Source organism: Pimephales promelas, chromosome 9 (genome assembly GCF_988280905.1).
Source record: "Pimephales promelas chromosome 9, fPimPro1.hap1.1, whole genome shotgun sequence".
Taxonomy (NCBI): Eukaryota; Metazoa; Chordata; class Actinopteri; order Cypriniformes; family Leuciscidae; genus Pimephales; species Pimephales promelas.
This window is the reverse complement of record NC_142777.1, coordinates 35948730-36082128: the sequence shown is the minus strand read 5'-3', so window position 1 is coordinate 36082128 and position 133399 is coordinate 35948730. Positions and strand designations below refer to the sequence as shown.

Below are 133399 nucleotides of genomic sequence, written 5' to 3'. Positions count from 1 at the left end.
ATCCAAAAATTGGACACGACGTCACAAGATGCAACCCTAAAAAGGAAAGAACGCTCACCTGTTTTTCCCGTCATAGTCGTGATGTTGCACCTCATGTTGCCATCACAGAGGCACAAAATCCCAAACCATGGGAATGATCTTCCCAACCCAAACCGGACAGCCAAATCCCTGACAAAATTCAAATAAACAGCTAAAAAGTCATCTCCTGCGCAAGCAACTTCTTCCATTTCTTATATACCTCCCTGTTGAAGCTTGTACTATTCTGAACGATTATTCTAGCACTTCTCATGTTTAGTGCCTCCTCAAGATGAATCGCTTGTTATACTTCTCATTTGTAAGTTTCTGTGGATAAAAGCATCTCCTAAATGAATAAATGTAAATATTTGAACAAAATGTATATTTTAGCGCTCATTTCTCTGTTGCACTTCATCTCGCATGCATGTGCCAGAGTTGGCAAGTGTGTTCATACATCCACTAAAAATCCCCAAAACACCAGCTGATTCAAAGTCAGTCATCGAGGCTTCAAACATAACGAAGAAAAGTGAACGTTAGTGAAGAGAAAAGATCCTGCAGCATACATACACTTGATTTGATACATCTAATAGCATGCAAACAATTATTTAAGTGTTACTCAAGTGTCCAAATGCTTTTTAGGGCCACTGTTTAGTAGTGCGAATGTGGTTAAATAAAGTTTGTCAGGCAGAAATACAAATCACACACACAAATAGATCCCAGATTTGTTTACAAGCACTTGACCGGATTTACAAAACTACTGTGTGACTGAAGAGACTGTGCTGATTTACCATCAGATAAGCGTTTTACGAAGAGCGCGCGAGAGAGAGGGTTGTTTAGTAACTGCGATTCATTAATGAGTTCAGAAACCTTTAACACATAGTGAGCCAGCAGTCAAACATACACACACTCACTCACTTGCGCAACAGACCGACAGAGTCCAGGAAAACATCATTTTTACCAAAACATGCAGGTAACCAACCTCACACATACACAGCTGACTCAGCTTCGAAAAACTCAGCCTATCCAAGAAACTGCAGAACATGATCTGAACGGCTCAGAACATTCAGAACCAAAATTAATTAAAAAGGAATGTTGAGCAAAATCATTCTGATCGTGCCCTCTGATTGGTTGATCCGTGTTCCATTGGTGATCTAGTAACAGCTGCTTGTGACATCACTAGAACTTGTGGAACACCAATCAATCAAATGTTTTAAAGGGATACTACACTTTTTTTTTGGAAATAGGCTCATCTCTAGCCTGGTTCAACCAGACTCTAGTTCATTTCATTTCCACATAGAGTCTGGAACCGCTCCATTGAGAAACTTTTTCTTCCTTGTAGGCGGGTTCACTATTAAAGTTCAAATCTATTGGATCTGCCCAAAGTCACTCACGATCTGCCATAGCCAATCGCTAACGGGGTGTCGTGAGTGACGTATGTCAAGCGCCGAAATGGCTGGAAACAACAAGTCCGAATGATCAGAGGATTATGTTTACAATAGGATTTCAGTCAACGAGCGCCGCAGGTTTTGTTAATCTAGGAACAATTATTAATTCGAAATGTATATTTGACACGAAGGACAGTGATATATTCATTCAACGGTGGAAGCTGTGTCTAATCATTACAAATACGCCGCTGTGGTCGTTTTCTGATCTGCCGAAAATGCTGTAGCAGCTACAGTGAATGATCAGTCTTGTCTCTATCTGCAGATGTGATAATAAACAACAATTTTTCATATTACGTCTTATTGTTTCTTAATTACCTTCAAAGTATGTGTTTGTACATTTTTATGTGGCAAGTAGTTTTTTTAGTAAAACAAATCAACCATTGCCATCTAAAACTGAAAATCAAATATCTTCAAAGTATGGTTTTTCACATTTTTATTTATGACAATTATTTAAAAAAAAAAATCACAACCAATTTGTAGATTTACAACATGTAAAACTGACACACCAACCTCCTGCACGAGTGCACAAAGGGGCTCAAAATGTTCTATTCATCAGAAGAATCAGTACATTTACAGTTGGGAATATGAGCGACAGACATGACTCCTGAGCGGATCTTCAACCATAGTTTAGCAGCCAGGACTCGGGGCTTCCGAACACCGCGAACACCAGGCTAAACCGTCCGTCCAAAATGTCACGGTCATCGTGCACGAGCTGCCCAGCACAAACTTCCAAACTTTCTGCCTCCTTCACTTGGTCCTCAGTTGTGCAACAAGAGGTTAAACGATAACAATCCGGCTTTAAATTCTGTATATTCGGCAGTTTCTTTTCCAACAACGGACCGAATAGCTTTTCTCACGTCTTTCTCCGCTGCCATTACTGAACTCAAACTGACGCACTTACATCAACGTCATCGTTCTCAGCCACTCCCTCTATTCGCTGATTGGTCCTACAAAAAATTGATTTCTGGAAACCTAAGGATATGGAGCGATCCCAGACGCAGTACTGAAGTAAAATGAAATTGAGCGGAAGTGCGTAGGAGGGCGCAGCCAGGCTAGCTCATCTCCCCCAGAGTTAAACAGTTGAGTTTTACCGTTTTCGAATCCATTCAGCCGATTTTCTGATATTTAGAAGACTATCAGTTACTAGACCGTTTCTAGTCCCATTGACTTCCATAGTAGGAAAAAAATATACTATGGAAGTCAATGAGACCAGAAACTGTCTGTTTACTGATATTGTTCTAAATATCAAAAAATCGACTGAATATGTTCGAAAACGGTAAAACTCAACTGTTTAACTTTGGGGGAGTGGTAAAATGAGCCTACATCCAAAAAAAGTGGAGTTTCCCTTTAATGAAATAAAAATGTTTTAGGTCTTACCATTTGTATTTTTACGCGGTTATCCTGATCCTGAATCCGTCAGCTACTGCGTTATTCAGAGAAAGAGAGAGAGAGATCCTGTGTTACTTGGAACAGGTTGGATGAAGTGTGGAGAAACTGATGTGATGAAGAAAGAGATAAACATGACAGAAAGAGAGGAAGGTGATGAAAATGAAAGGGGAAATCTAAGGGAGGCAAATAAATATTAATGGCCAAAAGAAAGAATAATGAGAAACTTCAGAACGTAACAATGAGGGAATGTGATGGAGAAAAGGTGAAAGTTGAAGACGAAGAGCGAGAGAGAAAGAGTACTAAAGGGAGGAGATGTGAAGCTTCTAAGATGTTTCTCCTCAGAAGATTCCTCAACAATGATTCAGACTTTACCATATTAATGTCTGCAATCATCAGTCAGATATCTTGACTATCGCCACTTTTCTGTACTCTTGAAGTTAAAAGTCATTCCATCAGCTGGTGTTTTGGTGGAGTCAGCTCTGATGAAGTAAACACAAGTGTAGAGATTCACATTAACATCATACTAACCACACATAAACACTTTTTGTCTTCATTTTGAATGTGTGTGTGCAATTCAATTTCCATGATTGCATCAGACAAGACGGCAGAAGAAAAGAGCAGGTGCGCAAGGAAAAAGAGAGAAATTGAGACTTCTCTCAAATTCACAAAGCTTGTAGTTTCTACTTTTCCATAAGCCTCAGCTGAAGGCAGAAAAATGCGTTAATGCTTTTTAAGATTTACAGTTATAATGTTGCATAGTTATGGCATTAAGAATCACTTCAGGCAGCTAGATTTCTCTCTCTCTCTCTCTCAGAGATTGTGGTGGCAAACCATCAGCCAGAGAGAGACAAGTGCAGCTCTGTGGTGTGTGTGTGTGTGTGTGTGTGTCTGCCTCCTGTTTGGCAGAAATTGGCCGGGACAGTCACAATTACCCTGTGGCCGACCGAAGCATTTCCTGGGTAAGTGTGTGTGTGCTGTGAAGCTTTGCTGTGGTGGCCTACATCACCATTAACTGCTTGCTTTACTGAAACACCAAAAACACAGCGCTGTCAGACCACATCCACATCAGCAGAGAACCCAAACGTTGAGTTAAAAAAATTGGGTTTGTCCATATTTGACCCAGTGTAGTTTCCCAATAAATGTGATTTTGTAATCATATTCTCTCCATCATTTATCTTCGTTAGAACACAAAGGGTGTGAACAGCATGTCCAGGCTGCTTATTTGCACTAAAAACAGAAAAAGTTTTTCATCCGCATATAAAATGATCCACGTTCACAGGGATCCGTGAAAATGACTAAAAACGCTGCATTCTGCTGTTAGGCCAGTAGTTGGCGATGCCACTTTGTAAAGAATCACTAAGCACCTATAGATTGAACACGTAATACGCATGCGCATGGCGTCACCGGTTTCACAAATTAGTGTTTGTAGTTTACACATTTTCAAAAACTTGCACTTTGAAACCCGTCTTCAAACGTTTGCGTTTTCAGGGTCCACAAATGCTGTTGTCGTGCAAATTAACGGCCAAAATGTATAAAAAGTTTCCAATTTTTTTGTTGAAAACAGTGTTGTGTAAATGGTCCCCTCTAACTAAAAATAAAAATAATCAAGAAAAAAAAATCATATTAATATTTAATACTAATTGTTAATCTAAATAAAGCTGAAATAAAATAAAAAATATTACATGAAAAACAAATTAAATGGAAATTATAAATGTTGCCTTGGCAATAAATGAAATAAGTTTAAGTACTAAAATTACATACTAAAATAAAACTAAAACTAAAATGTTTAAATATATATTTTAAACTACTACAAAAGCATTTAAAATGACTGAAAACTATTAAAAACTATTTAAATATGTTTTAGTTGTTAATAGAAATAAAACTGAAATAAAATAAAATATAAATGTTGGATGGAAAACCTAAACTAAATGAAAATTAAAAATGTTGCATTGGCAACTAAAATAAGTAGCCCAAGTGAGTACTAAAATGACTAACTTACATAAAACTAAAATTGATATAAAACTATTTATAAATATACTTTTATTGTATATTTTCAGTTTGATTTTGAGTAAATTTTAAGTGCTTTTTTATATCATCATAAATTGTAATAGTATATACATAAAAGTAAAATAATCTATTATATCATAATAATTTAGTAAAACAATTTAGATTCCAATGAATAATCAAAGAAGAAAAAAAACCAAATAAACTATCATGACTTCAGAACGTGCACTGTAAAAAAATATTGTTGGTTTAACGTAAAAAATGAAGTAACCTGGTTGCCTTAAAATTGAAGTTAATTGAAATGGAAAAATTGAGTTAATACAATGAAGGAGATTGATTTAATCACCAGAAACTCAAAATATAATGTTATCTGAACCACATAAATTAAGTTGATTTGACTAAAGAAAAAATTTTGTGATTACAAATAATGAACATGAAAAAAAAAAGAGAGGCTCTGGAGTGATACTGGCCTTCAGAGGGAATAGCAAAACCTGACAAGTGGATCATTGTAATGTGTGATTACAACCCCTTCACACACAGGCAATAAAAAAAGCATTCATTTTCGAAGAAAAGTCACATATCACCTTTAAGCAACACGACATCATGACTTTTGCGTAAACATACACGCCAATTTCGAGTCAAGTGGCGTGTTATCTCGACGCATTTTGAGCTATCCGCGTGTATGTCTACGCCATTAACGTCCGCGTCATTCCGCGTGTCTGTACACGCCGTCAAATGTCCGAGCAAAACAAAGCAAAATGTACATCTACATCTGGGAAGCTATGTTTTTCTTTCCTAGGATGGTAAGGGAACAGTCATAAATGCCATTATGGTTAGGTTTAGGGACAAGGTTTTATTTTATTTTATTTGTAGAAAAATACAAAAGGGACACTACATATTAATGAACATTTTTCACAAATGTAAATATGCCAGATTATAGCCATAGGCTAATTTCCATCTGCAGACCCCCAAGCAGGTAGATGTTACACAAATACTTACAGACACACTATGCACATATACAGAGAAGCAAGGACAATAACAGTGATCACAACATATTAGGACAAGCCATATTGCACAGACCCCTTTTACACCACCCATGCTATCCTAACTCCTAAGGTTGAGGTAAGTCATATATTTATATATACAGTAATAACGTTAAGTCAACGGCGTTCATAAACACGCTGAAAAGCGATTATGCGTGTTGATAGCACACCAAAAATCGAAATACGAATTGGCGTGTCATACACACGCTACTTCATGAGATCAGTCTGCTTTAAGACATTACCCCTTTAAAGTAGGTCCAACGAGACTTCAATACACTTGTTTGTGTTTGCAACTGAATCTGAGCACCTGGTACAGCCAAACCGCATTCGGCCTCGTTTTGCATTGGGAAGATCAGAGACGTCTGCAGGTGAGATGGACACGGCGGTCGCGGAGAACAGATGCAAACAGGAACACCTGTCGCCATGACACACACACCAGAGAGAAGAGGGAATTGGAAGGGGGGGAAAATGCACGTCTCTGTGTGTGTTGGTTTTGCTCCACTCCTAAGCAGCCTAATAGCTTCAATAAGACTGTGGTTTACACACACACACACACTTCTCTCTGTTATTCTTCTCCAAGGAAAAAGAACCCCAAAAACAGCCATTTATTTACTTTCAGCTGCATGTCTGTGGTCTCAACCCTGCCAGCACGGCAGAGAGAGAGAGAGAGAAGCACAGAGGAGCAGACAGGTTCGCCTAATTCATCCTAAGATGATTGGTTATGTTGTTGATCTTTTATCTAAGTTTGTTTTGGAGATTTGATTGTTAAAGGACTCGCATGACGAGGAATGTTCCTTCTTCATTGACATGTATATGCATTTGGCAGACGCTTTCATCTAAATCTACTTCAAGGTAAACACATGAATCGTTGTAGGTCAGGGAGTAGCTGTGATGTTCGTATTCTGTCGTAGCTCTAATTGCAAATGAATTATAAGCGGTCGCAGCGAATCAGTTCTTAAAGGCACAGCAGAACAAAACAGACTGTTTAAAGGGGCCTTTTTAAATTTTATTATATTGTCATCTGAGGTCAATTTATGACGTTCGCTTGGCTTTTACATAAAAAAACATCAAAATAAATAAGTAATAGGACAGGTAATAGTAGACAGGAGCCATCTTAGAAAATAGTCTCGATAAGTCGATCCCCGAACGCCGTTCATACAGTTCAGAAGTTCGCTGAACTCACTCGTGGTCGTTCGTGGTTTGACTAGTCGAGACTGTTTTCCAAAGATGGCGCCGCCTGTACACACAAAGTGAACTTTCTTTATTAAGTATCTTCTTATTAAACTTATCTGTACACTTAAAAAGTTCTCAATGCTTTGTTTTGCATGCTCATTATGTCACTGTGTTAGTGTGGGGCTATTTTGAGGCTTGTTAGTGGTATAAACTAGCAATTTCTTTTTACTTAGTAAATGCCCCCATTACTAGCATTATACGCTGAACAGTTTTTAGAGATAAAATGAAAATCGATTATCATGAAAATAAGTCTCAGAGAACGGTTGACTAGGTACCGATGTTTAATTAGACCAAAGGTTAATTTCTCCTTTAAGTTCGAAATGTGCATTTTCATGTCTATTCAAAAAAAGGGGTGACACTTAACAGGATAAACTTTTTAGAAATAACATTTCTATAGGACTTTAACTTTCATGATATTTATCATCTAAAATTCACATTTAATTTTATTTCAGTTTTATTTAAATTTTAATAGTTTTAGTGAACAATAACACCACTGAGATCTGCTTGGTCCCCACCATTAATGCACTTGCATGCAGTTTTGTTTGTGTGCGTGACTCCGCCTCCTACATCACCTGATCCCCTGGAGACTGACGTTACCTCGGTTACCTGCTCCCTCATTACTGTTTCTCTCTCATTTATCCTCTCGCTCCCTCCCTTCTTCTCCTCCACTAATCTATTCCAGAGCATTCTGTGATCACATGGAAAAAACATAGCAAGTGCACATATTTCTTCTGAAGCCAAGAGAGAGAGAGAGAAAAAAAAACGTAAGGGAGGAGAGAGAAAAAGAGGGGGAGAAAAAAATAGAGAAAGAGAAGGAGGGGTAAATAGTTTATTCAGTCTGGGCACAGAGCCCTTTGTTGTGGTGGAGACCTGTCTTTTATTAGCAGCCTGTGCTGTCTTCAAAGACTGGAAAGACAAATGACAAGCCAAGAGTGAAGGAATACACAAGCCCACGAAAGAGAAGGAGGACTAGTCATATATGCTGGCGTTTAACTGGGGAACGCACTTCAAACTGGTCAGCGGGGACAGGGAAAGCTGCAGGTGGTTTTTGAGAAAGAAAGAAAGAAAGACCTTAACTAGTCAAATCAGAACGAAGAGTGTCAGTAGTGCATGTGTGTGCTACTGGTGCGGTAGTGGCTTAATGGTTATAGTCAGACTGGTCACCCGAAGGTTGTGGGTTCAATTCTCAATAATCTCTTGCACCCTCAATACTGCTCTGGGTGTGTGTCCACGGTTTGCAGTGTGTGTGTGTGTGTTCACTACTCACTGCTCTTAAAGGATAGATAATGATACTTCAGTGCTTCAGTGGGAACCAAACGGTTCAAGGTCCAAAAGACAGTTTCAGTACAAACTGCAAACTCTTCAAAGGGCTTTAAACGATTTCAAATGATGAATAAGGGTCTTATCAAGCGAAACGATCACTCATTTAAAAAAAAAAATTGATTTATAAGCTCAAATGCTCGCATTGCTCTGTTCTGCGTGACTCTCCTGTTCGAATTCGTTCATCAAAATGAACGAATCTTTTTCTGAGTCAATTCGTTCATTCCGTTCGTTTAAAGCCCTTTGAACAGTTTGCACTGAAACTGTCTTTTGGACCTTGAACCGTTTGGTTCCCATTGAAGTCCATTATATGGAGAAAATCCTGGAATGTTTTCATCAAAAACCTTCATTTCTTTTTCGACCGAAGAAAGAAAGACATGGACATCTTGGATGACATGGGGGTGAGTAAATTATCAGCAAAAGTTTTAACTACTCCTTTAATATGTCTGCACTAACTTGGACTGGTTAAATACAGAGAACCAATTCCGATGGGTTACCACACTTGGTCTTCACATCACTTTGTCCATTAAATATCTTTGTGAGGACTGGTTTGAGTTTTAGACAATGAGAGTAAAGTGAGGACATTTTGGACAAACTCGTTTAAAAGCCTGTTTTTAGGGTCAAGACTTGGTTTTAGGGATAATGTTTGGTATAGGTTCAGAGTCAGGCTTCGGGTTTGCCACTTACAGTAGTTATTATGGCTAGGCTTATGGTAAGGAGGTTTAGGTTTAGGTTTAGGGGATAGAATGTAGTTTGTACAGTATCAAAATCATTATATATATATGGAAAGTCCCCATAAAACGTGTGTGTGTGTGTGTGTATGTGTGTGTGTTTGCATTCAAATCAAAGTGTCCTGCTTCTAACATGGACTAATCAGCAAAGTGGCAGTAAAGGATGACATCACCAACACAGCTGCACCCCAAAAACTGTGTGTGTGTGTGTGTGTGTGTGTGAGAGAGAGAGAGAGAGAGAGACATAAAGACAAAGAGACTACAAATGAAAGGAACATGTAATTTTTACATGTAATTTGGGCTCAATATGAAATCCTGTTCACAATCCATTTTTCTTCTGTAATCTGATGTTTTTGTAAACTGGATGAAGGACTGGACTCAATTTTAACATCAGGAATTATTTGTATGGTGTCAATTATGTGTTTAGTACAAAAATGAAGAGCTGAATACAGATCTGTTTGTGAAACATCACCGGCACACGCATTTCAGGAGGCTTTAGTGACATTTTAGTGAAAGTTATTTTGATTAAAAATTACTAAGACAAACATTTTTTTTTCTTTTGGAATAATGCGCACTGATGAATTGTTCACAATAAGATTAGGAATATGTATGATGAAAGTAAATACACTGCACTAAATTCTGTTTTTGTCTTGTTTTCCAATACAAATTCTTACATCAAGATATATTAGAAGCAAAGATATTAAGAAAGATTGAAAAATTAGAAAAACCAATCGATTTTTGATCATTTTGATACATTGAGACTTAATATCGTATGTCATTTTTAAGTAAATGTGTCTTTTTGTTTAATAAAAACCAAGACAAAAACACTTTTTTGTTTTTGCAGTGTAAACTTGGATGCCATGTTGACTTTTAATATGCATCAAAACCTCAATGCAGCGACAAAAAACCCTGCATTTTTTTCCGATGTTCTGCAAAACTTCTTGTGACTGGCACAGACTCACAGAAACGTTTTCATCAGTTATTCTAATAAACAGTATCATCTGCTCAGAACAGAACAGCCAAACCAGCAGCATGGAGTCCTCTCAAAAGCAACTGTGTGTGTGTGTGTGTGTGTTGGGTGTGAAAAGATTTTCCCACTGTTTTTGGTCATCCAAGCAGGAAAATGTTGGTCATAAACAACATACAGCTTTGAAAACTTGACATGTGTAGTCAAAGACTGTTAAAGAGCTAAACCAACTGACAACACACACATCTGCAGCACGCAGTTAAACACAAACGAGATCTCTTTAATGCCTCAATCGTCACTCCTAAACGGCTTCTGCTTCTCAAATGCTTCTCCTGAGAAAAAGAGCCCAGTAATCTCTCATGAGTCTCCTGTAGAGTTTCAGAAGAGATTCAATAGTGTCTCAGACTGTGCTCAGATTTGCCACAACACTGTAATCTCTTGCAGGAACTTAAAGTTGATATTTCAATGAAACCCATTCAGACTTCTGAGCTATGAAAGGGCAATGTCCAAGGAAGAACGTGTTCATCTGGAACAGTGTTTTTCAGCTCAAACATGCATCAGATCAGTTGAGCGCAAACTACGACAGTCAAAGAGATAACGCACACACACACACACTCCTGCTTCCAAAAACCCCATCATAGATCAAACCCTGATCACAAACAGACTCTCAGATAGAGATGCAGCCATTCTCACGCATGCAACGATGACGCAACTGTGATCTACTACTCAAATAAAACCACAGCACACGCCAAACATACAGCACGTCTGAAGCCAGCACACGCCGGCCCTGAGGCCAAGAACTCTGTGTGTGTGCGTGCATTAGTGTGTGTGTACCTGGAAGTCCCTACATTATGAGGACCAAATGTTCCCACAAGGATAATACCATTTATGTTTGACCTTGTGGGAACATTTTCTTGGTTCTTTATGGGGAAATAGCTTATAAATCATATGAAATGAAGTGAATCATATGAAAAGAAATGAAGTTTTTTGAAAATGTAAAATTTCTGAAAGTTTTCTATGAAGGTTAGGTTTAGGAGTAGGGATAGGGCAGGGGTGTCCAAAACCCGTTTCTAGAAGTTTCTAGTATGCCAAGTAACAGAAGTGGGAGGTATCTCCAAATTACCAGGAGATTCAAGGTTCCTAATGGCTAACGTGGATCACATGTGCCTTGATAACCAATCACGTTACAGCTGTGACGGCATTGCATTTTATTCAGAGTTGACAGACAGTCAATCACTGCTTGTGGAGACCAACACTGTTTGTTGGAGATAAACTCTGCACTGTAAAAATATAACCGTAATTTTCACGGTAAAAAAAAAAACGGCAGCTGTGCTTGCCAGAACTTTCCCGTTAAAAACATGGTAGGAACGTTAATGGTTTTATAGACTTACCTTAAAATTTACAGTAATACTGCATACTGATAAAATGTTGATTTACCAACCTTTTATAAAACTGATATCTGTTTTGAACCCTTGCAATACACTGATAACCATAGTTATTTCAACAAAAATACTTAAAATGGGAAGCGTCACACAGATTGTGGCGGGAAACACACGTGAGAAATCAAAACAAACTGAAAGTCAAAAGAGCCTAATGGTGACAACCACAGCGTTTTCTGTATCATTTACATATAGTACTGATATCAGAACACTACATGTTACATTAACTTAACACACACTACACAGTTTAATTTTAACAAAATTACTGGTATTTTTTCTAATGAATCGAGATGAAACACTATTTTATGGAGAGTTCAATAAACATCAACATAAAATCAAAATTGACCCTGTTTTTTGTTGTTGTTGCTGTTGTTTTGTTTTTGTGAATGATGCATATTCAAAACTTTGTTATTACTATCAAGATACCATTGTAGTTTTTATTTATGTTTTTTTCTGCTTATTTTAATTTGTTAATTTTAGTAATTTTGTGCATTTTGTCAAAATTAGCAGTTGTTTGTGTTTATGTTGTTATGTTTATTTTTATTTTAGTTTTAGTTAAGTACATCAAGTTAAACTACATGGAAATGAAAAATTTTGCTGATTTATAAAAAAAATATTTATTTATAAAAAACGTTTCTTGTATTTTATTTGACATATATTTTATGTAATGATTTAATGAGATGAATACTTTCTGTTGGAAATCAAGACTATTGGTTAACATTAAAATAACTATTTAAACATTGTTTTAGACTCCTATTGTTGGTAATGCAGTCATTATTGTTAACTTTACGACAATAATAGCAAACAAGGACAGATTGGGATAGGATTGACCTTCAGTCTCCACAGCTCAGTCAAAAAGCCTCCTCATTACATAATTTTTTCTTAAAATAGGCAGTTATCTATTCTACACATCTAAGATTATTGTATCTTGTACACCTTTCTCACATGAATCAAGTCTCTAAGATCTGCTAGTTACAGAGACTTCATCTTACCAGAGGTTTTCCATTGTCTGCATAACAGGAGAAAGTGTTGCTCAACCAAACCTCTGCAGATCCACCATCCTGCGTTCATCTCTGGTCAAACCAGTGGCGGCTAGAGCTTTTCAAGAGTGAGGAAGCATAGATATCACAGATCAATAGCACAATATGTACTGAGATTTATGTATGTATTGTACACTTACCTAAAGGATTATTAGGAACACCTGTTCAATTTCTCTCTAATGCAATTACCCAATCAACCAATCACATGGCAGTTGCTTCAATGCATTTAGGGGTGTGGTCGTGGTCAAGACAATCTCCTGAACTCCAAACTGAATGTCAGAATGGGAAAGAAAGGTGATTTAAGCGATTTTGAGCGTGGCATGGTTGTTGGTGTCTGAGTATTTCACAATCTGCTGTTACTGGGATTTTTACACACAACCATTTCTAGGGTTTACAAAGAATGGTGTGAAAAGGGAAAAACATCCAGTATGCGGCAGTCCTGTGGGCCAAAATGCCTTGTTGGTGCTAGAGGTCAGAGGAGAATGGGTTGACTGATTCAAGCTGATAGAAGAGCAACTTTGACTGAAATAACCACTCGTTACAACCGAGGTATTCAGCAAAGCATTTGTGAAGCCACAACACACACAACCTTGAGGCGGATGGGCTACAACAGCAGAAGACCCCACCGGCTACCACTCATCTCCACTACAAATAGGAAAAAGAGGCTACAATTTGCAAAAGCTCATCAAAATTGGACAGTTGAAGACTGGAAAAATGTTTCCCAGTCTGATGAGTCTCGATTTCTGTTGACACATTCAGATGGTAGAGTCAGAGTGAGAACATGGATCCATCAAGCACACACACACATATCCTTGTAAGCCATGACCATGACCCCATTTCCCATTCCCATTGCAACCACAAAAACTCATAAGTTTTCAACACCTCATTTCTCAACAATCAGATTATTCCCTATTCTCCTATTCATTCCCTGAATAAAAAAAAAAAGATTCATTTTCTCTTTGTGTGTCTCATTCCAGAATATTCTTCCAGAATTCTGTCATACTCCGAACAGTTCTGTAGGGTTTCTGATGGCCTGCAGTATTCCAGAACTCTCTCACCATTCCGTTTTTGTCACTTTCTAAAATTCTGCCACATTCCAGACGACTGCCGGCCTCCATATCCCTGTCACATCTTATATTCCCGACTCACTCTGAACAGAATCTGACAAACTTTGTGGGCATGTGTGAATATGGAAAAATCCTATCGGTGACACTGAAGAAGAGAGAGTGATGGAGGAGGTGTCATCTGATTCACACTTGTTCTTTCCCATCATTCTGAAAAAAAAAAAAAAAGGGAATGGGGAGAGAGAAACAGATGGTTAAATCTTTAATATATATTTTTTGATGTATGTATGTACAAAGTCCTTTTTTTTCCCCCAGATACTAAAGACATTTTCATTAAATAGAAGTATTTGTTATGGTCTCAGAGATATTGGCTTTTGTACTTTGTCTGGAGTTCAGATTAAATTAGAGTTGACAAAGGGCCGCGTGCTGCCGGGGGGTCTGAGGGCATCTTCTTGACCCAGGCCGGGCCACACCGCACGGGGCGAGAGGGAGCTCGAGCAGCCCCTCCAGATGGAACACGTTACAGAGACGCACTAATGAAACGCAGACAGACATCAGGCTTCACGCCCGACTATTCTAACACTGCTTAATTTGTTGGACAAACGAGAGCACTCTCTCGCTCGCTCACGAATCTCCGGGGGCAGGGGTAAACATTCAAAGGTCGCGAGGTGGAGAGTGGCAACACTTTAAAGCCAAGGGTTACGAAGGGATCAGGAACACGTCTAAAACAATATGCAGAAAATTGTGCTTGATCCAGTTTTAGAGCCTCGACAGTAGTTTAGATCGCAGCTGTGTTGACAGTGGAGACCTGCGCCCGCCGTCAGCAAGCTGAGACAGACTGAAAGAGATCCACGTAAAGCCCCTAATCTGTGGAGTGGGAAGTGATTGTGGTGGAGGAGCTAGTGAAAGGGGCACGTGTCAACACACACACAAGCGCACACATTGGGGTTCCCTCACAGAAAATCCTCTGCATTTTTACAATTTCAAAATAAAACATAATTTCGTGTGATTTATAAGCTGTTTTCCTCATGGGAACCAAAAAGGTTTCAGGTATTGCCATCTTTCTGGGGACATTTTATCCCCATAATGTAGGGTTTACCAGGACACACTAGGGGTGGGGGAAAAAAATCGATTCTCGATGCATTGCGATGCGGACGTGGACGATCCTGAATCGATTCACAAATGTCAAAAAATCGTTTTAAAAAAAAAATGTATATGTATTTATAATAACGTAATATTGACGGAACGCGAAAGACGGAACTCTGAAGCGCGGAAGTGCAGTGGCGGGACCGTCTGTGGTGTGCACATAACAGAGATGAGATGGCACGCTTGATCCAAACACCTTCCTTGTTAGGTTAAAAGCTGACGTGTGGAAATATTGTGGCTTCTGAAGTTGAAGGGGGAAAGGAGCTGGACAAGAGCCGCACTAGTTGTACGCTTTGTGGAATAAAACCAACGATGGAAACACGACAAATATGATAAGCCATGACACCTTTCCAGCCAGAGGAGGAAAAACACTTGGCTGCACCAGTCGTTATATTATTTATTTACTACAAGTATGCTCTTAGTTCAGGCACACATTTATTTTCCTGGTCGTTCTTTGTAATGTTAATAAAATATATTGTGCATTAATTCTTTATGGGTCATTACTTTGTACTTTTAAAGCAAAGTATTTATAGTCACACACAAAAGATTCAGATAATCGATTTGTAACATTATAAATGTCTTGTACTTTAACTTTTGATCAACTTAATTTATCTTTGATGAATAAAAGTATAGATTTCTTTTTTCTTTTGCCAAAAAAATTAAATAAAAATTCTTACCGACTCATTAAACTTTTGTTTAATGTTACAAAAGCTTTCTATTTCAGATAAATGTTTTTTTTTTTTTTTGAATTTTTTCTCTGAATCGGGTGCCCTTCAAGTCCCCCAAACTTGCTTCAAATATTTTCAATTGAAGGAAATCACAAAATACATTTTAATGCTGTCAATTAATAGAACCAGGTGCATTTGCATTATAATGCAACAAAATTGCTTTTGAAAAAAAATGTAAAGTTAATAAATTTAAAGATAATGAGTTGCCTAAGTAGTAGACAACAAGCATGTTTGCATGTCCTCACTAACCATCATTATATTTTCAATGAATATCAAACAAATAAAAAGTGCAATTAATACCAAAATGTTGCTGCTACTAATATAATCATATGTTGGTCTAGTGTATTTTCGTTTACTGTTGTGAAATGGAAAATCAATAATCGGTAATCGAGAATCGTTAATAATCGAAAATCGACTGTAATCGAATCGGGACTTCAATAATCGTAATCGAATCGAAACGGGAAATCAGACAGATTAACCACCCCTAGGACACACCCACATAAATACATTGTGCATTACATTGATCAAGAGACAGTGAAGACTTTTACAATTTTACAAAAGACTTCCACCGCAAAAAAAATACATAAATGCGATTCATCAACGCAAACAAGACGTCAAAAAATTGTTTTCAACGTAGTTTTTTGAGCAGCAAATCATCATAATGAATAACAGGCAACCTGTCACTCACATGAGATCAACCAATAGCAAACAACAACCATCCAATCAATTCCAGATGGATATAATCAAGTTCGCGATGCCGTTTCACTCAGAAATACATTACGATGGGAAAAGAAAAATTGCAACTTGTGTTTCATGCTGACTTTAAGTTCCTCATGCCTGGTCAAGCGTCATGTCTGCACTTGCGTACCTGAGTTTGTTTTAACCTCATTCTCCCTGGTGATTATAAGGTGCTTTATTGATGTGACTAATGAATGAAGCCGTAGCCAAGAGTAATTACACAGCACATTAAAGGCTTTCATAAACACTAGAGTTCCTCTTCTGCAAAGCAGCGACATGATGGAGAGGTGAGGAAACAAAAATGTGCTGAAAAAAGAAAAGGAATAAGGCCATAACCTGAAAGACGAAGGGGAAAGTGAAAAAAAGGTGAGGAAGAGAGAGAAAAAAAAACGACATCCAGAAAAGTCAGAATCCAACACAAACCACATCTGCTCTCGCCATCAGCATGCCTGAAAACCTGACCTCATATTCCAAATATACACAATCATACCATACACCTTACACTCCTAAACACACACACACACACCTGCAACACATGCCATCGCAATCCACACACACATGCATCCGTCTCATAATAAACACACAGAGCATATGTCAAGACAATCTGGAACACGTTGACAATTCACACACACACACAAACACACATTTCAAACATACACTCGGGGTCACACAGAGGAGACGTCGCCCGCTTCTGGTCCAAGGGCATTGGACTGATCTGTAAAGTGTTATAAATCGTTTTTAAGCTCGGCTCTAAATGAGGTGGTGTAATTGATTTGCTGAAAGAAACGTGAGTGGCTGCTCATCGTGGCAGGATTTGTTCACTCCACTGCCGATGCATTCGATTAGCAGAGGATTGTGCTTGGTCTGAAAGGTGCTGTCAGCTGTTTCACAAGCTTTCGATGGATTTAGCACATAAGAGAAGTCAGAGACGCACCGAGCTTATTGGCTAAGATAACATTTTCCACTTGTACGCATGGAGTAAACATGCATTTCGCATCTGCATGGCATGTGGATATTTAGATATTTCGTTTTTATTAAAATTGAAATGCATGTTTCCAGTAGCTTGAAAAGTAGAGCTTTGGCGCTTGCAACGCAAAGGTCGTGGGTTCGACTCCCAGGGAAAGCAAGAACTGATAAGAATGAAAAATGTGTACCTTGAATGTACTCATTTAAGTTGCCTTTAAGTTGCACTTTAAGGCCGTGTGTCCACCAAAGCGTTTTTCCACGCGCCTGGTGTATGTTTTTAATTGTTTTCAATGGGAGCGCCGCGTTTTTTTAAACGCCATGAGCGTACCGAGGCGCTGAGCGTTTTTTTCACGCTGAAGCGCCGAGCGCCCAGTGTTTTTTACTGGTCGCTGGGAGCTGAAAAATGTTCAGCTTTAGATAAAACGCAGCGCTCATCACTGTCACTTTTTACCCAGCCGTCCAATCACAGTGGACGAGGGGCGGGACTAATACCACACCGACCAACTGTCACAACATTCAACTGCTGCGGATATTCTGTATCATAGCAACGAAACGTCTCAATGGAAAAAAGCTGCGCTACCAAAACGCTCTCAAGCGCCCAAAGCACGGCGTCTTCAGGAGAGCGTCTAACGTTTTCAGCTGGATAAAAACGCTTTGGTGGACACTGGACACACGGCCTAAGTTTTAAGTGGCAATGTAAGTTGCCTTGAATAGAAGCATCTGCAAAGTGCATAAATGTTAAGTGTGATTGGATAGAGACAGTAGGCATGCAAAATCCCAAATTCTGCTTACAGCCTATCTGTAAATGTGTTTTCGGTGATCTAGGGCCAGTTGCAAGTTATAACCTTTAGCCCCGTTCACACCGCCAGCGACATGATCCCATTGATTTCAATGGAGCGCTGGCAACTTCCGGCGACACGAGCGACAGAGTGTGGGCGTGTCAAGCGACAAAAGTTGAGAAATTTCAACTTCATGCAAATGCGATTTTCGCGAGAGACAACCAATAGGAAAGAAGACTTTCACGCATCACTGTCTCGAGTGCAGGCAAGACAAAGAGTTCGAGGACGATTTCACTGTTTTATAAGATTTGACTGCAACCACATAGATGGATAATAAAATGATGCATGGAAAAGAAACAGTCGACAGTCTCAGTGAGTTTAATTCATACATTTAACGTTATCGTTCGAGTGTTTTAATTTTATGATGCACGTTTAGCACTGCTGCAATTTCCCCTGCCTTACGTTGACTATAAGGGACAAGAAAATTGATTATTTGTCAAATTCGAATGACGTTTTAATAATTTGACAGTATGAGTGAGTTTAATTTGTTGATTGATCGATCGTTAATCGAGTAAATGATTTAATCCACTGAACACTGCTGTGGTAATAGAACAACACTCCCAACAGCATACTTTTTTTTCAGCCTTAAAAGTCATTTCTTCCAAGTCAAATTAAAATTATATAATTGTATACATCACTTGTGACGGTATTTTGTATAGATATGGCCAGACGTGCAGTCTTGGTAGAGCGACAGCACTACGAACGCCCACAAGCAACTTAACTTTGATTGACAGCTGATAACGGGCTGCGCCGAGTGGAATTTGACATGATCTAACACATCATACCACCTCTGTATCCTTTCTGAACATTTTCATTTTGTATTTCTCAAGATTTTTTAATATGGCGCCGCCCATAACCAGCCTCAAAACTGTTCTTCAGAAAGTCTATGGGTGACATCACAGACGCTTTGTCCATATTTTTTACAGTCTATGGGTTAAACAAGCTAGCTATTTGAATACTGAGGTTTGTATCTTACGTTTACGTCACCATGAACTCAAAATTAACAACCCACCCCCACCCCTACCCATATCCACCCCCTGATGCCTAACCCCACCCCCAATACAACCCATCTCCACCCCTTAGATCTGGACTCCGCCCCCTGGATCTTGTGTACTGCATGAGGTGCTACTGGAATAAAGTAGTTAGTTACAAAGCCTCCAGTGTCGACTTTAAATGTCAATTTGGCTAAGAACTAGATGTGTATTTATATCTAGATTTTAATGGGTAAAAGTGTGATCTGATAACTGAAAATGCATGTTAATGCTCGGTGTTTCTTGCCGTTTAGAGTCCAGTCCTATGGGTTTGATTTCTCACAACACCTATTTCACTGATATATTTTAAGTAGTGCACATATTCAAAGCCTTTCAAATATAATGATTCTTTTCCATAACTTGAGTTGTCAACATAAGTTTATAAACGCTTTAAAATAGATGATTTGCGAATTGCTACTGCTTGTGTCCTTGATTTCCTAATTCCCTGATGCCATTATAATGAAATGGCAGAAAGCTTAAAGTCAGCAATGAAGTTGCCATAGGAAGTTTCTTCCTTATAGTGATGTACTGTATATCCGAGTGAAACGGCTTCTTGAAGAAAAACAAATGCAGTGTGGGACTTGATTTTGTCCGTGAGGACTTGATTGGATGGTTGTGGTTTTAATCAGTGGATCTCATGCGAGTGACAGGTTGCCCCACCCTCGCGCCATTAAACGCATCATCAGAGAAGAGATGACGCAGCAAGAGAGGGGAAGTTATTTTGATTAAAGGCAATGAGGCACGTGAATTGTAAAAAATGATGTGTGTGAATGAGTCATGTATAATAAATACTGCAATATTCCATTTATAAATAAAAAAAAAATAAAATAAAAAGAACTGTCAATTTTGATTTCATGATGACTTTAAAAATTAGTTTACAAAAAATTAGGATTCAAATGGTCCATACGATTTCCAGGATATGATAAATCTCCTTCCCGAATGCAACTCGGGGAAAGAAGCAATTGCAAGAAACATGACTTTCTTTTCCAGCTCCGTTCCAGCAAAGGACAACTGCTTCCATTTCAGCCGTGGCAGGGCAAAGCGATGATGTAAGTTTGCTGTTTCTGTCGGCGGACACATGTCAGAGTCACTCAGCTATTCAAAAACAATACCTGCTGCTAATTATACAATTACCTGTTAACCATCTCCGCCTGTGCTGTTCCTGCGAGAGGAGGAGAACGCTGACAGAGTTCCAGGATCGACCCCCTGTGCGCTGACCCCAGAATCCCTCCAACAAACACCAACAACCGCCGAGCTCCTGGGCCGCAGTGCCATACCTGTTAGTAATTGTTGGCAGGGTTTCGCTGTGTTCTCCTCCATTTAGACAAGTTCATTTGGCTTGTCACTCCATTTTCTGAAGCCAACGGCAAACATTAGAACTCTTGTGTTTGCTGGGGAATGTTGGGTCTCCGCGCCAGGAACTTCAGGAATAAATTTACTCCAGTTGCTGGTATTTGCAGCGAAAAGACGTTTGCACTTGCTAACGGAGCTTTGTGAATTAAACTCATAGCTGACATTCATTGGGCCTGGCAGCAGAAGTAAGTCACTACCTGCAAGGACACACCGCTCCTGTGAGATTCACACCAACGTCCAAACGTGCTGCCAATCGGACCGTTGGTCGTGACTCGTGTTGAACCAGATGCCATCCTTAAACCCAAAGTCACTGTATATCCCAGAGGAAGGTGCTCTTTCATAGCTCAGTAGACTCCAACAAGATGTTTCTCTTTGGGATAAATAATAATAGACACAAATGAGTCACTAGTCATCATCCAGTAAGAGTCTAGAACTATAAAATGAATTTGAAGATCACTTGACGAGAAAAATTGGAGTTCATATTGAGAACTTGATTACAGACTTTGTTATCTTGGCCAATCTGAGCACAGATTGCGACATCATTGAGATCTTGTCTGAAACTCTACACAAGCCAAATTGGAGATTGCTAGGCTCTTTTTTGCACTCGAAAGCAGGAGTTTTAATCAAAAAGTCCAAATTTTTACTCACGAAGACAAACGAGACATGAGTTAACCCATCTTACTTCCATAATGTGACAAATAGAGTGATCTAGATATTCTTCTAGATAAATATTCAGGTCAGCGCTTGACAAAAAAGTGTCTCTATACACTCTAAAAAGGCTGTGTTGTTTTAACCCAACTTTGGGTCAAATATGGACAAACCCAGCCATTGGGTTACACTTTTTAATTACATTTTTAACCCAACGTTTGGGTTTGTCCATATTTGACCCAAAGTTGGGTTAAAACAACCCAGCCTTTTTAGAGTGTACGAAAGTGATTGATGATGACATCAATTGAAATTTGGGTACCACTTTACTTTAACCCTTTTCCTTTCCTAAATAATTGCAACCAACTTTAAAATGCATTACAATATTTTCAGATTACCTGTTATATCTGAAGTTGGTTGTTTGTCATGTTTTCATGCATTATACTTTGCATTATAATGATAAGTGTAACAATAATCATTATAATGTATTGAATGTATGAATGACTTATGTGGTGCATTACAATAAATATAAATATTGCATTTAAAATACTTTTTACCGAAAACTCTTTATGGAGAAAGTCATAAAATTTTGATGAAAGACGGACAATCTTCAGGCCGTGTCCACACTAATACGTTTTCGTATGAAAACATATTTTTCTCTCCGTTTTGGCCTTCCGTCCACACCGAGACGCCGTTTTAAAGGAGAACTCCGGCGAACAATGAACCTTCGGTCTAATAAAACATCGGTACCTAGTCAATCGTTCTCTGAGTTTTGTTTTCATGATAATCGAATGTAAAGAGTTTTATCTCTAAAAACTGTTTAGCGTATAATGCTAGTAATGGGGGCATTGACTAAGTAAAAAGAAATCGCTAGTTTATACCACTAACAAGGCTCAAAATAGCCCCACACTCACACAGTAACATAATGAGGGTCCATACATACAAAACGAAGCATTGAGAACTTTGTAAGTGTACAGACCGTTTAATAAGAAGATACTTTATGAAGACAGTTCACTTTGCGTATACAGGCAGAAGCCATCTTAAAAAATAGTCTCGATAAGTCGATCCCCGAACGCCGCTCATACAGTCCAAAAGTTCGTTGAACTTCATAGAGTTCAGATCACTCAGCACGACGTTCGTGGTTTGACTTATCGAGACTATTTTTTAAGATGGCTCCTGTCTGTATACGCGAAGTGAACTGTCTTCATAAAGTAGTTTCTAATTAAACGGTCTGTACACTTACAAAGTTCTCAATGCTTCGTTTTGTATGTATGGACCCTCATTATGTTACTGTGTTAGTGTGGGCTATTTTGAGCCTTGTTAGTGGTATAAACTAGCGATTTCTTTTTACTTACTCAATGCCCCCATTACTAGCATTATACGCTAAACAGTTTTTAGAGATAAAACTCTTTACATTCGATTATCATGAAAACAAAACTCAGAGAACAATTGACTATGTACCGATGTTTTATTAGACCAAAGGTTCATTGTTCGCCGGAGTTCTCCTTTAAGTCAACAAAAACGTATTGTTTGGAAAGCGCTCTCCAAAGTGGATAAATTTGAAAACGCCGTTTTCGCGTTGTAGTGTGGACAGTGAAACCGGAGGTATTTCAAAACGATGACGTAAGTTTAGTCATGTAATCCATCTAGTACCAATAGATATTCATGTTTATCGGTATTGTGCCTGTTATGTTTTATTCATTTTTACACTGTTGCTAAAATATGTTACTTTCTATGATACTTAATATGTGCTATTCTTCATAGCACAGTACTGCAAAGATGACAGATCTTTACTTACATTTGCTGTCCTGCGGCAAAACAGGAGAGCAGTTGCGTTTTAGACCAAACATATGACTGAATGCGACCTGGACGCATCAGTGATGGTGAGATATTTTGCTAAATAAAATTATCCTGTTATTGTGCGATAACATTATTATTTATTTTCCCATCTGTATCATCTCAGTGAGCTTTTGTGAAGTTTCACGCATGCGCAGTAAAGTGAATTTAGAAGTTTCTCATCCACACTGAAACGTCGGAAAACGCCTGAAAACGCTAGTGTGGACGGAGAGCGTTTTTAAACGAAAACCCCGTTTTCAAATGTATCCGGATTAATGTGGACGTAGCCTCAGTCATTTTCACAATTAGTCCATCGGCATGGATTTACAGAAAGTAAATAGAAAGTAAGTTCATTATAACTTTATAGCTGATGCATGAACTAGTGCCACCAAAAGGAACTGCAGAAATAATGATGTTTTTCAAACAGGTTTGCCATTGGTTGACAAATAGATAGTCCCGCCCCCAAACTCGCGTCATTGGTTAGCATCAAGCTGCTCAAACAAAAGCATGCAGTGATACTCAACCGGCAAATGCCTTACAGCTGTCTCTGCGAATTAAGATGGGAAAGGAGAAAGTATTTTAACACCCAAATGATTAAAAACTGTGATTTTGTGGCATGCTATCAGTCTTGTCATATCTCTAAATATACAGGATTGACTATAACAGTCATTGAAAGAGCATCTGCATTGCTCCATGTCACCGGTGTCATGTTAAAGTCATCACATTCAACATTTCGCACTCTTCTTACAAGAACTGCAGCGCAGCAAGAAATGTAAAGTTATCCCTCATCACCAAGACAGCCGTGATGGATTCCAAACACGAAACGAAGCGCGGATTGATCTCCGAGCGCGAGAGTCGGCACCCCGCCACCTACATCGTCGCTAATAAAAACAATATTTCATCTCTTATTCTTGCTCGCTCACCCCTCAGTCTCCTTCATCTCCTCGCTGTGATATCACACACACACGTCTTGCTGTAATTAATTCCTGACCCGTTCCCTTCGCAGCTGTCCTCGCTTGCGGTACAAGTGGCTAACAGGTTCTCATTTCAAAGCGCCGCGTAAATTCCGCAGCTCTGCGGCACTTGACGTTTTCGCCAGGGCCAGTCATCAAAGACACTCAATAATGTGTCTCATACATTTACACATTGTGGAACGGTTTAGATTTAGTGAGTCACTGATAAAAGGAGTTTCAGTGTAGATAACGACTTTATGATGAGATGTGACGCGCTAGTTCAACAGCCTTTCTATCATGTGCGGCCCTAATGAAAAACACGAGAGCGTGAACTACAAGCACAGCCGATTCCAACACTGGGCTGGAACGGTACAATACTACAACACCCCCCCCCAAAAAACCACAAACCGTGTTATCACAGATCTTAATCCAGTTTAGCTGAGGTCAGGAAGGTTAACCGATCATAACCACTTTGCATTAATGGATCGTATCTATCAAGCACAGACCTTTAAAAAGACACGTGTGGTTTCCTTGTGCGGTTTACTGGTAACCTGCGGACTAACCTCACCACAGAGGGACTTTTATTTCCAGAGATCCACAGTGAATATCGTCTCTATATACTGCAGACGTTACAGAGAAAGCGGCCAGTGAAAATCTCACGACCGTGAAGGTGCGATCAAACTGAGATGCGTCTCCTGTTCGGAAGCCCAAGAGAGAACAGTTTTACTACATGTGTTTAACTCCTGTGCTGAGATGAAAATCCCTTACTTAATTTGGTGTTCTAGGATAAAAATGACCCGGAGATTGTTTGTGAATCTCTCATTATGCTATATTCAATTAGGAACTGATTCTTTGCCAACCTCATTGGTCTAAGCTTAAGTGTCTAAGTGAGGAAAGTTCACTCAAGCTTTAGATCAATGAGGCCTACGATCAGACAGTTTATAAAAGGAATAAAAAAACTAGTCCTAACTCAAAGAAAAGAATTTGATGAAGGATTTAATCCAATATTTCGCAATACCATATAGTCCAGTCATTTTATGAAAAAAAAAGGTTGCAACAGAAGCAAACTCAACTGATTTTGTATCCTCAATATGTCATGATTTAGGGGGGGGGGAAGCCCCAAAGAATCCCATTAGGGGAAAGTTTAGAAAAAGACCCAAATATATCCCATTCATTCGCATATTCATTCTTTTTCTCACGTGAAAAGGGTAAAAATGTTCACGTGAAAAGGCTAAAAATCACTGAGTTGATTACTTACATCAAGACAAACAAAAAAATGTTTTTTGAAATTGTTTGTTAACATGGACAAACGGTGCATGAACTAACATGCACACAAAAACAGACAGCAAGATAACTTGTTATTCACAAATATTAGCTCAAGAAATAGGGTAGGGCCAGCTTTATATGTTAATAAATTAGGCCCTGAATAAAAGAAATGGTGAAAAACAGGTTACAGCCTAAATTAACATTTGAGTCACCTTGACTTTGGGGGATGCACTTCTCTGGACTTCTTACGATTGAACCTGTAATAAAAAGATGTTTGTAAAGGTTTAATGAAAACTAGCAGTTAATTTCGTTAACTATTATTTCCATAACCTTAACTTTACAGCTAACTTTAGCCACTGCTAGCTCATTTGGGTGCATGTAGGAATAACATCACATTCAACTTACCAGAGCTTGTACACAAACAGTAACAACACACTCGGACTATCGCTTGCTGAAAAGAGTTATTTATTAACGTTAACATTATTGCCTTGCCGCGACATTACCAGTACACAGGATGTTATCTGTTTTTAGCAGACGGACTGACGGTAACATATTCGCGTTGGCGCTTTCGGGCCATAAAATATGCGCGCGGCACCGGGTCCGCGCTTGCAACTTAAAAATAGCCTTGTCTAACAGTCGAATATCACGTGAAATATGATATTCATACAAGGTTAAAACAAGCAAAGTAGTTTAAAAGTGTTTTGGCTTACCTTAAAGTTGTTTAATGCTTGATACCACACATCGCTTGAGAGGGTAGCCATCTTGGATATTTATGAGTTCTTTATTACAAGATCAACTTGTGGCAGTTAAACTGGACATTCGGTTATGGCTACTCCTTTGTTTGTTTGTTTGTTTGTTTGTTTGTTTGTTTGTTTGTTTTTTAAGCAAAGTTAACAAAAAGAACAAGTCAAGACAAGTAAAACTCATCTTGGATATATTTTTCAGGTAACGTCAGTTAGGGAGGCACGTCATGACGTCATATCATGTGATCGACAGTACACTTAAAAATATTGAGTGAACCAGGGGTGTTCACTCAGAAATGCTGAGGCACAAAAATATAAAAATACATATTTGTTCATACACATTAATAATTTAAAGGTGGATTAACTCAGCTATAGATTTTAGTGACCTCAGTCTTTATAAGCTTGTACTGTTCAGGCTTACGACTAATGGCATAATGAGAGATTTATAAGCAATTTTTTGTAGGCTGGGAATACAAGTGTAACAAAGACTGACAAAAAAACAAGCACAAACGATGATGAGCAGGAAAATGCAATAACATTAACATCCATTTTACGGAAAAGAACATCTTCTCTGTGTCAAAATGTCCAGAACACAACATGAGGGTGTCCCCTATTTCTTCACCACTATATTATAAATTTAAAGGAGTAGTTCACGTTTAAATAAACTTTTGCTGATTATTTACTCACCCCATGTCATCCACAATATCCACGTCTTTCTTTTTTCTTCATTTCGAGTCATTTTCGTTCGATGAATGAACCAAATGACTCCAAAATAAATTCATTAATTTTGATGAACCTTTGGTACCCAATGAAGTCCATTATATGGAGAAAATCATGTTTTCATCAAAAACCTTAATTTCTTTTCGACTGAAGAAAGAAAGACATGGACATCTTGGATGACATGTGGGAGAGTAAATTATCAGCAAAAGGTTTCAAAACCATGCATGTGGTCTTTACAGTTGTTGACATGTCAGATTGACTAAACCAAAGATCTGTTTTTGATTTAAAAAATTGTGACACTCAGAATTTACACACTTTGTTGACCTTTACCTGAGATTTACCTGAGACAAGGAAAGGGCCCTATAGCCTAGTGTTCAATCCCAAACCTATGACCAAACAATATAAATATGCAATACGCTTGACATGTAAATATCAGTGTGTGTTGTGCTGCAGCGACTATGCCTGCATGCACACACAGCTGGTCTCGGGTCTTTGTCTGACTCAGACTGTATTGAGCTGAAGTGATTGATGTTAATTGTAGAACAGAATGGAGGTATTAAACACAGAGAAACTCACAGCCAAACACATTGCCAAGACAGACTCATTAACCCACAGCTCTTCCTCTCATACCATCTCGAAGCAAGCCATCTCAAACAGAGACAATACGAGTGTGTGTGTGTGTGTGTGTGTGTGGAGCCTCAGCCAAAGATCAATAGCCCAAAGCTGCAAAAGCAAAGACATGGGCAATCAATACTGCCGCTACAAGCAGCAAGCAGGGACTGAGAGAAAGAGAGGGGGAAAGACAAGAGAGAATGAATTAAAGGGCCAGGACGAAAAGAAAAACAATCTCTACAAATCACCCTTAAAGTTCAGAGCAACAAAGCCAAAATCCAAGAGTTATGCACATAGCACAGGGTTCTCATCCTTTTTGCCCAGTGTATTTCCGTGACTTTTCCATGACCTTTCCAGTCGTTTGTGATTCACTAATAAATCATTCAGACCAATCTGTGAATCGGTTTGACTAATTCAGAGACTCGAATTCGCTCACAAATCAGACATCACAATGGCTCATGAGCAAGAACACAAGAACAATATCTAGGCGATGAAATATTTTAGAGCATAATTAGCGCAGTGTGCATTCATTATAGAAATTTCCATGACTTTCAAGATTCATTTCACACTGGAAAGCACGATTATAAAATTCCCCAATATTTCCAGCTTTACATGACTGTGGGAACTCAGTCTATTATTCCCACTGATGACTGTTATAGGTAAATAACACAAATACTTTGTGGATTTTTAAGTGTCTTGGGGCTTCACCTGCGTCTGAGTACATCAGGATCTCAGTGTGTGAGGAACTAATGAGTCCAATGTGCTGAAATCACCTGCCGTACACAACACAAGTATACTGTTCAGTTTATAATATTTGAATGGATAAAAATAAGAATGGCATGCCAGAATTGATTGTTGCACTTGGATACCTGATGTCCTCGAATGAGTTCCTAGACGCCCTCTAGTGGAAGCACGGCACAGAACACAATATAAACCGGATGTCGGAGGTGACGGACATTGGGAAGACAGGAGGGAAGTGCTCTCTAAATGTCAGGTGAATTAATAATGGTTCTTATCTGCCTCTTCTTTCCTCCTCTCCGTCCCTCCTTTCCTCTCTCTTCCTCTGAAAAACAACTTTCTTTCCAATGGCACATACTTCATGTGGTGGGAGAGGTTGAACAAGAAGCAAACATGAATGCATTTAGAGGAGAAAGTCATTGTGTGTGTGTGTGAGTGTGTTACTGGGTGGAGGGGACCAAAGGGATGACCTGCAAGTCCAAATCACTGACTAACTACTGACCCTCATGGCCCACTATTAATAATAACTGTCTTCCAGCTCACACACATGCACATGACTATTGTGTTTGAGTGTGTGCGTGGGTTTACAAGTTATACTTTGAGCTAAAAAATGTTAGATAAATAGACAAAGGACATTCTCAATTAAAGGGATAGTTTACTTTGAAATTAATTTTTGGTATGTTTTAGCTTACTTCAAGGGCATCCAAGATGTAGGTGTCTTTGTTTCCACAATAGATTCAATTTTGATATTTTTAGATCAAACCGTTCTTCTCTCATATAATGCAGGTCTATGGTCACCACCTCAAAGAGCATGCACAGCGAAGTCCAAATTAAACATGATTTAATGACTCCTAAATGTAAGTACACATTGATGGCCTAAGACACAAAACGAGCGGTTTGTGTGAGAAAACAAACAGTATTTTAGTTTTTACCTCTTAAAAAATGATATAAATATAAATACCGTAAAAACGATATAAATGCTGTTAGTTTTCTCACACAAATCGCTCGTTTCGTGTCTTAAGCTAAAACATGCTCTATTGGCTGGATTTAATGAGGTATTCAGCTAATCAGACTAGGAAACCAGCAAACTGTCTTAAGCGTCCTTAATGGTTTTCCTTAAATTTATTAAATCATTTGAAAACTGGACGTTTTGAACTTCCAGATAACATAGAAATAACGTTTTCATAGCCTAATGGAAACATTAGAGAAACGTTCCCATAACATATTTTGGTTAGCTGGGCTAGTCTTGCTTTAGGTCTCTATAAAACAACAGATGTCTAAGGTATGTAGGCTACTCATTTAGATAGTTAAGTAAAAGTGTGTGTGTGAGAGAGAGAGACGAGGAGGGGGTTCGGGGAGGGTGGGTGAGTGTTGGCTTGGCTGACCGTCTGCGGTTCTGTCGCGGTGCTGAGAAATGTTCCTTTTGGATCGGACCGTGAGCTTTCATACCTCCCTCTCGCTTTCAAACGAACCGTCTCTCTTCACTCTGCCCTCTTGATTTTTACAGTCATGAAACGCACCAAAAAGCATCAAAAGCACTAAACTTCTTGAAGAACCGTTAAGCGTTCTGGCTGGTGCTGGTTTACACGAGATGGGGGATTTTGGGCTTGAACCAGGGGCCGATTTTTGCCCTCATAAAGTGTGGGGTTATACTTTGGGACCCGGCCTGAGCTTGTTTCCCCAACGCTTGTGCTCTTTTGTTGCGCACGGTGACATTGGCGAGTTTTTTTCGCTGTAGTCGGGCGACATCACACAGAGGCTGAGTAATCTTGTTTGGATCCAATAAGTGTGTGTGAGGGGGAAAGCAGAGAGAGCGAGAGAGAGAGAGGGAGGGAGAGAAGGGGGGCTGGGGGAGGGAGGGTGGATTGATCTGAAATCTTGTTCTGGTTTTTTTTTTTTTTTTTTTTTACTTGGAGTGATTTCTGCGCTCTGCCGTGGAGCTTCAGAAGACAAACGAGCGGAGAAGAAACAAGCCGCGTTTACGCACCGCGCGCGCAAAAACGCGTCGTTAGTTTTTGCATCCGACGTTTAACGGGAATTTGTGAATGAAAGCGGCCGAGGAAGAGGAGGCGGTGCAGGTTAAGTGGACGCTGCATCCAGTGTATGGGTTGCTTTCTTTAATGCGCAAAGAAAGAGACGCGTTTTACCTCATCGACCGAAGCCCTTACGTCGGGCAGACTTTTGTGCTGTTCTGAGGGGGGAGAGCTGCAAACTTTTTTCATTTTAAAAAATAAATAAAAAGCTCAGATTGCATTCTTTCCCCCTTCAAACATTTTGGAGGTGATGTCATCGGCCCGTGTTTTGGCTGCTGTTGCGCTGGAGCTCCAGAATTGAGTCCGGGAAATCAGGTGCAGGGAGCTGCTGTCGCGGGTGGCTGCGAGCGTGTGCCTCAGTCTCACCCCTCCGCCTTCCCCCCCCCCCATCATCTCAGCAGCCATGACCGAGCGCGCTCCACGGTACCCGGGGTCCAGCTCGCCGCCGCTGCGTCTTCATCGCTCCATCCCCGTCCAGGTGCTTTGCCTCCCGCGGCGCGTCATTTCGCCCGTGGCGGATCAGCATTGACACAGACTCTCTCGCGTGCGCATGCACTCCACGGAATTAATCAGTTTTAATCCTTATCTGTGGAAGGACATTTTCAGCAGGAAAAGTTACGGTGGGACTGCTTGGAAACCTTTGGAAAGTTTTTATGAGCGGAAACTGCGTATAGGTTTGGGTCGCGTTTGAACTTCGCTTCACCTGTTCGTCAGACTCCGGAGGATTCAGCTGCGCCCCGCCTCGCCTCGCCCCGCCCCCCTGCCCGTTACCGACCGCGGACCGCAGCCATCCGTAACGGCGGTGGTGCGCTCACACCCCGCTGACCCCGAGCCGCCCGTTGATGGTGAAAAGATGCAGTCCACCGGCGCCAGCGGGAACGTCCGCCGACCCTGCATTCAAACGGATTAAACAAACCGGACAGACGTGAAGCCGTGACCCGGAGAGCCGTTTCTCAAGCGCGCACGGAGCCACGCGGACGCGGAGGAAGCGATGTGGGCCTTTCTCTCCACGGTGGCTGTCTTGTAAGTCATTTCTGAATGACCTCATGCAGAATGAGATGTAATGCGTAAATTATTAATGCTGCTCAATTACCACAAGTCTGTCACTTGACATGGCAAACTCTTGCATACATAATGATCTTATGAGATTACACTTCTGGGTTACCATGGACACAGATGTCAATCACACCCAGCTCAGGTAAGGCCCATCCAATGAAAACAGCTCCAAAGGTGTGTCTGCCACTTTTCTGCCTTGTTTTTCTTTTTTGTTGTGCACACATGGCAGTCATCTTGAGATGGTTATCATTCCTTTCCCAACCTGCGGATGGGACCAAAGGGCCTCCGATAATCCATATCCCGAAAGGCAGACGCTCCGTCTGTCGGTCAGAGCGCCTGTCTGGTCCCGAGCTCTCCGAATTACTAATAATAACGCCCAAGGATGGTTGTAGAAGCAGGCACCTTATCTCCTGTCTGGAAAGAGCAGTGGCCATGTGACCTTCTCCAAAAGGAAACTGCCGTTTAGAGACAGAAAAACATCAAACGGAGCTTTAACATTCTCAGACAGTTGTGCAGAATTAGCCAGGAACCATGTTTGCTTATAGCATGCGCACTTGTTCTCAAGGTTGAACTCACCGTCTAATGATAAAACGAGGTGGTTTCCGTTCAGGGTCTGTAGAAGGAGAAGACAGCAGGCACAGATGTGCGTCAGGTGCGCTAGAGGTTATTTGTTTGAGATGAGGCGCAGATAAGTTAGTCACCATTTATCAGTTTCGTTCTCAGTGAAGCACCTGCGGTTCAGTGGCTCGCTCAAGGCCGTAGCGATAAGCTGTAGACAATGGAAGAAGACTTGATTAGTGCAACTCGTGTCATCAGGACGGAAATGTGCCAATGAAACGCATGGGATTTAACCTTTTTAAAAACCAATCAATTTCCTAATTTCCATTCCGCTTCACCACGTTGTAAAAGTTACTTTTGAGGTTTTATGGAGAGATTTACAAGAAAATACTCTTTCAGGGTTTCTGCTTGCAGTTTCTCTGTAATCATTTGAAAATCGCTATCAATTTCTAAGTCAAAGCCACATTTTTCTATGCTGGTCTGGCAAAACGGGTGACCAATGAAGTTTCACTTTCCAAGACTGATAAGAACATCAGAAGCAAAGCAGATTTCAAAATGGTGAACTTTTTCACCCGGTTTCACAGACGAGGCTTAATGCATGTTTGAGTTGTTTGAACCAAAAGCAACTTGCATTGACAATTCCTAAACTATGTTTATGTTGAAAGATGCACACTAGTGATTTATAAAAGCTCCTAATTGAACTAAGGCCTAATCCTGGTTTAATCTGTGAAACCAGGCCTAAGAGGAGTAAAAATCCAGTAAACATATCACCACATCAGGACTGATCCTGCGAGTGCTGCAGAAACCGAGGCTTTTACAGTGACATATCATACATGCAACGGTGCTCAAACGGGACTTTCTGTTCCTGTGGATCTTTCAGAGAACACCGCTGGAACATTAATCTTCAGACTCGCAGCACCTACACTGCATTTCTCTTTCCTTCCCTGTGCTGCTATATTGTTTAAAGTTGGCCAGCGGTGTAAATTGTGCTTGAAGGGTGTGCAGGGTGATTTGGGATACGACTCCACCTCGCTGCGCTCAACTCTACACACGAACGCCTTCAGGAATCATTCGGTCTCAGGTTTGATGATGTCATCACCTTGCTTGTTTTGGCCGCCGACAATAGCGCTCAGTAGAGTAAAGCTCGAAGCTACTTTCTTTCTTTCTTTCTCCTTCTCTTTCCCCATTCCCCCCACCTTTCTCTCTCTCTCTCTCTCTCTTTCTCTGGCAGGCCGCAGGCTCGTTGCGGTTTGGGAGGGATACGGAGAATCCGAGGTTGCAGCTGAAGTAGTTTTTTTTTTCTCTTTCTCCCCTCACTCTCTCTCTCTCTCTCTCGGTGAAGCACTACTGTTTTAACAGCTGAGAGTTCTTACGGGACCCAGAGCCAGTCTCACCTGCGCAGCCAGGGTTTGGCAGATACACCAACCTTACATGCACAGATCCGAAGCCAATGTGTGCTGATCTGCAGCCAGCATGCACACATCTCTGCAGTGTGCAGTGAGCATGCATGACCTCTGCTGCCTATTAGAGAAACACAACACATGCACACTAATGCATTTCAGTCAAACGTACACACTCTTAGAAGAAATGGTTCTATTTAGAACCAGAAATGGTTCCATCCCCCGCTTCATGTATGGAACTCTATATAGAACCTTTTTTTTTTTGGTAAAAGGTTCTATTGGCCAAGTACGGAACCGCAGGGTTCTAAATAGAACCCAGAGGAACCCTTTTTTTAAGAGTGTATAGAACCTTTTAGGGGTTCCAAATACGCAGCGCTGATAGAACCTTTTAAGGTTCTATATAAAACCTTAAAGAATATAAAAAAATATAAAATATATAATATAAAAAATATAAAGAGTGCAGCATGTGTGTATAGTAGCAGCCGAGCTCAGTAAAGCACTAAATATTCTTAATACACTCAATTACATTAATAAGACCTTGCTTAGTACTGCTTATTAATGACACAAAAAGCACAGAAAATGGAAAACAAAATGGTTACTATAGGCGTATTACTTATGTATAGGGGTGTAACAATACCCTCATGATTCGATACATATCACGATACTGAACTCACGATACGATATTATTGCAATACTCCAAGACATGGTAAAAGGTTAACAAAAAAACGTACTGTTGATTAAAATGCTAAATTTGATATTACATTGGGTTTAAATGAATAGCCTTGGACTCGATGCTTGTAACCCAAGGACAATGGTGACACCAGAATAACAATATTCATAATTCTGAAGCTGAAAATACTGAATTATTTTAGATGAATATGCTTGCACGCTTTCACTGACTAGATATATTTAAAATAATGTTGGCCACTTTTTACTTGTAACACCAGACATTTGGCATTATCAGGACCCACAAATATTCCCCCATTGCATTATTATGCATTATATTGAACATTATATATAGTAGTTTACTTACACTAAAACTCTGAAAACTTGATATTTTTCTCACACAGTAATTTTTTTTTTTATTTCTATCCACGATACATATTGTCACCATCTACAATACGTGTTGTTGCATATTTGTATTGCGATATATTGTGCCACGATATATTGTTACACCCCTACTTATGTATATTAGCCATTGTACAAACACACAAAACTGTTCAAATGTTTGGGGTCAGTAAGATTTAAAAAAAAAAAAATTAATACTTTTATTCAGCAAGGATGCATTCAAATGATCAAAAGTGTCCGGAAAGACATTTATAATGTTACAAAAGATGTAAATGCTGTTCTTTTGAATATTCTATTCATCAAGGAATCCTGAAAATAACATCGATAACAATCAAAAATGTTTCTTGAGCAGCAAAATCATCATATTCGAGTGATTTCTGAAGGATCATGTGACACTGAAGACTGGAGTAATGATGCTGAAAATTCGGCTTTGATCACAGGAATAAATTGCATATTACAATATATTCACATAAATTGTGAATTGTAATAATATTTCATAGTATTACTGTTTTACTGTATTCTTTTGATCAAATAAATGCGGCCTTCATGAGACTTTTTCAAAAACAGAACGCTCACGCCATGAACGCTCAGTTCCTTAGTTTGTGTATACAGCTTCATACATATTAACATCAGAAATGCAGACAGCATAAATCAGTGCACACAGGTGGAGAGGTTTATGTGAGCAGGTGCACACACACATAAACACACATGAGAACCTGGTCAGCACATGCACATCTGGTCAGTGATGATGCCGAGGTGTGTGGCCGGTCGGGGATCTCAGGTATGAAGGGTCAAAGAGCAGGTGTGTGTCGGCCAGACAGGTGAAGCCTGTGCCATTCGGTGACGCGCCGTTTAGCAACATGATACACAGAGTGTCTCTGTTCCATTTACATTGGTGATGTGTTGCTGAGGAAACTTCACAAACACGTGTGAGCTCGTGAGCATATTGGGCCAGTATGAGTGGAGGTGAAGAAAAGGGCCGTCTCGATCCGTTCTGGAGAGCTTTCACACGCTTTTACATTTTCCTACAGCTTCATTTGAACATCTTGTGGAGGATGAGAACATTTTTTTAGGGTGCAGTGACACTGTTTTACTCTCAGAAAAAAAGGTACCAAAGCTGTCACTGGGGTTGTACCTTTTTAAAAGGTACACTTTTGTCCATTTTAGGTACTAATTTGTACGTTTTATGTGCTAATATATACATGTTATGTGCTAATATGTACATTATTGGTGCTAATATGTACATTTCAGGTGCTAATATGTACATTTCAGGTACTATTATGTACATTTTAGGTGTTGATATGTACATTTCAGGTGCTAATATGTACATTTTAAGTGTTGATATGTACATTTCAGGTACTAATGTGTACATTTTAAGTGTTGATATGTACATTTCAGGTGCTAATATGTACATTTCAGGTACTAATGTGTACATTTTAAGTGTTGATATGTACATTTTATGTGCTAATATGTATATTTTTGGTGCTAATATGTACATTTCAGGTACTAATATGTACATTTTAAGTGTTAATATGTACATTTCAGGTGCTAATATGTACATTTCAGGTACTAATGTGTACATTTTAAGTGTTGATATGTACATTTTAGGTGTTAATATGTACATTTTATGTGCTAATATGTATATTTTTGGTGCTAATATGTACATTTCATGTACTAATATGTACATTTTAAGTGTTGATATGTACATTTTAGGTGCTAATATGTACATTTTATGTACTAATATGTGATTTATTGGTGCTAATATGTACATTTCAGGTACTAATATGTACATTTTAAGTGTTGATATGTACATTTTAGGTGTTAATATGTACATTTTATGTGCTAATATGTAAATTTTTGGTGCTAATATGTACATTTCAGGTACTAATATGTACATTTTAAGTGTTGATATGAACATTTTAGGTGTTAATATGTACATTTTATGTGCTAATATACATTTTATGTGCTAATATGTACATATTTGGTGCTAATATGTACATTTCAGGTACTAATATGTACATTTTAAGTGTTGATATGTACATTTTAGGTGCTAATAGGTACTAATATGTACAGTTTAAGTGTTGATATATGTTCATTTTAGGTGTTAATATGTACCATAAGGTACCAATATGCACCCTTATGGTACAAAAGTGTACCTTTTGAAAAGGTACGGCCCCAGTGACAGCTTTTGTACCTTTTTATCTGAGAGTGTATGTGCTGTATAAACGCCAGGAAATGATACGGAATGTCAGTTCAAATCCAAGAATCTGATTGGTTTGAATCGCTTAGAAAACCCTGAAGATAATTCAGCATAAAGGCGTTTTGCTGGTTAGTATGACCCTCATTGTAACTAGAATAAACACATCTAAAGTAGTTAACTTTTTTACCTAATCACTTCAGAGCCGCAGGAAAAGAGCCGCTGTGTTTTCCCAGGAGGTCTCCCCTCCAGGTACTGACCAGGCTCAACCCTGCTTAGCTTCAGTGATAGTGATATGGCTGCTGGCAACATTTTGTACACGTTCATCCGCTTCTCTCCTGATTTCTTCAAGGGGAGGGTCTATGACCAGGTAAATGTATGGGCTTTTTCAGATCTTTACATCTAATGCACGAAATAAGCTCACACAATTTACATATGAACGCGACCTGAGATGCGGAGAGCATACGGAGAGCGTCAAATTTAGTTTCTGCTCTGACAGCCACTTGTGTGTGTTAGAAATCAGGAATGGTAAGAGCATTGTGGTTGGTACGTTGTTCGTATCTTCAGCTGACAAAGTGTAAATCCCGTCTGGCTAGAGATAGAGATCTCCCCATAATGTTCACGCGCTAGGTCTATAGGTGGAGAGTTGATGGTCTTCTGTGGCTGTTCTAACACATTTGATCACATGAGCGTTGACACTTCGAAAGCAATCCGGCGAATGCGCTGGAAGTGGACAAGCTCAAAACGTTTCAGACCCTGTATTTATTTAGCGTCGTCCACTAGTGATCGATCAAAATGCATCTTGATACCACGTGTAAACAGTGCCATTGATTCAGCTCTTGTGAGGTCAAAGGTTAAAGTGGCCATATTGTGGAAAACATGATTTCCCTTGTCCTTTGGAATAAGAGTTTTCTGTACTGGGCAAACGCTCTCCATTCATAATGGAAACAAAACTGTTTAGAAATCATGGTTATGATGACAGCTATGACATTTACACACTAAAGCAAATTTTCAGAGCAACTCACCAACTATTCAGCACCGTTCAGCAACTGAGCCTACCGTAATGAACGACAGCATGGACACAGATAACAGGGAAAGTTCAATGTTATGAACACGTGTTACAGTAACATTAATATGGTAATGAAATGTCACTGTGTGTGTTCATTTTAAAGAAATGCTCCATTTCAAAACAAGTTCTATGATCAGCACTTCTGCTCGTTTTTTACTGTTGCATATATCCTCCATGCCAACATGCCAAGTCAAGTATATTTGTATAGCGCTTTTCAGAAATGTGTATTGTTCCAAAGTATAGTTTACAGAGTTATGATGTCAATCAATGTGTATAATATCTTAATTCCGTAATGCCATGTACATGTAATCAGATTTGGGGCGACAATACACGTAATCAAGCAGTTTAGATTCCCTATATGGTATATATCGCTTTACGTGAGTGTAGCATAGAGAGCTGTGCAAAAACGTAGTTTAATTTTTGTGATGATATAAACTTTCGAGATTTTCTGAACATTCAGAAATAACCTTTTAACTGCAGAGATGTCAATCGAAAATAATTTAATAAAACAAGCATTTAAAAATAAAGAACATTACAAAATGACTGACTTTCTGTACTAGAAGCATGAAGCTTTGTGTGAGGAATAAACTACAATTTCATTCAAATTTAAACGATAAACCAACAGCATTCATTCCCACCACTTTTACAGTAAGGCCGAGTGTCCACCAAAGCGTTTTTAACCATCTGAAAACGCTAGACGCTCTGCTGAAGACGCTGTGCTTTGGGCGCTTGAGAGCGTTTTGGCAGCGCAGTGTTTTTTTCCGTTGAGACGTTTCGTTGCTATGATACAGAATATCCGCAGCAGTTTGAATGTTGACAGTTGGTCGGTGTGGTGTTAGTCCCGCCCCTCCTCCACTGTGATTGGACGGCTGGGTAAAAAGTGACAGTGATAAGCGCTGCGTTTTATCCAAAGTTGAACATTTTTCAACTCCCAGCGTCCAGTAAAAACGCAGGGCGATCGGCGCTTCAGCTTGAAAAAAAGCGCCTCGTTACGCTCATGGCGTTTAAAAAACGCGGCGCTCCCATTGAAAACAATTGAAAACATATGCCAGGCGCGTGGAAAAACGCTTTGGTGGACACACGGCCTAAGGAAAACAGTAATAAAATTAAAGCTGCAAGCAGCATTAAGCGGTGTTCAAGCAGTTAGGGCCTTTAAGCACAAAATCATCAAAAGACATGTAGCACTAGTTTTATGTAACAAGCATTTAACCACTGACATCATAGATGGAAAAGACCATGTTTTAGCATGATTTACCATGATGCACCACATTTCAGTGTGATTTTCATTATTTACCATGCTCCAGTATGATTTACCATGAATCTAGCATGATTTGCCATAGTTTCGTGCTTGCACACCTAATCCGAATGAGACTTTTTTGATGGTTACAGCGCCACCTATAGTCCGATCTCCATTAAACTTTGCATGCTTCCTGACCATGTTACGAGTTACGACACATATGATCATCAGTTGAGTTTTTCTTTGGGATTTATTGGCTTTTGACCGCATTTTGCCACAGACTACTTTCTAAATAACCCTGTTGTAGCCAACCAAATGCAAAATTTCAACTTTTTTTTTTTCCAATAATCATTGATCTAGAGAGTCCAGAGAATTGTCCTAGACTCTGGTTCCGATCAGGCGAAAACCAGGGACTAGTTTGCGACTAGTTCGGTTTTGGACAAAATCCGCGACATTTGGGCTTGGACTTCGACAAAAATAGCGAAAATCTGGTCGATCTTGAGCCAAGGATCCCAGTGGTGTAAAACCGCTGAGTCAAACGGTCTAGGAGTTATGAGAAATTTAGTACTTTTGGTTGCTGTAGCGCCACCTATGGGGCTCATACTCTGATAGGTTCTCCCCAATTTGAGGCCTTACCATCTGGTCAGGTTTCAAGTCTCTAGGCCTTACGGTTTAGGCTGCATGATTAGTTTTAGGGGGTTTTCAGCTTGAACATCTAAAAATAAAAACAGGCGGATGTCAGTACAATATTTTTTGTACTGACAACAATAAGTTGTAAATAGAACAAAAACTATTGAAGTGTCTGCAAACACAATTTCAGTCTTTCTACAGCAAAAATTCACATTTAATTTAACGTGTGACTTGCCGTTTCTTTGTTATTATTTGTGAAATTTACAAGCAATTTTTTTTTTAGCAAAAATCGTTTCTACCACCAATTTTGGGTGAGTAAATCAACTATTTCATCCACTTGTACTGAAGCATTCCTTTAATCGTGTGGTTTTATCATGTTGCATGTGTGTTGACAGGCATGATGGAGAGAGCGTGTACATGTGTGTGTCTGTCTCGTTGCAGCTGTCAGCTGGTGAGACGCTTCCTTCTTCTCTCACATATCTCTTCATAGCTGAGGCAGTGTGGGGGAGTCTTTCATTCTCTACTTCCAGACAGGGAAACAAGAGAGAGGAAGGGAGAGAAAGAGCAAGGGATTAAAAACGACAAGATGAGAAACACTCTCTCAATTCCTTTCATATCTCCTCCATTCCTGTCTTTTTTTTCCCCCCTCCGGCATGTTTTCCTCTGTTTTCGGCGTCTCCACTGACCCTGGTGGTGATTTCATTTCGCGGGATGAATTTTTGGGATGTAAACAAGCGACGGCCCGCAGCTGAATCATCCAGAATAAATCAAAAACTACCGTCTTATCGCGATCAGAGTAATATTAATGTTGGAAAGGGCCTTAACCTGGCCGCAGTTCTCACTAATCATTGCGTCAGACAGAGGAAACCTCATTGACTGGGAATCTGGTGGAGCGGGCTCACTGATGCGCTGTTACATCAGGGGTCAGAGGTCATTTCTGGAATCAATGGAATCGTGTTGCTTTTGAAACCATAATCCTTCTCTTTCGGCGGTCTCTGAATAAGCACACACACGACGACGCCGTCTGTTAAAAGACGAGATGTGTCATTTCAGCATCATGAAATAACCATGGAAAAAAATGTTTTTAAACGCCCGATTGGTCTTCCATTGGTGGACAAACAGATAGCATGAATCAAACTCATGCAACCATGTTATGAAAACAACACAGTGTGGCTTACTTAGAAATTACATGAACTTTCTAACATTCAAAAGGCAACGTTTTAGCATTCACTCTCTTCCACATGAATATATACAGTATATTAGGGCTGGATACTAATCGATTCTCATTTTTACGAACCGATATCGATTCTTAAATCTCAAGAATCGAATAGTCATCCTGTTTCATTTGATGAATGGAACATTGTATCCCAAAAAAAAAAAAAAAAAAAAAAAAAAAAAAAAAAAAATCGCATTGTGAAATTGGTGTCAATACCCAGCCCTACAGTATATATATCTAATAAACATGCAGGGAAAATATTCATTCTCTCTGAGATTGGAAAATACCTTTTATACCAAAGACAATTCATGAGCATACCTGTAGTTTGCTTAAAAGACGACTATGAGAGAGGAGATTTTTGACTAGGGTCCGTCGTCAACAAAGCATTTTGGCCTCACAAGTACAGCAAAACTTGTACACACACCCACACGCTCATGATCTCAGACATTCGGTCATGGGGAGGTCGCGGGGTCACTGGCGAGACGATAAAGAGGAAGTGATGTATTCCGTTTTTTTTTCTCTCTCTGTTCTCAATGAGTGACATCACACTGACCCCACCCACACCACCCAGAGAGAGAACGATATCTGATTCACTGCTTTCTCCAAACATTTGCCAAGAAGGACAGGGAGGGAAAGACAGAGAAATGTGTGCACAAGATGTGTGTGTGAGAGAGAAAATAGAGAGAATATGAAGGTGAAACACAACCAGTGTCATTTTACCCAATATCAGTTGATATCCTATATAGTTTTTGAAATTAATTTTATGTTTTAGTCATTTTTCTTATTTTTGGGAAGACTACTATTTATAGTGCATTATAAAAGTATTATTAATGCATTCATTATGTACCTTATAAAGCGTGGTATAACCACAGTTGATTAAAATGATTAATTGAACATGCTTATAGAATGCATTAAAACACATGACTAGCAAACAACTTCAGATGTGCAGGGAATCTGCAGATTGGATAATGCATTATATGTACGTTATGAATATGCATTATAAATTAAAGGCTTTTAGTAAAGTGTTACTCTTTTTTTTTTAATGCCTATATAGATTTTTTTTATGGTTTCAGTTTTAGTAAACGATAATAACCCTTCATTAAAGAAACACATTCAAAGATACGGTAACATTACACATTACGCTTCTCATACCACTGTGCTACAGACACTTATTTTGTTACTTTAAGTAATCAAACTTAAGGTTTTCACCTGGTGGATGATAAAACAGCTGAGAAAGTCCCAGCCGTATCTAGAGACCAGATTACAGAGCCAATCAAATCAATGTGCTAAAACCATCCACGCTTTAGTAACCTTATAGCAACATCTTAGCATCAAGATGGGAAAATCCCAAACATATGTGGAATCAGAACTTCTAAAATCAGGCAAATGCATAAAACTGAAGCTCTACCTCTTCTGTTGACCGGCATCATGTTGACTTCTGCATCAGTCCACTGGCCTGCAATCACAATGGAGATTCTCATTAACCCCGTAAAGCTGAACATGAAGCTTATTGAACATTTTGACAAAATATGTGTATGTCTGCATGTTTTTTGTTGAGTATAATATTTTATACATCAGTTTTTTTGGTTCATATAGTCTAGATTAGATTGAATATACAGAATATACTGTATGTCTGGCACCCCAGCATACATTGAAGAGGGAAAGTGTTACAATTCAGAGGCCCAAACTGAGCTCAAATATGCAATTTGGTATAAAACACAGATATTTATGTGGCCTGGAGTTCAGATTATGTTTGTAATTCTTCATGTAATGTAAATTAGTGAGATCTTAATAACGATATAGCAAGCAGACTGCATATGAATATCACTCTAGGTCTCAGATACTATGAGTAAAATGATATTTTAATGCTAGTTTTATGATTAAAGCTCCATAATTGTGATATATATATATACACACAATGCAAATACAATGATGATTGCGAGAAGAACAAATAAACCTTCCTTAAAGCCTGATGGATCACATTAGCCACATGGTTCTTTTTAGAAAGGTACTTTCGGGAACCAAACATGGTTCTTCTTTTATAGAAAAACCCTCTTTTGGAACCTTTATTTTTAAAGAGTGCCTAATGAAATGATGTAGGTCGTTATTCAGCTCAATGTTGATTCAATTTAGTTCAATAACGCTTCATTGGTTGATCCGAAGTTGAAGCTCAAACAATCCGTCTCACAGTTTCACGCCGTGAATGGTTTACTTATAGTTGTCTGTGCAAATTTAGCTGGGATAGGAGAAAGGCTTTTTACATCCGAAAAAATAAACACGTCACCTTCAAGTGTATTCGAGGAGAAGCGAAACCCGTTCCTCCACTGGTTTCTGTAGTTTGGAGTTTGCAGAGGCGTTAGTCCCGTTGGGGGCTGTGGTCTCCTCTTTGGCTGTCATAACATCGGACTTTTCACACTGACTTATGTTGAGCAGACGCACTGATCCGTCCTGCGGGCCTGTTCGATTTCAAAGTCACAGTCCCCTGCCAGAAAAGGGCCTGTGGTGATGGAGAACTTTACCGTGGGCCGTGCAGCGCTGCCCTCATCCACTCGCTCTTATGCGCTTAAAATCGTACTCACACCCACGGACGTCCAAGTTTCCATGAAAATCGGAGTTATGCTTCAAATGTCAGGTTTTTCCCTTTTCCAACAACATGTGGAGATTAAACCAAGAAGGGGAAAGTAGCTGAAAATCAGCATGAAATGCAAATTCATATGCATGATTAACCCTTATGCTGCATTAGGGACATTTTTGGTCTTTTGCAGTTTAATTTCTTTGACCATTTTGCCTGTTTTAATGCAAATGGTAAGAAATTTGGCAAAATTGTGACTTTTTGGATACATGTAAAAAATGTGATCCCATTTTGCAAAATATGTATAACACACACTGTGTAGATCAAATAGTAACACTCAGCACCATAAAGACCAAAAATGGCCCATTGAAACCCATTAAAACGTTGTTTAAATCTGAGGCTGTCAGTAATACATGAAACATGATTTTTGCACAAACATCCTTTCATTTTGAAGCAAAAGCATTATATTTGCATTATATAGTGTATTCCACCAGATGACGTCACTACATATTTATTCCCTATGGGTGCAAATGCACCTTATTTTAGGCAATAGGCAATGTTTAATAGGTGGCCATTTTTGGTCTCTAACGCGCTAAGTGGGATTTTTTGCAAAGTGGGACTGTGATAATCCAAATCTAAAGTTTTCTCTTTGCATTTAGTTTATTGAAAATAATTGAATTTTTGTGTTTTTTCCTCTTATACAAATCGATGGTTTCGCAAACAAAACTGGTAATTAAAGGGTTAAAATCCTGAAATTTAATACATTTTTGGTAGTTATGATGAGGACTCAACCACTTAACTGTCACCATCCCACAGGTGGGACGTTTGCCACTATATTTTTAAAACAATAATATCTTAGTAAATACCTTAAATAATATTGACAAACTATATATCATTTGAAAGCTTACAATCTCTAGTTTCCATATTTGGTGACTGATTTTCAAAATATATTACAGAGGAGCCATAATTTATCAATATAAAACAAGAATATTTTCATACTCATAAGGCGTGTTCAGACCTTTATTTTAAAATAGCAGTAAACATGAAAAATCATGAAAAAATGGTAGATACCTCAGTTTGTTTTCATGCCAAAAGTTCAAAAGATAGAATCCATTCAATTATTTTGGAAAAAAAAGGTCTGAAAAGTTTGAAATATCAAGAAAAAAATAATAAATTCACCATTTGTGACGTGGCAGCTAGCTATGACTTACATGCGTGTTCTTTGTATGTGTTTCTTAGAGGTTCAATTCATATCAAAATCTGCCAAACTTCCCATGCTACTTCTGAATAGGATCTTTACTTCAGAAATTGTGTGAAAATTGTGAAAATAATGGTTCATATCACTCAAAACACGAATGGAAATACAGGCGCCCTTATATGGGCAGTAATGGAGTCTGATTGTGCCCTAGTAAAAAAGTTTGGTACTGCGCTCAAACAAAATCTTACTGAAAGCTCATTTTTTGAGATATCAACCTAAAATTTGAAACACAACTTGTTCAGATTTTTGGCTTTGATCTTTCTGCCATTTTAGAGTAGCCCAGGTTTTGAAAATATATATTTTATGTAAAATATGAATAATTAATATTTTTACATTGTACATTTCCATAAACTCAAACTTCTATAACTTTTTTTCTGTTTCACTTTCTTAATTTATTTCACTTCTACAAAAATCTGCCAAATGTCTTCTTTAAAACAAGACCAATCATATGTCTATATTCCAAAGCATTCTTGAATTACAACCATTTAAGTTCGAAATGTGCATTTTCATGTCTATTCAAAAAAGGGGGGGTGACAGTTAACAGGTTAAAAGATTTAACTTGGTAAAAGTGGAAAATAATAATAATATATAATATTTTAGGCAATGTTTAATATGTGGCCATTTTTGGTCCTTAATGCACTCAATGGTGTTAAAAATCTAATGCAGCACAAGGGTTAAAGAACATTAAATGCATTTTTAAATGCATGATATAGATCTAATTGTAAACAATGGACCTTTTTCACATTTCCCAGGGTTCCCAGGTCACATCATATAACTTCTATCCACCTTATTTTTAACGTAAGAGCGATCGGAAATTTGGTTATTTGTAATCTGCGAGTCTTCCTGTGTCATTTGTTTCCAGTTCTTTCTCCAGTTCAATATTGCAAACTGGTATTTGTTATCACATCATTGGTTTGTAGAGCAGATTTCAGTTTACTGCACTGTCATTGTTCTAGCTATTTCCCTATAGCTACTAATGAATCTGATATCTCCCGTAAGGTGTTTATTTGATAAGTAGCAGCATTATAAGTGGGATAAACACTCTTTTGGTATGATATAAGACCCAAATCAAGGTTTATTTTGTGATAATGAGCATCTGACTGTACATTGAGCCTTTACATAAACTTCAAGCTCTTGAGATGTTAATGATAACATCCCTTTCCCAGTGGATCTGCCGTCAGCAGGGCTTTGGGATGCAGGGTGGATTTGTTTGTGTTACCATGGTAGCAGTAGCACTCACCTGACCTCTCTCTCTCTCTCTCTCTCTCTCTCTTTCTCCTCAGGTATATCCAGATGATGCTGGTCATGTGTAATCCTCTACAGGTGTGTTAACCTGCTCAACATAAAACAAAATGGACTGTTTAATACACATTCCTGCTCTTATTGTGCACAATTTACCAGTGCATGTCATTTCAAATATGTTTGTCTTAATATATCATACATATTCATTAATTTGCTAACACTTGATACAGTCACATTCGATAACATTAGAACAGTCTTACTCTTGTGAATTTCACAAATAATTATACAACACATTGAATTAAACAGAAAACTTTGAAAATTATTGTGTATTGTCACATGAACTAACAACGAGATGTGATATGAAATGCCTGCATTAACAATAAACACTATAAAGTCAAAACACTATAAAACCATTAGCGTGGTACTTTTTACAATGATTTCACTACAGAAAAATGTCAGATTAAGTAGGGAAGAAAGAGTGGATGAGGATGTGTGTGTGTGTGTGGTCTGTTGCCTGCAGGTGTTTGGAGTGGATGGGGTGAACTTTAGTGTGCACGTGGAGAATCAGACTCGTGCGCGAGACGCCATGAGCCGGCGACATCATCGCGTGTACCAGCTATACAGCCGCACGAGTGGCAAACACGTCCAGGTGCTCGGACGCAAGATCAGCGCCCGCGGAGAGGACGGAGACAAATATGGTAACAACACACACACATATGTCTCACTCTTCTAGCAAACACAGATGAGAAAGGCTGGCCACACACACAGACACACACACACAGGAAACAGGAAAAGTAGAAGACAAAGACTCAGCTACTGCTGATACAGTGATTTACAGACAGGGGAGAGAGAGAAAAAGACGCCAATGAATTCTGTTTTCTTGTACTGTAGGTTTTTGTTGAAATTCCAAGAAAAACATCTCACTCTTAAAGGTTCAGTATGGTTCTATATGAAGAGTTCAGATGCAAAAGCCTCTAAATGCCATTTGAAATTTTCCTCTTTAATGATGATTTTTATCAAACTTGTATATTTAAGTTCAGTAATTTCACTTAAATAACAATTAATAGGTAATTATCATTGCCATTTAAGTGAAATTACTGAACTTAAATATACAAGTTTGATAAAAATCATCATTAAAGAAGAAAATTTCAAATGGCATTTAGAGGCTTTTGCATCTGAACTCTTCATATATATTCTTGACTTAATTTAAAAGAACACTTTATGCCAAAAAGGTTCCATACTGTATAGGGAGAAATGTCTTAAATTATTGCAGAATACTTTTTAATGTTCCATTTTTCTAGAGATAAAGTTTGTTTACATGAAAATCATAAAATGTAATCAAAATAAAAAAATGAATTAAAACTAAATGAATTTATTAAAACTAAATCTGATGATGGAACCTCTAAAAGGTTCTATGTGATGCGGATGGCGGAACCCTTTATGATTCTATATAGATCCTTTTCTTCTAAAGGTTTTCAGTTTTATCAACTAGCCCAAATTCCCACTTGTTTCAACTCTAATATTTGCATATTTTCTGTTTTCAAAATAAATTGTGAATTTTTAGTTTAAATAAATGTAACTGTGGCCGTCAGCCGTCCGACCTCTATATATCATTATCGGCTGCTGAAAAACCTGTCAGTCGACCACTATTCTCTCCCCCATCCATCTATTCATCCATCCCCCTCTCCTCCTCTCAATGGTCTCAGATGTGATTCAGAAGCACATTTAAAGGGCATGGGAGTTGAAAATGGATATCTGAGCTCTTCATTCATGGATGAATCTCACAAAAACGTCAAAAAGCCACAGAAATAATCATTTTTAAAAAAGCATGAGAAAGGAAAAAGAACAATTTTCAGAAAAATGTAGCATATTTCCCACTCAAATTCTCTATTACAAGACTTTCATTAATGTAGCCGAAACAAAATGTTACTTTATAAATAATAAAATAAAATATGTTCATGTTTAAGTATAATGTATATAGTGTATATTATTATATTGTTTTCAGATTTCTCATTTTTCTTTAGTTTAAATGAATGCACAAAAATGAATAAAACAATAACTATCTGACAAAAAACAATAAGTAATAAAAATGACAAAAACACACAAGTTACTAAAGCAAACTAAAATTTAAATGGAATATACAAAAATAAAATAAAAAACTATAAAGTAGGTAAAGCATCTAAATGATACTAAAATAACACTGTACTGTAAGTATTTTAATGCATTATAATACACAAATATTCTAATACAACATTATATTTAAAACAGTCTAAATAAAATGTAATACAGCAAATAATAACCATTATTTACAAATACTTTAAATTTAAAATAATTAATCATAGTTTTTTCCCCCCTATGCATTAATCAGAACAACTGAATGAGACTTAATTCTCACTAAATGAATGTCAAAATTCGTAACTGTCCTAAAACAAGTTCCATTTTAATTAATATAATATATTTTTACTAATAAATAAATGACCTTGACAGGTTTTGTGAGATTCGTCCCCATAATGCAGTAATATTTTTATTGTGAAAACATTGTTCTGAAAGCTTCCGGGTTTTTATGATCGACTCTCCTCATCAGGAAATAAAGGGAAGAGAAAGACAGGGAGATGGGAAGGGGGATGAGGATGAATGTATTTACACAGCGAGTGAGGGATGTCTGGATGAGGAGAGATTGGAGGACGACAAAGAGGTTATTGATCTCCAGTGACCCCTGCGCTCATAAAGGTCACGCAAGGAGCCATTTCAGAGCTTCAACTGCCATATCCTGAAACACACACACACACACACACAGGCTGAATGACCTCAGTGAAATATAGCGTGAAATAGAGCTTTTTAAAATCAAGTGACAGAGAGACTATGTTCAGAGGACTCGTAGTATTTCTAAAGCATGCCGTGCATTATGAATATTGTCTGGAATATGCATGATATTTTTAACTCATTATTTGATCAGACTGCAGAAAGTTAAAACATTTGTACAGTAAATTGGATTAAAAAAGTCATGCGACAAAAGAGTAGCACTATAAAATATTGTTGCATATTTCATATCTTTTATCAAAATGCTTTAAATCAAGGTAAAACAGTCTTTGTCATCCTCCAATCTCTCCCTAAAATGCTTTAAATCAAGGTAAAACAGCCAAAATTATATGAATTAGTTTTGTTTTTGAAATTAACTAAGAAAAAAACTCTGCATAGAAACGGGAAATATTATGGTATTGTTGCATATGGTATTGCATTGCAGTATACAATGCAGTTAGCAATGTGCTAGCATCATGCTAGTAGCATGTCAGAAATAATAAGAAAAGACTGACAAGGTTATCTATACCTCTGTCAACCGCTGATGCCAATTATATTGAGCTTTTATTTATTTGGCTTAAATCAGGTTATCAATCCCCCCCTCTCCAGTCAAGGCAGCTGCTGAAACAGAGCCATCCCATCAGATTATAAACCTTAATTATGTACGTCATTGGAAAAACCAGAGCTCACCGTGATATTTTAGTAACGTCTGTCTGTCTCTCTGCCTGTCTCTTCACAAGCCCAGCTCGTAGTGGAGGCAGACACCTTCGGCAGCCAGGTGCGAATCCGAGGGAAGGAGACCAACTATTACCTGTGTATGAACCGCAGGGGAAAGCTCGTAGGCAAGGTGAAACACACTTCCTTCACTTAATACATAAGCATAATCATTGTCACTTTCGATATATATATATATATATATATATATATATATATATATATTCTGTTTCCATGTTTACGTGCATTTCCTTTAACAAACACAATGCAATATGTATAACCACAGGTGTTATTCCTACTTTTAAAGGAGTAGTTCACTTTAAAAAAAAAAAAAAATGTTGCTGATAATTTACTCACCCCCATGTTATCCGAGATGTCCATGTCTTTCTTTCTTCAGTCGAAAAGAAATTAAGGTTTTTGATGAAAACATTCCAGGGTTTTCTCCATATAATGGACTTCAATGGGGTCCAAAAGGTTCAAGGTCCAAATGAGAGTTTCAGTGCAGCTTCAAAGGGCTTTAAACGACACCAGACGATGAATAAGGGTCTTATCTAGCGGAAAGATCAGCCATTTCAAAAATAAATAAAAAAGTTTACGTTTTATAATCTGTTCTGTGATGCGCGACTCTCCTGTTCGAACTCGTTCATCAAATACATTTCCCAATGGTTCTATAATCTGGCTTACGTCGCTTAGGGCCCACATGAAATCAAAAAGGTGGAGAACCACTAATATCGATCAGATGATCAACAAACATGGATATTTGTGACTATTAGTCCAGTTTTGAGGTCTTTAAATGCATTAAAGGAGTAGTTCACTTTTAAAAAAAACTTTTGCTGATAATTTCCTCACCCCCATGTCATCCAAGATGTCCATGTCTTTCTTTCTTCAGTCAAAAAGAAATTAAGGTTTTTGATGAAAACATTCTAGAATTCTCTCCATATAATGGACTTCAATGGGGTCCAAACAGTTCAAGGTCCAAATGAGAGTTTCAGTGCAGCTTCAAAGGGCTTTAAACGACACCAGACGATGAATAAGGGTCTTATCTAGGACCCTTCGAGTCATGACTCGAAAAAAGATTTGTTCATTTTGATGAACGAGTTCGAACAGGAGAGTCACGAACGCTCTTCACAGAACAGAGCAAGGCTAGCATTTGAGCTTATAAAACTTAAACTTTTTTATTTATTTTTGAAATGGCCGATCGTTTCGCTTGATAAGACCCTTATTTATCGTCTGGTGTCGTTTAAAGCCCTTTGAAGCTGCACTGAAACTCTCATTTGGACCTTGAACTGTTTGGTTCCCATTGAAGTCCATTATATGGAGAAAATCCTGGAATGTTTTCATCAAAAACCTTCATTTCTTTTCGACTGAAGAAAGAAAGACGTGGACATCTTGGATGACATGGGGGTGAGTAAATTATCAGCAAAAGTTTTTTTAAAAGTGAACGACTCCTTGAAATATATAATGTTGATGATCAAGCTAACACATGCACCCCTCTCTCTTTGTTTGTGTGTGTGTATGGACTTTTCTCTCTCCCCAGAAGGCCAGCAATCGTAGCGCAGACTGTGTCTTCATAGAGAAGGTTCTGGAAAACAACTACACGGCGCTAATGTCAGCGCGCTACACAGGGTGGTACGTGGGCTTCACCAAAAGAGGGCGCCCTCGCCGTGGTCCGCACACGCTTCCCAACCAGCAGGACGTCCACTTCATGAAGCGCTTCCCGCCCGGAGAGCAGCCGGACTTAATGCCGTTCCGCTTCACCACCGTCAGCAAGAGGAGCAAGAGAGTGCGTGCCGCGCGGCCACGCTAACGCGCACGCCAATATCCCACTGCTAACGTTTACATGAGGACTAGGAATCAACAAAAAGACAGTCCTACTCCCACAGTCCAGTGAAAATGACACTGCTAATGCAAAGCAGGACCGTCTTGTCTTGTTTGACCAGGCATCGCTTTATATTCCACTGGGTTGGACCTCTACAGCCCTAATAATAAATACTAGCTAATTTACACCAGAGCTGCGGTTCACGACAGCTCACTTCTGACACGGAGATGACTAACCAAAGCAAACACAAGCAAACGGCCGGCCCAGCGCTCGGGCGGAGGAAGCGTTAGGCTGGACATCCAATGAAGACACAAAACACAACCACGTTGGCCTGTAGAAGCTGATCGTGTTGCAATTTTCCTAAGACGAGACTTGGACGTGATCCCGCCTGAGGGAGAGGAGCAGATATACCTGAAGAATGAATGAAAGAAAGAAAGACATGGACATCCAAGAGAGAAACAGAGATAGAGCTACTGTTATATGGGAGTGCTCCTTGGATAAGACACGGTCAGCCAGAAATGGAAACTTGGGCATCGTTTACTCACCTCATGTCACTCTAAACTCGTATGCGGTTATTGTGTCTCTTTTTTACACAACGGTTTATAGTGATCATGTTCGTCGAGCTCTCGAAAGCACAAAAACACCAAAACGATGATCCATCCCACACATGCGTCATATTCCAGGTCATTTGAAATCATTCAGCAAAAGTTATGTTTTATTAATATTATTATTATAACTTGTTCTCCATACAACAACAGTTCAATAGACAATTACACTCTAAAAATGCTGGGTTGTTTTAACCCAACTTTGGGTCAAATATGGACAAACCCAAACGTTGGGTTAAAAATGTGTCCATATTTGACCCAAAGTTGGGTTAAAACAACCCAGCAATTTCAAATTTGCAATGAAACGATTAATCTTCCGTATTGTGATGTACGTTCGAATGTGTGATTTTTAGACTTGGATTAATAAATATTTCTATAATAAAATATTTTTTTTTATTATATCGAGCGCTAAAACATTTAATTATTTAATTATTTGAATGTAGTACATCCTAGTTTGAAGGTTGGAAACAAGTGGCATCAAATGTATTTTCTTCTGTAACGTGATCAGTTGTTGATTGGCTGTTGAGATGTGGGCGTGGCTCTCACTTGCAGGGGCGGAGTTTAAGCACACAAGTACTCTGTCGTTTCAACGGAAATCTAGCTATGACTTTTGATTAAACATTACGAGATTAAAAAATGAAAGCTATAAATGGCTTGCACAAATCATCATATGATGACTTCATGAAAGATTGTTCATTTTTGGAGCATGAGAGACGTGGTCACTATGAACTGTTAACGTGAGGCGAGTAAATAATGACAGAATATTCCGTTTAGGCTGAACTATTCATTTAAAGCTAATGAACGAATGAATGTAATGCTGTATAATGTGTGATGGTGTATTTCAGGTTGCATTAAAGACAATGAGGGATATAATCATACGTGACTTATAACAAAAGAAGGCCAAATTGCTGGATGGACGGAATCGACCAGAACTGGAATGTAAAAGACAATAATGAGGAAACTCTCTCAAAGCTGCACCAAAAAACAAACTAAACGACCAAAGACAAATGGTGACCAATGACAGTGTGACAACCTGGACAGCGCGATGGGGCGGGTCGTCACAAAATGACACGAGGAGCAACGTTCCTGTTTGGATTCCACGTGGAATGCTGCTACTGGGAAATATAACGGAGAACCAAAGTCTTATACCAGCTTATTAAAGGAAAAACATTACAAAACCTTTTCGAAATATAAATATATATATAAATATATATAAAGATTAATGCTGACTAAGTGATATTACTTTGACTGCTACTATCATTGTTGTTACTATAAAAGAATTTCACTTATTTATTTTATCTCTGTGTACGGCAAAAACCTTTCCAAAGCCAGTAAACTCTACAGAAACGTGTCCGTGTTTCAAAACATACATGTTGTGCGAGTCATCATTATCATCAATCAGCGAACACAGAGTACCAGCATTTTCTCACTGTATTTACCTTTGTTAGTCTACACTCTTAGAAGAAAACGTTCTATATAGAACCGCTGTATATTTGGAACCCCTAGAATCCTTTTTAAGAGTTCTATATGGAACCTTTTGGAATCATTCATTATCATTTGATTTAAATTGCTGATTTCGTATTACTGTCAAACATCAAGACCCTAAAATGTATTTATGAATGCATGTGAATGATCACAAAATTCAAGATATGGGGGTTAGAAAATGTCTATATTTATATCATTTTATGTAGTTAATCAATATCACACGAAGAGTGCCATTTCAGTTTTTCTCCTCCAAAAATCAACATGATTAAAATGTGATATTAATTTAATAAACAATAATTTAATTACAACTACAAAATGTTGCAGAATAATGTAATATAGTGTTCTTTCTGGTCATTATAGAACCTTTTTTTAGCATAAAAGGTTCTTTGGAGTTGAGTAAAGAACCATATGCTTCACATATAGAACCCCAATGAACCCTTTTTTCTAAGAGTGTATGTTGTTAGTGATCTGAACAAACCACAAACCAACAGTGCATGTATACCATGTGGACCTGTTGCTTATAATTAAAGCAGTGAAAACACACACACACACACACACACTACTGTCACTAACAACCTGTAATCCCGGCAGTCTCTGCTCAGCTGAGTCAGCGGGAAAAGCAAAGGATTCTGAGAGAGAAACAGACTGTTCTGGAGGCGAAGTGGTGGAAAGATTTGTCGGCCAAACCCAGAGGAAGGTGTATGGTAATGCTGGAGGAGGAAAGAATGCTAAATATGTGCGTGAGAACACAGGGGTGACCTGAGACCTGCAGGAATTATGGGAAAAAAAACATATCCCACCGACCCACAGGAAACACACACACCCTCCATCTCTCTCTCTCTCTCTCTCTCTTTCTCTCTCTCTCACACACACACATACGGTCCATTAGAGCCAGACACGCAGAGGTCACGCTCACACATATTCATACACACCCGCGGTATGACACACACCGAACACGTCTGACACACAACACACCCTCAACCAGATGGACGCGCAGACACACTCAGACACAGCGCTAAAATATGCTGTTATATGCAGCAAATTACTGGAGAAAAACAGGTGAATCACAAAAACATGTCCAGGTCATATTTCACAGAGAAATTATTAATTTTTTTTGCATAAACAAAATGATAATTAGGCACATTACACCCCCAAATTCTTCTTATTATGATAAATTCTATATATCACTCATTACCATAATGCAAAATAAATAGAAAAACAACAGTACTACTAATAAAGTATTTCATCATATAGTCCTAAATTGAATGTATGATTTATCATAGTAAAAATCTAATAAGTTATTCGATTTTTTTTTTTTTTTTTACTTTATGGTAATGTTTGAAAAGACAAAGAAAATGGCTAATAAAAGCAAATAATAATAATTACATTAAAATGACAATTATACTAAATAACTAAATTTAATTATAATTATTTTTATTTTATTTAATGGTTTTCAGAATTTGAAAATATTAAAAAAAAAGAGTCAAAAAGCAAATAATAACTGCATTTTGTTGGTGGTGGTATTATTACATTTTGCTTACGTGATGCTAAATATAATTTCCTGTTTTTAACCTTTGATGGAAACTAGCTTAAGCTAAATCTGGTGCAAAGCATCTTTAATTAATGTTTTTTTGCACATTGTCCCTGTTGAAATAAATAAATAAATGAAATGAAATAAAATGTTGGGGTGAAATTTGTTCGGTATTTGCTGAACAAACCCACACAAAACTCTTCTGTAACATCCAACCACGAATATTCACTAGAAGGCCACTAATATCCCAGTGTACAGACTGAATCCAGGTCATATTGCTGTGCAGTGAATAACCACAGCTCCATCACACACATACACACACTTTTCAGCACAGCAAACCACAACGACATCGACACGCCGCAGCCAGACCCACAATGTGAAACAACGACCGGCTTTAAACATTAAGTGTTCCTTCTCTCTCTCGCCGATACCACAAACAAATTAAACCTGACACATCCTCCCTTTCCAATCCGTAAAAGCACGACAATAAAACTCTCCGAAGACAAATGCCCTTTCTGGAGATGTATTCGGTTGAAATGGGCTGAATCGACTTGCACAACTCAACATTCCCAGACAAACATTCTCACGTTGGCCGCTGGCTTTAAAACGCTCTGCGAGCCAGAGGAATTGTTTGAAATGGGGGAGAGTCTCTGAGGTGCGCCAGGAACCGCTAACAGGTGCAGCGCGGCAGGCCCACGTTTGGGATTGTCTGTGTTTGTTTGGGAATGTTAGGGAAAGGTTTATGACCGACCCAGACCTCTTCTGAACCTGCCTGTGCTATTTTGTGCTCTCTTCATACTGATCTGTTGGGAATTTTATGCATGTATAGGCTACTATATAATAATTAGGTGTTCAAGCACGAAGTGCTGAAAACCTATTGTATTTGCTAGAAAGAAAGAAAAAATCCCCTAAAACGCATCGTGCAGCCCAAACCGTAAGGGCTGGAGCTGTGAAACTTTGTCAGATGGTGGGGCCTCGAATTGTGGAGAAGCTATCAGAGTATGACCCCGATTGGCCCATAGGTGGCGCTACAGCAGCCAAAAGTACTAAATTGCTCATAACTCCTAGACCGTTTGACTTAGCTTCAATGTTTTTACACCACTGTAATCATAGGTGGCGCTATAATCGCCAAAAAATAGGCTCCTTCAAGCACGAAGTCCCTGGTTTTTTGCCCAATACTATTCTCTGGACTCTCTAGATAAATAATTATCGAAAAAAAGTAGAACTTTTGCTTTTGATTGGCTATAACAGGGTTCGTTTACAAAAGGGATGGGACAAAATGCACCCAAAATCATATAAATCCTAGAGGAAAACTCAAAATTTTCACAAAAATTGATGAGCATATGTCTCATAACATGCCGAAGAAGCATGCACAGTTTCATGGAGATCGGACCATAGGTGGCACTATAACTGTTAAAAAGCTTTAAAACCATGCATTTCCAATGTTAAATTGCCTGTATTGATTGTAAATGGTGTTTTACATCTATTATGTCCGTGGATAAATGCATGTTAAATAAAATTGAATGCCTTTCGATGCTTTTGTGCTTAAAGGCCTGAACTGCTTGAACACCGCTAAATGCTGCTTGCAGCTTTAATTATTATTATTGTTGATGGGGTGTGCATAATCATGACATGAAGGTGTTTTGCATGTTTATGACAACTGTCATTAAGTGTCATTCGCTCAATTATGACATTTTGAATGCAGATATGACATTGTTTGAGATGTCTTTGTTATGACATCAGCATCTTGACATAAACCAATATATCATAACCTGTCAGTGTCTTTGTCATGACATTACTAAGACAACACAACCTGTCATAAACATGACATAGCAGATTCATGATCAAACTTAAGAAAGCACTTAGCTTTATTGCTTAAGATTACATTAAACTGTCAGGTGGTTGGTTTTGATATTGGCTGTCATGAAGCCATGATAACTGTGTCATGATTATTCGTGAGCTCAACTGTACAAACTGAATTTGTCATTAAAAAGTTATAATGGCTTCATGACAGCCAATGTCAAAACCAACCACCTGACAGTTTAATGTAATGTTTAATGTAATGGTTTCTTATGCTATGTCATGTTTATGACATATTTATGACAATTTATGATGTATTGGTTTATGTCAAGTTGTCATAATTAAGACAATCTAAAAATATTGTCCTATTTGCATTAAAATTTTAATAATTGAGCGAATCATCTGTCATAAACATGCATAAAACAAAACATCCATGTCATGTCATGATTATGAAGGTGTCATGTCAGTCTTATGCACACCCCTTCAAGTAAAGTGTTACCATATTATTTGTATTATTATTTCTCAAACTTGTTTCTAATCCTGATAAATGTCTTACCTTTAGCGATGATAATAATATTAATAATAATAATAAGTTATTATTATTATATGCACTTTAACCAATTCAGACCTATACATCACAATAATAATAACAATTATTCTTTCGACAAATATAATTTTAAATGTATTTTTTTTTTTGTTTTTACGTGTGATGACTAATAATTATTATTATTATTTTTGTTGTTGTTATTATTATTTTATTCAGACAAGTGCTTTAACCAGATTGAGACCTCTTCTGAACCTGCATGTGCTAGTTTGTTCTCTCTTCTTGCTGGTTTTGTTGTGAATTTTTCCAATCTATTCTGGATGAGTTACATTTATGCATTTAAATGCTCTAGTTTGCCAAGGAAAATCCATTGAGGACATATTAACATTTCCAAGCATAAGTCCACACAGGGGTGAAGGTGGTTGGCAGGGTGTCCTACGCTGAGCGCAACATGTTTTATCCAACTGGAACAACACTCCTACCGGCCAATCACATTTCAAGGGACTTGTGCAATGTGATTCACAGAAACCGGCCAATCACATCTCTGTTCAGACATCTCTGTGGATGCCAACTAACTTTCTAAAAAGTTCAGATACATTTCTGCTAACCGTAATAGAAGAGATCCTGCATAACTTGTACTAACTCCACTAACTTTGAACATGCAACCTATTTTCAATGCATTTCTGTGGTTAAAGGGAACTAAAGTTGTTCAGTGAGTACATGATGAGGGACAGAATTATCAGTATTGGGTGAACTACTTTTTACGCAATTCGACAAGACATTAAAAAAAAAATCAGGAATTGATTGCATGGTGTAAAGTCAATATTAAGGATCTATTCTACGGCCCGAATGAAACATTTTACAACATTTCAAACCCCTCAGATCATGTCATCTCTGAAAAGCCTGGCCAATGTTGATTCATGTTTTATTACAAGCTGTGGCATGTTCTGTTTTGACTCTCCTCTGTTCACCTTTTCTTTTTAAACCAGTGATTCTTTTTAAACCAGTGAGATTTATTTTACACCATACACACGTGAAAGTGGCCCGAGCAACTATTCTCTATTTAAATGTAGGGAGACACACACAGGCGAGTGACGTATGAACACAATTTCCGGTGAAAACCATCCCGACAGGTCTAAAATCTTAACACTTATAGCCTAAATTAAATGAAAGCTTTCAAGAAAAGCATATTTTTCTCTGGAAAAATGTGTCAATCTTATTGTTTCTACATATAAATCAGTTTAAAATCAAAATGAATCTCAACTGACACTATTTACATGCTATTTTAATGTTTTTCTATGGTTGATAATCAATTAGGGTTTTCCTCAAGCTTACACTGTTAAATTTAAGGCCAGAACCGTACTCTAAACCAGTGGTTTTTAGAAACGGTGTAAAAAAGACATATAAAAATAAATACATAAAAAAAGATTTGTAAAAGATAAATATATTTTAATTAATTTAAAGACACAAGTAGTATGATTATATAAAAAAACACAATAATGTAATTAAATATTTTAAATATTATAATATTTTAGACATATTTGTAATATTGATTTTTCACAGCATAAATTGAGCCTTTCTACAAGATGCCTTTTAAATTTTAGGATGGGGTCCTTCACAAGGAAAACTGGAAAACCGAAACCATGTTTTGATTAATCCTGAGCATGTGTTAAAGGGATAGTTCACCCAAAAATAAAAAATTCTCTCATCAATTACTCACCCTCATGTTGTTCCAAACCCTTAAAGGGATAGTTGTTCACCCAAAAAATTACCCTATGATTCACTCACTCTCAAACCATCCTAGGTCTATATGACATTCTTCTTTCAAACGAATACAACCAAAAACAAAATTGCTGGCTCTTTCAAGCTTTATAATGGCAGTGAATGGCTGTTTATTATAAGTCCATCAAAGTGCATCCATCCATCATAAAAATCATCCACATGAATCTGGGGGGTTAATAAAGGCCTTCTGAAGTGAAGCGATGTAAGAAGATGTAAAAAAAAAAAATCCATATTTAAAACTATAGCAACTATAATAACAAGCAGACGGCCATATGCATAGATTTTCGGTGGAAGAGTAACACTTGACCAACGTAATGATGAAAGTGAAAGCTCAGAAGATGAAAAAAAAAAAAAAAAAGTCTGAAACGACCATTTTAAAGAGAAATGTCAGAAGAGCATGAGTTGAGTTTGCGGTCCAGACGTGAACCGCGAGAGACGTCTAAACTCATGCTACTCCTACATCCGTCATACATCGTCAAGTGTTACTCTTTTTTGGTGTAAGTCGGCTTGCGTATGCCGTCTGCTAGTTAGTTTAGTCGATAAAGTTTTAAATATGAATATTTTTCACATCGCTTCACTTCAGAAGGGCTTTATTAACCCCTCAGAGCCATGAGGAGGATTTTTATCATTGATGAATGCACTTTGATGGACTTTGAAAATATATACAGCCATTCACTGCCATTATAAATTATGCCATTATATGGAAGAGCCAGGATAAGAGCCAGCGGCGTTACATCATGAAAGTGCGCACTCGTAAAGGCTGCGAGTGTTTAGGGTGCCATTTGGGACAGGGCCTCAGTCTCTGACAACGGCTGTGTCAGAAATCGCATACTTCCCTATATAGAAGATAAAAAACTGTATGTGACAAAAGCAGTATATCCAAATTCACAGTAGCTACTGATAAAGAGTAGGCAAAAAACTACCTGGATGACCTACTACTTCCAGCAAGATTCTAGTGTGCATATGATACTATAACATACTTTTTGCAGCACTAAAGCTTTAGTTACTCAAATACAAAATAAGTATTCAGGAGAGCAGACACAGCCACTGTTCACATTGTAAACACAGTACGCAGCTTATGGGTTATAAGTTAGTAAGAAAGCTGCTCAGTATACACTCATTTCACTATTTTGAAATAGAAAGCAAGGCTCCGGTGGGAAGTAAACCGGAAGTGCTGCCTTTAATCATTGGAGAGTCGCGAATGCGATGGCATATTGTTGTGTTTAATGTAGAAATTAGTTATTCTAAAACTGTACATCCATTTGGCATTTCATACTTCAGACTACATACAGTGAAATTCGTTAATAAATAAAATTATTTTTTTATTTATAATTCAGAACGTAAATTGCACTCACCGGGGTTCTTCCCAGTTCCCACCGGAGCTTCGCTTTCGATTTCAAAATGGCGGCTGCGTGAAATCAGCGTAGCTATTGGCCTGCGGCAATATCACACAATTTTGGTCAATATGATTCATTATGACTTTAAAGTGATCGATATGTAGAAACAAAGAAGATCTTAGATAAAACTCACTCAAATCTAGTTCAAAAACCTTACAGAGAGAGAGAGAGAGAGAGAGAGAGAGAGAGAGAGAGAGAGAGAGAGAGACTGACATACTGAACAACACTATCGGCTCAACTTCAATGGACTGACGCTGTCAAACTGTTTATCACACAAACCAAGACAAGACAGGATTTCTGGAAGAATTCTCTCTGTTGGCACGAGTCTGGAATAATCCACAGCCCACGGGCCACGGCACTCTGTCATCCGCTTATTATTTAATCAATCAGGCGCTTTAACCGACAGCTCATCAGGAGCGTTCAGGCTTGTTCTGCCTGGATGAACTCGGGTCAGTGTCAGTCGAGTTGGAGGCTGTCTGTGGGCGTCCAGTGACACCTAGTGGCCGCTCTGACAACAGCAAGGACGAGCTGTTTTGCCTGAACTACTGGGGGTCAAAGGTCATATTGATTGTTATTGATAATCAATTAGGATTTTCCTGAAATTTACACTGTTAAGTTAAAGGCCTGAGGTCAGAAACATACTCTAAACCAGTGGTTTTCAAACTGGGGAGCTGTGCAGGGTCTGTGCAAAAGTTGGGAGAAAAACAGTATAAAAATGTAAAATAAAATAAATAAATAGATGAATAAATATAGGATTAAAATAAATATAATATAAACTAAATTAATCAAACAGTAGCCTACATTACTGAGAGAAAAACAATGTAACAATAGAAATAAATATTCTCAGATAATATTAGACTTTTTTTCACAGTATGAATTGGGTCTTTCAATAAGAAATTGAATAAATACCTTTTAAATGTTAGATCCTTTGCACAAAGATGAACTATGGCAGTCCGTGGCATCTAAAATATTGAAAAACATTGTTAACGAAAACTACAACAATAAAAACATTTTCATTACTTGAAATAAAGACATGAAATTAAATAAAAATATAAACTTATTTCAGCAACATTTCTCATTTTGTTTAAAGTACTAAAACATAACAAAAAAAACAATTACTAGAACTTTAAAATTTAAATCAAATAAAGTACAAAAATCAAATTAAAATTAATTCTACACTGTGTAACTCTTAATTTATTCTTAGCTAAAAACACTTAGTTCTTTCAAAAATATGTGTGCTCATTAATGTATATTTACTTTGTTCAAGTAGTAAAGTATTCTCGTGAGTGTATAATATGCCATTGAAAATACATACGGTTGAGGGGTTCTAATGTCGGTCGTCAAGTTGCTCCTCCATCTTGAAAGTACATTAGCCAAAGAGGGACATACCCGTTAATTCAAGCTTCACCTTTCGCGTTTAAGTTTGAGTTAACACTCATGGACGAGGCCGAACTGGAAGCCATGTTAATCTTGGACTACATTTGCCACCGTAGGAGTTCAAACAAAATCGGAATTGAGAGGAACAGAAACTAATATTTCACTGGATGGTCATATATCTTTTCATCACTAGATGGGGGTAAAAATCACACAGCTTTAAAGTACTAAAACCTAACAAAAAAATTACTAGAACTTTAAAATTAAAATCAAAAACAAAGTACAAAAATCAAATCAAATTAAAATATTAACAAAAACTACTAAATTAATACTGTAACACATACTCGATTTCGATATTCAATGTGATCGTTTCCTTATTCAGGTATGGTTAGCTTAATTAACTCAAACCAACCACCTCAGGAAGATTCTCTTCACATCTTTGCTCGGTAATGACAATAGTCGATCTGAAAGAGAATATCAGACCGTAGACAAAAACGCAATTAAATTCGAATGCAATTTAGGAGCGCATCAAGCGAAATCCAGCTTATAAACTTAAATTTGTGCTTGTGTGTAGAGTATGTTTCAGACACACACACGACCATGGTCAAGTACTTTATTCATAATATTTTTTCTTAAAAAAACTCTCTCTTTTTAATATACAACACAATCTGACAAGACAATTCTGTTTACAACTAGATTCAGCCCTCGATGAGCAAGCAGGCAGAGAGAAAAAGAAACCAGACATTGAGTGACACAGACATACAATGCCTAGCAGAACCAGACTGAAAAGATGAGGCAAATTAAATAGAACAACGAAATCATAAAAAAACTAAAGACAAAAGGGGAAGAGGCATCAGAGCAGACAGTCATGCATGCTGACGGACTCGCGCTCCACACCGCCATCCTGAAAAACAAGTGTCCCGTGTCCTGAAGAGGCATGAAAACAACGGCGAGTGGGCAGAAAAGGCAACAGGCGTCCTTAACCATCACCACTCTTTTCTTTTATTCCCGCGAGAGTCTCTTTCTCTCACACAGCTGATCGGAAAAGTCTCATTTCCCTGTCCATCATCCATACGTCACTCCCAGAATCCCAGCTTCTCTATAACACAGTGATCCTTGTGTGGAAATAAGCTGTTAGTAGTGCAGAGCTTGTGAGTATGAGATGTTTTCGGGTTATTTGAGCAGCAGTCGTAGTACAGATAAGTTTTGAAGCGGTCAACATCTGTGTGTGTGTGTGTCATTGTGCTTCTTTTTCCCACTAGATAAAGCAGAACAGTGTTTTGAATCTTTAGAGCAGCATGTGTCTGTTTGGCAAAGCATGGATCTGTGTAGGAAAGAGAAGAGGAGGCACGATTCTGTGATTGACACGGCCAACAACCAATCAGCTCTCAGCTCTCCCAGGACACACTGGCACATAGAAGAGGCACCTGAAATGGAGAGACAGACCATAAACAAAAACAACATAAGAAAAATAAACTGAAACTATATTAACTACTCCAGTACAAACAAACAAATTAATATTTTGTTTTAATATAAAATAATGACTATGATAAGCAATAATATGAATGAAAACTCAAAATATCAGACTAAATAGACTTTAAATGAATAAATAAGCTTAACAAAGAATGAAAAATGAATTGCAACTATAGTAACTAGCACAATATGAATAAATGAAAAAAAAAAAGAGTCATTTTTAATATAATATTGCTTTAACATAATAAATAAACATCAGAAACAGCAGTGCTGAGCCAGAGGGGTAAAAACACACCAAAAAAAATAAATAAAAAATACTCAAAATGAACAAAAAACACATTTCTAATCCAAGAGGAAGAAAGACTTGTCCAACGCTTACCCAGGTACAAACACACACATGCTGACACACTGTTCAAAAGTTATGACTATTTTTCAGATCTCCTATCCTGTAGGTAGAGCTGCTCCCAAATTTGGCATGCATCCTCAGATTATGGTTCCGATAAAGCAAGACAAATCAAAGTTTTGTCGCGATACAGCCTCTGAACTAATTTTGGGTCAACATATATTAAGTTCATGACACTTTTGAATAAAGATGGATTAAAATAATATGTTTAGTCATGTCTGTGAGGCTCGGATCATTTAAAGGTGCCATGTGTAAGAATTGAGGTTAAAATATCCAAAAAATGAGCTACACCCATCAAAAAAATGAGAAGAAATAAGGGTGATGATGTCATTATATGTCAGGTTACAGTGCTGCAGAGATATTAACCTGAATTAGCATGCTAAATTACTAGCCCCGGCCCGGCAGGTGTCATAATAACAGTTTCGGCCATGGGAGGCAACATAACCACCAGCCAAACTGCAATACACGAGTACACGCGGCCACGGCACAACTCACTTTCTGGAGGTATACTGCCCCCATCTGGTATGTAATATGGAGTATGATTTGATTTTTTTGACACAAGGCACCTTTAAGCAAATTTTAGCGAGATTTGGGCAAAATTTGGTGGAGTAGCAAAAGAAAAAGCTTACTGTACTTTTCAAAATGGCTACTACTGTAATGGCGGGAGTGTTAAAGTAAAATGTTGAGTGGAATCAGGTGTACTAAATTAAATATTTCTGGAACAACAGATTCAGATGTTATAACCTTTTGAAAAGTGAATATTTGACCTGGTGGTGGCGCTATAGAGTTGGTCAAATTACCATTCATTACCATCACTACAAGTGTGCCAATTTTTATCATTTTCCTACTTAAGTTATATGGGCCGCCATGGACTATAATCACCACAATATGAACAAATAAAATAAAATAATAATAATATGATATAATTATGAAATTATTATAATAAACAATAATATGAATAAAAATTACATAAGAGTAATAGAAAAAAAAAACATTTTACTTTATACACATAAATATTTTTCATTCTTTTGAAATACAATTTCAAAATAACCACTACAATATAAACAAATTGATACAGAACTATAGAGAAAAGTGTATTTAAAAAATATATATTTTTTGAATGATCAGTGTATTTTGTCAACTTGTACCATACTGAAATAAAGAGCAGGTGAATTGTTGTAAACTCTGGTCTGCGCGTGTACCTGCTATCTGGAGACGTACGTGTATGTCCGCGAGGGCGATCGCCCCTCTGACTGTCCATTGGTGGAGACATTCAGGAAGTCCCATATAAGGATTGTGTCATCATGGGAACTGCTTATAATCTGGAACTCATCAAACTGCAGTCGGAACACACGCCCAGAATGCTCCTGCGAGAGGTTGCCATGAAAACACACACTTAACAGAACACAAAAACATACTACGCAAACACACTCGAAGCGGTGAGTCCGGTGTTGGGGAGTAAACGCAGCAGCACCGTTGAAATAATCACTTGGTTAACCTATATGGAAATATATGTAAAACACAATACAAAATTCTCAAATGAGGCGTCACTTAGGGTTGGGGAAGTTGGCCAAGCTACTAGAAGTCAAGACATGAATCGATTCTTTTTGAAATGGTTCACTTAAACGAACTGATTCTCTAAAAGAATCTGATTCCTCCTAGCTATCCAATTTAATAGTGTAGACAGGAATCCTATTCAGTGAATCAGTTTGATTAAAAGTTAGTTTATTAGTAGATCTAGGAATCCTATTTTTTTCAGTTTTAACGCTCCAGAAAGAATCGATTCACCAATTAATTTGACTCCTCCTGTGGTAGTCCCTGTGGTTTAACAACTTAAATTTCGAATAGCCTGCAGTTTCTCAAACTAGCTTCAAGGTAGCACAAGGTGACGGTTCATTTGAAAATAACAAATTATGTTTTACATTAATTTCCATATATATTTACTAAATGATCATTTCAAACTGTCTGAGGTAATTAGCAGTGTTAATAAACCTGCAGTGACCTCTTGTTGTGTTGATTGTTTTATCATATGTGAAATTGACTTGCATGACAATGAAAAATGTATCCATAAAAATATGGAAAACCTATGGAAGCTTGCATTGCCAATGAATAAAAAAAATAAAATAGGTAATTGTGACATTTCATCTCACACTTCTGACTTTCTCAGAATTGCGTGATATCAACTCACCATTCTGAAATAAAAACCTCAGAATTGGACTTTATAACTCGCAATTGCCAGTCTATACGTCACAATTCTGTGAAAAGTAGTCAGATTTACGAGATGTAAACTCAACTGAGAGAAAAAGTCAGAATTGCAAGAAAAGTCATAACTGAGTGAAAGTCAGAATTACAAGAAAAAAGTAAGAATTGTGAGATTTCGCCATAGATTTTACAGTATTGCGAGATGTAAACTCTCAATTGCAAGAAAAAAATAGAATTGTGAGATAAAAAGTCTGAATTGCGAGATAAAAAGTCGCAATTATCTTTCAAATTGTTTTATACCGTGGTGGAAACAAGCTTCCATACAAACCAGATAGAAATTTTACAAAACATAAATTCAACTATTTATAAATATGATAATGGAATTATTTTATTCACACACACCACGAGTGTGCGCAGACATAATGTGCTGGCAGGGGCCCGAGGATCCAGAGCTGCCTGTAAATCCCAAACTTTAATTTTCCTGCAGAGGAACAGAGAGAATGTGCGTGTGAGTTATGAGTGCTCGATATTAACCAGGCTGACAGTTGAACGGCCTGTCAGAAACAGATGGTGCTGTGACCGAGTGTGTGTATTCACCCATCATACGCTCCGCTCACGATCCTCTTGTTGTCGAATCTGATGCAGCGCACGAGCTCCTCATGACCCTCCAACACACGCAGACAAGCACCACACTCAATGTCCCACAGTCTGAAAACACACACGTATGTCTACACTTAATCCAGATTTTCTATACATTTCGTCCTTCCATCTACATTGAGATGGCATTTTTTTTAAAGATGCTCTCCCAAGCTGCTTTTGCGTTGTAGTGTGGATTGACTATTCAAAACAATGACACGTTTTTAGTCAGCAAGATATTTTTTGGGTCTGTAAGAAATTAGTACTTTTATGTAGCAAGGATGGATTAAATTAATTAAAAATGATGTACAGATATTTATCCTTACAAAAAATTCTGTTAAATAAATAAATAGCATTAATAAAAATCAGAAAAGTTTCTTGAGCAGCAAATCAGCATAGAAATATTTCTGAAGGATCATGTGACACTGACGACTGGAGTAATGATGCTGTAAATTCAGCTTTGATCACAGGAATAAATTACATTAAATTACAAAATACATCCAAATAGAAAACAGTTATTTTTAAATTGTAATGATATTTCACAGTATTATTATTTTTACTGTATGAAAAATGTGTACTACTGTAATATTAAACAGACACATTTTCTTGTGGAAGTAATACGTCAAATACGTTTAGTATGGCGAGAACAAAATACATAGGAAAAAAATTCTTTATTGTGAACAGGAACAAAGACAAAACAGTTCAACTGCAAATCACACAGTAAACTTACAGACACACATTGTCTCACCTGATGGTGTTGTCCGAAGACCCGCTGACCACGAGTCTGTCTCTGTACTGAAGGCAGGCGATGCCGCGCTTGTGACCGTTAAGTGTCCGTACAAACTCGCAAGTGCTGGTGCTCCACACCTGCAGACACACACGGCCTTTTTTATCTAGATCTGACAATCATCCATCACTAAAGCTCCGCCCACCCACTGACCACTACTGACCACTCCCATCCACTGACCACTCCCACCCACTGACCAATCCACCCACTGACTACTCCCACCCACTGACCAATCCAACCACTGACCAATCCAACCCGCCCACTGACTACTCCCACCCACTGACCACTCCAACCCGCCCACTGACTACTCCCACCCACTCACCACTTCCACCCACTGACCACTCACAAACTGACCAATCCAACCACTGACCACTCCCACCCACCCACTACTCCCACCCACTGACCAATCCAACCACTGACCACTCCAACCCACCCACTGACCACTCCCACCCACTCTCACCACTTCCACCCACTGACCACTCACAAACTGACCAATCCAACCACTGACCACTCCCACCCACCCACTACTCCCACCCACTGACCAATCCAACCACTGACCACTCCAACCCACCCACTGACCACTCCCACCCACTCTCACCACTTCCACCCACTGACCACTCACAAACTGACCAATCCAACCACCGAGCACTCCAACCCGCCCACTGACTACTCCCACCCACTGACCACTCCCACCCACTCACTTACCACTCCCACTCACTGACCCCCACCCACAGACCACTCCCACCCACTGACCAATCCAACCACTGACCACTCCAACCCAGCCACTGACCACTCCCACTCACTGACCCCCACCCACGGACCACTCCCACCCACTGACCACTCCCACCCACTCACTCACCTTTTCCACCCACTGACCACTACCGACCACTCCCACCCGCTCACCCACTGACCACTCCAACCCACCCACTAACCACTCCCACCCACTCACCATTCCCACTCACTGACCCCCACCCACAGACCACTCCCACCGACTCACTGACACCCACCCACAAAACACTCCCACCCACTGACGTATCCAACCACTGACCACTCCAACCCGCCCACTGTTCACTCCCACCCACTGACCACTCCCACCCACTCACTCACCACTCCCACCTACTGACCATTCCAACCCACTGACCACTACTGACCACTCCCACCCGCTCACCCACTGACCACTCCCACCCACTGACCACTCCCACCCACCCACTGACCATTCCAACCCACCCACCAACCATTCCCACTCACTGACCCCCACCCACAGACCACTCCCACCCACTGACCAATCCAACCACTGACCACTCCCACCAACCCACTCACTCACCACTCCAACCCGCCCACTGACCACTCCTACCTGCTCACCAACTGACAACTCCTACCTGCTCACCAACTGACAACTCCCACCCACTGACCACTCCCACCCACTCACCTTTATGGTTCTGTCTCCAGACGCAGACACAATGTATTTGTCGTCAAAGTCCACCACGTTAACAGCAGCGCGGTGACCCACGAGCACGCGGCGCAGACTGATGTCGGTGGCGGACGCCATGTCCCACACGGCGATGGAGCGATCTTTCGAACACGTCACCATGAGCCCGTTACAGAAGCGCAGGTGCAGAACCGCCTCGTTATGATGGATCAGAGTGTTGAGAACCTCACCAGAACCAACGTCCCACACCCTGACAGAGACAGGGAAAATATCACAGATTAGTACACAATACGAGGGAATGTGAGCCTATACAGTAACTAAGCTACAAAATAGCATAGCTACACAAATGTGTATTGATTAAATAAATCACATTAAATGTGGACGAATTCTCATTGATTTACACTACTTTTCAAAAGTTTTTGCTTTTTAAAGTAGTCTCCTCTTCTCACTGAGGCTGAATTTATTTAATCAAAATACAGCAAAAAAGTAATATTGTGGAATATTATCATTATAATTTAAAATAGATGTTTTCTATTGTAAAATGTAACTTATTCCTGTGATCAAAGCTGAGTTTTCAGCATCATTACTCCAGTCTTTTAACCAATGTTGTTTCATATTTTTGTGGAAACCGTGATTTTTTGTTTCAGGATTCTTTGATGAATAGGTCGGAAGTTCAAAAGAACAGATTTATTTGAAATAGAAATCTTTTGAAACATTAGAAATGTCTTTACTGTCACAATTTAATGCATCCTTTTGACACATTGGGTCTCATTCATGAAACACGAGCAGAACGAATTTGTGTCTAAATCGTGTGTAAAGTGGTTCTGGCGTAAATTTTCGGATTCATTAAAGGACTAGTTCACTTTTGAAAAAACTTTTGCTGATAATTTACTCACCCCCATGTCTTTCAAGATGTCCATGTCTTTCTTTCTTCAGTCAAAAAGAAATTTAGGTTTTTGATGAAAACATTCCAGGATTTTTCTCCATATAATGGACTTCAATGGGAACCAGCCGGTTCAAGGTCCAAAAGAAAGTTAATAACAGTTTCAGATGCAGCTTCAAATGTCTTTAAACGATATCAGACGATGAATAAGGGTCTTATCATGCGAAGCGATCGGTTATTTCAAAACTTATTCCAAAAATGTAACTTTTCTAAGGACAAATGCTAGCCTTGCTCTATTCTGTGAGGCGCGTTTGCAATGTCACGTATTACGTAATTACGTTCAAAAGGTCACGGGCGACGTAGCCGGAAGTACAGAATCAAAATCGTCCGACATCGTTGTTTTTCCTTTTAATTCCTTTTTTTGGAAACGGTGTTTGAGCTAGTTTGCACGTTCAACCTATGCGTTCAACTTGTAAACACTGACTGTACTTTCGGCTACGTCGCCCGTGACCTTTTGAACGTAATTACGTAATACGTGACGTTGCAAACGCGCCTCACAGAATAGAGCAAGGCTAGCATTTGTCCTTAGAAAAGTTACATTTTTGGAATAAGTTCTGAAATAACCGATCGTTTCGCATGATAAGACCCTTATTCATCGTCTGATATCGTTTAAAGACATTTGAAGCTGCATCTGAAACTGTTATTAACTGTCTTTTGGACCTTGAACCATCCGGTTCCCATTGAAGTCCATTATATGGAGAAAATCCTGGAATGTTTTCATCAAAAACCTTAATTTCTTTTCGACTGAGGAAAGAAAGACATGGACATCTTGGATGACATGGGGGTGAGGAAATTATCAGCAAAAGTTTTTCAAAAGTGAACTAATCCTTTAAAATGTTCGTATTTTCTAAATGTTAGTTGGTACGCAAGAAATCTACACCTGCTCCCAGCCATGCGTAAATGGTGCGCTTAACATACGAACTTTTGCTCATTAATAAGACTGCATTTAATTCACCAATGGGTACATATTTAAACAGCATTTAAAAAAAAATATTTGGTTACACTTTATTTTAAGGTGTCATTGTTACACTGTAATGATAGATTTAAGTACTGAGTAATATTAAGTAAGTGCATGAAGAGTTCAGATGCAAAAGCCTCTAAATGCCATTTGAAATTTTCATCTTTAATGATGATTTTTATCAAACTTGTATATTTAAGTTCAGTAATTTCACTTAAATAACAATTAATAGGTAATTATCATTGCCATTTAAGTGAAATTACTGAACTTAAATATACAAGTTTGATAAAAATCATCATTAAAGAAGAAAATTTCAAATGGCATTTAGAGGCTTTTGCATCTGAACTCTTCACATGTACTTACTATAGGGTTAGGATTAGGGTTTAGGGTTAGTTGCATGTAATTATGCATAATTTATAGTTATTACTATAGTAAATACATGCAACATATGTAACAATGACACTGTAAAATAAAGTGTTACCAAATATTTTATATAGTAATTACATACGGTTTTTCTTTTTACTTTTATAATGAGAGCCAGTAATAGCAGATCTGGTGATCGATGGCGGTCCTTCTCCAGTTTGAATACGATTTTTCCGAAGTGAACTAATTCGTTTTTTGCCGTCAAGCTTATTTTCTTCTCACTTCCGGGACTGTCCGATTAACAGATGAAACTCCATTAACTGCATCTGTAATATGCTGTCAAGCTTCCTTTTTCAGGACCTGATACGCCACTATGTACGCTTGAAAATAAAATGTGGCGTTTTGAATAAAACTTCAATTTCTGCATCCGAGAAATCTTTCTTTTTCATTCTCAATCATGTTATTATATGCATATAGATGTCAGTCGGATATAATGGGCCTGATTTATGGTATAATTGAGAATGAACGTGCACGCGCATCCCATTTACGACTGGTCGGAATTTATTAACACACACATTTCAGTAACACTTTACGGTAAGGGTACATGACTTATCATGAATTCATGTATAAATTAATGCATTCATTCATGCATTATTTCTCATGAATCATCAGGAACTAACACAAGTTCAACGCTTTTCATTCATGACTTCATGAAGGAACAACACCTTAATTAAAACATTAACTAAGATATGCACATCACCATGAATTATGATTTATTACGCATAATCATGATGTTTTCTTTGTTCTTTGTCTAGGTCAGTGACCTAGTCACCACTTTAGTTAAGGGGCCACACACATGATGAAGTCATTAATAGATTAATGCTTAGTTAACGATGGCTATTGGACAGACACCATAACAGAGCAATCACAGCTCATAGTACATCAAATACAGAAGTCATCATTAAGTAAGCATTATCTATCAATGACTTCATCATGTGTGTGGCCCCTTAACTAAAGTGGTGACTAGGTCCTTTGAAACACTGATGAACAATGTGCTATTGAAAGGTGGCACAAATGTGAACAAAGAAAACATCATGATCATGCGAAATAAATCATAATTCATGATGATGTGCTCATCTTAGTTAATGTTTTAATTAAGGCGTTGTTCATTCATGAAGTCATCAATGAAAAATGTTGAACTTGTGTTAGTTCCTGATGATTCATGAGAAATTAATGCATGAATGATTATTGCATTAACTTATACATGAATTCATGATAATTCATGTACCTTTACCGTAAAGTGTAACCCACATTTGACTATCACATCTGACGTTTACGAAGTATTTGTGAATCAGGAGAAGAGTTTTCGGGAAGGTCTCTTTTCGCGCAAATCACTCTCATATTTACTCTTATATTTACGAATGTTTCATGAATGAGTCACTTTGATTGTAAAACAGAACAGGCTGCAGGAATAACAGATTCCTTCACTGTTTCTCCAACAGGTTTCATGTTTGAAAGTTGTAAATATGTCCTGTAATAACTGCTCTGCTGTTGATAAAACACACCGGACCATAAATGACATGTGAACGACCTCACCGGCAGCTGAAACACCCCGCTCGAGCTGAACGCGGCCAACTGATGTGTTAATGCTCTTTAAACACGATCACATTACACAGTCGTTTCCTTGTCCAGGTGTTAAACGTCCGGCCGTTCGCGCTTCCACTCCGGGTGACGTAAACCTGATTTATGCAGCTGGAGAGTTTCTCCCACAAAACTCTCTCAGGTGAGAGAGAAACACACACACACTCGCGCTGGAAAAGGTGACGGAGCTCCGGACGGAGCTTTAAACAGTTGCTAGGGAAGTGAGGTCATTGTTTTCATGGAGATTATTCAGCCGGAGGGAGCTAGCGTGTGTGAAACATTTTCAACTATATAGTTTCATCAGCCCTGTACTGACATTTTTTTTTAATTTTCATTCTTAAGGACTCACACACTTTTCTAGTTAGTAGATAATTATTATTTTTTTTTTTTAAATCGTTTTTAGTCTCCCTGTGGTGAAAGTTTTTAATGTTGTTTTATATGTCTATGTGTTGTTTTTAATATGCTTTAAGTCCTTTCTCCTTAAAACTGCAGTGAACCCAAAAAAAAAAAAAAAAAAAATCAAAAACGTGGTTTGAAATTGCTGGTGTTTCTGACTTCATAAACTACCTTGTAACCAATCAAATCAACATGTGATCGTCAACGAGTGGATCTGAGTGAGTGGAGGCGGGGCTCATTTGCATATTCATAGAACAACATATACTAAAGACAAGGGTGTCGAGTTACATTCAAGCTATTTTAAGGCATGAAGAATTTTTCAAGGACAAAATGTTTAAATATGTCGTTTTTGGTGAATTTTAAGCGATTAAATTATTGATTACAAGGGGACTTTAAAAATATATACTTACAAAAAGTGATTTCTGGCTAAAGACATATTTTAGATCTGCGTACAAGGGATTTGTTTAATCAATGCACATCTCTTTTTAGCATTTATTGTAAAATATTTAGTATTAAATTTGGGAAATTTCTCATCAATGTACAGTAGCATTAAAACGTTTGGCTGGGGTCAAAGGATATTGCTAATGCTTTAAAAGAAGCGTCTTCTGCTCACCAAGGCTGTATTTATATGATCAAAAACACGATAAAAAAAAAACAGGAATACTGTGATATATTATTTCAAAATAAAAGAAGACTTTTCTATTGTACTATATTATAAAATGATCAAAGCTGAATTTAACATCTTCAGTGCCACATGATCCTTCATTCTAATATAATGATTTCATGAAGAGCAGCATTTATTTGAAATAGAAATCTTTTGTAACATTGTCACTTTAGATAATGCATCCTTGATGAAAAGTGTTACTTTCGTTAAAAAAATCCTACTGACCCCAAACTGACCATGGTGTTGTGTGTGTGTGTACCTGATAGTAGAATCAGAGGAGCCCGTCACTATGACTCTGTCATCATACTGCAGACACAGAACCGAACCAGTGTGACCCGTCAGAACCTTCAGACACTCCAGAGACTGTTTGTCCCAGATCTGAGAGAGACAGACGTTATTCCAAATGATGTACTATACACTCCTACTATGTGCTCAACTGTGTAGTGCGTTTAATTTAACATTGCAAGCTGATAGCCCCTCCCCCTTCACTATGTACCAGTGTAACAGTGCCCAACCACTTTTTTAGTGGCGCTGGTTCCTGAAGTATTTTTCACTTTCTTTTTGAAAAAAAGTCTTTGTTAAAGTGTTATAAGCCATGAACCAAACAGCAACAAGGTGAATCATAACATTACACACATTGATTTGAAGCAAAAAATTATTATGTGATTAACAGCTTTAGCGATAGAAAGAACTACAATCCCATGAAGCACTGAGAATAGCATAATCAAATTAAAAACGATTGAGAAATATAGAACTACTCATTTACAAATGTTGCTTGTTTATATATATTAATTGAGAACTTTGTGAGTGTACAGACAGTTTAATAAGAATATACTTTAAAGACAGTGCACTTTGCGTATACAGGCAGGAGCCATCTTTGGAAAACAGTCTCGACCGGTCGAACCAAGAGCGCCGGTTCACCTCTCAGAGTGAAAATGCTTGAGCTATGTTTTTGGTAAAAATATTGAAAGTATGGGGCCTCTTCTTCCCTTCTACTCAGTCACCCATACATTTTATTTAACAGAGGTGATATTTCTGAGAGGTGAATCGGCGTTCGTGGTTTGACTGGTTGAGGCTGTTTTCCAAAGATGGCTCAAGTGGACTGTCTTTAAAGTATCTTCTTATTAAACTGTCTGCACACTTACAAAGTTCTCACTGCTTTGGATTGCAGGTAGGGACCCTCATTATGTTACCGTGTTAGTGGTATTAACTAGTGATTTTTACTTACTCTATGCCCCCATATACTAGCGTTATAAGCTAATCTGTGGTTCAAGCTAAAACTGGGTACATTCACTTATCATGAAAACACATTCAAGAGAAAGGTTGACTCGGTACCCTTCTTTTTTGGAATTTTTAGTGTGAACACACTAATCACACACTATTTATACTACTAAATGGCACAGAATAGTGCATAAGTATACAAATTGGGACGCACACAATGTAACGGCGATAACAACTGACATACAGATAGAAAGACAGACAAGTACTTTAATGGAGTTGTCTCGTAGGCCGCTGATGATCTTATCATCGTCGTACTGAAGGCAGTAAACACCTTTACTGTTTTCTGACCGGCACTGAATCCGCTGAAGATTGTGACGCCCACAACGCCAGTTCGCCTCAATCGTCTAGAGAGACACAATGAGGAAACAGGAGACCGGATGAATGAATGAGGCAGAGTGGATGGATAAACTGACCACTGAATAAATGCTCACCTCAATGTCCTGTATAATTTTGGGATAGAGTGAATGGTAGTATGAATTGGGTGGGACCTCGTTTGTTCGGTTCTTAAATAAATATTTCTCCCTGGAGACAAAAAACAAACAAAAAAGAAAACTACCAATCAGATTCAAAAGACGTATAAACCATTTAAACAACCCAAATAATACAGAACGGATACATGACTTCATGGTCATGTATCCTTCCACATTCATATGATCCTTCATTAATATTCTCAGCACATATTTTACACACACACACATGTAAAATAATAACAGCTTCTGCTAATAATTTCACAGGATTGACAATCATCAGATGCATTTCTGGGTTTGTCAGAACTGATTATGATCATATTTCTACAGAAAAGTGATCAAATTTCACTTGAGTTTTTAAAGCCAAAATTAGCAACATTGTTCTTCGCAGACGGATATTATCATTTTGAAAATGTTAGTACCTGACCGGGACAACAATGTACACATATTCAGCACAGCTCTGGCAAAGGTTCATGCATTGCCATTGATGTTTGAGATTCATTCAATATTTTTTTGTGTTAACCAAATGCAAAAGCTATGATGGGACGTTTAAGAACAGTAAAGACAGTTGCACTGTATGTTTAAGTATCATCAAAGCTCAGCAAGTATGAAAAAAATATATAAAAACAGTTGAGAAAGTTGTTACATAACTTAACTGCAAAAAATTTGACTTAAGCTTGGGGTTATTATCATTAACTAAAACTATAAAGAAATTGTAACCTGAATAAAACAAACGTCAAAAGGTACATAATTTTTTTCAACACTTTTGTTATTCTGGTTGAAACTCTCTTCACATGCTGAGAAAAATCAATAATAGAAGTGGTCTAAATATTAAAACATGTACATATATCAGACATGTACATGAAGACACGGGACCAAAATATGTTGGTCCAATCATTGCATACTCTCGTCTCGTGAAGCTTCGCAGACTCTGCTGTGCGTTCATGTGTTTGGGAGGAGGCGTGGCTTTGGAGACGCTCTGAAGGGAGGGTGGGATCTCACGCGTTCAAAGCTAGCTCGCTATTGCTAGCCTCTCCGAAATTGCCTACCCTACCTTTAACTGCAATAAAATAAAATATAAAAATATAATATTAAAAAAAAACATTTCTTTACAGCTAGTTGCCAAAACAATATATATATATCAATATATATATATATATATATATATATTATATATATTATATATATATATATATATATATATATATATACACACACACACACACATATATGTATGTATACATATATATATATACACACATACATACATACACTATGTCATATAAATGTGTTGCTGAACACAACACGGAAGCTTTTCCATATAAGATTTTAGTGTTAATGACTAATAATTTCATTGTACTTGTCTTTAACAATGACAATAAAGAATTTAAATAAAGATTGCACCGTTTCAAACTCGTGCGTTTAGCTTAACAATGCAAATGAGCATCTGTGTGTGTTTTTACCACTGATGCCGCTCTGACAGGCCTTTCCACAGCGGGTCCGTGCGCACCATCCTCTCGATGAGCTTCTTCCAGAGCATCCCGTCTGATATGACCCGCTGCCATTCTCGACAGACCAGCTCAGCTGAGCACAGAGAACGAGCGTCTAGAAACGAGAGGATGTTCTCCGCTATGTGATCCAGACCCTGAGCTAGAAACAGAGAGATGAAGTGAGATCATTCAGTGTAGGTGTGTGAAGTCACACGGGACTCAGCCACATGAAAACATACTCATTGTACAGCATTACAACTGGTATCTGTCTGACATTGCTTATATAAACATTATGATAAATACATTGCTTGTTACATATACTTGCATGTAACATTTCAGTCTAAATAAACTATAAATATTAGCTAGATTATGTTTGTTACCTCTCTAGCGATGTGCGTTTATGCTGAAATATAATAAAATGATGGTTTGTATTTTTAAAAACATCTGTTGTTGTCATTATGTGTTGGCTCATGTTTCACGCTTCAGAACTTAAAGGAAAGGTGAGTATTTCACTAGTTTTTATGGTGCACTGCATTGTGGGACTTCTTAGGGTGCTTTCAGTGCACTGGAACGATTCAGCGATTGAGAAGGCCCTTAAAATGTGTGACTCCCTGATCAGTGCCCTGAATACTGAACCAGGAGCTGATTGAGACGCAGCCGCGGTCATAAGGTGCACGTTCTTCACGGAGGAAGAGCTTCCTTTATGATTTCAGGAACGTCATAACATCATGACATCATACAGTTGTGGTCATATCTTGCAAAATATATATTTTTTTATAAATCAAATTAAAGATAAGGATTGTAAAATTTGCACTTTTTTTAATGTTTGTTTTTAGTGCAGCCTTGAATAAGCTATTGAAGATTTTTTAGATGTACAACATGCAAATCTTGTTGTTGTTGAGGATCCCTTTTCTTCTTCAAAAAAGTAAACACACTTATTATTTCTTTCTTGTTAATTTATGTGGTTGTTGTTTATATATATGCTTTGTTACTCTTAATATTGTATTTGTGCTAAATGCATAAATACTGTATATAAATATATAATATATATAATATATAATAAATATATATATATATTAGGGCTGTCAGTTTAACGCGTTATTAACGGTGTTAACGCAAACCCATTTTAACGGCGTTCATTTTTTTATCGCACGATTAACGGTCTTTTTGTCCTAGCAAACTTTGTAGTTTTATCACATGCTTTTGCCAAATTGTGCCATTGACAAGACCAAGATCAGTGTGTTTTGTCGTTGTGAACTGAGCTATCATCATCGCAGCACGTCCAGTCTGAAACACCACTTGATGATGGCCAAACAAACACACACACACACACACAGAGAGATGATGCGAATTCTCCACCCCCTCGTCAATATCAAGACCTCGTCAGTATTTCTTTGACCCTTTTATTGATAGACAGTGTTACATTGTGTGAGAGATTATTTGTATATGTTAGTGTGAAATTGAACACTATTCCACTGTTATTTTCAATAATAATAATAAAAAAAACATTTGCACTAAACTATCCACTTTTCCATTTTGATGAGAGCATTAAAATGAGAAAAAAAATAATGTAACAAAAAGAAATCAAAAGACATTTAGAATAGATAAAAATGTGCAATTAATGCGATTAATCGCGAGTTAACTATGACATTAATGCGATTAATCCCGATTAAATATTTTAATCGTTTGACAGCGCTAATATATATATATATATATATATATATATATATATATATATATATATATATATATAAATAAATAAAAATCAAACCTTTTTCAGAACATTTTTCAGATTCTGCAAGGTGCATGTAAACTTGTGACTTTTATATATTATGTGTAAACTTTAAATTATGACTGTAAAATAATATTTTTTATTATTATTACTTAAATGACTGAAGTCTGACCTCAAAGTCAATGTCTGCAGAACCATTTTTATGTCATTATCTGATTAAACTACCACTTTTATTGCACATGATCCGATCCTTTATTATCATAAATCATACAAAGATTGACATTACATGTTATCAGATGTCTGTGTAAGCGAAGTGATGTGAGTGTGTGGTTCACAGACACATTTCTGACTCTGCTAATGTGCGTGTTGGAGTGTAGCCAATGTTTAGGGTGCGTGCGCATGTGTTTAGTTACCTGGCAACGTGGTGATGAAGTCTCTCTGTAACATGGGTTTAAGGTACGAGTTTATATGGCCGTGCTGGTAATGACACATGTGTGAGATGAGATGCTCCACGAACTCCACCTGATCAGACTCTGACCACTGATCAAACAGCTGGATGCACAGGTCTTTCTCCTTCTCGTAGTTCCCCTGAGACGGCCTCTTTCTAGATCCTGCCACTGACCCGTTCCCTAACTGGACACACGGAAAAGTGAGAACACAAGCTTGACAAAACTTCACACTCAGCTGGTTGAGTTTATATTTAGGTCATCGAGTTTCTTTATTTGCATATGTGGCCTGTTTCTCATAGCTCAGTGATAAAACGATGATCATGTGTTTGGATGAGGATTATTCATGGTGGAGATGTGAGGTTTGTGGTCCACAAACCCAGAAATGCACTTCTCATGTGATCAGCGGTGTTGTTTTAGTATTATTAGACTATTATTGTTTTGAATCATATTTAGCATTTTTATATTTTCATTTTAATTTTAGTAATTTTGTGATGTGCTTTTGTCAGTTTTTCTTTTACTATTAACGTTTGTTTTTATTTTACTATTAACGTTTGTTTTTATTTTATTGTCAGTATTATTTTTTATTTTTAGTGTTGTATCTAAATAAAATTAGAAATTGAGCAACTAACTGAATTTTTTTTTCTCATATAATATTTAATATTTAATTATATTTCAGCTTTAGTTTAACAAAAATGTGTTAATAGTTTAATTTTAGTTAACGGTAACAACACTTGTGGTCAGTCACATTTATTTATATATCCTATCTGCTATTAGGAAAATTGATACACCATGTTTCAAATGTCTTGAATTTTCTCTTAACATTTTAAAATTTGGAAATGAGCAGAAATAAGTTAATGCAACCTCTAATTTGCATAAGAATTTTTTTTTTTTGACCAGGCTACTTTTGTCATACCTGTTGCTGCCATAATAATGGCTTGTTTAAAAAATGTATGCAATGTATCCTTTTTGTTCTTCTTAACATCTCCCATTAACTGTAGTAGCGTAGTGATGTAATATTATTCTTGTAAACAGTTTTTCAGAAATTAAAGTATATTTTTAATGCATGACTTACCATACTTTGCTCAATTGAGCCCTTCTTATAAATTCAGTCTGAAATTAAATGACCAGATGACTGTGGAGTTTGTCACTGATAAAAATTCCTGGCCAAATGACTTGCTTTTGTGTGTTATTTTTGTATCATTTATATTACAATTACAGTTTTTGTTAATATTATTGACTTTTAAAAATATCTCTACTTAATTTATAAAGTTTTAGCTATTTTAGTACATAAAAGTACATGAAAATGAGAAAATATTTTTATATTCACCATTAATAAAATGTGCTGCCTTTAGTTTTAGCTGATGATAATAACACAGATTTTTATGAGAGAAACAATAAAAAAAATCAGACTACTTCCTGTAAGTGTTGAAAATACCTTCCAACCTCATGAGAAACAATTACTGCCTGAACAGGGTTATTTAGGTGATAAATGATGATGTCACGTTCAATGTTGTGATATCTAAATTGGGTCACTGAGTAATTACATTGTACCGGTAATATACCATAACAGATTTTATATCATGAAAACAGCATAAAATTAGGCACATTTCACACACACCTTGAACACTGTTGTCTTCTTTGGCGAGATGTCATCCGTGTTATTCTGTGACTCCATTACTGACATGTTCTAGAGAGAGAGAGAGAGACAGATAAGAGAGTTGTGTGTCTGACTGAATGCTAGGTAGGGCATTGAGAAAGGTGCATTCTGGGTAAAACATTCCAAAAACATGTTGCACTCTTATAAAGAAGAGAATATAAGGAAGAGGAGGAGCTTGAAGGCGGGTGGGAGGAGCTTCATTTCACATTGCTTTCATTGGGTCAATCGGCTCATTGCGTGCTTAGTTCTGTGTTTAAACACACAGTGAGTCCTGATCACACAAGCGGTTAGAAAACAAACAAGTACATGCATGTGCACCTTAAAAAAGTAAACACAAAGATAATGACAGAAAGCTGAACCGATGAAACCTGACATAAATACACACGTCTCACCAATAGACATCCTTAAACACATGCACTGTGGCCCTAAAACACATCTGGCCACTGAAATCACACATGCATACAAAATAGCAGCATCTTCACTAAGTTTGAATGTGTATGAATCAGCTTGTACCGTGATTTTTCAGTATGTATGAAGTTAGTTCACACAGGTATAGAGAATCACATTAGGTGTGTTGGACTCGATCGGTGTGTGATATCAAAGTACATCGCGAGTGATACCTCCGAAACACTGTACAGCGCTGTACTTTGATTTCACACACTGATCGGTCTGTGCAGCAATGCTTCAAGTCCAACACACACCGAGTAAATATCAACATGATCCAATAACCTCAAATAAACACAATACTGAGTGTCTATTTCAACACAATGAGCTGCCAATCGACTTTTAATCACACTTCTCAATGGAAAAACTTCGGATATGAGATGATGAGACTGTAGAAAACAGACAGAGACGGAGAGAAAGAGACGGGTGAAAGCAGACAGACAGACTCTCAGGTAAACTGAACTTCCTTTTCTATTTTCTCACAAGATCCAGGCTATAATTATACAGACCGACTATGACAACTGATTACAGCTCACTAAACTTGCATGAACATCTCCATATATATCAGACGACCAAGCAAACACACACACACAATCAGTGCATGAGACAGAGAACAGGAGGAGAACAAGAGAGGAGGAGAGAGGAGAACAGGAGAGAAGAAAGAGAGTCGAGGAGGAGAACAGGAGAGAATAGGAGAACAGGAAGGAGAGGAGGAGAACAGGAGAGGAGGAGAGGAGTAGAGAGGAGAGGAGAACAGGACAGGAGAGGAGAGGAGAAGAGAGGAGAACAGGAGAGGAGAGGAGAACAGGAGAGGAGATGAGAACAGGAGAGGAGATGAGAACAGGAGAGGAGAACAGGAGAGGAGAACACGAGAGGAGAGGAGAGGAGAGGAGAAGAGAGGAGAACAGGAGAGGAGAACACGAGAGGAGAACAGGAGAGGAGAGGAGAACAGGAGAGGAGAGGAGAACAGGAGAGGAGAACATGAGAGGAGATGAGAACAGGAGAGGAGAACAGGAGAGGAGATGAGAACAGGAGAGGAGAGGAGAGAAGAGAGGAGAACAGGAGAGGAGAGGAGAGCAGGAGAGGAGAACAGGAGAGGAGAGGAGAAGAGAGGAGAACAGGAGAGAAGGAAGAGAGTAGAGGAGGAGAAGAGGAGAGGAGAAGAAAGAGAGTAGAGGAGGAAGAGAGGAGAAGAGGAGAGGAGAACAGGAGAGAAGGAGGAGAGTAGGAGAGGAGAACAGGAGAGGAGAGGAGGATGAGAGAGGAGAGGAGAGGAGGAGATGAGAGGAAAAGGAGAGGAGAGGAGAAGAGCAGGTGGGAGAACAGGAGAGGAGAACATGAGAAAGGAGAGGAGGAGAAGAGGAGGAGGAGAGAGAACAGGAGAGGAGAACAGGAGAGATGAGAGGAGAAGAGGAGAAGAGGAGAGGAGAGAGGAGAACAGATGAGGAGAAGAGGGGGAGAGAAGAGAACAGGAGAGAACAGGAGCAAGGAGAGAAGGAGAAGAGAACAGGAGAGGAGAAGAGGAGGAGAGATGAGAGGATAAGAGGAGAGGAGAACAGGAGAGAGGAGAACATGGGAGAAGAAGAGAGGAGGAGAGATGAGAGGAGAACAGGAGGAGAGAGTAGAAGAGGAGAGGAGAACAGGAGAGAGGAGAGGAAAAGAGAACAGGAGAGGAAAGGAGAACAAGAGAGGAAAAGAGGAGGAGAGAGGAAAACAGGAGAGGAGAACAGGAGAGGAGAATAGGAGAAAAGGAGATGAGGAGAGAAGAACAGGAGAGGAGAGGGAGGAGAACATGAGAGGAGAGGAGGAGAGAGGAGAACAGGAGAGGAGAGAAGAGGAGAACAGGAGAGGAGAAGAGGAGAAAAGGAGATGAGGAGAGAAGAACAGGAGAGGAGAGGAGAACAGGAGAGGAGAGGAAGGAAAGGAGAGAGGATAACAGAGGAGGAGGAAAGAGGAGAACAGGAGAGGAGAGGGAGGAGAACATGAGAGGAGAGGAGAACAGGAGAGGAGAGGAGAACAGGAGAGGAGAAGAGGAGAAAAGGAGATGAGGAGAGAAGAACAGGAGAGGAGAGGAAGGAAAGGAGAGGAGAGAGGATAACAGAGGAGGAGGAAAGAGGAGAACAGGAGAGATGAGAAAAGGAGCTACTGAAGAGAAGAGCAGAACCTGGTTGTGTGCGCGGGAGGAGGGAAGGCTCTGCAGGCATCTGAGAGCACACAGACTCTCTGCCACCGACGAACAACCCAGCCAGACAGAACGAGGCAAAGAACACTGTGAGAGAGAGAGAGAGAGAGAGAGAGAGAGAGAGAGAGAGAGGGGAGGGGAGGAGAAGAGGATATAGTAGAAGGGAGAAACAGAATGCGAATATGCCATAGGAGAGAGAAAGAGAGGCAAACAGGGAGAAAAAAGAAGGAAAGAATAAATAATGTCCAACAAAAGAAAGTCAGAATGAAAGAAACAGCAAACCAAAGGAAGGGGGAAAAGACAAAAGAAAAGAATGGACAATGGGAACAATAGGTAGAAGACAGAAATAATGAACATGTCAATGAACAAAGAAAGAACAAATAAAGGAATTAACAAAAGACAAGAAAAATAAGAGCGAAAGAAAGAGCGAAAGAAAGAAAGAAAGAGCATGCAGATAACCAATGTGTGGGGTCGAACAAGTGAAACAGCATGAAAAAGAGAAAAGAGGAGAGTCAGTGAGGAAAGTGAGGAGGGGAAAAACAGTATTAGAGCAACAGTGAGCAACACACACACACACACACACCATCATGAATGAGTGGAGCTGAGAAGAGGGAGTGGCCTCATAAGCTCCTCCCCTTCTGTGCACAAAAATATGACCTAGTTTAGAGTAGAGTATGGATGAACAAAGTGAACAAACTTTACACACTCAAGACATTCATGCACTAGCGTGTGTATTCGTGCACGTCAAAAGATATTCCATTTTTATCATCGTTTTCAATTTAATGTATATATTAATAATTATTATACAAAGTTTGGAAACATTAAAAATGTTTAATGAAAGATGCTCACCATGGCAGCATTTATTTGATAAAAAAAAAAAACAATATTATTTTAATATATTTTAAAATGTAATTTATACCAGCCGTGATCTTAATTCTAATATGCCGATTTTGACATTTAGATTTATTTATTACTTATTAATATTATATCATGTTGATGATTATTAATATAATATGGGTCGTTCCGTGTCAAATCAATCAAATTTCAGACTTCAAACTTCCCTGGCTAAAATTTTTGATTTTGATAATCTTTTTCTGGCGAAAGAAATACATAAATTAAGAAGAAATCAAAAAAATTAAATGTTATGAATGTGCATACTAGTAAGTAATCCACTATTTTGTGCATTATATGCCAATGGTGATAGTCCAAAAATGAAAAAAATGAAAAAACAAAAAAAACGTTTATTCTTTTATTTGAAGTACTTTTATGGGGTTTTTTTTACTCGCAGTTTGCATGCATGTAACTTAAGATGTATTAAAGATCCCTTAGCATACTTTTCTTTTGGTATCTTTATCTTATTTTTTAAGGCCCAAATATGGTTCATGGAGAACCATGGAGTTATGTGGATTTAATTTCTTTTAGACATTATGGTCTTTCATAAACATTTTTAGTGGTCAAAATCCAAATGTAAGTCACTTTGCATAGAGTTGATACTCTTTTCTTACAAAGAGGAATATGGAAAGGATAAATAATGTTGAAACCAGAAATGCATCTCGTTTTGTTTTCGATCAACACCATTGCAGAACACACCCGTCCGAGTGCCATAAATAGTCTTTTTCCAAAGTTTGCATGGCCGTAACTCTAAAAGCAATAAAGATATCTCAATAGCCTTCTAGATTCTTATTAGTCAACTTTTCTTTTGTAATCTTCATTTTTAATGCCCTATATGGTTCAGACCCATATTTATGGCAATCCAAATGCAACTCCATGACCAAAATATTAAATTTTATTCATGTTTTTGGGGTGTTTTTGCCAGGGACCTCTGGTTGAATTGACATGAAATGTCTCATATATTAAATATAATATTAGCTTGAATATAAATCAAGCTAATTAGGTAAAATTGGTTATTTAAATCCGTAAATTAAAGCAAGTCAATTTGGTCATTTCATGTCTTACCATCTTCCTAGTTCACAAACTAATAATAACTGTTCAGAGATCTGTATCCACAACCTGTAATAAAAGAATAAACTCTAAATCCCATTCAAAACAAACCGGGCAGTGTTTGTCCAGGCAGCTGTGGCCTAACAGAGAGGGTGTTGTTGAGCTGAACCTAACATGAGCCAAGATGAAGATCAGCATAACCATGACAGATCTGGAGACAGTGAGCTGGTTACGCCCTCTGCATCCTTTATATACGCTAGATTCAGCAGTGCAGTTGACTTATTAGGGCACACACATGTAGTTTGGTAACTAAATAATGTAAACGTTGCTAATTAGTCATTTAGTAGATGTTTTATGCACATGCATACAATACTATACTCACTTTAGCATGTATAGCCTGTGTAACATGATGCACATTATGTTATATTTGAAGTATGTCTATAGAATATATAGACTATAACAAAAATATACTGCACACACAGACTGTATATGGGATATAAGTGAAATTAACAACATGTTTACATAGTTAATGAATATAGGAGCATATACTGTATGTTGTGAGGGGTGTATGAAGCATAAACAGATTCTGTATATTCAACATGTAGATTGTAATACAACAAGTTGATTTTATTTTGATAGCGTTTTTCACAACACTGTGAGCTACTGTATACACGTGTAAATGCATAGATGAATGAAGCATAAATAAACGGTGTAATGAAGCACATATAGATTTTATGAAAGCTACATGAAGATCATAGACTAAACGACATATGAAACATACAGATTGTTTAATATATGAAGCACATAAGAAATTGTTTAATATATGAAGCACATATCATTTAATGTATGAAGCACATAGATTATTTCATATGACGCGCATTTAGATCGTGACATGAAGCACATAGAGATTGTTTAATATATAGATTTTCATATTTGAAACACATTTAGATTAATAAACTAAGCTTGTATAGACTATATATGTAGCACATATAGATTATTTAATATATGAATTATAGCATTTAATATATGAAGCACCTATAAATGATCTAATATATGAAGCACATAGATGGTTGAATATACAAAGTGCATATAGACTTTGTGATACAGCAAATAACATATAAACTATCCATGACATATGAAGCTCATGTATATTGTTTAATAAATGAAGAGAATATAGTTTCATATATGAAGCCCATATAGACCGAGTGATATTTGTAGCTCATTTATAATACATGAGGCGCATACAGATTATTATTCATTATTTAAAGGTCGAGTCAAGTCACCTATTATAGCGCTTTACACAATACAGATTGTTTCAAATCAGTTTTACAATAACAGGAAAATGATTCAATGATGCAAACGAAGCTTATACAGACTATATATGATATATGAAGCGCCTATTGCTATATAAAGATTAATTGTGCAATACATGAAAGTCAAACAGACTGGCACAGCACATCAAGTGCATGTTTATGCCATATGAAGCGCATTTAGAGATTAGAGAGATATGATATATGTGATATATGACGCAGCGGTGCCGCAATGACTGACCAGCGAAACGCAAACGCTTCCTCGACATTTATACGCGATATACTCGTCAAATCGAAAGCGGAAAGTCGGTTTAATGACAAAACCACAATAAGACATTTTAGCGCAACATGATAACAGTCGAATGTTTAGCTATATCGATTCGGGCCGCTGTTGTGTTTTTGTCCTCCCTCTCCCTCTCTCTCTCTCTAGCCCGCGTGAAACTGCATTACAATAAAAACAAACATCCACACCAGCAGCACGAGTATCATATATTCATACAGTGTCTTATTTGTTGGTCCTCACGTACCATCAGCTCCAGGGTTTTGTCCTCCATTTCCGGATCCATATTATTATTGTTGTTCTGGTTGAATCCAACCGTGAAAATGGAAACCCGTCCGTGAACCCGAGTGAAGAGAGAAACGACATACATCTACACAACACGGCGAATCAATGGCGTTAAAGCAGAATAAAAGTCCTCCTCCACAGCTTCGCACAAGAGCATTTGCTTTAAATGTATTCGTAAAATATATTATTTTACTTTTCATTTTACTTTGTATTTAATTCATTATATAGTATATGTTATTAAATATATATTTATAAAATAACATTTTATAAATATATACAGTATACACATGTATAGAAGTTTGTCTGTTTTAATTTGCTGCTTGCTTGTAATATATATATATATATATATATATATATATATATATATATATATATATATATATATATATATATATATATATATTCTCAAACGGAGATTAGAGGACGTTTGTGGTGAAGCACGCTTTAAGATGATTGGCTACTTCTGTTGTTGGGTCTTTCCCTCATCAGTAGAGAGAAAGTGAGAAAAACAAACAAACAAATCAACCCACAGACCTCTTTATATCTATCAGTATTGCCAAGTTCATTTATACTATCAATTTCAATTCTGCCTCGCTGGCTGGGTAGTTTAACTGACTGATTATAATCCGATTCCATGCATACTTGTAATTGGATTATATTACATTTTTAAACACATGTGATCAGACTATAATTCCTTTTTTTAATTACTTGTTACTCTCACAATGGTAGTAAATTATTCATAATTCATTGATTCTCCTTATTATTACTTTTTAATCTTTTAAACTTTCCTTTCTAAACAAATCTACTGCTTATCTACAGCAGAATGTCTCCCAGGTTTGTGGAATTGCACACACTGAGCAGACAGAAAAAAGAAAACACTGAGAACCACACAGCCTGATTTACTGGATTTTCAGAATTCATTTAGAATAAAAATAAATAAATAAATCACATAAAATTTAAAAGGCAGCTAAACAATTCACTTATAAAAACTCAATTCATACTGTAAAAAAAAGGCATAAAATATTATTTGGAAAAAAATAATTTCAATTGTTTTTTTATTAACACTGTATTACTTATTTAATCAAATTTCTTTTAATAATTCTAATTTTTAAAAACATTTATATTTATTTCTTGAAATAAAAAAAGGAAAAGAAATTAATTTTAATAATTTATTTTTTTTCTCCCCCCACTTCTCTTCTATGCTACTAGTGCCAGGCCCATGTATTGCTATTACAATCAGCCCACAGCAACATTCATATAAATAGCAGCATCAACACAGGCTGTAATGATCCATACTGGTCAACTGCCAGTAGTCATGGTATTTCTTAGCTGATGTAATAATAAAGATAATATTGAGAAAAGTCTTTGCAATAGTGTTCTTATAGTCTGGGACAGAAAAAAATATTCAAATTTTTCCATTAATCATAAAACATATAATCTAGAAGCACAAGGTGAGATTTTAGAGAATAATTGCATATACGGACAGAGCACTTATAAAGTAAAACGGGACACACAGAGAAGTTTCAGCATTTTCAAATTTATTTTGTTTCTCCCCCATTCCTTACATAAACCCATGTAAAAAATACCACACTGTCATAAAATACAGCAGCAGCAATTGCCAATAAAAAAAAACTCAAAAGAGAACTAGTGGTGGATTTAGGGTGGAAAAAGATGAGGGGGGAGAACAGAAAACAGAGGATAAAAAGAAAAAGAAACATTTCAAAATGAGTCCAAACAGTCTGAACGATATTTTTACCAATTTAATTCAAATGGGAAGAATAAACAAAATGAGTCCTGTCCAATCAGAATGCTCTAAGGCGGGGCTTCATGAATTACTCATGAATGGCTCTGTCGTTCACTTGATTGACAGGCGACACACTTCTCTTCTGAAACTGTCTGTTTTTTTTTTTTTAGTATTGAGCGCACAGGTTCTCGGTAAGAAAGAGATATTTTTCTTTCTAGAATTCCTCAAATCTGCACTTATTTCTCTCTAACTTGGTCTCGACTACCTAGTAGTCATCCAAGTCAAAAATCTCATCTTCTTCTCCCTGGTAATCCAACCCCACGAAATCCACTCGGTACCGCAAAATACCTGAGAGAGAACACATTTTGTTAACAAAAAACTAACAGGAATATGATTCTACATCAACACACGATGAATATCACCAAAAAACAGAAACAAATGAAATGAAGCCAGATTTAGCGTCACCTCCGATTCCTCCGAAACCCTTGACGAACTGCGACCCCTCCTGACTCTTATCAGTCACGATCTCCAGAGTGGCTCCGAACTTCTTATAGCTGTTGGCGAACCACTCCAGCAGAGGCATGACCTCGATGAGCTCGTGTTCCTGACCCGTCTGAACCACACACACACACACACACAAAGCAAACAAGTGATCAGTGGCACAGCAAACATCATCAATACACTGTTAGACATGACCAGGGCTATCAACTGTGTAACAGTGTCAGGGTGGTTAATCACGACCTCTCACACACACACCTCTTTGTCTATGAAGTGAGACTTGTCCTTCTCTTGTTCAGGGGTCAAATAAATGACTTTCTCATCTGAAACACACAACAGTGAGGAGACGTTACAGAAAACACTTCTGCTTGACACAACCTGCCATAAACAAACACTGAATGCAAGTTTAAAACTCATGTTTACACTGAACACACACAGAGTTATACGGGACAAGAGGAAACAGTGCATATAGTTTTTTACAATAAGGTCTGATTAGGTAACATTAGTTAATGTTAACAATAAGCAATACATTTGTTACAGTATTTATCGTCAACGTAATACACATTGTACTTGCTCATTGTTAATTTGTGTCTTAATAATGTATTAGTAAATACTGAAATTAACATTAAGATTAATAAATGCTTTAAATGTGTTTTTCATTATCAGTTCATGATAAATTGTATAGTTAACTCATATAAACAAATGAAACCTTATTGTAAAAAAAAAGATTTTTTTTTTTTAAAAAATCAGCAATTTCACTTACATTTTAATTGTTAACTTAAATTAAAGTAAAACTGAAATAAACAAATAAAATCTATTTAAACATTGAAAAAAATGGGAAAATATATATATACGGTATATATATAAAAAAACTAAGGTAATTTTATTATTTAAAAACTATCAGAGTATCTCAATGATATTTAAATAACAGCGATATAGTCACATATAACCGTTACATCATCACTGGAAGACTGGACTGACCAATCAGATAACAGGAATGTATGTGTCAATATTATAATTCCTGAGGTGGTTTAATGACAGTTATTTGAACTGCTCTACACGTGCTGACTGACAGGAACAGGAAACATCTTGAATCTGAGACTGTGTTAGATGTGAGAATAAACGTGTGTGTAAGATTCTCGATCAATCCCATGTGTGTTCATGTACCGTTCTCTGAGTCGGTGACCTCTGCGCCATGCAATCTCAGCACGTATCTCATAGTCTCTAAATTTTCATAGACAATGAGAATCTCAACGGCTCCCATTTCCAGCGCCTTCAGTGTGTCGTCCACGCCAAAACAATACTTCCCTGTGTCCTGACTGATCTCGTCGAAGTATCGCCCTGAGACAGACAGACAACGCCACAGTCAACGCTTTCAGATACACTATGGGTAACACACTTGTGAAACATTTCCTTTAATTTTTCATAAACTTTATCATACAAGAAAACAGGGTAGCAGAAGAGTCGAATTTGCCAGAGAGAAATGAGAAGATCTGTGAAGAACCAGGGATCTTATTAACTAAACTAGTTGAACATTTTTGTTAATAGAAAAAAAATGATGAAAACCATCATAAGATGAAAAAATAGATGAAGTTTTATTTTAAAAAATAGACTACTAACTAAAGTAATAAAAACAAACTGACACAAATTTAAAAAAATAAATCATCCTGCATCTTCGATTTGTTATTAAATAAACAGACACGAATATAATTGTCAGGTTAAAAATACTGAAAAAATGCTTAATTCAAAATCTTATAACGTATAATTGGAATCTGCTTATTTACTAACATATCAATCCAAACAAATTAGGTCAATCAATATGTAATTTTGCTGATAATATGATAATATCTTTAAAGTAACTAGTCAAATTTGAATAATAAATGTGTTATGAATAATAATAATGTTCTTAGTCTTTCCTTCCTGTGAAGAGCAGCTCAGAAAGAAGCGAGTTTACATTGAATTAATCGCCAACTCATTTATTGTGTTACAAAATACCCCAGGACTCTTATTTTGAAATGACGGGTTTTGACTTTGATACTAGCAGTGCTCACATTTAACACATTCAATCATCACCTCATGAAGTTTAATATTCACCAGGGATGGGCAACGATTAATCGCATCCAAAATAAAAGTTTGTGTTTACATAATATATGTGTGTATAATTAATTTATATATAAATACCCACACATGGATGTATATATTTATATATATATATATTTATATACTTTGTGTGTGTGTGTGTATATATATATATATATATATATATAAATACAAATATATTAATAACACATTTTTCTTAAATATATACATGCATGTGTGGGTATTTATAAATACAAATTAATTATACACACTACACACACAACAAACTTTTATTTCAAATGCGATTAATCGCGATTAATAGTTACCCAACCCTTAATATTCACATTAGGCTGTATCACGATTCTCAAATTTGAGACCTTTTGAAAGGATAATTTAGACTTTTATTATTCCATTTAAAAAATTTAAGACTTTTTAATGGCCTTAAATGTTATCAACTTAATGTAAAACTTTAAAGACCCATGGATGTTTGCACATGCAAAACTACAGTTGAACTAGACTGTGGTCTTGTTACAGACTTCATTCATCTGATACAGGATTGAATCTGTGAGAATCGATATTTACCTATCAACTTTTTCTCCTGTATGAACTTGACGTTGGACAGGACTTCAGCGGAGAGCTCAATGGCCTGATTGAAGCCGTTTTCTCCTCCGTAAGAGATGTCGACCAGCTTCAACACTTTGGCTTGCAACCTCTGCAACCAATCATAGACAACCAACTGACGTCAGAGACACAGCCAATCACAAAAACCCTGCAATTTGCTCAAATCCACTAATAAACTACATACAAAACAGCTTAATACTCTTATTTTGTCTGCAATATAATGTCATTTCCATTCGCATACTATGTTTTAAGTATGCAGTATTCTGAATTTGAAAATAAAGCCATTATACAGTTTCTACAAGGACTTTTATTCAACAAATCAGAGTCAACAAAAGGCAACCAACACACTTTCTTCTTACCGGGTCGAACATGTCCGATTGGCTGAGCTCGGTTTTGAAGTCAGCGGATCCGGCCAGAACCATTCCGGCCACGTTGACCTTATCGTTGGACACAAAGAGCTGCACGGCCGTCTCTGCCACTTTCCTCACGTAATTGTGTCTCTTCTCCATTCTTAACCGAGCGAAACGCAGCGCGGACTGACCTCCTCTCCCTGAGACACAGTGGAATATATATATGTTCATACACACATCATTTAAAGGGACAGTTCAGCCATTATTTAATCACCCTCACGTTTTACCAAACCTGCTTTTAGCCTCTTAACATCCTAAATTTGTCATTACGAGTGCACAGCCATGTGAGTGGTGCTATTAAGAGTGAATCTTAACCACGGTCAATCTGACTACAGTAGATGTGAAAGATACGAAGGAGGTTTGAGATATGATATGAAGGAGGAGGTTTGAGATGATATTCACTAATGATCGCGCGCATGAGATCGACAATCGACTACTGTGGGCTTCGACTGAAAATAGGAAGCAAACAGAACCGGTTCTGACGTAAACGGTAGTAACCAGACCGAATAAGAATGAAAATTTCGGTGCCTGATTTCGATACCTGAGTCTTTGGAATGAGGCGCACACACAGTCTCTCGCTGTCTCCCTCTCCGACGTGCGCGCACTGTACGGTTTGTTGAAGCACTGTCTGATCTGTCACACTCGCTTTAGATTCCGGGAGATTTGAACTAATTTGCGATCATCCGGGAGCCGTTATCAATATGCGGGAGACTCCCGGAACGTCTGCTGATAGCGAGGAGATTAATGAAGATGCTGAAGACAAAACGCTGCAAGGTTTGGCTGCATTTCACGTGTAAAATTACGCGTCAGAAGTTCAGAACGATGGTCTATGGATATAAAATCGCTCACATCGTCGTATTATATTAGCGCGCGCATCATCTGCTCCTCAGAGTTCTCTGCCGAAAAAGGAAACTTGTCAGCAGCGCGAGATGTTTGGCAGCGAACGCAGCGTCTCGTTCCCTATTCAGAGAACATGGGTTACACAGAGACGTTCGCTTTCATATGTTTACTCAAAGCTGCGTATAAGACGCAGTGGGAACGAAACAACAAACTGGCTAAGAGCTTAACTAGTAAATGACAAGATAACTTACATGACTAGTTAAAGCAGACAAAACATGGGAACCTGTAGCCATGTTGATATTATATTACCCTGGTAGTAATCTCTATTAATCTCCAGTATAATTACATTGTTTGATATAATATTATGTAAATATGAACTTTTATTTTATATTGGTTTATTTATTATTACCATATGTTACTTGAATTTATATTGTAAGTTAATATTGTGTCCAGTTTGGCCGTGTAAATAAAGGGGTATTATTATTTTGACAAAGTGAGTGCGGTTTCGTTTTCTAAAGTACCGTTTCAAGAACCGTTTATATACCGAGTAGGTACTGGTATCGGATAAAACCCAACCGATACCCAACCCTAGTGAGCTGGCTGAATTAACATCATTTTTTATTAATATCTTTCACATCTACTGTAGTCAGATTGACCGTGGTCACTCTTAATAACACCACTCACATGGCTGTGCACTCGTAATGACAAATCAAGGATGTTAAGAGGCTAAAAGCAGGTTGCCCCATTGAAGTCAACAGGGTGCGAATGTTAAAAAGACGATAACACTGTGTAGGAAACACTGATTTTTGTCGTTTTTGTCTGTACTGACAGCACTCCAAATGTTCAAAAAAAATGAGCTCAATGTTAGTGAACTACTCCTTTAAGTGTCCAGGCATGATTACCGTGTTTTTTAGGAAGGTCCACAGTAAACTTGTGCAGCACGTCTCTGGTGTTTCCCTGCAGAGTGCCGAACAGAGCTCCACTTCCATCAATGACTATGAACCCAAACTTACTGTCATCCGACAATAACGCCGTCAGAGCCTAGAGAAACACAGAAGATTATACAGCATCTCCTCTACAACGAGCTTCAGGAAACGCTTCATTTGGATCGGGCCTTCACCTCCGTGTGGAACTTGTTGTCGCAGAGGTACAGGGAGGTGTTGATGGGTTTGAACGGCTCAAAGTCGATGTTCACTTTCTTCTCTTTGCCTTCATCCGTCACTATAGTGCCGCAGTACACCACCAGACCATTATGGGGCACTGCAGGAGACAAGAGGCACCAAACACACCGAAACCATCAGTACCGGATGAAGATGTCGTGCGTGTTATGTTGTCTGACACTGGGTGTGGTTGATGAACAAAATTTGCATGAAATGGCGTTCACAACCCATTTTATTTCTGGGTGAACCAGAATTTGAGATAAATTAAAAAAAAAAAAAAAAAAAAAACATGAATTGATGTATTTTTCTCAAATTTAATATTACTCTCCATTGGGGTCTGACATTAAACTACTGTGAACTATTGGAAATATATATTTTTTTCCAAAACACTGAAACCGCAAATTAAGTTTTCACTTGGCTGAAAATAAAAGTGTATTTAACAATCAACTCTAAACAAAAAACTGAATTGTATATAAACATTTTAATTGTACGCAATTAAGTCTTTATTACAACTTCTTAATTATATAATTATATTTCTACTCAAATTTGTTTTAAACGGTAGCTGCACTTGACAGATTTAAGTAAAAAGTATGTAAAAATGTATAAAGAAAATATATTTATTAAGCAAAATTGCTCCTCTAGAATTTGTTTTTCATCCCGTTTAATTTCTGCCTGAATATTTTCGGACAAAAAAAAATTCAGTGCTTCTCTAACCGGCAAGATTTCATAACGCCAACATGAACATTAACAAAAAATAATGGCTGAATTGATTATTCATGAGGGTTAGTTCACCCAAAAAATGAAAATTCTGTCAGTATTTACTCACCCTCTATGATTTAATCCACTGAACACTGCTGTGGTAATATAAAAACATTCTCCCAACAGCATACAGTTTCTTTTTAGCATTAAAAGTCATTTTAAATTATCCATTCCAATTATTTTTTCCCAGTCAAATTAAAATTATATAGTTGTATATATCACTTGTGATGGTCTTTTGTATAGATATGGCCAGACTTGCAGTCTACCAATAACATTAGACCAACAGCACTACAAACGCCCACAAGCGACATCACAGTACAGAGACTAGCGACACACAGCGACAAAACCGCTGGCGGTGTGAACGGAGCTTTACAAAGCACACTGTTAGGGTTTCATACACAAATTGAGTCTATCAAACCTGTTCTCATGACTCAATAACTCTCTCAGCGATTAATGAGCGGTCTGAACAACACAGGCTTTTGTCTCAAATGTCCTTTAAAAACGCAGGTGTTTGATTGTGATTAAAACGAACACACTCTCTATCTCTCAAACACACGTTCACCATCTGTGGAGACTCTGCAGATTCCAGATATAATGGGTTTTTATACTGTCTAAACTGTGTATTCTGTCCCTTTACACAAAACTAACTGCATTTTCACATTTTCAAAAAAAAAAAACTCATTCTGTATGATTTATATAAGCTTGTGCACCCATGGTTAAAGTGGTTAGTTCACCCAAAAATGTTCTCCCTCATGTCCAAGAACATCAAAACCTCAGTTCATATTCAGTACACAGTTTAAGATATTTTAGATTAGAGTTTTCTGTCCATCCATTGGAAATGTATGTACGGTATACTGTCCTTGTCCAGAAAGGAAATAAAGACATCATCAAAGTAGTCCATGTGACATCAGTGGGTTAGTTACAATGTTTTGAAGCATCGAAAATACATTTCGGGTCCAAAAATAACGAAACTCCGACTTATTCAGCATTGTATTGTCTTCCGGTTCTGTTGTGGATCCGCATTCAGTGACACTGCTGACGTGATTAAAGGATAGTCGTAGTTTTCAATATTTTTGGACCGAAATGTATTTTCGATGCTTCAAAACATTGTAACTAACCCACTGATGTCACATGGACTACTTTGATGATGTCTTTATTTCCTTTCTGGACAATGACAGTATACCGTACATACATTTTCAACGGAGGGATAGAAAACTCTCGGACTAAACCTAAAATAAGTCATTAATGACATCATTTTCATTTTTGGGTGGGTGAACTAACCCTTTAATTTAGGTCCCCACAGTGAGTCTGTGTGCCTTCAGGTTTAAGATAGAGAAACACGTACACACACACACCTTTGTTGTAGAGTTTGAGTCTCTGCTGGACTGAGGTAATGGCTCCCAACACTGACAGTCGGTTCACTCGACTCTTGATGTTTGACGCTGTCCCGAACTCATCCGCCAACATCTTGGACACCCTGGAGATCTGATCTTTAGGAGGAATGATGAGCGAGATCATGCTGGTCCCATTACTGACAGAGAGAAACACAAACAGCCATGTCATTCAGCTCGAAACAACCAACAAACTGACATATCACGGCCAATACAATCATTTACGGAGAGAACAGTGTCTTAATTAGTGAGCAGGCCAGAGCTTTACTCATAAAGAAAGATGCAGCATTTTAACCCGTTTAATGCCCTTTTTAAACTTCATGAATGCTTTGGAATAAATAAAGACACTCAGCAGTTTATTGCAGAAGTGAAAGCAGCTTTAAATAATGAAAGTGGAAAAGCTATACAAGTTTAATTTAACTGTACAGCAATGTACTGACCAAAACATTGATTTTATACCAAATCTGTATTTCACAAAATAATTATAGCTAGAAGTTGTGTTCCAAATCACAAAACATCAGCCTGCTAAGTGGTTTAAACATGTTTCAATGGTCACACAATGTCCAATTTGAAAACGGTTGTTTAAGCTTTTAAATTATGATGATTACTAAAATTTGTGATAGGGAACAAATTAAATAAATAAGCCCGCCAACAGGACAGTTACAGGCGCAGGCAGCATCTTATAAGTGGCTGATTGGGATCACTACATAGAGCTGGTAAGTCCCGCCCATCCGTAAAACTCCAAGAGGACCTCTAGGTTGAAAAAGCGTCAATGCAAGTGAATGAGAGAAAAGAATTATTTTCTGATCCCGTTTGAATTGTGCCATGAATGTGACATATGTTGTCGGTAAATTTTTTATATAATTTCTCATGTAACAAGTTTGACAGTATATTGTATGATTCTTTGGCTAGCAGTTGTGGAATAGACATAACGAGAAAGACTACACGTCGCATGCGAGACGTCGCCGCATAACACATTTTCCCTCCACAAATCACGGTTTTCACCACGCTCAACTAGTTTGTCCTCTCCCTGAAAGAAGGCGGTGAAGTGCACCAAAGACACAGGCATGTTTAGCGGGATCCGTGTGCTAGTGGGGCTGATGTACATCAAACACGTCGAAAGAGTTGTAGTCCACAAAGTGTTCTCACACAAAGTCTAACCGTATGAAAATTCTACCCGCTTAATTGTAGCACTCTTTACACGAAACATTATATAAAAAATTCACAGACAACATATGTCACATTCATTGCACAATTCAAACGGGATTAGAAAATAATTCTTTTCTCTCATTCACTTGCATTGACGCTTTTTCAACCTAGAGGTCCAGCAGGGTTAGCAGAAGGGGCGGGACTTATTCTCCCATTTTTTTTGGTCTCAGAGAGTCACAATGTTAGTTTTTCCAAAAGATTGAGACTGTATTTATTTACTTTGGAGTAATTGTATAATTAATAATGACTGGACAATGAGCTATAATAATTGAAATGTGATTTTCATATTTTGTGTTGTACCCAGAGAGTGGTAATATTTTGCATATTTAAGAGCTTGTATTCTGATGTTATGTTTAGTGTGTGTGTGTGTGTGTGTGTGTGTGTTTGATGATTTATGATGTTGTGTGCACTTCTGTATCTGTCTTTATTGTTGTACAGCTTTGATGTTAAGTTTTTTGTTAAAATGTTGTGACCCCAGGAAGAATAGCTGCTGCTTAATGTAGCAGCTAATGGGGATCAAAATAATAAACATAAACATAAACTTACCAGCTCTATAGTCAGCAATATTTAATATACATTAACACAAAAGACTCAATTTGAATATTTCAGACGCCTGACGCCGGTAATAAACTCTCATACTAAACACAAGTGACAGATTGAATGCTACAGAATTAGGTTGTATAAAATAAAATATGAATGCATTTCAGAATTTTGTCTTGCATTAATCTTAAATGTAGTTTTCTGTTAACTGTATGACTTTTGTTATTCACTTTGCTCTCATGAAAACAGTATGACATGAATCACAATTGTACATATCCAGTGGTGGAATGTAACAAAGTACAAATACTTTTTTTTACTTTACTTAAGTACATTTTTCACATATTTTTACTTTACTTAAGTAGAATAAATAGTGCATACTTTACATTTTGCAGCAATTATTATAGTTTCTACTCCATTTCTACAACTTCTGTTACTTTTTCTGATCAGTTTTTCCCCTGCCAAAACGTAATCTGACCATCCGTTCGTTGCACGTTTGTCTCACCAGTGACGTTTGGTTGCCATAGATACATAAACTAAATGCGTCCCGCACGCAGTGTGTTTATCGTGCAATTTATACGCGAAAATTTGTTTTTACATGCATAGGAAACACACCGTGTGTAATATACGCTTGGTTAGGATCATGGCAAGCCAAGAGGCTCAGAATTACACCATAAATTAATCGTGTTTACTGCCAAACATAGTTATTAACATATAGTAAGGATAAGCATGGTTTATATTGCCTAATTGCAAGCTTGTTTTAGAAATGGTGACATTTTTTTTTCCATCATTATTGAACATCATTATAGGAGTATTAGGTGGAACGAGTTAGAATTAAATGTTTTATTAATCATTAGAAAATAGTCATTAAGAGAATCAATTGTTATGCAAGTACTTCTACTTTTAATACTTAAAGTACATTTAAAATCAGCTACTTTTTACTTAGGTATGGTTGTCATTGTGTTACTTCTACTTTTACTAAAGTAAATATTTATCTGGTTATTTGTACTTTTACTGAAGTACTGAGATTCAACAGAAACATGGGGTTTAAATCATTACATTTCTCTATTAATTGTAACATTTTTCAGTTTGTTTGCCATCTTGGATGGCTTTTTCCATAACAATGCATTCTGGGATTGCCTTCTCTATATGTTATGCATCAGCTTTTGTGAGCCAAAGAGTGTCAGAGACACAAAGAGGTCGAAGGCCTCAGTATTGTCATCTGACAAAAGTGGCATTTCTAGAGTTCTCTTACGCAAACACACACTCTGCTAAAACTGAGACCGACTTCAAACATACATCTGAGGTGGTATCAGGGTCAAAACACAGTTTGGTTTATTTACACACACACACGTGGCATGAAGGTCAGCGGCACTCACGCATGGAAAGCAAAGAGTTTCAGGTTCTGATGTGGGATTCGACAATTCATTTGTGCATGAGAGCATGAATTACTACCATCCTGCACACACACAGGGAATTTACCCTTGAATGAAGGTCTGTGTTGTTGTGAAGCTCAACTACCTGTCAAAATGAAAGCATGAGTGCCAAACGGTCATGCCAATGACGCATTTACACGCTCTGTAACACATGTATTGGTTCTTCAAATAGACCAATATACACAAGCTTGATACAAAGCTCACATGCATAACCTCCATCCTAACAAACGACAGGTGAATGAAGTGTAGAAAACACACATTTCCTTCCTTTCCAATTCGATTATAAAACTCATGGCTGACAGAAGGGTCGGTTGCAGGATCAAATCCAGCACAGGCTGATCATGAACAATAACACTTGTGGCCTTGAATAAGTCTCCTATATGAACTTATAATGAGTGCACTGTTTAATGAGTAATTATGGTTATTAGAAGGTCCTAACTAAACACACCTGGTTTAAACTCACTGAGATTAAAAACATAAGCGCACACAGATCAAATCAGACAGAGCCGCCCGGACATGCAGCTCGAGGAACTTGTCATTAGCGCTTTTACTATGGCAGGAATCAACATTATTGCTCATACTTAAATGTTAGGGATTGGTATTAGTAAATGTACACACACACACAGAGAGAGACAGAGAGAGATAGTTCAATTGGGGCTTCTTCCTTATAAAAAAACCCCAAAACTATCTCTCTCTGTGTGTGTACCTTTCCTAACTATACTTTGGGGACAAATTTGTACCCAAAAATGACCAATCCTCCCTTTAGGGACATCATTTATAAAAATGGTATAAAAATAAATTTAAAATGCAGAAAGTTGTGTGAGACGGGAAGGTTTAGGGGAAAGGTTAGAGTAAGGTGAGAATATATACTGTATAAAAACCATTACGTCTATGGAACGTCCCTATTTAGATAAGTAAACACGTGTGTGTGTGTGTGTGTGTGTGTTGTTCTGCAGCAGCATTTGTACTTTAGACATGAATAACATATATACCAGTGCCAAGTAATTAATATTACTAATTTACTATTTTTAAAGTTTGAAAGTAGTCTCTTATGCTCATTAACCCTGCATTTGATCAAAAAATAAAATAAAAACAAATAGTAATGTGAAAAAGTATTCCAATTCAAAATTAATATTCTATATATATAATTTCTGTTTTAATATACTTTTAAGGTTAAAAAAAATAACAGAATTTATTTAAAATAGAACCGTTTTCTATTCACCAAAACTTTTTGTTCACCCATGTAAACGAATTTATAACGTTATACACACACAGTAGGCAATATTTGAAGTTGATCAAAAAAGTTAATCAAAGTTTCGATCAAAATTCATGTAAAACTTTGTTGAAAGGTTTTGATCCACTTCAAGTGTTGACTACTGTGTGAAGTGTGTGTGATGCATTCATGTGGTGGCAGTGGCACAGATAATGAATTATATGTGGTGTTTTGAATCTTCAGCCTTTCAGTTGCCAGTCCAGATGTAAACCACCGAACTAACACACATTTAAGACACATAATTATCCTGTTTCTCTCCAAAACACGGTCAAACACACACTTCTACGCGAACTCGCTCACCCTCTCGCCGCTTCCAGACTCTTGATGAGTTTCTTGATCTTCCAGATCTCCACATTTCTGTCCGCCGCGTTCGGATCATCTGCCATCTTCGGTCCTGCAACAGCGGAAAGAAACTCCCGTTAAAACCGGGACTGACCCGTGTGTGTGAGTGTGTGCGCGCGCGCGTGCGTCTGTGTGTCCTGCCCGGATGAGTGCGTCCACACGAGCGCCTGATGATCGGTGACTTCGACCCTCTCTAAGGACGCACCAACAAAAACTACAACAAAGTACCATGGTTTTACTCTGATTTCCGGACGTGTAACGATATTCTATTGTTTGAAGTAACATTTGAGTCCGACTTAAATACGGTAAACGTCGAAGTACACCGTCAAAGTACTCAAAATCCTATTTCAACACACATATAAAGCTCCATGTTAGATATTTGATCATTAAAAATACCTGACTCTCTCCCTCCGGTTTCGGTCGGTCGGTCTGTCTGTTCCACACGCGTCACGCCGCCGCCGGTTCCTGCGGATACACGTGGGAGGAGGAGCTTCAGTGGTTCACTTCCTGGTTACCTGCATAGAAGCATAGAAACCACTGGACCCCAAATTATTCTAAATGAGACGTACCATTTGTTTCCTGCAGGGGGCGCTCGGTGGCCCAGAGAGCGAAACCCATAGATATCTATGACAAAACCTCCATTGAGCAACGTTCAAATAGTAAATGTTTTGTGTAAACAGGAAGTTAAAACAATTCTTTCATGAAAAAAATAATATCGATTCTTCCATTATATATATATACGGGCCGCTCTAAATACCAGCCACTTTATTATTAATATTCCATTCTAGCCTCTTATTCTATTTCTACGGGTAGAAACAGCGTTTCTTCGTTTTAATTGGCTAAGAGTTGTGGTGACGAGTGGGGTCCTCCATTAGGACCCCAAGCGATCCCATTGGCTTAAACTACTTTTATTAGACTCTCTTTAGCGCCTGTTTACAATTCCTACAAAATCGTGCTATGCGATAAATGCTGTTTGAACTACGTTATAATCAGTTTTAGTTAGCCTGTGTACTAGCATAGCATACACATAATATGTAATGACATTAATGATGATTGTGAATACATGTACTATGTTTAATACCATATTAATAACATGAATGAGAAGGAGTGGATTGGAAATGGATGTTTTTTTGCCATTTAAAATAAATCATAGCATGATACATAGCCATGTTATTCTACTCCAACGTAGCCTATATAAAACATGCTTTGAATAAAGTGTCCAATAATAATAAAGCATTTATAATTGTTATATATTATAATAACATAATAATAATAATTGGATCCTTACTCTAATTCTACCTTTACTTGTCATCGTTTATTTTATGTTTGGCAATATTGTATGTAAACATAATTATGCCAATATGGTAGCCTACTTTAAAATGAACAGTACCACTCTTCCTTTACGATTTTTCTAGTCATTTTAATGACATATCCTATTTGTTTCACTAAAGTGGGCAATAACATTCAACTACCCAGAAACCTAGTGAAAAAAGTCATGTATTAACTTCTTTTTAATTTGCTTATTTTACTCGTAGGACGTTGAAGGGGGTGTCATTTCTCCACGTGTAGGCTATGTGTAAAGTGTGTGTATTGTGTCTCATTGCCAAATTACAGCTGTAACTTTCATGAGTAACCAGCAGAGGGAGACATTGTCATTGACAATGATATCTCTCTCACGCACACACTTACATTTAAAAAACAAAAAAACAAACAAAAAAACTAATTCAGTATATTTATATAGGCAAACCAAGCTATCTGATTATTCTTGGCAGATTTAATTGTCTTAATTTTTCCTTTTTTTTGTTTTTGATTTTTTTTTTTGCATATTGAGCCTGTTGTCACGGTTCAATCATAATTCACATTTCCCATGTTGCCTTGTAAGCGTTGTACAAACACCTTTGAACATATATATGATACAAAATCGCAACGCATTCTGTATAGTCACAACAATTCACACTCTTATTGAAAGTACATTTTGTATGTTTAATATTCATTGTTTTTGCTGGTTTACACAGTCTCATGTGTTAGGCCTGCAGGCCAAGAAACCCCAGCGGAGGCGCTCTGTGATAACAGTGATTTACGGAGGATAATCTCAGCAGCGCTGCTCATCACACCCGCCGATGCCCGGGTTATTTTGGGATGGTTGCATGAGGGTGTGAGGACGTTTGCTGGAGTCAGGTCAGCGTTTACTGCAGTTATCAGAGGAGGCAGATGGTCATTACACTCACTGCAGCAACAGCTCCACCGGCACATCAGCACAGGAATTACTACACTATAAAAACCTGAATCATCTTTTAACGTCATGTGGAATTAAATGCCAATGCTTTTATTCTGGAAATAGACTGAAACTGATTTAGCAAACCGAAGGACACGGGGTCTCAGGGGGCCTGGGAGTTGCTGATTGTGCACTTGCATCTGTTAATTAAACAGTGTCCATCTTATTTTGCATGCCTATATAGCCTACAGGAAAGGCCCATTCACACAAAGAACAAACTATATTAGCGTTCGCGCCAATGGACGATAATGTTCTGTTTATTATAGGCGCACTTTCAATGCTCAGCATTTCATTCATCAGTTCTGAAATTGATTCCAGCGATATCGTTCTTCCGTGTCGTTAACGTTATAGGCAAACGACTCCCGTGCAGACTTCACGGAGAGATTGCAGCAATTAGAGATTAGATTTACATGGCGTTTCCTCAGAGGAGCCAGTGTCTCCTAAAAAAACATTAATGGATGAGAAACAATCAATATTACGAAAGTAAAAACGAAATGTGACATTAAAAAGTGTATTAATCACTCGTTTTTGTAAAGAAACACTAAGTTACAGTGACACTGCCTCCTGCCCCCCCAGGTTCAGTTATGATTGGATGTGATCATTATGATCAGTTATGATTGGATATGATCGGTTATGATTGGATATGATCGGTTATGATTGGATGTGACCGGTTATGATCAGTTATGATTGGATATTATCGGTTATGATTGGATACGATCGGTTATGATTGGATATGATCGGTTATGATTGGATATGATCGGTTGTGATTGGATATGATCAGTTATGATTGGATATAATCGGTTATGATTGGATATGACCGGTTATGATTGGATATGATCAGTTATGATTGGATATATGATCGGTTATGATTGGATTTATGATTGAATATGATCGGTTATAATCGGTTATGATTGGATATATGATCAGTTATGATTGGATATATGATTGAATATGATCGGTTATGACTGGATATGATCGGTTATGATTGGATATATGATTGAATATAATCGGTTATGATATGATATGATAGGTTATGATTGGATATGATAGGTTATGATTGGATATGATCAATTATGATTGGATATGATCAATTATGATTGGATATGATCGGCTATAATTGGATATGATCAGTTATGATTGGATATGATCGGTAATAATCGGTTATGATTGGATACATGATCGGTTATGATTCGATATATGATTGAATATGATCGGTTATGATTGGATGTGATCGGTTATGATTGAATATGATTGGTTATAATCGGTTATGATTGGATATATGATTGGATGGATATGATCGGTTATGATTGGATGTGATTGGTTATGATTGGCTATGATAGGTTATGATTGGATATGATCGGATATATGATCGGTTATGATTGTATATATGATTGTATATGATCGGTTGTGATTGGATGTGATCAGTTGTGATTGGATATAATCGGTTATGATTGAATATGATCAGTTATGATTGGATGTGATCGGTTATGATTGGATATGATCGGTTATGATTGAATATGATCGGTTATGATAGGTTATGATTGGATATGATCGGTTATGATTGTATATATGATTGTATATGATCGGTTGTGATTGGATGTGATCAGTTGTGATTGGATATAATCGGTTATGATTGAATATGATCGGTTATGATTGGATATGATCGGTTATGATTGGATATGATCGGTCATAATCAGTTATGATTGGATATATGATAGCTTACTTTTCTGTATCAAATTAGACCAATCTATGTTTTTATGTAACCGACCTAAAAAAGTTATGAACAAAGACAAAAACGTTATGCGCCTGGTCCAGGAAGTATTTGAGACCACCAATTATCCATTTTTTTTTTCTTATTTGAGACCAGCACAATCATCAATGTGGTTTCTCCAAATCTCTCTTAGAAGGATTCAAGCTGGATCCGGATTAATCCGGTTTGCTCCTCCTCCATCATTTCATTAGATGTTATGTGGTGCTTTTAGAGGCCTTTTGGGCCGCAACACGGCCAAGGCAGAAACTCCGGCCAACAGATTTGTTCCAAATGGAAAAGCTTGGTACCAGATGACTCGGAGAGGAATGATAGATCGTTGCGGGGGAGATGACAACGCTTTCAGGCCCTGCCAGGATCTTCTGGCAGAGAGGACACTGGGTAATGGGCAGAATTCAAGTATGCAAATGTGTCCTAAACACACATGACTTCCTATTCACACATCAGTATGCAAAAAATGGGGGAAATGGGAGTCATGTCCGTGTTTGATAGACATCTGGCCTCTATTGCAGATAATGCTTCAACATGACGAGATCAAATGAAGAGAAATATCTGCTGAGGAACTGATGCCATCACGAGTCAACAGAGCCGCTGAGACTCATTCATCAGATGTGATTTCACACATACTCAGCGCTTTCATTTGTTCCTCTTCAGGGTTAAGATCGAAGGTCAAGTCCAATCCCCTTTATTTCTGTAGGGCTTTATGCAATACGGCTTGTTTCAAAGCAGCTTAATATTAATAAACAGTAAATATGTTAATGTTCTGCTGTAAAGCAGCTCTCAGAAGACAATAGGGTCATTGTTCAACTCTATTATTTGTTTAGTACTCCAGTTTCTTTATAATAACATGCACTGATAATTTACAATAAGAAGAATGTAAACAGAATGCGTTTTTGATTTCTTGTTGACCTTGAGGTCAGATGTCAAAGGTCAGGTTTAAAGGTTGGACTAAGTGTTATGATTCAAGCTTAACATTAGTTGTAGTTACATGCGAGTGTGTGTCAAGAACTGACAAATATTAGCAGTATAATATTTGTTGGGTTTTCATGATTTTTTGGGCATTTTCCATATAGGCATAATGATTTTTATACCGTACAAACATTATATATTCTCACCTTGATTATGATTTATGATTTAATTTAAAAGCCGTTTCCTCGTGGGGACCAACAAATGTCCTCACAAGGACAACGATTTCAGATATCGCCATCTTTGGGTTTTACACACACACCTGTCACTGGTCCAGTCTGCTCTCTCCATCCACAGCCATCTGCTCTCACAGTACACTAAAAATATTTTGGTCTAAATTTAACATTTATGTATTTAAATTACATTTAACATTTTCATTTATTTGAATTACAGTTTTAAAAAATCTTTGTTATAGTCAACCATAAATTAAAGATTTCAAGTTAAGAGTTAAGATTTGAAGAGTTAACACTGTATACTTTATTTTTAATTATTAGCATCTATTTGATTTTAAATAAATAATCATATTTTCAAAATCAATATTAATATATACTGCATAGTGGCTTCATAAATAGTGTTTAAAAAGTAATTGTACCACAGCAAAACATATCTAGCATTAGTTTGCTGCATTTCTTCATGAGGTTGCATGTTCCCTTCTTTTCCTTTTCTTTATTGATAAAGAAGCATCATTAACTGTGAGTGACAGGGACGGGCAGAGTGTTTCGCTCCACACACACCGGTTGATTTGCTCTCAGAGGATGTTATCTGTCGTTCAGGTGGATGTGTGTCGGGGTTATTTCAGGGGTGAGAGACGACATCCGCTCGGCTTTCAGGCTTGAGTTCACGATGCCTTCAGACTGATATAATCCCTTCGGGAACTCAGACACGTTTCTTACACTCAGTGAATCCCGTCTTTGAGGAAACCTGATGAAAACTCACCACAAGCACATCAGCTTCCACTTCTGAGACAGACCGGCGTGAAATGTTAGACTGCCACGGGATCAGCTGCCGTCTGACATGTGACACGTGTTTGTGGACTGATCTGGATTGAAGTGTGTTTACAATCGGACCTGGAATCAGAAGCACAACCAGCAGCCCTAAAAATATATTGGGAATATAAGAGGTAACTTGTGAGCTAAAAATAATTAAAAGAAAATGTCAAAGGAAATCATGTTGAGAAATGTAAAAACACTTCAATAAACTGAGCAGCACAACACACTTGCAGACAATCAGCAGTAGGGGGCGTGTCACTCATGATGAGGAGGAGAAAGAGGGATCCAATCAGCAGTAGGGGGCGTGTCACTCATGATGAGGAGGAGAAAGAGGGATCCAATCAGCAGTAGGGGGCGTGTCACTCATGATGAGGAGGAGAAAGAGGGATCCAATCAGCAGTAGGGGGCGTGTCACTCATGATGAGGAGGAGAAAGAGGGATCCAATCAGCAGTAGGGGGCGTGTCACTCATGATGAGGAGGAGAAAGAGGGATCCAATCAGCAGTAGGGGGTGTGTCACTAATGATAGGGAGAATGAGTGAGCCAATCAGCAGTAGGGGGCGTGTCCACTCATGATGGGGAGGAGAAAGAGGGATCCAATCAGCCGTAGGGGGCGTGTCACTCATGATGAGGAGGAGAAAGAGGAATCCAATCAGCAGTAGGGGGTGTGTTATTAATAGGCTTGTTTGAGATGAGCAAATTCTGCGCAGAATCGATCACCGGTGATCAGCGCGAGATGCATGCCGGTTAGAAATGTGTCCGAGAACGGTCCGCCTGGCTCTGATGTCATGCCGACGTATGTCAAAAAACTCTCGCGAGCGCAAGGCGGAAGGGTCGGATTCTGCAGTCGCGCGCAGTTGCTCTCCACCGACTGCGCTGATCAAAAGCATGATGGGAAACGACTTGCTGACGACACAGCTTAATGCTCATTGGTTTAAACAACAGTGATGAAGGTAAATTCCATATTCATTAAGCTAAATTCTCCAAATCAAGGCCATGTTTTATTTATTTATTTTTTTCAAATTGAAACTGATCTATATTGTGAATCTCTTAAACGGGTTAAAAATAAGAAAGCTAGTCAGTAACTCAAATATACTAGGCCTACTCTAAAATGTTCAAGTGAAAAATAGCTCTCATTTTATAGATGATGAAGTTTGTAAGTCTGTCTATTTAAGCTAAGCTTATTTTGATTGATTTATTTATTTTATTATTAATTTTATTCTGATGTTTATGTATTTGTCGCTGTATAATAGGCCTATTTGTTTCACGAATTGTGGTGCTTGTAGGTAGGCTATGTTTGTAACTTGCATTCTAATAAAAAAGTAAAATAAATAAAAATAAAAGAACAACAGATGAGTTGTTCTCTTTTAAAATGTTTGATTTTAAAACTGATATCATGTTTTATGTGTATATGGGTGAATAAACTCTCTGACAGTGCCATATGGGTTATATTTCATTTTTGTTAAAACAATAGGCTATATAAAAACACGTCTGTATTAAAGAAAAAAAGATTGATAAACCATAGGCTATTTGGAATGTAATTAAATAACAAGTACTTTGGGTTTTATTTACATTATATTTATTTTTATATAAAAGCAACAGAACTTAAATCACATCCAGTTTATTAGCAACACGTGCACGAGCGTGAATCCCGTTAATCCCGCGATATCCGCCTTTGATCTCACAGGTGTCTGATTCACTGCGAGAACCTAGATCTGTCCGGCTTGATTGCGCTTTTTTCACTCCTCCCCTCACTGCAGCCGCTTACTCTCGACTACATTGCAGGCGAGGCGAGGCGCATCTCAAACAAGCCTATTGATGGGGAGAATGAGTGAGCCAATCAGCAGTAGGGGGCGTGTCCACTCATGATGGGGAGGAAAAAGAGTGATTCAATCAAAAGTCCACTCAAAATGGGACGGGGGTGGGGATGCCAATTGGCAGTAGGGGGCGTGTCCACTCATGATGGGGGAGAAGAGAGAGTGAGTGAGCAAGAAGGAGATTTAAAGACTGTAGAAAGAGAGATGGCTGAGAGACATTACAAAAGAGAAAAGGTCAGAGGAATATCACTGAAAAAGAAGTGTTATGATCAGGCAAAAGCTTTATTTTTAGCATTATTTTGCTTTGCTTTAGCTATGATAAAGAGACATCCACTCTTGTGTTGCATGTTCATGTACTTTGGGGGCGGAGCAATGAAGAAAGGAGTGTGTTTGTTTGGGATGATTTCAAATATTAACAGTGTTTCTCAGAAATCGCCTACTGCACCTTAAAAACTAATGCTAGGTTCAATTAGTCAATCCAATTTATTAAAAGCTTTTTACATTTTAGAACAAGAGCCTTGGGTTTTATTTTTTTATTTTACATTAAAAATGCTGTTCAAGCAGATAATAGTGTGAATAAATCCTTACTTATGGAGATGTTTTTAATGAAAAAATTCTCAATGACTTTAGAGTCTTTAATGGTAAAAGTGTCTAGGTGGTGTAAACATCCTGAGATAGTAAATATTTTATTATTATAATTTATAAAATGATTAAAAAAAGCAATGATGCAGTTGTTTAAAAACTTTTATTATAGGCCATATATATATATATATATATATATATATATATATAGTTTGTCTGGTTTCAAAATCTGAATTCAGAATAGCAGCTAACATTAACTAACAAACAGTATTATATTATTAAATGCTCTAGAGGTATTTTTCATTGCTACTTAATGTTAACTAATGTAGTTAACTAAAACTGGAAAAGGTGTAGATTGAGTCATTAAATGAAATTAAAGTAGTATAAAACCATTTAAAAACCGAACGAAACCAACAGGATCATCTCAGACATGCTTATTTGTCACGTGTGCATGTTATAATCTCCATGAGATCATTGCCTTCACATCTGACGAGAGCTGCTTTATGCATCAGCTCTAAAATATTAAGTGGATTAATGAAGAATTGAGGAGCGTCAGTGTCATAAATATAAATAGTTTTACAGAGAGTCGAGATCCAGGCCAGAATGTAGGCTGTATTTTCCCTGACACTGCTGCAGGCGCAGCGCTACTAATCCACCCGTGTGTGTGAGAGAGAGATTCAAGCAGCGAAGGTCAAACACGAGGAAAAGCAGTTCAGTGCCTTTTTAGCTTGACTGACAGGCTGAATGAGGCTGTTATTCTACTTTAATATGGCAGAACGGGAAGAGCAGCCCGTCCTCTAGTGGCCGGCGAACCCCATCTGAACGAGAAAGGCCTGCCGACTTCATCGCCTCTGGATTTACCTACTCACAATCCACCTTTCAGTATGAATGAGCTTGTGCTAGTGATATACACCAAGGCAAACATGAGCATACGACTAGGGTTTTTTAGAAACCGCAAACACTGAGTATTAAAGCTCTGCCATATCAAGAGATCTGATTATCATGGAGACTTGAGAGTTCAGGGCTCTTCTCATATACAGGGAAGTATGAAAATTATGCTTCGGTAAATCACATCTATGACATAAAATATCATAATTATATACAAAAAGTCGTAATTATATGATAAAAAGTTGGAGAATATTTAGATAAAAATGTTATTACACAATTATGAGATAAGTCACAATTATTACAAACAAATGTACTTATGAGATTGATATAGAAATAATTTAAAAGTCAAAATTATAAGATAAAAGATAATAAAACTTATGACATTAAAAGTTGAAGTTGTTAAATAATCAAAAGTATGATATATAAAGTCAATTATAATGGAAAGTTAAAATTATAAGATAACTTGAAATTCTGAAATATTAAATCAAAATTATGACATAAAAAGCTGAAATTATGAAAGAGAAAACTGAGATAAAAGTCATAATTATGAGTATGACTATTAAAATCATGATATAAAAATTTTAAAGTATAAGATTGAAGAAAAAATGTATTACAAAAGTTTAAAGTATGAGAAAAAGTCACTTGTGACATCAAAAAGTGGAAAATTATGAAACACTAATTTGAAATTATGAGATAAAAAGTCATATTTATGATGCAAAAATAGAATATTTTTTGTCATAGACTACTTTTAGGATTTCCCAAAGCGTGTCAGAAACACGACACGAGACGGAAAGAAACGTAAAAACCTCATTTTACTTTTTAATTCAGTTCAGCAAATCTGAATCCGTCATACTGACCCATAACAAAGGGAAATAATGCTGATCGCTGTCTCACTCGTGGAGGGAACACACGTTCTGCCATATGCTGCGACTACCCACAATCCCTCTGGAGACCTCAGGAACAGCTCTCTTGTTCTCTGACGAAGTCTGAAATAGGACAAATTGACATGTTGAATGCAGGTATGTTGAGGAGTCCAGATGGTGCAAATTCCCACTTTACCGTCTGTAAATAAACTCCACGCCCGCTGTCAGCCCGAAATTGCTTATATCAGAGGTGAGGAGCCGAGAGAGAGGAGATCCCACTTCAATAAAGATTTCTGGAAGAAGAGGACTGTTCTAGACTCCCACTGAAACCATATCGGTTAGCACGTCCTAAATGGAGTGAGACCAGAGAGAGAGAGAACGAGTGGGCGACACAGAGACGCAAAGCAAGAGTGACTGACAAAATAATGGATTTTCCTGCCGGCCTAATGAATTAAAGCGTATAAATCGGGTCTTATGAAATCAATGGTGGGATAAAGCTTATCAAATGAAGACAAAGGAAGAAAGTGTGCCGCGTCGGCTGGAGATCATTAGCTTTGACGGATGCGTGCGGCTCCGTTCTGAGGGCGTATCCATGGGAAATCGTGTCTCAGACAACAATCAATACATCACTACATGGAGATCATTGATGACATTAAGGTTGCAGTGGAGGGATTACAATTTTCTAGATGAGAGTCATATTTCAATCTGTTCTGCAGAAAACGTCCACGTGTATTCACTTCGGAGGAATAATTCGGCATAAAATGAAAACTCACCCAGTCCATTTGTCACCCGATTTAAATGATAGATGTTCAAGAACGGCTAATGGACCCGAACGCGCTTCAACTCTATAATTTTTTAAATAAGAACCAGTTCTCAAACCTTAAGATGATTCACAGCCACCAGTTTCCAACGCAAGCCACAAGAAAAGACTCATTTGGAGAAGAACTGGACGAGGACAAACTCCAGTTTTATTCAGACAAACATTTTCTCAAGGAACCATTATACAGTTAAAAATAAAAAATAAAATAAAAAGAGCGAAAAACCAAACCAAACGGAGCAAACCCAGAAAATTAAGAACATTCCACTTGGGACTCTCGATCAGGAGGGGGAATGACGGGAGAACACGAAAACAGAGAGAAACCACTGAAACAGTGCCAGCGTTCAGCTGGAGACTCGGCTAAACATCTGATGTTACTGAATCCAAACCAGCAGGGGTCACGTTTAGTTCGGATCCAGAGCTAGTGCTTAACTAATGAGTGATCCGCTGATATTTTGAGATCACAGGAGCTGTATGCAAGATTGTGGCCAAAACTGGTACTGCAATCACTTTCAAATTAGGTTGACTCGAGGTTGCCAGATATGTTGCAGGGACCAGCAGGAATGTAGGCTTTTACAAGAATCTTCCAACGGCAAGGGACGAGTCCTACACAGCGAGTTATTAATTTCGGACTTTGTAACAAAGTATTTCAGATTCATATTGAGTTTTTTGGGAGTTTTGCAACGATAGAATTTTTTTTATCCGATTCCGACACGTTTATATCTGCAGCTGCGGTAACTAGAGAAGAGCTGGCAACCCGAATGCCGCAACACTCTGTGATTGGTAGATCGGTGGAGGGTGATGCTTCATTACAAAACACAACATGACAACATCAACATCAGTCGAGGGCTGCGATTTCACTTTTTAAATGCCATGATTAACCACGATTCTGTTTCCACCAGGCGTATGAAACTTACGTGTGCTTATAAAACTGTTTAAGCTTGACATATTGGGTCGGATCAAACTATTTCAGATTTGATCAAATGACGAATGCAGAACGAGATGAATGATTGGAGTCCAGCACCCAGAACTCGTTCAAAAAACAGATTCGCTAACGACACCATTGTGGCCAAAACTGGTACTGCAATCACTTTCAAAATTAGGCTGTATCCCCGCCTTCTCCCGTGACTCGAGGTTGCCAGATAAGCTGCAGGTTCCGCCAGGAACGTAGGCTTCTACAAGAAGCTTCCAATGGCAAGTGACGAGTCCAACACAGTGAGTTTTTTTCTGTTAATTATTAATTTCGGACTTTGTAACAAAGTATTTCGGATTCATATTGAGTTTGAGGGTTTCGCAACGTTAGAATTTTTTCATCTGATTCCGACACGTTTGTAGCTGTGGTAACTAGAGAAGAGCTGGCAACCCGAATGACGCAACATTTCTGACTCTGTGATTGGTAGATCGGTGGAGGGTGACGCATCAGAACAAAACACAAGATGACAACATTAACATCAGTCGAGGGCTGCGACTTCACTTTTTAAATGACAATATCCTGGCCGGACTGCTGTTGTCAGTGAAATGAACAGGATTTCTTAATGTCTAGTGACATATCAGGGAAAATTTATAATTAATTGAATAAATTTCTTGCATACAGCTCCTTTAACAATGTCCACTAGGGCAGTAAATTCACGAACTCTGAAGTGGTTCAATGATTTTTGAGAACAATTTTGATAAATACTCTCTCTTTAAAATAAAGTTTCCGAAAGCGTTGCAATAGAAGAGAACATTTTGGTTCCCCAAAGAACAGTTCTTCAACCTAAAAATAACCCTTTTCCACTGTAAAGAACCTCATCCCAGACAGCAACACAGTGACGGCCCAGATCCGGCCCACATCCGGTACATGTGGTTCACTATGTTGCAGTCTGGAACGGATGTTAAAGGTTTTCATGGAACCATCCCATATTGGGCCAGTGTGAACACCGGCGCTGCTTGAGTGGAAAGAGAGACAGACGGATAGAGAGAGACAGACAAATAGTGAGAAGAGGGTCTGTACACTGAACTCAGGACCACAGGAGGGTTTTTACACATCCAGACTCAGGCAAGGCAAATGGACGAAGCCACATGACGTCATTAATTACATCTCCAGTTGAACATTCAGCGTTTTTCTTCTTTTTTTTACACATTAATTATTGTCTTTACAGAGTAAAAAATATAGAGAATTAACAAAGGAAACTCTTGCAAATATGGCCATCGACTGTTTCATCTGTGGCTGCAGGTGTGAGCGCTCGGGTCACCTGTGTGTGTGTGTGCGGTAAAATAAGTGAAAACATCATGACGAAGCTTTTATTGCACCTTTGTACAGGAGCGAAGCAGGCAGAGGCGGGACGGGACAGGATTGGGGAAGTTTACAGTTGCAGGCCAGGCATCAGACACACAGCAGCACTAGAGAAGGGGAGAGGTCACCTCAAAGGTCAAAGGTCAATGTTATCATCAGAAGTCCATGATGCAGTTCTGCAGAGATCAGATACGGTGTGTGTGTGTGTGAGAGACGCCCTCAGCTCATCATGAGAATATGACTGATAGACAGAGAGAGAGAGAGAGAGAGAGAGAGGGATTCAGAATGGAAGAAGGATGGGTTTCCTGTAGCCTGATGCTCATATTGCAGGATAGGGCTGCACGATTGATTGAAATAAAACCGAAATCGCGATATGGCTTAGTACAAGTATTAAATCACAAAGGCTGTGATTTAATTAAATACATATGACTTTGGGTCACTTTTAACATGCTTTTATTAGAAAACATGCTAAGCATCTTCTCAAAATTGCAGTGAGAAGGGGTTATAAACCAGGCTTTTAAGAGCTCTAAACTTTTAATAAAAAACAAACAAAAAATTGTTATTATTAATATTATTTTATAGACGTCCATATAAAATGACAACATTTTGGCCAAATTGTGCAGCCCTACAAACAAGCACAGCAAACCTGGAGCTTTTTTTAAATCAGTTTTTATATAGCAATTTGATTTCATGCAGCCCTATTTCAGGGGATTCAACGGACAAACCGCCATGTTGTTCCACACGTGCGTGACTTTCTGTTTGGTGTCATATTTAATGTTTTCACATATTTAATAAAGTCCAATAAGATGCATTTCTTAAATGTAGGTCGAAAGGACATTAAATCTAGTGCACTAGTCACATGGACTGCTGTTACTTCAAAATAAAAGTTCCTAAAGAGGGTTTTTACAGCAACACCACTGAAATGCTCTTAGAGTTCTTAAAATACCCATTTTTCCTTGCATCGTCTACACCGGACAGCTGGAGGTTGTCTACCCTACACAGGATGCGACAAAGCGAACGCTGCAAATTCATTTGTTCCCCGTGTCAGTAGTACGAGTGCTTGAATCATGTCATAAACACAACAGGGAATCGGGAATCTGTCGTGTCGTTTCGCACCGCATCCAGTGTAGACAGCATCACTGATTATAATGGGCTCTGTTTGTTCTTGTCGTGTCGCACCGCTTGTGTCTGATGTAGACACTGTGTTAGTGTAAAGAACATCCTCTAGAACCAAAGCCTTTTGTGTAACTAGTGCAGCAGATTAATGGCATATTTCAAGAGAATCGTTCAAATTGGTATAGAAGCATAAAATTTGGCACAGATACTCTCTAAGGGTCACTTTTTGTGAAAAAGGCGTTGACCACCCAAAAATTCAACATGGTGGCCATTTTTCAAGATGGCCGCTATTTCTGTCAAATGCTGATTATGTCAGTCGCTCAAACTACTGTGTGAAAATACTCTCTTTTCTCAAATGGTGCTTGTCCCCTTAAAAAGTTTAAGATGGTAACCATTTTTTGTCAAGATGGCCACCATTTTTTTTTTGAATCCTTAAATGTTTTTTTTCAAATGGTGATGCTATCATGAAATTTGGTACAAATATTCTTCAATGAACAGTATCATGGATAAAGGTGTGTGCCACTCAAAAATTCAAGATGGTGACCATTTTGATTTGAGTGGTACATACCTTTTTCCAAAAGAGTGTTCCTTGAAGAATACGTCTGCCTAATTTTACGCTTGCATCACTATTTGAACAATTGAAAGAATTAATATTCAACAGGAACGGTGGTCATCTTTAAAAATGGCGACCATCTTGAATTTTTGAGGGACAAGCATCTTTTTCCAATAACATGTTCTTTAGAGAGGTATTGTATTAAATATTATGCTTGGATCACGGTTTGAATAATTGATATAATAAGCATTTAATAGCAATGGCGGCCATCTTAAAAATTAAATTTGATTGGCCAACGTCTTTTTCCAAGAGAGAGTATCTGTACCAAACTTCAAACTTCTATAACAAAGTGAATGATTTTTTTTTTTACTAATCTGCTGTACTAAACGGAAAGGTTCCCTCGATGCCAATAAAGAACCTTTATTTTTAAGATGCTTTTACGTTATTTTTTTCGTTTTAACTGTAATGGGGGAAAAAAACATTCTTTGAAAACCTCCTTTTGCTTTTCACAGAAGGCAAAACACAAATCATACAGGTTTGGAACAACATAAGGGTGAGTAAATGCTTTTTGTCTGATTATATATTCCTCTGAAATCATGTGTGTCTAGTGAATGTGTCTTTTACTCTGAGACAAATAATCATTTCCGTAGGGAATGAAAAAGGAAAACAGCAAAATAAAGAAGTTAGGAAGCCAAAAGCCCATCAGTTCGTTCCTCTGTTACCCATAATCCCTCAGGGGCACCCAGAAACTTCCCCTCTGGGGGCAACAACGCTTCATATAATCCATCTGCAGCGCTGTCTATGATCACTGAGCGAGACATCTCCTTCTGCGGAGAACCTCCAGAACTCGCGCTCCAAAACGCCGCTGACATGAGTGAGAAAAGACGTGCCGGAGAGATGAGAAACGAGTGTGTGTAAAGTCAGAGGAACAGAACTAAGCTGCTGTGATCTGATATCAGCACTAAACTCTTCTGCAGTGTTTGTGGATCATCCATTAAGAGCGGGCGTCTCCAGTTCATTCTCTATAGGAGTCGAGCAGGGGATTGTGGGATTGAAATCGGTGCTGTGCGAGTGGAGAGATTGCCCAAAAAACAATTCAATTTCAAATTTCATATGCAAATCAGAAGCGGAAAACTAACCATGATTCCGTTTCCACCAGCCGCATGAACCTCACGTGTGCTTATAAAACTGTTTAAGCTTGACATATTGGGTCGGATCAAACCATTTCAGATTTGATCAAATGACGAATTACATCGCGAGATGAATGATTGGGGGCGGATGTGACTCCAGGGCCCAGAACTCGTTCAAAAATCACCGATTCGCTAACGACACCAAATCCATCTCGCAGCAACCGTCACGCAGAGAGCTTTTTCATTCGCCATCTGTTTTTCGGCGAGAGGAAGCGTTCGGTAATGGTTTTAAAAAGGTCAGGCTGACGAGCCGTTTGATCGCTTCTGAATTCTGTCAAGCCAAAACTCTCAAGCCTCAGTGAAAGAGAGTCGACGCAAAGGTCACGATTCACTTTTAGTCCTTAAAAAACAGAATGAAGGACTTTGAATGTAAATCTTCAGCTGAAAACAACTATCAAATGATGATATCAGGCTCACGGCTGACGTGCTGTGTTCACATCGTGTCAGAATTACTGCTCTGTTCACATCCTTGGACGCATGTTATTTACTACTATGGCATCAAATTATGGAAATACACTAATTCATGTTTATATTCTAAGAAAACACTCCAGATGACAATGGTTGTAATCAAATGAAATGAAATCAAACAGGCAGTCAAATAACTAGTTAATCATTGAAGCAATGAAGCTGCTGCTGTTTTTTGCTGTTTTTACAGGACGCCACAATGGTCAACACACAAAAATGTGCACATTTTTGTGTTGTTTTCCCAGTGGAAATATCTAAACATCTTAAATCAAGATACATTTACAGTGATGTGAGTAAGTTTGGACACCCATGCTAAAGTTGCCTAAAAAGAGGATCATCTTTTGGATATTGATCTTAATGCCTTGATTAGAAAAATTAGGAAAACTCCAACCTTTAAGGACACAAATTTTCTTTGCGAATGAATAATGTATCATAAATAAATAAATGTTTGACTCTATGGAAATTTAACATAGGGGTGTCCTGACTTATGCACCCTGTATTTTAAGGAAAAACATTTTACATTATTCATTCACAAAGAAAATTTGTGTCCTTAAAGGTTTTTTTAATTAAGGCATTAAAATCAATATCCAAAAGATGATTTTTTATTCCTCTTTTTTAGTGTCCAAACTTATTCACATCACTGTACTTCAAATGCAACATGACACGAAACATTAAACATTAAAGTCTTGTTTTCTGCAAAATGATTGCCTGATTTTGGAAAGTTCAAGAAGTTGGTCAAAACAAGAAAGAATAAATATCTGTCAATAGGGTCAGAAAAATTAACTTGAAGTTCATTAAAATGGTCAAATTGTTATTATTATTACATTTTTCTGACCCCATTGGCAGATATTTGTTATTGTTTAAGAATGAACACGCTTAATTTTGATCAATTTCTCAGAAAGCAAGACTTAATATCTTATGTCGTTCTGCAGCTCGAATAAATGGAAATGATCTGAAATATAAATACTAGAAAAAAAATTCTACTTCTAATTACAGTAATTGTGAAATGACGTGAAAGCAGCAAAGTCAAATACACACAACATGACTGAAGCTCATCATCCTGCGCACATTTACACTTGTTTTTGTGACACTACACTCGGCAACAGGGCCTGAAGTTAATTTTTTCGGACACCGGCCACTGTGGCAGGTGGATTTAAAAATTCACCCGCCACAGAGACTTTTTACCAGCCATTTTTTTTTGCCTCATAAACGTAAAAAAAAAAAAAAAAAACAAACCCGGGAATTTCACAATATTGTTCTTTAACTTGTAAGAACACACATTTTAGTGCTGTCAAGTAATAATAACTCTAATAACATACATAAAAAAAAAAATATTTTTATTCATTGATTTTGACAGACACACACACACACACAACATAGTATATACTCAACAGATAGACCTACCGCAGCTCGTAAACAAATCACACGCGGCTGTGTTGATGGCGGATTTAGTCACGTACAGGTCTTACTCTTAACAGCTTTTAGTTACAGCGTTCAGGAACGGTTAAATATGAACTAAATTAATAATGTTATTACTGATAAAATTACCGGGTACCGGACATTTTCTCACCGGTTCCCAACTCCCAACATGCACAGTTACACACATCTGTGCAACTGTCATTGTACTGTAACCTACAACAGCGACGCATTACATTATCTCATCCCATCTCATCAACAGTTTAATACTCGCACACGTAGTCAGAAAAAGAGCCTCATCTTCTTTCTGATCGCATGAATGTTACGAAACAACAGTCGCTGTCATAAATCAGCCGCTCACGAACCTTGCCATTGCCGCCGATTGTTCACTTTGTATTAAAATGTCTTCTTTACTTTTATTTTTCTCATCCTCATCTTTTTGTTGGCTGTTTGTTTTGTTTCAGCTGGCCTCTTTACCCCAGTAATGTGCCGCCACATTTTAGCTAAAGTCCACCGCAATAGCGGACTTCGTTGAAATGTAAAAATCCTAATGAATCACTCAATTCTCATTGGCTACCCGCCAATGTGGCAGGTAGATTGACAGTGTTACCCGCCAATAGCAAAATTCACCCGCATTTGGCAGGTGGTCGGGTGTTAATTTCAGGCCCTGCTCGGCAATCACCAGCCAAACTCTTTCATTCTCACACAGAGTAATTCACACAAACCACACAGAGGAAGGGCTCGGGTCATTTTTGCACAGATTTGCACATTTTAACAGAAAAAGAAACCAGAAATATGTTGGAAAAAGTGTTTTGGAAAAGTCTCAACCTACTGTTACACTCTCATATTCTCACTGATGTCACTCTTTACTCAGATTTGATCTAGTTTTAAATGTATTATAGCATCTCTGACTAGTTGCCACGTGTCTCACACAAAGAGACCATTATTGATGAGCATGCGCTACGATCTGCAGCCTCGTGTGGCGGATTTAGAACATAAAAAGCATGATGAGCTTCAATCTTGTAGTGCGCCTTTGGCTCAAGCCCACCTGATCCTCACCCACAAAGGTCTCAGTTTCATGCATTCTACAGTGGCGTTCATGCATACCACCACTGAGAACGAACCCTTTTAAAAGATCTTATGTAGAACTGGTAAGAAGCCCCGGAAGGCTTAACAATCTCGTCATGCGCGTCTACCATCTAGAGCCGCAAAGAGGCATCTAGAATACTAGAGGAGTGTTTGAACGAGGGAAGACAGAGGACAGAACATGAAGAGGCGGCTAAAGAAAGAGAGAATGAGGAGGACAAGTTTGGATCCAGAATGAGAGCGGGGCAGGAAGAAGGGGGCGTGTCCGAGGGGCGGAGCTGGAATGGCTTCAGAACTGTGCATTTTAACATGGGTCCCTGGTTAATTAACAGAAGATGGGTGGGCGGAGCTACCAGACGTAGCCAATCTCGTCATCCTCTCCGTCTTCGTCATCCTCGATCGCCCCGCGGGGGTGGAGTCGACCCCGCCTCTCTTTCTGTCGACCCCGCCCACGCTGCGGAGACTCCTCCTGATCGTCCAGTAGAATCACGGCACCACCGCTGCCGAAATCTCCAGATGTCTCCTGATCCTCCTCTACACACACACACACACAGACACACAGGCAGATGAAAGGGAAGGTGTCAGGCGGATAGATACTGTGTGTGTTCTGAGGAATATCATTAATTATATATAAACTAAGGTGTTTTATACACTTTGAAAGAACTCAGGAACTCACACTGTTGAATAATGGCGCTTTAGATGTCAGAACCACACATACATTAGGAATCAAAGTGTGTGTATATATCAGTGCTGTCCCTGTTAACTAAAACTAAGACTTTGAAAAATCGTTTTCAATTAAACAAGTTTAAGATAACTAAATTTAAGTACTAAAATTATTAAATAAAAATGTAATTAAAGCAAAACAGAAATATTTAATAAAACAAAAACTAAAAAAAAATGACAAAAGTAGATTGCTTAAAAAAAAAATTGCCATCTGTAATCGAAATAATGCTGAACTATATATATATATATATATATATATATATATATATATATATATAAACTTAAAGCTGCAGTCCATAACTTTTTTTGGGTAAAAAATTATATACATTATAACACAAAACATAAACTTGTAAAATTAGTTTTTAGTAACGGAAATAAAGCTAAAATAAAACATAAAAATTAGAAGAAAAATCTAATTAAAGAACTTAGATTTAAGTTGAAGTATATAGACACTAAAAAATGGTGAAAGCAACAAAATTACAAAATTTAAAACTGAAAATAGAAAAATAAAAGCTCATTTAATTTATTATATAAAATAATTGTATATTAATATGTAAATCTAAAATGGCACTGGTGTATGTAGGCTGTGTGTGTGTGTGTGTGTGTGTGTGTGTTTACCACAGGTAGGGTTGCCCTGTCTGCGGGATCCTGCGATCTCGTTGCCGTATTTGTCGACACACCAGCACTGAGCGGTGCTGCCATGACACTGAGTGGCCTTAAAATAACCGTCTTCAGTACAGCGCGGTACATACGTCCCTACAGACAGAGAGAATCACACAAACGATTGGTCTGATTGGTCAGGGGGAGGAGCTAACACCAGTTCATCAAATCCACCCACCTATCAGTATCTTCCTTCGGCTTTGAGAATGAATTCTGTTCATCTCATTTTGACATGGCATGCCTGAAGAAACACATTTAAAACAGTTTCAGTGACTGAAATTATGAAATATTCTGGGTTAAGTATATCTGAAAATCATCTACTAACCGCAATAGGCTCATTTTTTTTTTAGCAGACTCACCGTCAGGTTTCTGGAAACAGTAACACCACTCGTTGTTGGACAGCTTTCCGTCTTTAAAGGAGTCGCAGGAGTTGAACAGCGGCCGCATGCACAGCTCGTATTTGTCGAGGTAAATGGCGCTGAGCTCTGATTGGTCGAGGAGGAGGTCATAGTTCATGTCCAGCTTGTTGAACATCCACCCGAGAGAATCTTTACAGATGGGTAAAATGCTTGTGTCAAAACCTACAGGAGAAAGAGAAAAACGGTCAGGTTTATACTCGTGGGGGACGAACATATTAGTTAAATCCAATAAACTATTAAAATTATAATAAATAATCCCTTTAATTCAGTCCTAAAAAGTAAATGCATAGATAAAAATAGTGCTTTGTCAGCAGGTATTTTATAATCTACCAGTCTGAGACATTATTAATAATTCAGATAACAAGCCAGTTGAGACAGATTCGGTAATTGCAATGATGTATTTGATAAGTATGTTTTGTTTGTTATTTTCCTGACATGTGTGTATTTATTCCAGTGAAGTAGATTGTAGATGTACCCTATACCAAAATATATACCCTTTAAAACTGATTACACATATGAAAAGGTGATGTATATATTATTATTCACCATTTGAAAACATTAGACTATGAATTTATTTGACCTATTATTAATATGTGTCGCTGCTGTGGTTAAAAAAAACAAAGATGAAAGAGTGCTAAGATACACTAAAGTAGCAATGCTTTTTATTATTTTCCATTAAGCATTTTTCATTGCTTTATTTGTTACCTGTTTACATACCTGACCAAAGCTCTCACTTAAAACAAGCACTTTATTTATTCTGCACTCTCAAAACAATAACTATCGCAATAACTTCTGCATATCAGATATCGGGTACATAAACATGCAAACAATCGGGTAAAGCTCTAGTTGTGACTCTGAGCTTCAATTGAATAAATGTTTCACCATATTCAAACACACAGAGGCTCACTTACGTCCTTGTGCAGTGTCGCTCGTGGTGGTCTTCAGGTCTCTGTTGGCGTCTGTGTGCAAAACCCCGAACCAGTCTTTGAGTCTGGATGCTAAACTTCTCAAATCAGCATCACTGCAGCCTAAACAAACACAAAAGCACACGGTTTAAAAGAGCACGTCTGTGTTCTGATGATATACATATCTGTCTCTCTGACACTGAACTGAGGAACGCTGATTACATTCAGCTCTTTAAACAATATTCATTTCCTTTCGCTTTATTTATAAACGTATTGACAAAGAAACATTTATAGTCCCTGTACAGAGTGACTAAACTTTTTTATTGCTCAGATGCTTCTCTTTTATGACTCAGGAGAGTTAATGGAGTTCACTGGTCCTAAAATGATGGACATACATCAAATGGAACAGCTCAGATCTGAAATGTTTCAGCACATATTGAAATCTCATCAGGAGAAAATGTTGGGATATGAAAGAGATCTCATTTAAGATTGTTCTCTTTTAAGAATTGTATGTGTGATTGAAACAGAAGGGAAACCTCGGCAGAATAAAATCAAGAGCTTTATTCAAACGGAGTTGTTATTTTTTGTGAGGGTTTAAGGTAATTTCAGCAATTACATCCGCTAGAATGTGATTTTATTGCCGTCTGAAACAGAAATGTCAATGATTTTCTCCAAAGACTGCAGGAGAAACTTCCAGGCTGAACAATCTAGTGATTTTGACAAACATTGGGGTTGCATGTTAAATTAATTCTCATCTGAATCGAGGAATTGAACATAGCCGCGGGGCTGTAATTTTACACTTTTATCGTGATGAGAATGTGAGTTTTTGACATAATGGAGGCTTGTTTCAGAGAACCGCTCTAAATGAACGACATGAATAAAATGATGTCGCTTCCTCAATATTATTTGCCACACTGTAATATAGTCATGTGAGTCCCTCGTACGCCTGTAAAATGAAAATGGTTTATCATGGTAGATCTAAACTGTATTTCTTGTTTAGCCTTGTTTTCCATTTAAAAAAAAAATCAAAACATTCTTAAATCAAGAGACATTTAATTGAGAAGCAAAATTACAATTTTGAGCGTGGCATGGTTGTTGGTGCCAGACGGGCCGGTCTGCTCAGTTACTGGGATTTTCACGCACAACCATTTCTAGGGTTTACAAAGAATGGTGTGAAAAGGGAAAAACATCCAGTATGCGGCAGTCCTGTGGGCGAAAATGCCTTGTTGATGCGAGAGGTCAGAGGAGAATGGGCCGACTGATTCAAGCTGATAGAAGAGCAACTTTGACTGAAATAACCACTCGTTACAACCGAGGTATTCAGCAAAGCATTTGTGAAGAAGACAACACACACAACCTTGAGGCGGATGGGCTACAACAGCAGAAGACCCCACCGGGTGCCACTCATCTCCACTACAAATAGGAAAAAGAGGCTACAATTTGCAAGAGCTCACCAAAATTGGACAGTTGAAGACTGGAAAAATGTTGCCATGGTCTGATGAGTCTCGATTTCTGTTGAGACATTCAGATGGTCGAGTCAGAATTTGGCGTAAACAGAATGAGAACATGGATCCATCATGCCTTGTGACCACTGTGCAGGCTGGTGGTGGTGGTGTAATGGTGTGGGGGATGTTTTCTTGGCACACTTTAGGCCCTTTAGTGCCAATTGGGCATCGTTTAAATGCCACGGCCTACCTGAGCATTGTTTCTGACCATGTCCATCCCTTTATGGCCACCCATATAATCCTCTGATGGCTACTTCCAGCAGGATAATGCACCATGTCACAAATATCGAATCATTTCAAATTGGTTTCTTGAACATGACAATGAGTTGACTGTACTAAAATAGCCCCCACAGTCACCAGATCTCAACCCAATAGAGCGTCTTTGGGATGTGGTGGCCCTGGATGTGCATCCCACAAATCTCCATCAACTGCAAGATGCGATCCTATCAATATGGGCCAACATTTCTAAAGAATGCTTTCAGCACCTTGTTGAATCAATGCAACGTAGAATTAAGGCAGTTCTGAAGGCGATATTAGTATGGTGTTCCTAATAATCCTTTAGGTGAGTGTATATACGCACACACACATATGGTTAGAAATAAAAAGATGGTTAATAAGCCAGAAACAGCACAAAATGCAAGGAGGTTTTCTTTATAAATATATAAAAATGCACAAAAATAAATCCATGTAAACGCCTTTAACAGGCCATCTTTCATCTTAAGCTGAAGCGACAGCTCTATTGACAGCAATGCAAGCGATTTAGTTTTTGTTGCAAAGTTTTGTTTTTGGTCTATATGCAATCTTACAGCATTATAACACACTCTCTCTCTCTCTCACACACACACAATCTTCCCTACATAATCCTGTATGCGTCTCTTTCTGAAAGTGTTGGATTATTTTGGTAGTTGTGTGAATCACACTTCTGTAGCAGGACGCAGATAACACAGCAGTGTAATCCCTCTATTCTACTGGAGGAAGGCAGATATATCTGTGCTATGATACATCACATCTGTGTTTGTTTGTGTGTGTGTGTGTGTGTGTATTCAGTATTGCAATCATAACTCTGGTTTACACTATTCATAAAGCAGGAGAAACACACAGTGCCAGTAGGGAGGATTATGGAGATTACCTCCAGCATGTGTCTCTCTGTATGTGTCCAGTAAATACGGTGGACTGGGAAAAACATTAACAAAGTATGTTTTTAATAAGAAATGTCTGAAGATTATCCAGCTGACAGACTCTTTGAAACTGGTAAAAGAGCCACTGCAGTAAATCTAAGAAACATCTGAGAGGAAAATCAAAAAGTGTGGCATAAATGTAGGCCGCAACTCACAGCTATTTCGATAATCATTAAATATGTAGATTTTTTTCTCTGAATAATTTGCTGTAGTATATATCCCCACTTTTCCAAAGATCTTCAAACAATGTGCAAACTTAAGTATATAATGTGTTTGCTAAGTTTTATATGTTTATTGTTTAACATATAAAAGTCTAAATATAAAGAGAATAAAATTAAATAAAATAAAAATAAAGGCCCCAGCATCCACACGACTCCACAATATAAATGTAATAATAAAATAATAAATGCTCCAGCATCTCCACAAGCCTACAAGAGACAAGTCATTTGGAAAACATATGTAATGAATGAATAATATAATATATAATATATGCATACATAGGACCTATATACATAGGACAAGCAGTTTGTAAATAATAAAATATAATAACATCAACACGACCCTACAATTGGTCTGAAATAAAATAAAATAAATAAAATGGTCCCATGACCCTATGTAGAACAAGCAGTTAATAAATGAAGGAGATTGAAGTGCAGTAAAGGGTTTGATGGCACAGTAAAGCATCATAAACACACACACGATATAAAAATGCAAACACATTGCTGCAGTTATGAAAAGGACCTCAGTGAAATCATCTTGTAATATTACCATATCGGCTACTTACACAGAACAAGTGCATGTTCAACTTCAGAATAAAAGTGAAAGTCTGCAGGAGTCAAACTGAAGTGTGTGTGTGTGTTGGTTAAAGTGCAATAATTCAGCTGAATTGTATTGTTATAGTTTTGTGACAGAAACATGTCACTTCTATTTCCACTAACATCAGCGCAAACCAGCAAACTCAAAATAGGCGAATGTCAGGAGGGAAATGGCTTTTCAGAATAAGCCACCTGACTGATAGAAACTGATAACACACACACACACACACACACACACACACACACACACACACACACACACACACACACACTTACTGTCTGTCCTTGTTCCTCAGATAAATACCCAGATCTGAGAGCAGAGAAGATGAAAGACAAATCTAGAAATTTAAATGTGTGTGTGTGTGTGTGGTGTGAGCAAGAGGCAGGAAACACAAGTATGCAAACACACAATTCATCTTCTATGGTCAGATTGTCTTTCAGATCAACTATTGTCATAATAGAGCAACAGTTTAATGACAACAAACTAAATATAAAATTATAGTTACTTAACAACAGAATAACATCAATTTAAATGTTAAATATTTGACTCTATCAGCACCTTTCTGAGGTTTGTAACTATATATATATATATATATATATATATATAGTTGTTGTTATATATTTATATATGAAGAGTTCAGATGCAAAAGCCTCTAAATGCCATTTGAAATTTTCTTCTTTAATGATGATTTTTATCAAACTTGTATATTTAAGTTCAGTAATTTCACTTAAACAACAATTAATAGGTAATTATCATTGCCATTAAAGTGAAATCACTGAACTTAAATATACAAGTTTGATAAAAATCATCATTAAAGAAGAAAATTTCAAATGGCACTTAGAGGCTTTTGCATCTGAACTCTTCATATACAGTTGCTCTAGTTGTTCATCTGATTTCAGGGAAAAATCAGACCATGTTTGACTTTTATATTTACACTGATTTCCATACAATACAATTTAAAAACTCAGTTAATCATGCAGGTTAACAATGAAGCCTGTATACATTTCTAAGGCGTCTAAACGATCAACATGATCCAAACTTTGCTGAAAATCCTGTTCTACCAATCTATCTTCAGGAAGTAAAAAGCCTTTTAGTATAATTGTAAAAATGTCCCGCTTCAGGTTGTGGTTCACATGTCTTTTTGCTGTGAAATCTTTACTGATTTATATAAAGTTAATAAAAATAACTTATATTGTATAATAATTCAAGATGAACACTTGCTTGACTGAAGCAACTTTGGTTCACTTGATTATCCATACGCCAATTTTATGTATGGTTTAACATTGTATGCATTCAGTGTATTTGCTGAAAATAATCATGTTAAAATGTGAGTATTAAATATGATCATCAGTTTTTTTCTATCACTCAATCATCAATGCATTGCATTGCATAATACAATTTAAACCTACAGAGCTTTAATCATAAAACTAAGCATAAGATATTGGCAGATAGAATGACGACTGATATTTATATGCATAAAATAGTAGCCTATTATAGCGTATTAATGCAAGTTGTTATACTGTTATATTGACTTATTTTGCTCATTTAAATAGCAACAGCTGCAACAAATTGCATATTTGTGTTGTTTTGGCCTCTGAAGAAACAAAAACCCACCACAATCTCACTTTATCAGACTATATTAGCCATGAAAGCCTGATGTTTCAAATATGATACTCAAAAACAAATGCAAACTTTCTTAAAAGTTTAAAAACGTAGCTATTTTTAATTAATTTTTTCCGGTTATTATTTCATATGTCAGTCTTTCCAGAGTGCTAAAGATAAACCTGGAGATGTTTCTAGTCCTCTTTTTGATTGACAGGTAGTTTGATTTCGTTGCCGTCTCAGTAATTAAAGGACGCTGTCGCCAGGCTCCGATTGCTCCCGCAGACATCTGTACGTACGGTGTGAACGATAACTGCTGACTCTCATCCGGGACGGTCGCTCCTCCGTCTCCAGCGCTCGCCTTTACAGATAAACGCTAACAGCAGCAGTCGCCTTTCACACAAACTCTGCTCCGGACGAGATGATGAACGCATTTAATTCAGACAGACGTAGATATTAGTAATTCCCTACAGAAAATCGTCTCTCCGAATGATTAACAGCAGGGGGACAAGATTACACACAGAAACGCTTCGGAGCGGTCTCAGCAGTAATGACATCAGATCTACTGATACCACATACAGAGCGTGCCAGATAGATTATCACATTTAATCAAAAGAATAGATCACACATTGATGAAAAAATGTCACTGTATCCATATAATGAAAGTGCATGGTGACCAAAGCTGTTAAGCCAAGAAACATAAAAAAAGAATCATAAAAGTGTCACAACAGTAGTTATGACTTGGTGATGCACAGAACCAAATTAAACTGACTAAACTGAAAGATACTGGAGAAGGATTTACTTAAAAAGAGCTAAGAAACATTTTTCACTCTGTAATTGCTAATTTCACAAATAATTACAAAGAAACAGCAACACATTGAAAAAAAAAAAGACTTAAATATTTTTTTTTTTGTAAAATGCACTACAAAAATCTTTTAATTACAAAATCGAAAATTCATTTGTGCAGTGTATTTGCTGGAAATATTAGTTTGCTTATGTGATTTTCTAGCCTGGATGCCATCCCGAACTCCGCCCACAACATTTTTTTTGGTCGGGAAGTCCGGTCTGGACTTGATCCATTGAGGAGTAATTATGATGATCAGTCAAAAAATGATCGAGCCAATCAAATTGCGAGGGCGGGCTTTATACGATGATGGACAGATGATCTGCAGGGACGTAATCATCACGTTATCAAAGATGACTGCAGCTGGAGAATTGAGATGTATAGATTCCGCTGTCGCGTCTTTTGTAAAATAAATCGACAGCGCATTAATTTTTAATAGACAAACAGAGAACTGCAATCAACGCATTTGTCGATTAGAAAGATATTTTTGGCGTCCTTCCTACATGATTCGGGAAAAGTGTAACTTAACTTATCAGCTGGCTCTGACTGTCGTTAAGAAGATGGGACGTAATGAAAAGCCTGTGGTCGTTGTGGTTTCTCCTTTGGTGGCACTCATGGAGAAGTAAGTAAAAGAAGTAACACTCGTTATTTAACTTCTAAAATAAATAAAGTTAGGCTATGTTCTGTATTTGAAAACTGCGCTATGCAAAGGAGTTGACTTACTGCGTTGCTCTGATTGGTTGTAGGTCTACCGACTATCCAATTGAGTGCAGAGTTTTTTTTTTCCTGGTTCGGTTACGACACGCCTCATAATCAAAGCCCAACGGAGCAGTTTCAGACTCATATTCTTTCTTGAATATGAGTATGACGAAGTCAGGCTAGTGATTTTCACTTTGAATTACTTAAATTTGTATTTGTTCCCCCCACAATAGTCTCCTGGAGTGTAACACACACTTTTATGGAGCTTTTTGTTGTTTTAGAGCTCAACAGCACATCTCCGTTTGTTTTTCCAAGCAAGAAATGCGTCATAGCAGGTTTGGAACGAGATGCTAGTCTGTCTCTGAACTGATCTTGCAATTAAGTGCTTTTAAATATATATTTATTTGAATCCACACACACACAAAATGTAATGTTAGAATTTAATATCACAATGCTGTTCAATTAGATCAACGTGCTTTCAGTGTCAGCAGTGAATCATGTTTAATAAGAGCCTTCAGATGAGTAAACGTGGAGGTGTTAATGTAAACAACTGAAATATCCACCGCGAGAGGTCACATATTCAAAACAATAAGAAAGGTGTAGCTTGATGAGCTCAAAATTGCGACCATTTTGGTAGCATATGCTCCTGAAATTTAATCTGTGCGACATAAAAATACATTTGGGAGCATTTGTGTGAGTGCAAATAATGGTTGTGGTGCAACCTGTTTTCATTTCTCGACAAAAGGTTAGCAAATTACTGCACAGAGTGACTCGAACAAAAGCTTGCACTGCTGAAAAGAATTTGACAGATGGCAGAATCTACGGTTTCCATGGCTGCATCTTTTCTGTCACTGTACTATTGTTAAGGTAACAGATGCAAAACACAGATGTGACAACACAGGTAGATGATCTTAAAGGTCAAAGGGCATCCAGGGTTAAATTCCTGCTGCTACTCATCTGAATTCAATCATGTCCCCATATGGCGTTATAAACACAAACACACACACACAGTGAGAAAGAGCCTGTAATAGCGAGTAAAATGTGTCTTCACTACAATCACATTTGATAATTGGCCTGATAACAATCAACTAGGTCAGTGTTTCCCAAACTGGGGTACACGTCCCCTTAGGAGTACATGAGGTGACAGAAGTGGGTGCGCAAACAAAATACTGAGTTTTGCCATCCATTTAATTCTACCCTACCTTAAAATGACACTAAAACAGAGCATATATTTCTAACAGGCAAAATGCTGTAAAAGGTCAAATACAGTACATGACATCTAATGAAACTACATCATCTTTTGAGGTCAAAACTGTCTGTATCCACACAAGTCAAAAGAGGCTAAATTTGATTTCTAAACACCCTTACATTTTACATTATACATGTTTAGTTTCAAATGTCTAATCAGGCGTGAATATTTTAAACAGCATTATGCAATCAGAATAAATAAATAAGTAAATAAATAAAAAGTTTGGGGTCCAAAAGATTTTTTTTTTATGTTTTGAAAGAAGTCTTATGCTCACTGCATTCATTTGATTAAAAATACAGTAAAATGGTAATATTGGGAAATATTGCTGCAATGTAAAATAAATGTTTTATTGTAATACATTTTAAAATCAAAGCAGAATAATAAAGCAGAATTGTCTGCTCAAGAAACATTTCTGATTATTTTCAATGTTGAAAACGGTTGTGCTGCTTCATATTTTTGTGGAAACTGTAATCAGGATTTTTTATAAATAGAAAGTTCAAAAGTACAGCATTCATTTGAAATAGAAATATTTGTTAACATTATAAATCTCTTTACTCTCACTTTTGATCAATTTAAAGGTGCATTGTGTAATATTTAGGAGGATCTGTAGACAGAAATGCAATATAATGTTTTCAGTGGTGTATACCTGACATAATGAACCGTTATGATTTTATTACCTTACAATGAGCCATTTCTATCATAAACCGTGGGTCCCCTCACATTGAAATTGCCATTTTGCACAGACATGTTTCTACGGTCCTAAACGGACAAACTACTACAGAGCGCGTTTCGTCACTACCTTGTTCCTTATGTAAAGAAGCTAGCTAAAGTCAGCAAATAAAACACTGACACAATGATGAACAAGTAACGATCATATTCGCAATAAAATAGTTTTACTGAACAAAAAAAGCAAACATATTTTCTTAATTTATCTTTGTAAAGAATCCTCATTGCTAAACTGGCTACTCTCTGCTGTCTCAGACGATGACATCTTTTCCTGTCGGCCACCGTAGCTTTTTTTGGTTGCAATTCGCAACCTGACCACTAGATGCCGCTAAAAGTCACACACTGCACCTTTATTTTTTATTTTATTTTGTTTTACTTGAAAAGACAGACTATATTTTCTATGATATAAAGTAAAATATTCCAAAAAAAAAAATTCTTTACTGCATGGAACAACAGTGTTGTTTTACTGGTCAAAATGTTTTGCTGACATCCTCACTTTCTCTAGTGTGTATTCTGGTAATCAGATGACATTACTTTAATATGAATTACTATACTGAGAATAATTCTACATTTTGAAAGTCCTCCAGCAGATACGGTCTTCAGTTCCCCAAATTTTGTGCAAGGTTCTCCTCCAGTCCAGACAGATGGCAGAGTTAATTTGCTCTTATCGGAGGGGCTTTGACATACCGCTGCAGAGATTTAATTCCTGATGGAGGTCCGTCATTCTGGCATGTTTGCGTTTCTATGCCTGGAGCTCTGCTTAATTAAAATGAAACTGGGAATCTGGTTAAAAGAATTAATCTCTGTAACCGAGCAGTTTCTGTAAATGCAAATCAAGAGTGCGATGCGAGTATGCGTGTGTGCATCCTGGGTAGAAGCATATGTTGAGTGGGTGTTGTCAATGATTCAAAAAATCAGCTCTTTCTCTTTCTCGAGGCTCAGGAACTCATCCAGACTCTGAAACAGGAGCAGGAGGAGCGTGTGAACGTGCTGTTCGCAGCTGGTGGGTGGCCAGTGGAGGAACAGGAATGGTTCAGAGAGCGATGAACTGAGAATGAAAACTGAGATCTTCAGTGATTCATCTTCTGCCAGAGTGAAGGATTATGGTTGTTTCTCGATTGAACACAGATCAGCAGGTTGGGAAAGACAAGTGGATCAAACAGAGAAGCTCAACCGCAAACAAGCACCAACACATGACTACAAACATCCAACAAACTCAAACTCTTTCAAACTTCAACTATTCCTGAGCTAAAACGTCTCAGAATGTGATTTCTGCACTTGAGAAAACGAATCGATTTTCATGAGCCAAGCAATCCATGCAGCCTCCCAAAAGCCCCAGGTGCATTCATTACCAAGCTTTCCTTCCTATAAGCTTAGATTTCAATTTCTTATGTGCAATTTATATAATATGATGATGTTTGGAAGATAATTATTTCTTGTTCCTGTATAGCTTAACTACCAAACAAACCCACACACGCAACTGCAAACTCTTTAGAAAGACCTATTCTTAATATTTCATCAGCTGAACGATTGACATCAAGAAATGTAGGAGAACAACTCATGATTTATTCAATTCCCAATTGAAAAATTTGAGGAAGTGGCTAGAATTTATTAATTTTGAAAGCGTCTTCAGTGCGTTTGAATTTTAGGGGTTGAAGATCTGAATAGAATAAAATTAACACAGCGCGCACACACACACTATATTACTGCTATAATAAAAATATGATATATAGTACACCCCACGTTACCTGTATACCATCACATAAAGCAATATATAGTACTATATCTCAGCTGCGTGTTTGTTTATATCATCACAATTTTAACTTTATTGTCACCAGACTTGTAAAGTTGGATATATATTACATCTAACTTTTTCCACATACATACAGTACCCTCGTGTAAAGCA

At 37.7% G+C, this 133399-nt stretch overlaps 4 protein-coding genes and 1 long non-coding RNA gene across 9 annotated transcripts in view; 1 reads left to right on the top strand and 4 right to left on the bottom strand.

The window, feature by feature from the left end:
* Positions 1-29943: 29943 nt before the first annotated feature.
* Positions 29944-52837, top strand: fgf18a (fibroblast growth factor 18a). Its single transcript, XM_039662914.2, has 5 exons — positions 29944-31060; positions 45582-45621; positions 46061-46238; positions 49080-49186; positions 50591-52837. Exons 1-5 carry the CDS (start codon positions 31029-31031, stop codon positions 50858-50860), a joined length of 627 nt encoding a protein of 208 aa, XP_039518848.1. The 5' UTR covers positions 29944-31028; the 3' UTR covers positions 50861-52837.
* On the bottom strand, positions 37871-49922 carry LOC120473202 (uncharacterized). Of its 2 annotated transcripts, XR_016169746.1 has the most exons (6): positions 49411-49922; positions 49030-49150; positions 48185-48310; positions 45539-45631; positions 41877-41924; positions 37871-39772 (listed from the first exon to the last, which is right to left on the bottom strand). It is a non-coding gene; the product is annotated as an uncharacterized LOC120473202 (long non-coding RNA). The 2 variants fall into 2 exon arrangements; XR_016169745.1 differs by lacking the exon at positions 48185-48310.
* A 9152-nt stretch (positions 52838-61989) lies between the features above and the next one.
* On the bottom strand, positions 61990-86920 carry fbxw11a (F-box and WD repeat domain containing 11a). Of its 4 annotated transcripts, none has more exons than XM_039663010.2 (14): positions 86766-86907; positions 82970-83074; positions 80323-80391; positions 78669-78888; positions 76497-76683; positions 74998-75088; positions 74773-74910; positions 73545-73663; positions 68321-68570; positions 66853-66971; positions 66066-66176; positions 65871-65949; positions 64469-64633; positions 61990-62817 (listed from the first exon to the last, which is right to left on the bottom strand). In XM_039663010.2, exons 1-13 carry the CDS (start codon positions 86886-86888, stop codon positions 64472-64474), a joined length of 1773 nt encoding a protein of 590 aa, XP_039518944.2. In that variant the 5' UTR covers positions 86889-86907; the 3' UTR covers positions 61990-62817; positions 64469-64471. The 4 variants fall into 4 exon arrangements, with proteins under 4 accessions (XP_039518944.2, XP_039518943.2, XP_039518946.2 ...); XM_039663009.2 differs by having other exon boundaries at positions 64488-64633; XM_039663012.2 differs by lacking the exon at positions 82970-83074 and having other exon boundaries at positions 86766-86920.
* Positions 86921-88320: 1400 nt separating this feature from the next.
* etf1a (eukaryotic translation termination factor 1a) lies at positions 88321-101632 on the bottom strand. Its single transcript, XM_039662962.2, has 11 exons — positions 101499-101632; positions 101061-101154; positions 96270-96445; positions 94116-94255; positions 93898-94036; positions 92105-92295; positions 91707-91836; positions 90213-90386; positions 89304-89368; positions 89013-89160; positions 88321-88895 (listed from the first exon to the last, which is right to left on the bottom strand). Exons 2-11 carry the CDS (start codon positions 101144-101146, stop codon positions 88813-88815), a joined length of 1332 nt encoding a protein of 443 aa, XP_039518896.1. The 5' UTR covers positions 101147-101154; positions 101499-101632; the 3' UTR covers positions 88321-88812.
* A 10563-nt stretch (positions 101633-112195) lies between these two features.
* Positions 112196-133399, bottom strand: part of spock1 (SPARC (osteonectin), cwcv and kazal like domains proteoglycan 1) — a 164293-nt gene continuing 143089 nt past the window's right edge. The window contains exons 7-11 of the mRNA XM_039662910.2: positions 122881-122997; positions 121910-122131; positions 121729-121791; positions 121509-121646; positions 112196-120701 (exon numbers count right to left, since the gene is read on the bottom strand). Of these exons, the coding sequence (XP_039518844.1) occupies positions 120517-120701; positions 121509-121646; positions 121729-121791; positions 121910-122131; positions 122881-122997 (725 nt within the window). The 3' untranslated portion in view covers positions 112196-120516. The remainder of the gene's footprint in view (positions 120702-121508; positions 121647-121728; positions 121792-121909; positions 122132-122880; positions 122998-133399) is intronic.

Excerpts from the sequence above, each read along its gene's own strand:
- fgf18a (XM_039662914.2), top strand. The coding sequence starts at position 31,029 with ATGTGGGCCTTTCTCTCCACGGTGGCTGTCTT. Across the intron at positions 31,061-45,581 it reads CTCTCCACGGTGGCTGTCTT|GTATATCCAGATGATGCTGG; the intron begins GTAAGTCATTTC and ends CTTTCTCCTCAG. Across the intron at positions 49,187-50,590 it reads GGGGAAAGCTCGTAGGCAAG|AAGGCCAGCAATCGTAGCGC; the intron begins GTGAAACACACT and ends CTCTCTCCCCAG.
- fbxw11a (XM_039663009.2), bottom strand. The coding sequence starts at position 86,888 with ATGTATGTCGTTTCTCTCTTCACTCGGGTTCACGGACGGGTTTCCATT. Across the intron at positions 75,089-76,496 it reads CTGTCAGAGCGGCATCAGTG|GGAGAAATATTTATTTAAGA; the intron begins GTAAAAACACAC and ends TTTTGTCTCCAG. Across the intron at positions 73,664-74,772 it reads TACGAGACAACTCCATTAAA|ATCTGGGACAAACAGTCTCT; the intron begins GTACTTGTCTGT and ends TGTCTCTCTCAG.
- etf1a (XM_039662962.2), bottom strand. The coding sequence starts at position 101,146 with ATGGCAGATGATCCGAACGCGGCGGACAGAAATGTGGAGATCTGGAAG. Across the intron at positions 96,446-101,060 it reads AGTCTGGAAGCGGCGAGAGG|TAATGGGACCAGCATGATCT; the intron begins GTGAGCGAGTTC and ends TCTCTCTGTCAG. Across the intron at positions 90,387-91,706 it reads ACAGGAGAAAAAGTTGATAG|GGCGATACTTCGACGAGATC; the intron begins GTAAATATCGAT and ends TGTCTGTCTCAG.